Here is a 144,179-nt window from a genome sequence, read left to right as displayed (position 1 = left end):
TTGATGTCCTCTCCATATGGAAGATCTGTGCCTACTGACTGTATTTAGCCCCTCTTTATTTATTATTGTCATCTTTTACATAATGACATCAGTGATTCCCTGTTTTGAGCATTTTTTTAACTTATTTTATTTTCGTGATTTCCCTATCTCAGTTGATATCACTCTGCTCTGATCTGTGTTCTTGTGTTACGTTGATATCTGTTATTACTGATTTTCTAACCAGAGAATTCCCTTTAGTATTTCTTGTAGTTTTGGTTTGGTTTTTGCAAATGCCCTAAGCTTGTGTTTATCTGTAAATGACTTAATTTTCCCTTCATATTTGAGAGACAGTTTTGCTGGGTATATGATTCTTGGCTGGCAATTTTTCTCCTTCAATGCTCTATATATGTCACCCCGTTGCCTTCTTGCCTACATGGTTTCTGCCTAGTAGTCTGAACTTATCCTTATTGATTCTCCTTTGTAGGTGACTTCGTTTATCCCTGGCTGCTCTTAAAATTTTTTTCTTTATCTTTGGTTTTGGCAAGTTTGATGATAAGATATTTTGGTGAGTTTCTTTTGGGATCCACCTTGTATGGGGTTTGATGAGCATCTTCGATAGATATCCTTTCATCTTTCATGATGTCAGGGAAGTTTTCTGCCAACAGATCTTCAACAACTCTCTCTATATTTTCTGTTACCCCTCCCATTTATGGAATTCCAATCACATGCAAGTTATTCTTCTTGATAGAGTCTCACATGATTCTTAGGGTTTCTTTATTTTTTTTAATTCTTTTATCTGATTTTTCTTCAAATATATTGGCGCCAAGTGCCTCACCCTCCATCTCCCCAATTCTCAATTCCAATTCCTCAATTGTGCTTCTCTGACTTCCTATTGAGTTGTCTAATTCTGTAATTTTATTGTTAATCTTTTGAATTTCTGAATGCTGTCTCTATGGATTCTTGGAGCATATTAAATTTTTCATTATGTTCTTGACTAATCTTTTTAACTTTTTCAACTGCTTTATCTGTGTGTTCCTTGGCTTTTTCTGTACATTGCCTGATTTCATTCCTAATGTCGTCCCTGATGTTGAAGCGTTCCGTATATGAATCTTTTGTATTCTACATCTGGCAATTCCAGGAATACATCTTCATCTGGGAGAGACCTTGGTTCTCTGTTTTGGGAGTTTGTGGAAGCAATCATGGCCTGCTTTTTTATGTGGTTTGATATTGACTGCTGTCTCCAAGCCATCTATAAGTTTTGTAATAATTTATTTTGTTTGCTCACTGTGTCCTATCTTCTTCCTTTGTTTTGTTTCAATATACCCAGATAGGCTACCAGACTGGACTAACTTGATTATTTGAGTGTTTGAAGCACTAATGTCCTGTTACCAGAGATCCATATTTATGCCTATTCCCAAGAAAGGTGATCCAACCAAATGTGGAAATTATAGAACAATATCATTAATATCACATGCAAGCAAAATTTTGCTGAAGATCATTCAAAAATGGCTGCAGCAGTATATCAACAGGGAACTGCTAGAAATTCAGGCCGGTTTCAGAAGAGGATGTGGAACCAGGGATATCATTGCTGATGTCTGATGGATCCTGGCTGAAAGTAGAGAATACCAGAAGGATGTTTACCTGTGTTTTATTGACTATGCAAGGGCATTCGACTGTGTGGATAATAACAAATTATGGATAACATTGCGAAGAATGGGAATTCCAGAACACTTAATTGTGCTTATGAGGAATTTTTACATAGATCAAGAGGCAGTTGTTCAGACAGAACAAGGGGATACTGATTGGTTTAAAGTCAGGAAAGGTGTGCGTCAGGGTTGTATTCTTTCACCATAGCTATTCAATCTATATGCTGAGCAAATAATCCAAGAACTGGACTCTATGAAGAAGAATGGGGCATCAGGATTGGAGGAAGACTCATTAATAGCCTGTGATATGCAGATGACACAACCTTGCTTGCTGAAAGTGAAAAGGACTGGAAGCACTTGCTAATGAAGATCTAAGACCACAGCCTGCAGTATGGATTGTACCTCAACATAAAGAAAACAAAAATCCTCACAACTGGACCAATAAGCAACATCATGATAAACGGAGAAAAGATTGAAGTTGTCAAGGATTTCATCTTACTTGGATCCACAATCAACAGCCATGGAAGCAGCAGTCAAGAAATCAAAAGACGCATTGCATTGGATAGATCTGCTGCAAAGGACCTCTTTAAAGTGTTGAAGAGCAAAGATGTCACCTTGAAGACTAAGGTGCACCTGACCCAAACCATGGTATTTTCAATAGCATGTGAAAGCTGGACAATGAATAAGGAAGACTGAAGAAGAATTGAGGCCTTTGAATCGTGGTGTTGGTGAAGAATATTGAATATACCATGGACTTCCAAAAGAACGAACATATCTGTCTTGGAAGAAGTAGAACCAGAATGGTCCTTAGAAGCAAGGATGGAGAGACTGTGTCTTACATACTTTGGACATATTGTCAGGAGGGATCAGTCCCTGGAGAAGGACGTCATGCTTGGCAAAGTACAGGGTCAGTGGAAAATAGGAGGACCCTCTACGAGGTGGATTGACACAGTGGCTGCAACGATGAGCTCAAGCATAATAATGATTGTGAGGATGGCGCAGGACCAGGCAATTATTCGTTCTGTTGTGGATAGGGTTTCTATGAGTTGTAACCGACTCGATGGCACCTAACAACAACAACAACCAGTTGGTTAGAACTTTCACCAGGTATATGAGCCTATGAGTCCATTCACTATTCTTGAATAGAATCAGCTTAGGTGTCCTGATAGTCGGTCACCTAGTGTATGGTGTAGGCTCTCACCTACTGTCTTAGAGGAGTAGTGGTGATGGCTGTCTGCACTGGTTTCTGGTAGTGGCAGGGGGTCACACTCTGGGGAGGGCAGGGTTCTGACAGCCTTCCTCCAAGTGTCAGTGAGGAAGGAGCATCTCTGTTCTCTAGAGGGCTCTTGTGGGTGGGCTCTGCAGCTGTACCTTAGGCACCCAATGCTTATACCAGTAAGGACTGGTAGGCACCACTATCCTCAGACCCCTTTCACAGGTGGCTAAGTGGCATGGATGGAGCCTTAGCCCTCAGGTCCCTACTGTGGGTAGGTGAGGGCTCTGTTTAATAGGTAGAGTGGTATCGGACCTCCAAAACCTGCCTCTCCACTGCACAGCTGAAACAATTACAGTCAGACCTCTAACAGATTTGCCTTTGCATTATGATAGCCACCGGGTTCCATGTAGGGGTGAAAGCCAAAGTCTGCAGATTGCTTATGCCTGGACTGGAGCAGCTTCTGCTCTGATCTTCCAGTTTAGGGGAGTTGGGAAAGTATTTTTCCCATTTGTTAATTTGCTCCTTCTCCTATGGCAGGAGAATGGGTCAGAAAACGCACAGCAGTTCTATCTCAGGCCCAGGGAATTCAAATGTTGAGGAAGCTGGCTGGACAGGGAGGGGATGGATCAGATAAACAGGAGAGAGTATTTTCAGAAGGAGCTATTAGATCCTCATGGTAAAATAGACAAAATCACTTATCTTGTGTTGAGAGCGCTGTTTTATCTCAGATTCCAGAGGCATATGTAGCTTGTGTGTGCTGGCTGGGTCCCAGCTGAGATTGCCCCAGGGGTTTGAGATGCATCCCATGCTTGCTGTGTCTCTGGAAACCACCATCAGCCCCACCGCATTTGCACCAAAGAACAGCACCAAGGAATCGGAGCTGAGGCGCCGTGCAGGCTCGGCAACCTGATGCTGCTTCTGCGTGATCTCTCGCTCCTGTCACTCAGGTCAATTCCTTAGTTATGTGTTTGATGGTCCGGGTTCGTAGATTGTCATATATGTAATCAATTCACTTGTTATTTCAGGCCTCTGTTGCAACATGGTTCAGCAGAAGCTTCTGCCTAGTCAGCCATCTTGGCCCTGCCTCCCAACAAACTTCAACAATTATGTTTTATGGTATACAAGCTTAAAATAATTTCCAAGACCTTTTAGGTAACTTACAGATATTAAATTGGGTGAATAGATATTCGTAATTAAGTTTGTATATTTTTGCTTTTTATAGCACAAAAACAATTATATATCTGTATCTATATATTTTATATATCTATCTATAGATATGTCTGCTAATGGGTGTGTTCATTTTGCCATTTTAAAAGGATGTACTATAAGAGATAGAGAACAAAGATAACACTTAAGAGATTTATTAAGAAGAAATTTATTTAAAATGGTCAAAAATTTTATCTGTCTGACTAAAGTTTCATGGTTTAATTTGTGAGATTCTTAGGATTTTTAATATTAAATAATGGAGCCCTGAAGGTGGAGTGTTTAAGTGTTCAGCTACTAATCAAAAGGTTAGCAGTTCAAATCCACCAGCTGCTCCTTGGAATCCATGTAGGACAGTTCTACTGTGATAAAGTTTTGTCTATCTGACTAAAGTTTAATGGCTTAATTTATGAGCTCCTAATTTTTAGGAGCTTTAACGTAAATAATACATAAAACAAAGAATTGGGTTTCTCACTGTTAAAATAACAAAAATTTTCTTCGATTTCAGAGTTAAAGGGTTAATTTATTTTTTGTGTAATTTGCCTCGAAGACAAAGGTTCAGCCTCTCATGAAAATAAAATTCCTGTGTCCAAACCGAGCTGCACGACTTGAGGAAAAAGAAAACATTTGAAAGGTTTATTTACTAGGTCATAAATTACATGGAATGTGCAGTCAAAATCAAGAGAAACGCCTGATTCTCTTTGGGTCATAATTTATTTCTTAGTATTTCCTATTATGTTTTTGCCTAATATTAGACAACAAATGCATAATATTATGCCATACTTTTATTATTTATTGCTAACTGGGCTGCAAATTTTCTTTTAATTGTCATCAAAACCAGTGGTTTGACTGGGATATTCACATCATTTACCTATGAAGTCTTATTACTCTTCAGGTATTTAGAGACTTGATAATCTTGGTATATCCTGACTATATGGTATTAAAAAAAAAAAATTATTATATAGTGTATTATATCTGAAAAAAAAATTCTTTTCTTTTTTTTCTGAAGCTCTTTAAAAATAAGGTTAATCATTATATTTGAAAATATTTTTGTCTAAGTTTTTTTTGTCTAAAGTTTTTTTAATTGACTTTATTCAGATCTGAACTTTTGTAATTAAGAATGTTATGTTTATAAGCTTATCATGACCATATTAAGATTTATCATCTGTAGATAAGTTTTTACTTTGCTGATTTGCTGAAAATGTTTGACCAAAATATCCCAACAAAAAATGGACTGTATTAGACTTATGAAAAGAACTGTGACTAGACTGAATCAAGATTTCCAAAATTCATATGTAGAAGCTGATGGGTTCACAGACTGCAACTGATCCAGAATCATGTGGTACGGAAATCAACTACATGCGACTCAGTAAAGGAATACTATGGGTTTTATGTGGGAATATTGCTGATGTTTTAAGATTCCACTTTATAGATACAAGGAACCATTTTCCTTTCTTCTAAATTGATTAATGGGTTTAGATATTGTAACTCTTGAATAGAAATTATTATTGGTAAACTTAGCAAAGTTGTAAATATCATAACCAGAGAAGTGTCTGAAATTGATTTGACTTATGATTTTATAAAATAGAATAGCATTAAATTTCCTATTAATTCTCTCAAAAAACAGTCTTGTGACACTTCTGCTTCTGGAAAAGTGACCCATGACTATTAATGGATAAACCAAGGAGGAACAGCTTGCCCTTGAGAAGAACACTTAGTACATTTAAAAAAAATTAACTGAAGACCTCTGTCATGGATTGAATTGTGTCCCCCCCAAAATATGTGTCACTTGGTTAGGCCATGATTCCCAGTATTTTGTGGTTGTCCTCCATTTTGTGATTGTAATTTTATGTTAAAGAGGATTAGAGTGGAATTGTAACACCCTTACTAAGGTCACATCCCTGATCCAATGTAAAGGGAGTTTCCCTGGGGTGTGGCCTGCACCACCTTTTATCTTACAAGAGATAAAAGAGAAGCAAGCAGAGAGCAGTGGACTTTATACCACCAAGAAAGAAGTGCCAGGAACAAAGCACGTCCTTTGGACCTGAGGTTCCTGTGCTGAGATGCTTCCCAGACCACGGGAAGACTGATGACAAGGACCTGCCTCCAGAGCTGACGAAGAAAGCCTTCCCCTGGAGCTGACGCCCTGAATTTGGACTTATAGCCTGCTAAACTGTGAGAGAATAAATTTCTCTTTGTTAAAGTCATCCACTTGTGGTATTTCTGTTATAGAACCACTACATGACTAAGACAACCTCCAACAGGAGAGGTCCATCCTATATTATCTTGTTAATCATGTATTTTCTAATGAAAATCTGGTTGTCACATGTAAATTTGTCTATACCTTCTGTTTCCTCTAAACAAATTTTGTGTTCTTGTGGATATATGTTTTTATGTGGTGGATCCAACTATACTAGTTTAAATGATCCCTTTCCAACTGACAATGAGTTTATGTGGGCAACCTCTTATTTAGATTCCTGGTGAATGCATGGGCAATGCACTTGGAGAATTTTAAGATTACCTTTAGGTATTCATAGTAATGAGGCTAGTAAATATCGAAAAGGTAATATTAAATTGTTACACATTATAAAACGAGAGTGAAAAAGAAACCCACTGGTCCAATACTCAGGGTGGGGTCAGTAGCTTTAATTCCAATAATAGTTAAATTTATATAGTTAAATTGAAAAAAAATCTTTAAGAAATTTACCAATCATTACGGGACAAAGTTGCTAATGAGATAAAAAACACAACAACAATACTTCATTAGCCAAAGTAACATGAGATAACAAAATAGCCTTAGATTTTTTTGGCCCAAGAAAGGGTAGTCTGTACTGTAGCAAATACCTCTTGTTGTATTCAGAAAAATAACACAAGAGAAATGGAAATAGGATATACATAGACCTAGACAACAAGCTACTTGGGTACACATTATAACACCCTTACAAACACCAGATTTATTTGGTTAGTTACCATCAAGAATAAATACATGAGTTAAATCACTATTGCAAGAAATAATAATATTCTCAGACATAATAAAACTTATCTTCTATGGCCTTACACACTTAAAAAGGCCTCAGACTAAAATGTTGCTGTACATTGGGTCTGCTCACTTCAGCAATGCGATTGATGGGAACATTGCTCTTACTTAAGATCCTGGTGTAGAACCACATGGTATCCGGTGGAAAACAGCACCATGAGTTTAAAGAGCCTGCCATGGATGCATCTAGGGGCTCGACTAAGTCCAGATATTAATCATCAATATGTTATCTCCAATCAAAAGAAAAGAATGATATAAGAGATAGTATTGGAGTCATTATTCCCTGTCCTTGAGCATAATGAATGTGACCAGGCTGGAGCTGGACTACACAAAGAAAGACACATCAGCTAGGCACTGAAGTACAAAGACAATAGCTAGGACAATCTTTAAAAAAAAAAAAAAAAAAAAACCAACTTTTAGGGAAACTTTCACATAAACAGGACATAAAAGTCACACTTTTTTCTTTTAATATTTAGTAAATAGTGGTAAACCAACAGGAGGTCAGTGGTCACACTGAAAGGCCTAGGTCCAATATTTGCCCTTCCTGAAAATATGCCAAACAATTCTGAGCTGGATTATAGTTCAAAATGGACACTGGTCCTAAATGACCAAAATCCAAAAAAGAAATGGAAGGAATGAGACAGCCTTCCCCATAGACCCAAAAACCCATAGTGTAGCATTAAAAATCCTGTTTCCATTGCTGGGCTTCCTTCTCTCCAACTTTGCATTTGAATCCTGCTTTTTCTTTGAAGTTACATGTACACCTCATTGTGCCTGCATAGTATGATTAAGAATGTTGCTGATGTAATTTGTATGAACTCTCTACTTTTAAACCCCTTAAAAGTAACTTGTCTCTTTGCCCTTGGGGAGAAGTCTTGGCAGCAACAACAGCTCTCAATGAAATAAAGGTCCCTTTCCTGGTCTCCCACCTAGGTCTCTAGTTTGTTGGCCAACAGGAGTCATGCAGAACAAGAACCTGGGGTTTCCACCCAGTGACATCATCACCATCCCCTGCTGATTCATGTTGTTGTTGTTGACAGGTGCTATGGAGTTGGTTCTGACTCATAGCAGCCCTACGTGCAACTGAACAAAACACTGCCTGGTCCTGCACCATCCTCACGATCTCTTTTTTTTTTTTTTTTTTGCTCGATCCCTTTGTTGCAGCCACTGTGTCTCTCCATCTTGAGAGTCTTCTTATTCTTCGTTGACTCTCTACCAAGCATGATGTCCTCCAGGGACTGGTCCCTCCTGATAACACGTGCCAAGTATATGAGATGAAGCTTTGCCATCCTTGTTTCTAAAGGGCATTTTGGCTATACTTCTAAGACAGATTTGTTCATTTTTCTGGCAGTCCATGGTATATTCAATATTCTTCACCAACACCATAACTCAAAGGCATCAATTGTTCTTCAGTCTTCCTTATTCATTGCCCAGCTTTCACGTGCATATGAAGTAACTGAAAACTTTGGTTTTGAACACTTTAAAGAGGTCCTTTGCAGCAGATTTGCCCAATGCAATGTGTCTTTTGCTTTCTTGACTGCTGTGTCTGTGGGTGTTGATTGCGGTTCCAAGTAAAATGAAATCCTTGACAACTTCAAACTTTTCTCCATTTATCATGATGTTGCTTATTGGCCCAGTTGTGAGGATTTTTGTTTTCTTTATAATGAGGTGTAATCCATACTGAATACTGGTCTTTGATCTTCATCATTAAGTGCTTTAAGTCCTCTTCACTTTCAGCAAGCAAGTTTGCGTCACCTGCATATTGCAGGTTGTTAATGAGTCTTCCTCCAATCCTGATGCTGAGTTCTTCTTCATACAGTCCAGTATATTTTCTCAGCATATGTAGATGGAATAAGTATGGTGAAAAGATACAACCGTGACGCCACACCTTTGGTTTAAAGTCTAGAAAGGTGTGTGATTCATGTAGTTCTAGTTTTTTCCATTTTAACTGCTAAATAGCATTTCATCGCATGACTATACCACAATTTATCAGTTTTCCTGTTGCTAGTCATTTAATGATTCCTGATTTTTGCCACTACAACAGGAGTTCATGGATATTCTTGCACACAGTTTCTTGGGCACATGACAAGGATTTCTCTAGGGTTTACGTATAGAAATGGAATTTCAAGGTGGAAGGGTTTGCACAATTCACCTTTTGCCAAGTTGTTCCACACAATGGCTCTATCACTTCATCCTTTCACCAGCAGTGTATGAGAGTTTCTGCCACTCTACATCTATGCCAACACTTGGCATTTTCAGATTTAAAAATGTTTACCAATGTAATAGGTGTGAAATGGTATGTTACTGTGGTGTTAATTTGTATTTCCCCCACTCTAGTGAGGCATTGAGGATGTTTTCCCTTCCGTTAATTGCCTATTTATATCCTGGGCATTTCCACTTTTTAATTGGGGTTTTCTTTTTTCCCTTAAATCTGAATGCTTACTACAGCTACACACTACTCCTCAGTAGTAACAATATATCCTTGCATTCAGTAGTTTGCCTTTTATTTTGTTTGGCATCTTTTGATGAATAGAAATTTAAAATTTTAATGTAGCCAAATTTATCAATCTTTTCCTTTTATGACTTGATTTTTATATCTTGTTTAATAAACCTTTTCCCTAGCTCAAGGTCAAAATATTTCCTATATTTTGCTTTTTACATTTAAGTCATTTATCCCCCTGGAATCTGTTTGTGTGTTTGCTGTGATATAAGGATCTAATTTATTTTCTCCACATGGTTTACTCTTTCCCAGCTAACTGAACTGTATTTTGTTTTCAGTGTCCTTTCCATTATACATCATATGCCCATATGTGGGTAGGTCCCTTTCTGGGCTGTCTCTTTCGTTCAACTGGTCTACCTGTCTAACCCTGCACCAGTATTGCCCTGTCTTAATTATTATAGTTTTGAAGTAATTCTTGATGTCTGATAGCTATATCCTCCCCCTATTATTCAGGAAACCCTGGTGGTGTCGCGGTTAAGATCGAAGGCTGCTAACCAAAGGGTCGGCAGTTTGAATCTACCAGGTGCTCCTTGGAAACCCTATGGAGCAGTTCTACTCTGTCCTCTAGGATCACTATGAGTCAGCATTGACTCGACGGCAATGGGTTTTGTTTTTTTTATTGTTCATTTATAAAAAGCGTCTAAACGAATTCATTCATTTTTCAATACTGTTTTCTAATAAATGCATTTAAATCTATACATTTTACTTAGGCATAATTTTGGCTCTAACTCCTGGGTTTGAATATAAAGGATTCTCATAAGCTTTCATTTTTAATTAAGCTATAATTTAAATTTTTATTTCCTTTTCAACCCAACAATTATTTAGAAGGGTGACATTTTAAAAGGATTAAATTTCCAGGTGTTTACATAATTTTTTCCTCTATCTATAATGGATACCTGTTGTTTCTTACTGTTTGACATTCCTTCCTTAACAGAGCCTTTGTTTTATTTTGAAAACACTTCTTTCCCATTTTTAGTCCCTGTGGCTCAGGTGGAGCTAACTCCCACCCCTGGCTTCAAAACACATTTAGTTGGTGAGACTACTACTACCTACTGGCCACAATGTTGGATCTGAACAAGGGCCAGTGACCCAACCTGGTGAATTAGTCTGTTCCAGAGCTTCTGCTAAAATTATTGAGATCTCTTCTCTATGGATGCTGAGTTGGTAGGAGAGTCCGGTTGCCATTTTGCTACTGTGAAAGAAGGTGCTCCTGAAAAATGACAATAATACAAGGAACAAAGTACCAAGAGATGGAGAGAGTAACCTTTTTTTTTTTTTTTTGGGAATATCTAATGTCTTCTGATTTTTTTTTTTTTAATAATTTTTATTGACCTTTAAGTGAACGTTTACAAATCAAGTCAGTCTGTCACGTATAAGCTTATATACACCTTACTCCATACTCCCACTTACTCTCCCCCTAATGAGTCAGCCCTTCCGGTCTCTCCTTTCGTAACAATTTTGCCAGTTTCTAACCCTCTCTACCCTCCCATCTCCCCTCCAGACAGGAGATGCCAACACAGTCTTAAGTGTCCACCTGATATAAGTAGCTCACTCTTCATCAACATCTCTCTCCAACCCATTGTCCAGTCCCTTCCATGTCTGATGAGTTGTCTTCGGGAATGGTTCCTGTCCTGGGCCAACAGAAGGTTTGGGCACCAAGACCGCCGGGATTCCTCTAGTCTCAGTTAGACCATTAAGTCTGGTCTTTTTATGAGAATTTGGGGTCTGCATCCCACTGATCTCCTGCTCCCTCAGGTGTTCTCTGTTGTGCTCCCTGTCAGGGCAGTCATCAGTTGTGGCCGGACACCATCTAGTTCTTCTGGTCTCAGGATGATGTAAGTCTCTGGTTCATGTGGCCCTTTCTAGAAGTGTCTTGGGCTCATAGTTGTCGTGTGACCTTGGTGTTCTTCATTCTCCTTTGATTCAGCTGGGTTGAGACCAATTGATGCATCTTAGATGGCCGCTTGTTAGCATTTAAGACCCCAGATGCCACATTTCAAAGTAGGATGCAGAATGTTTTCATAATAGTATTATTTTGCCAATTGACTTAGAAGTCCCCTTAAGCCATAGTCCCCAAACCCCCGCCCTTGCTTCGCTGACCCTTGAAGCATTCAGTTTATCCCGGAAACTTCTTTGCTTTTGGTCCACTCCATTTGAGCTGACCTTCTGTGTATTGAGTATTGTCCTTCCCTTCACCTAAAGTAGTTCTTATCTACTAACTAATCAGTAAAAAATCCTCTCCCTCCCTCTCTCCCTCCCCCCTTCGTAACCACAAAAGTATGTGTTCTTCTCAGTTTATACTATTTCTCAAGATCTTATAATAGTGGTCTTATACAATATTTGTCCTTTTGCCTCTGACTCATTTCGCTCAGCATAATGCCTTCCAGGTTCCTCCATGTTATGAAATGTTTCACAGATTCGTCACTGTTCTTTATCGATGCGTAGTATTCCATTGTGTGAATATACCACAATTTATTTACCCATTCATCCGTTGATGGACACCTTGGTTGCTTCCAGCTTTTTGCTATTGTAAACAGAGCTGCAATAAACATGGGTGTGCATATATCTGTTTGTGTGAAGGCTCTTGTTTCTCTAGGGTATATTCCAAGGAGTGGGATTTCTGGGTTGTATGGTAGTTCTATTTCTAAGCATTTAAGATAATGCCAGATAGATTTCCAAAGTGGTTGTACCATTTTACATTGCCACCAGCAGTGTATAAGAGTTCCAATCTCTCCGCAGCCTCTCCAACATTTATTATTTTGTGTTTTTTGGATTAATGCCAGCCTTGTTGGAGTGAGATGGAATCTCATCGTAGTTTTAATTTGCATTTCTCTAATGGCTAATGATCGAGAGCATTTTCTCACGTATCTGTTAGCTGCCTGCATATCTTCTTTAGTGAAGTGTGTGTTCATATCCTTTGCCCACTTCTTGATTGGGTTGTTTGTCTTTTTGTGGTTGAGTTTTGACAGAATCATATAGATTTTAGAGATGAGGTGCTGGTCGGAGATGTTGTAGCTGAAAATTCTTTCCCAGTCTGTAGGTGGTCTTTTTACTCTTTTGGTGAAGTCTTTAGATGAGCACAGGTGTTTGATTTTTAGGAGCTCCCAGTTATCTGGTTTCTCTTCATCATTTTTGGTAATGTTTTGTATTCTGTTTATGCCTTGTATTAGGGCTCCAAGGGTTCTCCCTATTTTTTCTTCCATGATCTTTATCGTTTTAGTCTTTATGTTTAGGTCTTTGATCCGCTTGTAGTTAGTTTTTGTGCATGGTGTGATGAATGGGTCCTGTTTCATTTTTTTGCAAATGGATATCCAGTTATGCCAGCACTATTTGTTAAAAAGACTATCTTTTCCCCAATTAACTGACAATGGGCCTTTGTCAAATATCAGCTGCTCATATGTGGATGGATTTATATCTGGGTTCTCAATTCTGTTCCATTGGTCTATGTGTCTGTTGTTGTACCAGTACCAGGCTGTTTTGACTGCTGTGGCTGTATAATAGGTTCTGAAATCAGGTAGAGTGAGGCCTCCCACTTTCTTCTTCTTCTTTTTCAGTAATGCTTTGCTTATCCGAGGCTTCTTTCCCTTCCATATGAAGTTGGTGATTTGTTTCTCTATCACCTGAAAAAATGACATTGGAATTTGGATCGGAAGTGCATTGTATGTATAGATGGCTTTTGGTAGAACAGACATTTTTACTATGTTAAGTCTTCCTATCCATGAGCAAGGTATGTTTTTCCACTTAAGTATGTCCTTTTTAATTTCTTGTAGTAGAGCTTTGTAGTTTTCTTTGTATAGGTCTTTTACATTCTTGGTAAGATTTATTCCTAAGTATTTTATCTTCTTGGTGGCTACTGTGAATGGTATTGATTTGGTTATTTCCTCTTTGATGTTCTTTTTGTTGATGTAGAGGAATCCAAGTGATTTTTGTATGTTTATCTTATAACCTGAAACTCTGCCAAACTCTTCTATTAGTTTCAGTAGTTTTCTGGAGGATTCGTTGGGGTTTTCTGTGTATAAGATCATGTCATCTGCAAATAGAGATAATTTTACTTCCTCTTTGCCAATCCGGATGCCCTTTATTTCTTTGTCTAGCCTAATTGCTCTGGCTAGGACTTCTAGCACAATGTTGAATAAGAGCAGTGATAAAGGGCATCCTTGTCTGGTTCCCGTTCTCAAGGGAAATGCTTTCAGGTTCTCTCCATTTAGAGTGATGCTGGCTGTTGGCTTTGCATGGATGCCCTTTATTATGTTGAGGAATTTTCCTTCAATTCCTATTTTGGTGAGAGTTTTTATCATAAATGGGTGTTGGACTTTGTCAAATGCCTTTTCTGCATCAATTGATAAGATCATGTGGTTTTTGTCTTTTGTTTTATTAATATGGTGGATTACATTAATGATTTTTCTAATATTAAACCAGCCTTGCATAAAAAAACCTGGTATAAATCCCACTTGGTTGTGGTGAATTATTTTTTTGATATGTTGTTGAATTCTATTGGCTAGAATTTTGTTGAGGATTTTTGCATCTATGTTCATGAGGGATATAGGTCTATAATTTTCTTTTTTTGTGAGGTCTTTACCTGGTTTTGGTATCAGGGAGATGGTGGCTTCATAGAATGAGTTGGGTAGTATTTCGTCATTTTCTATGCTTTGAAGTACCTTTAGTAGTAGTGGTGTTAACTGTTCTCTGAAAGTTCGGTAGAACTTCTGCAGTGAAGCCGTCCGGGCCAGGGCTTTTTTTTGTTGGGAGTTTTTTGATTACCATTTCAATCTCTTTTTTTGTTATGGGTCTATTTAGTTGTTCTACTTCTGAATGTGTTAGTTTAGGTAGGTAGTGTTTTTCCAGGAATTCATCCATTTCTTCTAGGTTTGCAAATTTGTTAGAGTACAATTTTTCGTAATAATCTGATATGATTCTTTTAATTTCAGTTGGTTCTGTTGTGATGTGGCCCTTCTCGTTTCTTATTCGGGTGATTTGTTTCCTTTCCTGTATTTCTTTAGTCAGTCTAGCCAATGGTTTATCAATTTTGTTAATTTTTTCAAAGAACCAGCTTTTGGCTTTGTTAATTCTTTCATTTGTTTTTCTGTTCTCTAATTCATTTAGTTCAGCTCTAATTTTTATTATCTGTTTTCTTCCGGTGCCTGATGGATTCTTTTGTTGCTCAGTTTCTATTTGTTCAAGTTGTAGGGACAGTTCTCTGATTTTGGCTCTTTCTTCTTTTTGTATGTGTGCATATATCGATATAAATTGGCCTCTGAGCACGGTTTTGCTGTGTCCCAGAGGTTTTGATAGGAAGTATTTTCATTCTCATTGCATTCTATGAATTTCCTTATTCCCTCCTTGATGTATTCTATAACCCAGTCTTTTTTCAGGAGAGTATTGTTCAGTTTTCAAATATTTGATTTCTTTTCCCTAGTTTTTCTGTTATTAATTTCTATTTTTATTGCCTTGTGGTCTGAGAAGATGCTTTATAATATTTCGATGTTTTGGATTCTGCAAAGGTTTGTTTTATGACCTAATATGTGATCTATTCTAGAGAATGTTCCATGTGTGCTAGAAAAAAAAGTATACTTTGTAGCAGTTGGGTGGAGAGTTCTGTATAAGTTAATGAGGTCAGGTTGGTTGATTGTTGTCTTCCGTGTCTCTCTTGAACTTCTTACTGGATGTCCTGTCCTTCTCTGAAAGTGGTGTGTCGAAGTCTCCTAGTATAATTGTGGAGGTGTCTATCTCACTTTTCAGTTCAGTTAAAATTTGATTTATGTATCTTGCAGCCCTGTCATTGGGTGCATAAATATTTAGTATGGTTATATCTTCCTGATCAATTGTCCCTTTTATCATTATGTAGTGTCCTTCTTTATCCTTTGTGGTGGATTTAAGTTTAAAGTCTATTTTGTCAGAAATTAATAGGCTACTCCTCTTCTTTTTTGCTTATTGTTTGCTTGATATATTTTTTTCCATCCTTTTTTAGTTTGTTTGTGTCTCTAAGGTGTGTCTCTTGTAGGCAGCATATAGACAGATCGTGTTTCTTTATCCAGTCCGAGACTCTCTGTCTCTTTATTGGTGCATTTAGTCCATTTACTTTCAGCGTAATTACAGATGAATAAGTGTTTAGTGTTGTCATTTTGATGCCCTTTTATGTGTGTTGTTGACAATTTCATTTTTCCACTTACTTTTTTGTGCTGAGACGTTTTTCTTTGTAAATTGTGAGATCCTCATTTTCATAGTATTTGACTTTATGTTTGTTGAGTCGTTACGTTTTTCTTGGCTTTTATTTTGAGTTATGGAGTTGTTATACCTCTTTGTGGTTACCTTAATAATTACCCCTATTTTTCTAAGTAAAAATCTAACTTGTCCTATATCGCCTTGTATCAGAGAGTAACCTTCTTACTGACATCATTTGAGGAACTGCAGCTAGTCATACCTGAAACCAGAAATAAGTGGGCTTGCATTCACATGAATAAATAATTTCCCCCTCTTTCCCTCTCTTCTTATGCTTTTTTTTCTACTCCTTTTTTTTTTGAGGGGGTGGGAAGGGGGGTGGTTAGAGTTGTCACTTTTAGTGTTGTTTGCAACTATTCCTAATTTAATGGCATCAGGAGCAGGGAGTGATTCCTGTATAATTTCTACTGGAATTTATTAAAATTCCTTGTGGACTATTAGAGCCAGTTTTTATAAATGCCTTATCTGTGTTTGGTATGAATATTCTTTTTAATTGGTTCACAGTTAAATCCAAATTGTTTGTATCATTCAAATCCTCTGCAGTCTAGTGTTTTTGTCAACATGATTTTGATTTGTAAGAGTTGAATCTTACTATGATTGTGGGTATATCAGTTTTTCCTTACTTTTAAAAATATTTTAGGCTCTCTATATTTTAAAACAATATTAATATATAAAGATTGATTACACTTACAACTTCTTAGCCAGCTGATCCTTTTTTCAATATAAAATATCAGTTTGCCCCGTCTTAGGCCGGGTTCTGTAGGGAAACAAAACCAGTGAAGCATGTATATATACATAGAGAGAGAGAGATTTATATCAAGGAAATGGCTCGTGTGGTTGTAGAGGCTGGAAAGTCCCAAGTCCGTGAGTCATGGTGGAGGCATTTCCTGACCCTCGGAGCTGCAGGGGCTGATGAACCCAAGATCAGCAGGTGAGCTGGCAGGCCAATGGCTCACAGACTGTGGAGGCTGACAAATTCCAAGACTGGCAGATAAGCTGCTTGCTCAAGTCCCAAGAACCAGAGGTCAGATGAACAGGAGACAGATAGAGGACCCAAAGCAAACAAAAGTCCAGGAGCTTTGCCAGAAAGTCCATATATATTACTTGTGGGCCATACCCCCAAGGAAACACTGTTTCAGCTGATTGGCTGCTCATAGCAGATCTCATCATGGAGGCGATTACATCGTTACATAGCTGCCAAAGCATATCCTAACTGCCAAACAACTGAGAATCATGACCTGGCCAAGCTGACATATAACATTAACCATCACAGTCCCTTTGCCTTTTTTTTTTTTTCTTTGCTTGGAATTCTTTTTGGTCTGATATTTATAAGTTTATACTTGATTTCTTCTGATTTCACATTTTGCCTGAGACAGCTTTTCTTGTAAGGAGTTTATTATGAAATATTTTATAAATAATATGACAATGTGTATGCCAAAACACAAACCCATTGCCATCTAGTTGATTCCTACTCATGGCCAACCATCAGGATAGAGTAGGACAGAGTAGAACTGCCCCATATGTTTCCAAGAAGCAGACCGCCACATCTTTCTCCCACAGAGCAGCTGGTAAGTTGAAACTGCTGATCTTTTGGTTAGGTTGGCAGCTGAGCGCTTTAACCACTGTGCCACCAGGGCACCTTACAATGTATATACCCACCCCAAAACCCACTGCCTTTGAGTCGATTCTGATTCACAGCCACCTTATAGGACAGAGTGAAACTGCCCCGTAGGGTTTCCAAGGCTGTAAATCTTTATGGAAGCAGACTGCCACATCTTTTTCCCACCAAACGGCTGCTGGATTTGAACCACCAACCTCTTGGTTAATAAGTTTCCAGTTCCAGGGACTTTGAAACCCCTCTGTTTACCTCTTTAATCCCATCTCTGAGTTTTGTGTTTATCATTCTCTTGCATCATAGTTGTGTTACATATGTATCTCTAAACAACATATTCTTAAATTTGTATTATTGCTATTTATATAAGTGCCATTGTACTTTCTATTCTTTTCCTACTTGCTTGTTCATTCAATATTATGTTTATGAGATTCATCTATGATGAAATTTAAAGCTGAAGTTTATTTCTTCTAAATGCTGTAGTCCATTGTATGACTATACCATGGCTTGCTTATCCATCCTTCTTATGGATAGACATTTGGGGATTTTTTTTCCAGGTTTTTTGCTGTTACAAACAGTATTGATATTAAACTTTCTTATACATGTCTCCTGGTGCACATGTGGAAGAATGTCTCTGGGTCTATACCTAGTAATTGGGTTGTTAGCTATGTTCTGTTTTAAATGTTTTTTAACAGCATATTCATGCCCCACCTCCCCACCACAATTTGAGATTTTTTCCTCTTTTAATAGTAAAATTTAACTCATTCCCTACAGAGTTCCCAATGGCTGATTTTTCAGGAATAGATGCCAGGCCTTTCTTCTGTGGCAGTTATAGATTGTGTCCCCCAAAAATGTTTGTCAGCTTGCCTATGCCATGATTCCCAGTAGTGTGTGATTGTCTATCAGTTTGTCATCTGATGTGATTTTCCTAAGTGTTGTAAATCTTACTTCTATGATGTTAATGAGGCAGGACTCAATCTACAAGATTAGGTCCTGTCTTAAGTCAATCTCTTTTGAAATACAGAAGACAGAAGCAATCAGAAAGACAGAGGGACCTTATATTACCAAGAAAGAAGCACCAGGAGCAGAGCGTGTCCTTTGGATCCAGGGTTCCTGTGCTGAGAAGCTCTTCATCCAGGGGAAAATTGATGACAAGGACCTTCCCACAGAGCCGACAGAGAGAGAAAGCCTTCCCCTGGAGCTGGAACCCTGAATTCAGACTTCTTGCTGCTTAGACTATGAGAGAATAAATTTTTCTTTGTTAAAGCCATCCACTTGTGGTATTTCTGCTATAGCAGCACTAGATGACTAAGACAGTGGTTAAACTTAGAGGCTCTGGATTCACATTATCTGGATTCAAATACCAAATACATAAATTATTAGCCATGTCACTTTGGGCATGTTATATAAACTCTGTGTCTGTTTTCTCAGCCATATAATGGAGAAACCTACCTTACAGGTTTGTTGTTAGGATATATGACATAAAAAAAAAAAAAAATTATAGTACATGTAAAACGTCTAAAATGTAGCAAAGACTTAATAAACTTTGCTATTTATTATTTATATAGTAAGATTTGATATTTCTATAATTTGTGCTGTTGGGAAAAGTGCATGGTATTCTAGCAAGAACATGACTTTCAGGTGTTCAGCCACCTAAACAAATTTGAGAGCCGTTCTTCAAATAACTTGGCTACTTGGCTCATCATAATCTGACACCCTCCACTTCTCCTGCCTCATATTGCTTTATTTCAAGATATTCCCCAACAGGCACCTGAAATTCCATCTCTAGTGAACTTCTGGGAATATCCAGAAGGCAATGGCTGTCTTGGGCCTGACCTCATGTGTGCTTCCCTTTCTGCCTGGAGCATCCTTGACAGACAAGGCTGGCATTATTCATGCATTTTACAGATGAGGAACCAGAGGCTCCAAGAATTTAAGGGACTTTTTTTTTTAAGTGTACCTGGGTAGTAAAGATACATAACCCAGATCTTTTGACTGCTGACCACTACAGATAACAATCTTGAAAGTGGAAGCATTGTATTTAGTGACAGATGATCCTGAAGTAACCAGTATCTGGAAAGAAAATGAATATAATAAATCAGATACAAATTGTGCACAGTCAATTGATTGGTTAATTAAAAATCAGTCAACTGAAAAATTTATAAACACCACGATTGGGAAAAGTTTCAAACTGAATAAATTATTTGAGTTGTACTATTAGTTTTCCAAGGGCTTATATTTATTGGGAAATCTATTCAGAATATGCTTTTTACCACTGATACGAAAACCAATAAGGCAATGGACACTTGTGTACATCATAACCCAAAACCAAACCCACTGCCATCGAGTCAATTCCAACCCATAGCGACCCTATAGGACAGAGTAGAACTGCCCCATAGGGTTTCCAAGGAGCAGCTGAAGGATTGGAACTGCTGACCTTTCGGTTAGCACCTCAGCTCTTAACCACTGCGCTGCTAGGGCTCTGTGTATATCATACTATGGTGCAATGAATTACTTAACATGGCCCTTCTAGCCATGGTCTTTGTACTCACACACAATGATTGAGTGGGACTATGCAGATAAGGTATATGGAAACTGTGATGGTTTGGATTATGTGTCAACTTGGCTAGGCCATGATTCCCAATATTGCGTGGTTGTTCTCCATTTTATGTGTTGTGGATCCCGACCTCTCCATGTTGATGAGACAGGATTGGTGTGGGGTATGTCTTGGGTTGCGTCGCAGCCTTGTAGGAGGGCATGACTCAAGTCCCACCCTTACTCAAGTTACACCCTTCCCTGGGGTGTGGTCTGCATCTATGCGTGTGTCCTGGCAAGATTCTCTCTCTCTGCATCTGGATTCCGCCTCCGGTTGGTGATCAATTGATCTCCCCAGAGGCCTGCTGTCTGACCTACCAATTCCGGGATTCGCTGGCCTCCAGAACCCCTTGGGCCAGCAGCCTATCATGTGACCTGATTGACCAGCTTTTGAGGCCTTGTGAGCCAGCAGTTTGTGGTCTGAACTGTTGGTTTGGGTTCATCAGGCCCTGAAGCTACGTGGGTCAGAGAACCTATCCCTAACTTAGGAATTTGGGACTTGCCAGGCTTCACAAGTGGATGACCCATTTCCTTTATATGGTTCGTGAGTTCTGTGAGATGTTGCAGCAAATTAGGGAACCCAAAGATGGGAGGTAGGGTACTGAAGGGAGAGGGTAATGTTAGAAATGTGTTAGAAATGATGGAGTGGGAAAGCAGCTTGGAAGAAAAGGACATTTGGGACATCTTTAACCTCCACCTCATAGGAACCAGCTTTACACTATCCTTCTAAAAGAAATTATTGGTTTACAAATGCATGTAAAAAATGTCAGCATCAGGGAGGCAATTCTTTGGAAAGTAAAGTCTAGCAACTTTCTGTTCCCTTTTTGAACCATCTTCGTTTGTCACTGAGGCAGCCTCTCATAATGTTTAAGCAAACTCAAATGCTTCCAAGGTCCTTACAAGGAAAGGAAATCAGAGAAGTGGTTTCAGTGTAAGGCTATGGGGGTGCTGCGGAGTGTGAACTGGGGTTAGCTTACCTTGTCTAATGGGGACAGCTCCTATTTAATCCAGCATTTTGAGGAGCGAATGCGGGCAATCTGTTATCTAGTTTTTCAAGAGAAGTTAGAAATCTAGAATTTCATGTGAAATTGCCTAGTTTTAAAAATAGCATGCAAGCAAAGAAAACACCTCTATGGGCTAGATGAGTCTGCAACCCTAGATATAAAGAGTTAGAAAACCTGGACTTGAATTGAACTGCACAATGTGTGTCTATGTGTCCTTCGACAAGTTAATCTCTGAGCTCCAGTTCTTTCATCTATGAAATGGGCACAATACCTGCCTAGCAGAGTTGTTATAGAGATCCAATGCATTACTGTGCCTATATGGTTCAGTTTAATACACTATTTGAGTGCCTGCTATGCACTTGAATTAGACATGGTTTTTGTCTTCAGGGAGTTTATGATCTAGTAAGGGAGCAAGTACCAAGTATACCAGTTGAGCAGATTTCCAACTCACGACAACTCCATGTGTATCAGAGTAGACCTGTGTTCCATTGGGTTTTCAGTGGCTGATTTTTTAGAGGTAGAATACCACACCTTTCTTCCAAGGCACCTCTGGGTGAACTTGAACCTCCAACTGTTTTGTTAGCAGCCAAACACATTAACCATTTGCACCACCCAGGGAACATGTGTAAACACAATTTCAGCACCATGTAACCTTACTCCTTTTCCCACGTCCTCTCTTGCCCTCTTCTAGTTTATGCTCCACACAGACTAACCTTCTAAAAAGCATTAATCAAACCATTTCCCTTCCAAAAACATGGTAACTTTCATTGCACCTTACATAAACCACAAACCCCTCCCCATGGCCTAACAGCACCACAGATTCTAGGCCCTGCCTCCCTCTCACTTCGTTATGCGCCACTCTCCCATACTAGCCTCTTTTCAGTTCCTTAAATCGCCTATTTGATTCCTCAGTGCCCCCTGCCCATAAATTCCTTTCCACCTGCTCTCCCTGTGGTTCACTTTCACATTCATCTTTCAGGCCTCTGTTTGATTCAGTCAGGTGTTTTAGTTACAAACACAGGATCCACTCAGGCTGAGAAACTTTCAAAAACAACATTATATAGCTCACAGAAACCTCAGGAGGGCAGAAGCCAGGTACACAAACACACCAGAGGCTCCAGTGAAAACCCACTGCTGCCGCCATCACTTGACGCCAAAACAGCAACTTCCACAAACACTGGTGGTCACACCTAAGAAAACAGACTGAAGGCCAGAAGTTCTACCTCTGGCACCCCCACCACTGTGTAGCCAGAGAGTTCACCATATTTCATTCTTGCTCACTTTCAAGTTGAAGTTTTGTGTAGGTATGCATGGTTGGTGGGGTTACGTAACATGCCTGTGTTGCAAAGGAGGCCGAGGAGGCATGTTTTCCCACAGGAACTTTCCTCAAATATTAGAGGGATGTTCAAAAAAGGATGGGCATTCAGAAAACTCACCACATGAGCACTAAATCTGTGTCACCTCAGCATAAAAACAGCATAAAGGTAGCCCTAATTATGTTCTCTCCACCCTGCCCCATTGTTCTTTCTCTGCAGTGTCTTTTTTTTTTTTTCAAGGCATTTATCACAACTTTTTATATTGTTACATATTTATTAGTTCAAATGATTTACAAATCCTTGGTGCCATGGAGTCTAGTTTCTATACCAAGTTTCATTCAAAGAAGTGCAGTCCAAACAACCAAAAATGAAAAATATATATATTCCAGACCCTAACCTGGGTATCTTAAAAGAAAAAAAGCATCAAAGGCACTCCAAGCCACAATCTCAACAACAGTTCCCATAGTTTCATATCCCCTTTTCTCGCTTTAATTCTCCTCAATCCTTAGGTGAGCATGTTTTAGCTTTTCTCCAAGGGTCTCGTCCCTAGGATTTTCCTTTCAAATGTTTTTCTACCCATCCTCGTTTTGTATTACAAAAGCCCAGAAACTGCCTCAGAGAGACATTTTTCTCAGAGCCCAGGGGAAGAGAAGTTCAAAGGCAAAGTCTTTATCATGCAGAGGAGGCTGGGAACATTTTACGCATCAATCATTTTTGTTCAGTGTGGCCTGTGGTCAACCTCCAGATATAAATTTTATGACAATATGAATGGATACACAAAATGTGATATCTACATACAGTAGAATATTGTTGAGCAAGTGACACCTGTTACCACTTCCAGGGTAGGAGTTCTGTCATATATAGGATAGCAACACACTCCATAGTTTCCAGGTGTTGCGGTCTCCAAGAAAGATGCGACTCACACACAGGTGCTGGATGGAACGACACTTTACTCACCTAGAGAAGAAACAGAGCAAGCTCAGCTTCAGTGGTGGACTTCAGTTCCCCAAGGCCAGCAGGTCTTCTCTGCAGCCCAGGAAGGCAGATGGTCTGTATACATCACTCTTGTGCTGCAGAAGGACCCTGTTCCCTCCCCACTGGGAATAGATTCAGAAGCGGGGGCCAGGGGCTGTATAAAGTACATGTTTAGTAGTTCCTGGGAATGTTTATGTGTAAGGGACAAAGGAGAGGGATGTTCTGACAGACCACTCACTATATGGGATGTGTTTTGGATAGAGACACCCCAGAAAGGGAGTCAGCTCACATTCACATCCTTACCAAAACACTAGGCCAACACATCTGGACCTAAGCACAAGATTCAGTCATGGGTCACAGGAAAAGATGGCAGGCTGTGCTAATATTATTAAGCCAAAAGGAATGAAATTTTAGTGCACATTACAACATGGATTTTGAATGCCCCCACGTGTCTGTCAGTTTGTCATACTGTGCGGGCTTGCATGTTGCTGTGATGCGGGAAACTATGCCACTGGTATTCAGATACCAGCATGGTCACCCATGGAGGACAGGTCTCAGCTGAGCTTCCAGACTAAGACAGACTAGGAAGAAGTACCCATCAGTCTACTTCTGAAAAGCATTAGCCAATGAAAACCTTATGAATAGCAGCAGAACACTGTCTGATAAAGTGCTGGAAGATGAGCCCCCCAGCTTGGAAAGCACTCAACAGATGACTGGGGAAGAGCTGCCTCCTCAAAGCAGAGTGGACCTTAATGACGCAGATGGAGTAAAGCTTTCTAAAGCTTTCAAAAACAGCTGCAGCAGTATACCAACAGGGAACTGCCAAAAATTCAGGCCAGTTTCAGAAGAGGACATGGAACCAGGGATATTATTGCTGATGTCAGATGGATCCTGGCTGAAAGCAGAGAATACCAGAAGGATGTTTACCTGTGTTTTATTGACTATGCAAAGGCTTTGACTGTGTATATCATAACAAATTATGGATAACATTGCAAAGAATGGGAATTCCAGAACACTTAATCGTGCTCCTGAGGAACCTTTACATAGATCAAGAGGCAGTTGTTTGGACAGAACAAGGGGATACTGACTGGTTTAAAGTCAGGAAAGGTGTGTGTCAGGGTTGAATTCTTTCACCATAGCTATTCAGTCTGTATGCTGAGCAAATAATATGAGAAGTTGGACTATATGAAGAACAGGGCATCAGGGTTGGAGGAAGACTCATTAATAGCCTGTGATATGCAGATGACACAACCTTGTTTTCTGAAAGTGAAGAGGACTTGAAGCACTTACTAATGAAGATCAAAGACCACGGCCTTCAGTATGTCTTGCACCTCAACATAAAGAAAACTCCTCACAACTGGATCAGTGAGCAACATCATGATAAATGGAGAAAAGATTGAAGTTGTCAAGGATTTCATCTTACTTGGATCCACAATCGACAGCCATGGAAGCAGAAGTCAAGAAATCAAATGGGGAGGCAAGGCCAAGATGGCTGACTAGGCAGAAGCTTCTATCTGACCCTCTTGCAAAAAAAAAAAAAAAAAAACCCAAAAAATAAGTGAATTGATTACAAACATGAAAATCTACAAACCCTGACCACCAAACACAGAACTAAGGAATTGACCTGAGTGACAGGGGAGCAAGAGACCGCACAGAAGCAGCGACTAGTTGCAGAACCCACGCACAACACCCCAGCCCTGATCCCTTGGTGCTGTACTTTGGTGTGAGTGCGGTGGGGCTGATGGTGGCTTCCTGAGATAAGGCAAGCACAGGATGCAGCCCTAACCCCATGAGGCAATCGCAGCAGGGACCCTGCCAGCACATACCCTGTCCCGATCTGAGGGACAGGGGAGAGAGAGGCCATGCAGAAGCAGCAAGCAGTTGTGGAGCCAGCGCAGCACCCCAGCCCTGATCCCTTGTTGCTGTGCTTTGGTGTGAGTGTGGTGGGGCTGATGGTGGCTTCCTGAGATAAAGGCAAGCATGGGATGCAGCCCTAACCACCTGGGGCAATCACTGCAGACATCCAGCCAGCGCACACAGGCTGCGCACCAACCTAAGTGACAGAGGAGCGAGAGACCACACAGAAGCAGCAACTAGTTGTGGAGCTTGCACACAACACCCCAGCCCTGATCCCTTGGTGCTGTGCTATGGCACGAGTGCGGTTGGGCAGATGGTGGTTTCCTGAGACAAGGCAAGCATGGGACAGAGCCCTAACGCCCTGGGGCAATTTTAGCAGGGACCCAGCCAGCATGCACAGGCCACACACCCCTCTGGAATCTCAGATAAAACAGTGCTCCCCAGACAAGATAAGTGATTTTGTCTATTTTACCTCACTACTCTCTCCTATCTATCTGATCCTCCCCTTCCTGCCCCAGCCGGCTTCATTGACATTCGAATTCCCTGGGCCAAAGATAGGAGTGCCCTACTTTTTTCTAACCCATCCTCTTGGCCTGAGAAAAGCAGCAAATTAACAATCAGGGGAAAAATCCTTTCCCGACTTCCAGTCCAGGCTTAAGAGATCCACAGTCTTTGGCTTTCACCCCTACATGGAACCAGGTGGCTATTATAATGCAAAGGCAATTCTATTAGAGGTCTGACTGTGTTTCAGCTGAGCGGTGGAGAGGCAGGTTTTGGAGGTCTGATACCACTCTACCTATTAAACAGAGCCCTCACCTACCCACAGCAGGGACCTGAGGGCTGAGGCTCCATTCATACCACCTAGCCACCTACGAAAGGGGTCTGAGGCTAGTGGTGCCTACCAGTCTTTACAGGTATAAGCATTGGGTGCCTAAGGTACAGCTGCAGAGCCCACCCACCAGAGTGCTCCAGAGAACAGGGAGTCTCCTTCCTCACTGGCACTTCTGGGAAGGCTGTCAGCACCCTGCCCTCCTTAGAGTGTGACCCCCTACTGCTACCAGAAACTGGTGCATACAACCATCACTACTATTCCTCCAAGATAGTAGGTGATGGCCTACACCACACACTAGGTGACTGACCATCAGGACGTCTGAGCTTATTCAAGAATAGTGAATGGACTCATAGGCTCATATACCTGGTAACAGCTTTAACCATCTAGTAATAGGACATAAGTGCTTCAAAGGCTCCAACAATCAAGTTAGCACACTCTAGTAGCCCATCTGGGTATAATGAAACAAAAGAAGAAGACAACACTCAGTGAGCAAATGTAAAATAAATTGTTACAGTAACTTATAGATGACTCAGAGACAGCAGTCGATATCAAATCACATAAAGAAGCAGACCATGATTGCTTCTACAAACCCCCAAAATAGAGAATCAAGATCTCTCCCAGATGAAGATATATTCCTGGAATTCCCAGATGTAGAATACAAAACACTAATATACAGAATACTTCAAGACATCAGGGACAACATCAGAAATGAAATAAGGCAATGCACAGAAAAAACAAAGGAAAACACAGATAAAGCAGTTGAAAAAATTAAAAAGATTAGTCAAGAACATAACGAAAAATTTAGTAAATTGCAAGAAACCATAGAGAGACAGCATTCAGATATTCAAAAGATTAACGATAAAATTACAGAATTAGACAACTCAAGGGGAAGTCAGAGAAGCAGAATTGAGGAATTGGAATGCAGAATTGGGGAGATGGAGGATAAGGCAATTGGCACCAATATATAAGGCAACCAGCACCAACATATTTGAAGAAAAATCAGATAAAAGAATTTAAACAAATGAAGAAACCCTAAGAATCATGTGGGGCTCTATCAAGAAGAATTATTTGCGTGTGATTGGAATTCCAGAACAGGGAGGGGTAACAGAAAATACAGAGAGAATTGCTGAAGATCTGTTGGCAGAAAACTTTCCTGACATCGTGAAAGATGAAAGCATACCTATCAAAGATGCTCACTGAACCCCATACAAGGTAGATCCCAAAAGGAAATCACCAAGACATATAATCAACAAACTTGCCAAAACCAAAGATACAGAGAAAATTATAAACAAAAAGTCACCTACAAAGGAGAATCAATAAGAATAAGTTCGGACTACTCGGCAGAAACCATGCAGGCAAGAAGGCAACGGGATGACACAGATATATATAGCATTGAAGGAGAAAAAATGCCAGCCAAGAATCACACATCCAGGAAAAGTCTCTCTCAAATATGAAGGCAAAATTAAGTCATTTACAGATAAACACAAGCTTAGAGAATGTGCAAAAAACAAACCAAAGCTACAAGAATTACTAAAGGAAATTCTTTGGTCAGAAAATCAAAAATATCAGATATCAACACAACAGAAGGACACAGAACAGAGCATACTGATATCAACTCAGATAGGGAAATAACAAAAATAAAATAAAATTAATTAAAAAATGCTCAAAACAGGGAATCATTGATGTCATTATGTAAAAGATGACAATAATCAATAAGGAGGGACTAAATACAGGAGGCACAGATCTTCCATATGGAGAAGAAATCAAGGCGATATAGGGAGATACAAGATAGGTTTATACTTAGAAAAACAGGCATAAATATTAAGGTAACCACCAAGAAGATTAACAATCCCATACATCAAAATGAAAACCAAGATAAGGACTCAGAAAAAAACCATTTTCAACTACAATGAAAAAGCACACACAATTCACAAAGAAAAACTTCTCAGTACAAAAAAGTAGAAAAATGAAATTGTCAACAACACACAAAGAAAGGCATCAAAATGACAGCACTAAACTCATACCTATTCATAATTATGCTGAAGGTAAATGGATTAAATGCACCAATAAAGAGACAGACTTGCAGATTGGATAAAAAATATAAACCAGCTATATGTCTACAGGAGACACACCTTAGGCTTAGAGACACAAACGAACTAAAACTCAAAGGATGGGAAAAAATATATCAAGCAAACAACAATCAAAAAGAGCAGGAATGGCAATATTAATTTCTAACAAAATAGACTTTAAAGTTAAATCCACCACAAAGGATAAAGGACACTATATAACGATTCAAGGGAAAATTTACCAGGAAGATATAACCATATTAAATGTGCATCCAATGAGAGGGCTTCAAGATACATAAAACAAACTCTAACAGCAATGAAAAGTGAGATAGACACCTCCACAATTACAGTAGGAGACTTCAACACAACACTTCCGGGGAAGGATAGGACATCCAGTAAGAAGCTCAATGAAGACACAGAAGATCTAAATGCCACAATCAACCAACTTGACCTCATAGACATATACAGAACACTCCACCCAACAATTGCAAAGAATACTTTCTTTTCTAGTGCACATGGAACATTCTCTAGAGTAGACCACATATTAGGTCACAAAGCAAGCGTTTACAGAATCCAAAACATCAAAATATTACAAAGCATCTTCTCAGACCATAAGGCCATAAAAGTAGAAATTAATAACAACAACAACAACAACAAAAAAAAAACCCAGGGAAAAGAAATCATACTTGGAAACTGAACAATACCCTGCTCAAAAAAGGCTGGGTTATAGATGACATTAAGGATGGAATAAAGAAATTCATAGAACCCAATGAGAATGAAAACACTTCCTATCAGAACCTTTGGGACACAGCAAAAGCAGTGCTCAGAGGTGAATTTATATCAAAAAATGCACACATAGAAAAAGAAGAAAGGGCCAAAATCAAAGAACTGTCCCTACAACTTGAACAAATAGAGAGCAACAAAAGAAACCATCAGGCACCAGAAGAAAATAATAAAAATTAGAGCAGAGTTAAATAAATTAGAGAACAGAAAAACAATTGAAAGAGTTAACAAGACCAAAAGCTGGTTCTTTGAAAAAATTAACAAAATTGATAAACCATTGGCCAGACTGACTAAAGAAATACAGGAAAGGAAACAAATAACCCAAAGAAGAAATGAGATGGGTGATATCACAACAGATCCAACTGAAATTAAAAGAATCATATCAGATTACTACAAAAAATTGTACTCTAACATGTTTGAAAACCTAGAAGAAATGGACGAATTCCTAGAAAAACAATACCTACCTAAACTAACACAACCAAAAGTAGAACAACTAAATAGACTCATAAAAAAGAAGAGTTTGAAAAGGGAATCAAAAAAACCCCAATAAAAAAAGCCCTGGCCCTGACAGCTTCACTGTAGAGTTCTACCAAACTTTCAGAGAAGAGGTAACACCAGTACTACTAAAGGTATTTCAAAGCATAGAAAAGGAGGGAATACTCCCTAACTCATTCCATGAAGCCAGCATATCCCTGATGCCAAAACCAGCTAAAGACACCACAGAAAAAGAATGTTACAGACCTATATCCTCATGAACATAGATGAAAAATCCTCAATAAAATTCTAGCCAATAGAATTCAACAAAATATCAAAAAAATAACTCACCATGACCAAGTGGGATTTGTACCAGGTATGCAGGGATGGATCAACATTAGAAAAACAATTAATGTAATCCACCATATAAATCTGTTCAGTTCTTTTACTTCATCAACAGAAGATTTCAAAGGGCGTCTCGAGAAGACAAAGTATTATAATGACGTGCAAAGAGCTGGAAATGGAAAACCAAAAGGGACGGACACACTCAGCGTTTCTCAAGTTCAAAGAACTAAAGAAAAAATTCAAGCCTCGAGTTGCAACAGTGAAGGATTCTATGGGGAAAATATTAAATCACATAGCAAGCATCAAAAGAAGATGGAAGGAATACACAGAGTCATTATACCAAAACGACTTAGTCAATGTTCAACCACTTCAAGAGGTGGCATATGATCAGGAATTGATGGTACTGAAGGAAGGGGTCCAAGCTGCTCTGAAGGTATTGGTGAAAAACAAGGCTCCAGGATTTGATGGAATATCAATTGGGATGTTTCAACAAACAGGTGCAGCGCTGGAGGTGCTCACTCATCTATGCAAGAAATATGGAAGACAGCTTCCTGGCCAAATGACTGGAAGAGATCCATATTTATGCCTATTCCCAAGAAAGGTGATCCAACCAAATGTGGAAATAATAGAACAATATCATTAATATCACACACAAGGAAAATTTTGCTGAAGATCATTCAAAAACAGCTGCAGCATCATATCGACAGGGAACTGCCAGAAATTCAGGCCGGTTTCAGAAGAGGACATGGAACCAGGGATATCATTGCTGATATCAGATGGATCGTGGCTAAAAGCAGAGAATACCAGAAGGATGTTTACCTGTGTTTCATTGACTATGCAAAGGCATTCGACTGTGTAGATCATAACAAATTATGGATAACATTGCAAAGAATGGGAATTCCAGAACACTTAATCGTGCTCCTGAGGAACCTTTACATAGATCACGAGGCAGTTGTTTGGACAGAACAAGGGGATACTGATTGCTTTAAAGTCAGGAAAGGTGTATGTCAAGGTCGTATTCTTTCACCATACCTGTTCAATCTGTATGCTGAGCAAATAATATGAGAAGTTGGAGTATATGAAGAATGGGGCCTCAGGATTGGAAGAAGACTCATTAACAACCTGCGTTATGCAGATGACACAACCTTGTTTTCTGAAAGTGAAGAGGACTTGAAGCACTTACTAATGAAGATCAAAGACCACGGCCTTCAGTATGGCTTGCACCTAAACATAAAGAAAACAAAAATCCTCACAACTGGACCAGTGAGCAACATCATGATAAACGGAGAATAGATTGAAGTTGTCAAGGATTTCATCTTACTTGGATCCACAATCAACAGCCATGGAAGCAGCAGTCAAGAAATCAAAAGACACATTGCACTGGGTAAATCTGCTGCAAAGGACCTCTTCAAAGTGTTGAAGAGCAAAGATGTCACCTTGAAGACTAAGGTGCACCTGACCCAAACCGTGGTATTTTCAACCGCATCATATGCATGTGAAAGCTGGACAATGAATAAGGAAGACTGAAGAAGAACTGACGCCTTTGAATTGTGGTGTTGGCGAAGAATATTGAATATACCATGGACCACCAAAAGAACAAACAAATCTGTCTTAGAAGTACAGCCAGAATGCTCCTTAGAGGCCAGGATGGTGAGACTGCGTCTTACATACTTTGGACATGTTGCCAGAAGGGATCAGTCCCTGGAGAAGGACATCATGCTTGGCAGAGTACAGGGTCAGTGGAAAAGAGCAAGACCCTCAAAGAGATGGATTGACACAGTGGCTGCCAACAATGAGCTCAAGCATAACAATGGCTGTAAGGATGGCTCAGGACTGGGCAGTGTTTTGTTCTGTTGTGCATAGGGTAGCTATGAGTTGGAACCGACTCGATGGCACCTACCACCACCACCGGCATATAAATAAAACAAAAGACAAGAACCACATGATTTTATCAATTTATGCAGAAAAGGTATTTGACAAAGTCCGATACCCATTCATGATAAAAACTCTCAGGAAAATAGGAATAGAAGGAACATTCCTCAACATAATAAAGGGCATTTATACAAAGCCAACAGCCAACATTATCCTCAATGGAGAGATTCTGAAAGCATTCCCCTTGAGAACGGGAACCAGACAAGGATGTCCTTTATCACCACTCATTCAACATTGTGCTGGAAGTCCTAGCCAGAGCAATTAGGATAGATAAAGAAATAAAAGGCATCCAGATTGGTAAGGAAGAAGTTAAAGTATCTCTGCAGATGACATGATCTCATACACAGAAAACCCTTAAGAATCCTCAAAAAAACTACTGAAACTAAATGAAGCGTTCAGCAGAGTATCAGGATAGAAGATAAACATACAAAAGATCAGTTGGATTCCTCTACACCAACAAAAAGAACATCGAAGAAGAAATCAGCAAACCAATACCTTTTACAGTAGGCCCCCAAGAAAATAAAATACTTAGGAATAAATCTTACCAGAGACGTAATAGACCTATACAAAGAAAACTACAAGGCACTACTGCAAGAAACCAAGAGACCTACATAAGTGGAAAAACATACCTTGCTCATGCATAGGAAGACTTAACACTGTAAAAATGTGTATTTTACCAAAAGCTATCTATAGATGCAATGCAATTCCAATCCAAATTCTAAAGGCATTTTTTAATGAGATGGAGAAACAAATTGCCAACTTCATACAGAAGGGAAAGAGTCCCCGGATAAGTAAAGCATTGCTGAAAAAGAAGAACAAAGTGGGAGGCCTTACTTTACCTGATTTTAGAACCTACTATACCACCACAGTAGTCAAAACAGCCTGGTACAGGTACAACAACAGACACGTAGACCAATGGAACAAAGCTGAAAATCCAGACATAAATCCATCCACATATGAGCAGCTGATATTTGACAAAGGCCCAAAGTCAGTTAATTGGGGAAAAGACAGCGTTTTTAACAAATGGTGCTGGCATCACCTGCAAAAAAAATGAAACAAGACCCATACCTCACACCATCCACAAAAACGAACTCAAAATGGATCAAAGACCTAAATATAAAGTCTAAAACGATAAAGATCATGGAGGAAAAAATAGGGACAACGTTAGGAGCCCTAATACGTGGCATAAACATAATATAAAACATTATTTAAAATGTTTTGCAGAGAAACCAGATAACCGGGAGCTCCTAAAAATCAAAACACCTATGCTTATCCAAAGACATCACCAAAAAAAGTAAAAAGATTACCTACAGACTAGGAAGAAGTTTTTAGCTATGATATTTCTGATCAGTGCTTGATCTCTAAAATCTACATGATTCTGCTAAAACTCAACCACAAAAAGACAAATAACCCAATTAAAAAATGGGCAAAGGATATGAACAGGCACTTCGCTAAAGAGAGATTCAGGCCGCTAACAGATACATGAGGAAATGCTCACGATCATTAGCCATTAGAGAAATGCAAATCAAAACTACAATGAGATTCCATCTCACTCCAACAAGGCTGGTATTAATCCAAAAAACACAAAATAATAAATGTTGGCGAGGTTGTGGAGAGACTGGAACACTTATACACTGCTGGTGGGAAGGTAAAATGGTACAACCACTTTGGAAATCAATTTGGCCCTTCCTTAAAAAACTAGAAATAGAACTACCATACGATCCAGCAATCCCACTCCTTGGAATGTATCGTAGAGAAATAAAAGCCTTTTCATGAACAGATATATGCACACCCATGTTCATTGCAGCACTGTTTTCAATAGCAAAAAGTTGGAAGCAACCAAGGTGCCCATCAACGGATGAATGGATAAATAAACTGCGGACTATGCACTGATAAAGAACAATGTTAATCCATGAAACATTTCATAACATATTATAAGAACTGGAGAAACAGTTTAAACGGAGAAGAAAATATTCTTTGATGGTTATGAGAGGCGGGAGGGAGGGAGGGAGGGAAAGGGGTATTCACTAATTAGAGAGTAGATAAGTTTTATTTTAGGTGAAGGGAGAGACAATACACAATACAGGAGAGGCCTATAGAAATGGACTAAACCAAAAGCAGTTTCCTGAATAAACTAAACGCTTCAAAGGCCAGCGTGGCAGGGCAGGAGTTTGAGGGCTATGGTTTCAGGGGATATCTAAGTCAATTGGCATAATAAAATCTATTAAGAAAACATTCTGCAACTCACTTTGGAAAGTGGTGTCCAGGTTCTTCAACGCTAGCAAGTGGCCATCTAAGATGCATCAATTGGTCTCAACCCACCTGGAGCAAGGAAGAATGAAGAACACCAAAGACACAAGGTAATGATGAGCCTAAGAGACAGAAAGGACCACATAAACCAGAGACTACATCAGCCTGAGATCAGAAGAACTAGATGGTTCATGGCCACAACGGATGACTCCCCTGACAGGGAACTCAACAGAGAAACCCTGAGGGAGCAGGAGAGCAGTGGGATGCAAACCCCAAATTCTCATAAAAAGACCAGACTTAATGGTCAGACTGGGACTGGAGGGACCCTAGAGGCCATGGTCCTGAGACCTTCTGCTAGCCCAGGACAGGAACCATTCCCAAAGCTAACTCTTTAGACAGGGATTGGACTGGAATTGGGGATGGAAAATGATACTGGTGAAGAATGAGCTTTTTGGATCAAGTGGACACGAGACTATGCTGGCATCTCCTGTCTGGTGGGAGGTTGAGAGGGCAGAGGGGGCCAGAAGTTACCCGAATGGACAGGAGGAGAGAGAGTGGAGGGAAGAACTGTGTTGTCTCATTGGAGGGAGAGCAATTAGGAGTGTATGGCAAGGTGTATGTAAATTTTTGTATGACAGACTGACCTGATTTGTGAACTTTCACTTAAAGCACAATAAAAATTAATTAAAGAAAAAAAAAAAAAAACTTCCAACCAAGAAAAGCCCTGGCCCTGACAGCTTCACTGGAGAATTCTACTAGACTTTCAGAGAAGAGTTAACACCACTTCTCCTAACTGTATTTCAGGTATTTAGAAAAGGATGGAATACTTCCAAACTCATTCTATGAAGCCAGCATAACCCTGATACCAAAACCAGGTAAAGACACCACAAAAACAGAAAACTGCAAATCCTCAACAAAATTTTAGCCAATAGAATTCAAAAACATAGCAAAAAATAATAATAATAATAATTCCTCATGACCAAGTGGGATTCATACCAGGTATGCAGGGATGGTTCAGCATTAGAAAAACAATCAATGTAATCCATCACATAAATAAAACAAAAGACCAGAACCACATATCTCATCAATCCATGCATAAAAGGCATTTGGCAAAGCCCAACACCTAGTCATGATAAAAACTCTCAGCAAAACAGGAATAGAAGGAAAAGTCCTTAACATAAATGAAGGGCATTTATACAAAGCCAACAGCCAACATCATCCTAAATGGAGAGAGTCTGAAAGCATTTCCCTTGAGAACAGGAACCAGACAAGGATGACCTTTATCACCACTCTTATTCACATTGTGCTGGAGGTCCTAGCCAGAGCAATTAGGCTAGATAAAGAAATAAAGGGCGTCCAAATTGGTAAGAATGAAGTAAAAGTATCTCTATTTCCAGATGATATGATCTTATACACAAAAAACCCTAAAGAAGCCACAAGAAAACTACTGGAAGTAATAGAAGACTTCAGCAGAGTATCAGGATACAAGACAAACATACAAAAATCAGTTGGATCCTCCACACCAACAAAGAGAACATCAAAGAGGAAATCACCAAATCAATAGTATTTACAATAGCACCCAAGAAGATAAAATACTTAGGAATAAATCTTATCAGAGACGTAAAAGACCTATACAAAGAAAACTACAAGACACTACTTCAGGAAACCAAGAGACCTACATAAGTGGAAAAACATACCTTCCTCATGAATAGGAAGACTCAACATTGTGAAAGTGACAATTCTACCCAAAGCCATCTACTGATACAATGCAATCCCGTTCCAAACTCCGATAGCATTTTTTAATGGGAATGAGAAACAAATCACCAACTTCATATGAAACGGGAAGAGGCCCCGGAGAAGTAAAGCATTACTGAAAAAGAACAAAGTGGGAGGCCTCATGCTACCTGATTTTAGAACCTATTCCACCACGGTAGTCAAAACAGCCTGGTACTGGTACAACAGATACATAGACCAATGGAACAGAATTGAGAATCCTGGCGTACATTCATCCACTTATGAGCAGCTGATATTTGACAAAGGCCCAAAGCCCATTAATTGGGGAAAAGACAGTCTCTTTAACAAATGGTGCTGGCATAACTGTATATCCATCCACAAAAAAATGAAACAAGTAAACTTTCACTTAAAGCACAATAAAAATTAATTAAAAAAAAAAAGGGTTAGATGAGAAGCCTAGGAGGCAGTGACTTTATGTCAATGGTGGTAGAATAACATGGAAAGAATAGCAAGAATGGATCACAATTTGAAGAATAAAAAAAAAAATTTTTTTTAAACAATGTCACTGAATGTAGAATTTGTTGAAACGATGTATCCTTTGCTATATATATTTTTACAAGAAATAAAATTAAATTAAAAAAAAAATGAAACAAGACCCATACCTCATACCGTGCACAAAAACAAACTCGAAGTGGATCAAAGACCTAAATATAAAATCGAAAACGTTAAAGATCGTGAAAAAAAAAAAATAGGGACAATGCCAGGAGCCCTAATACATGGCATAAACAGTATACAAAACACTACTAACAATGCACAAACACCAGAAGAGAAATTAGATAACTGGGAGCTCCTAAAAATCAAAACTTAGGCTCATCCAAAGACTTCACCAAAAGAGTAAAAAGACTACCTACAGACTGGGAAAAAAAATTTGACTATGACAAATCCAATCAGCATCTAATCTCTAAAATCTAGAAGATACTGCAAAACCTCAACAACAAAAAGACAAATAACCCAGTTAAAAAATGGGCAAAGGATATGAATAGGCACTCACCAAAGAAGACATGCAGACAGCTAACAAAAGGATACAGGAGGAAATGCTCACGATCATTAGACATTAGAGAAATGCAAGTCAAAACTACAATGAGATTTCATCTCACTCCAACAAGGCTGGCATTAATCCAAAAAACACAAAATGATAAATGTTAGAGAGGCTGTGGAGAGACTGGAACACTTATACACTGCTGATGGGAATGTAAAATGGTACAACCACTTTGGAAATCCATTTGGTACTTCCTTAAAAAGCTAGAAATAGAAATACCATACCGTTTTTTTAATCCTGCTCCTTGGAATATATCCTAGAGAAATAAGAGTCCTCATGTGAGTAGATATATGCATACCCATGTTCACAGCAGCACCGTTTATAATAGCAAAAGGATGGAAACAACCGATCAACGGATGAATTGGATAAACAAATTACAGTATATTCACACAATGGAATACTACGCAATGATAAAGAACAATAATTTGTGAAACATAACATGAATGAAACTGGAAGGCATTATGCTGAGTGAAATTAGTTGCCAAAGGACAAATATTGTATAAGACCACTATTATAAGAACTCAAGAAAAGGTTTAAACACAGAAGAAAACATTTCTTTGATGGTTACGAGGGTGGGGAGGGAGGGAGAGGGATATTCACTAACTGTACCATAGACAAGAATTAATTTAGGTGAAAGGAAGAACACACAATACAGGGAAATCAGCACAACTGGACTACAGCAAAAGCTAAGTGTTTCCTGAATACAACCAAACACTTTGAGGGACAGAGTGCCAGGGGCAGGGATCTGGGGACCATGGTTTCAGGGGACATCTATGCCAGCTGGCATAACAAAGTATACTAAGAAAACGTTCTGCATCCCACTTTAGTGAGTGGCACCTGGGGTCTTAAAAGCTAGGAAGTGACCATATAAGATGCACTAATTGGTCTCAAGCCACCTGGAGCAAAGTAGAATGAAGAACACCAAAGACACAAGGAAATTATGAGCCCAAGGGACAAAAAGGACCACATAAACCAGAGACTTCATCAGCCTGTGGCTGGAAGAACTAGATGATGCCCCGCTACCACCAATGGCCATCCTGACAGGGAATACAACAGAGAGTCCCTGATGGAGCAGGAGAAAAGTGAGGTGCAGAACTCAAATTCTAGTAAAAAGACCAGACTTAATGGTCTGACTGAGACTGGAGGGAACCCAGAGGACATGGCCCCTGGACTCTCTGTTAGCCCCAAACCAAAACCATTTCCAAAGTCAACTCTTGACACAAAGATAAGACTGGACTATAAGACATAAAATGATACTGGTGAGGGATGTGCTTCTTAGCTCAAGCAAACACATGAGACTATGTGGGCAGCTCCTGTACGGAGGTGAGATGAGAAGGCAGAGGGGGACAGGAGCTGGTTGAATGGACATGGGAAATAAAGGGCAGGTCACGTAACCATGTGTGCATAAGTTGTATGAGAAACTGATTAGAATTGTAAACGTTCACTTAAAGCACAATAAAAAATAGAAAATTAAAAAAGAAAGAAATCAAACAACCCATTGCATTGGGTAAATCTGCTGCAAAGAACCTCTTTAAAGTGTTGAAAAGCAGGGATGTCACCCTGAAGACTAAGGTGCATCTGACCCAAGCCATGGTATTTTCAATCACATCACATGCATGTGAAAGTTGGACAACGAGTAAGGAAGACAAGAAGAATTGACGCCTTTGAATTGTGGTATTGGTGAAGCATACTGAATGTACCATGGACTGCTATAAGAACGAACAAATCTGTCTTGGAAAAAGTACAACCAGAATGCTCCTTAGAAGCAAGACTGCATCTTACTTACTTTGGACATGTTATAAGAAGGGATCAGTCCCTGGAGAAGGACATCATGCTTGGCAAAGTACAGGGTCAGCAGAAAAGAGGAACATCCTCAATGAGGTTGATTGACATAGTGGCTGCAACAATGAGCTCAAGCATAGCAACGATTGTAGGACGGCACAGGACCGGAAATTGTTTCGTTCTGTTGTGCATAGGGTCACTATGAGTCGGAAGCGACTCGATGGCACGTAACAACAAAAAGAACACAACATGGATGACCTTGACAACAGTATGCTAAGTGAAATAAGACAAAGACACAAATACTGTATGATTCCACTTATATGAAATATCTAGAATAAGCAAATTCAGAGACAGTAGATTAGAGAGGTTACCAATGACTGGGGAGTGGGAGGGAGCAGGGAGTTACTGCTTAATGGATACAGAATTTGTCTGGAAATAAATGGTAGTGTTGGTTGTACAACATTGTAAATATAAGTAACACCACTAAACTGTACATTTAAAATGTTAAATGGCAAATTTTGTTACATATATTTTACCACAATAAAACAAAAAATTTAAAAAATTTATGACAGGAACAATATCTGTTCTCTTTTGCATCTAACACAAAATCTGACAAATACATAGACAATTAACATGTGTTTTCTGGGAAAAAGAGAAGCTCAGAAACTGAGATCTGGACAAGGAACTATGCAGCACAGAGCAGAGGCTCTTGGCCTTGTGGAGGGAGGAGGTAGGGTGTGCAGAGATTAAGGACTAGTCTGGGAAGACATCCCCCCAGAGAGAGCGAAGCCAAAGCAGAATCTCAAAGGGCAGAAATTCCCAGGCAAAGAATGGGCGTGAGAACAGAGGAGTATTCCAGTTAGAAGGGTGGCACAGACGAGCAAAGACAAATGCCGAACAGCTTGATGTACTATCTCTAACCACAAAGTACAAGTGTCAGGCGGTGAGGCTGCAGGGGGTGTAGTGTGGAGGACCCTGTACACCACACTAAGGAGGTTGGGCTTTGTCCTATAGGTGATGGGAGCCACAGTGGGAGGTGGGATGAGGAGTAATACTCCAATTTTCATTTAAGAAAGATCACTGGGTAGCATTGTGAAGACTGAATTAGAATGAGGCAAAACTAAAATAGGAACAGCTATGAAGCAAAAAATAATGTCTAAAACAGGGCAGTAGTAGGTAGTAGGGATAAGTAGTAGGAGTCATTTCAAGGAATGATTTGGAAGTAATAGTCCTGGATGGGTGATTGAATGGGGAAGGTGAGGGAGGAATTTAGATGTCCATATCTCTAGCTTGGATGATAATGTTATTAACTGAGGTTGTATAAATAGGAAGAATAGATTGGGCAGTGATAGATTTCCAGTTCAGTTATGGTGAAGCTGACTTTAAAGTACCTGTGGGACTTCTAAAGGAGCTCTGGCAGTGCAGTGGTTAAGTGCTCGGCTGCTAACAGGTTAGTGATTTGAACTTGCCAGCCACTCTGTGGGAGAAAGATGTGGCGATCTGTTTCCATAAAGGTTACTGCCTTGGAAACCCTATGAGGCAGTTCTACTCTGTCCTATAGGGTGGCTGTAAGTGGGAGTCAACTTGACACCAATAGGACAGGTGGGACCTCTAAGTATAGAAGGGTGATAGTAAGTGCATGGGAATGCTGTGGGGAGCCCTGGAGTGACTGCCCTTCTCAGGTGGCATGGGCTTTGCTGATGTTCTTCCCCCTTGGCCTCTACCACCTTCCTTCCTTGGTACTACTCTTACTTCTGATCATTCCTTCTCCAAACGCTTTGCAGTTCCTTCCCTAGACTGTGAGATTCCCCATCGCCCATCCATCAAACCCTTATCTCAAGCTCAGAATTCCTACTTAAGATCCATCTCTCCAACTATTTCTAAGAGTCTTAGAGAAAAGAGGTAGTCAGTAGTGTGGACTAGTTGCCAGGGACGACAAGAAGGTCCATACCTCACTGTCCTGCTTACTTGTATTCAGGTGTATTCAGTTACCTGCCTGTGACTGTTTTTTGGTTTCTCTGAAAATATCAAATTTAGAGATCAGGAATCAGAATGCAGACCCATTAACACATATTAATATGCACCCCTCACCTTCTTACCCTACTTTAAGCTTGTACATACCTCTCTCAAGGATATTAACTCCCCCTTTATGCCTAGTGAGGAGCCCTGGTGGCACAGTGGTTAAGAGCTCGGCTGCTAACCAAAAGGTCAGCAATTCGAATCCACCAGCTGCTCCTTGGAAACCCTATGGGGCAGTCCCACTCTGTCCTATAGGTTCGCTATGAGTTGGAATTGATTCGATGGCAATGGGTTTTGGCATTACGCCTAGTTCATTATTTTCATCAGGAACTGAAACCAAACCAAAATGGAAACAGAAATTTAAATTCTATTGATATGGAATAAAAATAGCTGTTCAGATCATAACAGAAATAATAGTTTACATGTATTCACTTTTTGAAAACAAAAATCACAACTCCTATTTTGGGAAAAACCAATGCCTTTTACTTCAGAATTCTTTGCTCACTATTTCAGTGATGAAGGGACTCTGATCTCTTAAGCAAACTACACCATGACTTACACTTTTTATGTACGGAAGTTGGTTAAAACAAAAAACCAGTATTTTGACAATTTCACTTTAAAATGTTTCTCACATCGACTACTTAAAACTAGTTACACGATATGATCTTTCACTCCCAAAGAGCACAAGGACCTGATCAGAAACATTCCTGAAATTGTCTGAGGTAATCTACTGACCAACAGCTGTACCACAGCTCACCAGCAGCTACTGTGTATTTCTATCGTGAACCCATTTCTTTGAATTTAACCCTCTGAGATTACTCCTGCAGTACGAGTCTTTAACATCTTGAAAGCTTCCCAGAAGAGACTAAGAAGGTTCCTATCATGCCCAGAATGAGGCTCAAGGGTAGAATTCTCAGCTTCCGTGCAGGAGACCTGGGTTTGATTCCCAGTCACTGTACCTCACAGGCAGCCACCACTCATCTGTCAGTGGAGGCTTATGTTTGCCTTGATGCTGAACAGGTTTCAGCAGAGCTTCCAGATCAAGATGGACTAGGAAGAAAGGCCTGGCAGTCTAATTTAAAAAATCGGACAATAAAACCCCTATGGATCACAACAGTCTGAAGATATACCCGATCATGGGAACAGCGCAGGACTGGGCAGAGTTTTTTCTATCGTGCATGGGGTTGCCATGAGTTGGTGGCCAATCTGACGACAGCTAACAGCAATAACATCATTCCCAGAAGATATTCATAAATCATCCTCCATTTATCAGGTTAACTGCTCAGAAATTGTAAGGTAGATTGTCATCACCAGACTGAGTTGCTTTAACTTGGTCTTCTGCCACGTGACACTGGTTCTTGCAGCTCAGGAGAGCCAGCCCACGTGTGAGCAATGGTGACCAGCACTACAATGAATAAGAGCTCAGGATCACTTGGTGTGTTTTTGTTAAGTAGGTTTATCAAAAGTCTTAAGGATTCATCTTGATATCTACACAGACCCTCAGACTCATACAGATGGGTGCAAAACAAGGACATGATCATTTCTGTTCTTTACAAAGTACTCAGGACTCCAACAAGAAATTTCACAAGTTTATATAAATGCTTTTTCATACCAATTTATGAATTCAATAGCTCTTCTCACAAAGGACAGGATACTGTTTTTAGCAATGAATTTTGGATGGGAGCACTTCTGACACTCACAGAAAATTGCAATGATGTTCTCCCTAGGTTTTAAAATTCATTTTTCCCATTTATGACATTTTCTCCATCATATACTAAATTCTTCCCACCCTAAAAGTAATTTATTATTATTAACAAAATATCTCTAAGCTATTTGTATACGTAGATATATTTGTATTAGATTGTACCTTATGGAACTGATGATATTTGATTGTTTTTGACCTGTGGAAATAGTTTTTTCCCATGGCTGAACCTAGTAATGCCTGAGCTTCAACTGGCTGGCTCTCTCTCCTTACATACATACTATACAGTACTTTCTGCTTTACTTCAGGAGGGAGAAGGAAAATGTTTACCCCATTCACCAGTTCTATGCAGCCTTGCAAAACTGTGCTTGTAAACTGCTGGTGAGTTTCATGAATATATTGTAGAGGTAGTAGAAGTTCCACAAGTTTAGTATGTAACTGAAAAACATCTGGTCCAAACTGGGTACACTGTTTTTGTAACTACATCACCCATTGACCCCGAAAATGGGTAAATGGGTTTTTTGCAGGTTTACGGCCAGGTCTTGAATTAATAGGTCAAGTAATAAAATACCAAAGCATTTTAAATTTTGAATACTGCCACCTTTATCTCCTCAATAACACTCGGTATTATACAGCATCTGAGACATGGTGCTAAGCACCAGTGAAAGAGATAAGCCCCAGACCTTGCTTTCAAGAAACTTATCCTCTATTTAAAGAGACACAAAAATGTACATAAAGAGAAGATATTCTAAGTGCCTTCAGTTTCAAACTGGGACAGAGTAAAAAGAAGAAAAGTGACAGCACTTCAGGAGCTTTTAATCAACTTCAAACATTATAGGCCAAAAGCCAAATACAAATGTGATTTGAGTTCTAGATCCAGGTCAACATGATAATCAAAGGTGTCCTCCTCCATGCATCTGGACCCAAGAAGTCCTCTTATTGCCCCAGAAACGATGACTAAAGATCCTCCAGGTCAGTTAAATCCACAGCCACTTTCAAGAAGAGGGTGTCATCTTTAATGTAGGTGTTCTTGGCATTCTCCAGTGTGGAATGAGACACAAAGCGGGGACATCCAGATGCAATGTTCATCTCCCCATCAGGTCTTTTATAGCTGCTGCTGCTGGGGTCAGCCTTGAAGGTCTCCATAATGTGGTTCTTTTTGCCACTCTGGTCCAAAAGCATAAGAGTCACCCTCTGCCTGAAGGGCCACTGCAACAGTGAATCAAACTCCCCTCGCATCACCACAAAGTACAGCGACAGGTGTGTTCCCTTCCCAGACCCATCCCCATTCAGGTAAGCTCTAGCACAGAGCCGGTAGCCACACCGGCTGGTATAGAAGGGCTGGCTAAAGATGGAGACTGTGTGCCCGTCCACCGCCTCCCTCTTCTTCATTTTGTAGTCTGTCACCTTCCAGATGAGCTTCCCATTGTAGCAGGCACCCTCTAGCAGTTTAAATCGCTCCTCATTTTTATTCAGCTGCGCTTTATGAATATTAATGTGGGCGTCATGCTTCTTAGTCTGCCCTTCCAAAACAACTACAAAGAAAAAAAAAAAAAAGATTCCATAGGCCTGAGAGTTCTCTTTAGAATTTTCCCAAGGTGGAATTTTGTTACCTACAATTCTCACATCCTGAAGATCAACTGAACCCAAAGGCCAAAAATGGACCATTTGTATTAAAAATATTAAGTCCGGGAACCTCATGCCTTGATACATATGGCACCAAGAAAACCCAAATGTGTACTCTTAAAACAAAGCTCGCCACAGCACAGAAAAGACACACTCAGCATTCAACTAGCGAGCGTACCATGGCAAGCTCCAGTTTTCTCATGAGGATGTTTTTAAACAGCCAAACTCTTGCATATTTTTCCATACTTAAAAAAAAGTTCCCACCACATCTCTTCCTGAGCACTCTCATTATTTTCCATTTTCTTAAAAAACTACTGCTCCTTGTTCTTGGAAATTTCCTGGCCTGTTTCTACCCCCCACTTACAGGCCTCCCTCATTCTTGCCTAAGGGGCCAGAATCTCATGCTTTCTCTTCCAGGGACACCAGATTCTACCACTGGCTATCCTGGACAGCTGTGGCTGACCATTTTCCCAGATGTTTGATTATTTCACAAACACATGAAGACAAACAAGGCACCAAAAGAGAAGTAAAACATCAGACATACCTAGTATTTGATCATTGGTTTCTAGCAGGGTAATTTTCTGTTTAATTGTATCAATTGCTTCCACCAAAGACCTCAGGTCAAGCGTATTTTGTTGCTGGTTAACCATCTGTAATAACTGACGCACCTGAGCTTCTAGCCAAGCAGATTTGTCAATGTGACTAGCAAGAACCTTTCAGTACAAGATGGATCATAATGTTAAAAAAAAAAAAAGAACTTTAGTTAACATCTTAGCACTTTATTGAGATTAAATTTTTTCAACTCAAACATTTCACATTTTAACGAAACACAGCAACTCATAAAAAATACACAGTCCAGAAAATTCAATGAGGACCTCTGAGGAGTTGAGCCATCTAACCAAATATCTTCCTCTTCCTCTCCTACCCCAGCTCCAAATCTTTAACTTCTTTTTATCTGATTTTTACTCCTTCTTCAGTGTCTCCCTACTTAGTTCTCTAACCCACTGTTATCTCTCTATTCTCATGTTTACTCTCCTCTTGTCTTACTACTTCTCTCCCTTCTTAGAAGCGCCTCTCCTGATTCACTCCTGCTCTGCTAGAAGGCAGGGGAAGAGCTGGAAGTAGGCCCGCCTGTTCTGGCCTGAGCCAGTGTGAAGTGGCCTGAGGTAAGACCTGAACTTTCGATGGCTCTCTTTAGAGGAAAGAGATTAAAATGAACTATATATTTCTCCTCTACCCTAAGTGTCTTAATTCTGGACTGGTATTTGTGTTAGAAAAAGGTTGGAATTGAGATATTAACATATATACCTACATATGTATATGAAATACAATTAACATATGATACACATATATTAAACGCAATTAAATATATATATGAAACGCACATATATGTGTGCGTGTGTATGTTGTTGTTGTTAGGGGCCATCGAGTCTACTCTGACTCACAGCTACCCCATGTGATAGAGCAGAACTGCCCCCATGGAGTTTTCTAGACTGTCATCTTTACAGGAGTAGATCACCAGGTCTTTCTCTTAGGAGCCACTGTGTGGGTTCGAACCACCAACCTTTTGGTTAGCAGCCGAGCACTTAACTGTTGTGCCACTAGGGCTCCATACACACACGTATATGTATATATATACACACACACACACACGTAAATGTTCTGATAAGGTATGGAAATTCTGTAGTCGAGATTTTTCTGGGATAATCCAAATTTCAAATATATTGCCCACATCACATGCCTTGGAAATCTTTTTCACTAGAAATTTTATGATCATGATTAAAGGGCATTTTTTATTAGGAATTCATTTGTGATTCTTTAACACTCACAATTCACAAAGAAATTTTTTGCTCTATTTTAGTGATATTTAAAGCATTTTCCCCCAAGGGAATGAACAGTTGCACTTCGTTGAGTATAAAATGCTCACAGTGAATCTGAAACCAAGCAGCTAATAGTGGCCTATATTAACTAAAACCCTCAGCGCTGTAGATTATATAAAAGTATTGTAGGGGTAAAAAAGTCACAATGTATGCAGCTTACTAGCAAATGTTTAGGAAGAACACATACATACACATTTATATATATTTATAAAAAACACGTTTATATATGTGTATACAAAAAAAGAGAAAGGAAAATGGCACAAAATGTTGACACGGGTAAATCTGGGCAGAGTGTATGCAGGTCTTCTTTATATTATTCTTATTCTGTACATTTGAAATCATTTCCACATAAAAATTAAAAAGAAAATACCTCACAACAAATTGAAAGCGAAACCTTGGCTTTGATTAGAAAGGCCATTTCTCACCTGGATGTTTGATAGCAAGTTTCCATTTTTGCCAAACAACCGTGAAAACTGCTTGAACTCCTTTTCAAATTTCTGTACAGTTTCTGCTAGCTGCTGGATTTTACTTTCTTTCTGTTCGAGGCTCTTATATAAATCAGAAATCTAATAATGAGAATGAAAATGAGGTCATTTATACGCACACATTTAAGTTAAAATAATTTAAATATCCCCCATTGCCTTCTGACTCGTAGCCACCCTAGGACAGAGCAGAACTGCCTCACATGCTGTGATCTTTACGGGAGGAGACCACCACATCTTTCTCCCACAGAAAGGCTGGTAGGTTCGAACTCAAAGAGCTAACCTTTCAGTTAGCAGCTGAGCACTTAACCACTGCACCACCAGGGCTCCAATTTAAATATATATAACTGTTGCCCTCGAGTTGATTCAACTCATAGCAACCCTATAGGACAGCGCAGAACTGCCTCATAGGGTTTCAAGGAGCAGTTGGTGGACTCGAATTGCAGACCTTTTGTTTAGCAACTGAGCTCTTAACCACTGTGCCACCAGGGCTCCAATTTAAATATAGTTCTTGAAAAATACTTGCAGGTAAGAAGGTGTTTATACAAAAAATAGATACATACATACTTCTAGGAAAAGGTTTCTAAATAGAGTCCTATATAATTCTTTTTTTATATAAAAAAAAAAAATTTTTTTTTAAATATAATTCTAGGCAAATGTATGCAGATGGTTCCAGAAAACCAGGTCCACAAAATTTCTCATCAGCCTTTCCTACACCTAACCCGTGATAATGGTTCAGCTGGTGATGGTGACATCACTTGACTGAATTTACTGAACCAGTTCTCTTCATTCAGTACACATTTATACAGAATCACAGAGTACTGATCACTGTACCACAATTAGATGCTATATGCAGAATACTGATAATACTAATAATGGCTAAAATTTGCTCAATGTTTATCATACCTTCATATTCATTGGAAACCCTGGTGGTGTAGTGGTTAAATGCTATGGCTGCTAACCAAAAGGTTGACTATAGGGTCGCTATGAGTAGGAATCGACTCAACGGCAGTGGGTTTGGTTTTTTGTTTTTTTTCATATTCATTAGCTTTTTTAATCTTCCAAAAACCCTACCAGGTAGGTATGAATAGTAGTCCCATTTTATGAATGAGGAAATGGAGGCAGAGAGTTTAGGGAACCCGCCCAGCATACAGCTCACGAGTGGTAGGCAAAACATGCTACTCAGATTTGGTAATCTATTTCAGAGAAGCAACCAGAAGCCTAAGAATGATCCTAAGATGACTCCTCTCTCATCCCCACAACCATTCCATCGGTAATATTTGCCAACTGAACTACTAAAACAACAAACAAAAAAACTCTTAGATCCATTTACTTCATCTCATTCCAGTACTAGTTTCAGCCTTCATTATTTTTCACCTGGGCTGTTATAACAGCTTCTTTCCTAAGCTTCCTCCGACCCCCTCTCCACACACACACACCACAGAAGGTATGGTCCATGGGCGCCGGGATGGGCACGGGCCTCACTGTCCAACGCTGTGACCCCAGCAGCTGGGCTGGGGCCAGGCAGGGGCTGGATAAACATTTGCTGACTGAACGCATGCATACTCTCCTGCCTTTAGTGCTGCACTCCTCCAATTCATGCTCATACATTGTGTCTAGATTTCATATTAAGCAACAAACCTGGTCTGGTCACTCCCTGACTTGAACGTCTCTAGAGGCTTTCTTCTGCAGCCAGGCAGCACCTACATGATCTGCCTGCCTACCCTTCAGTCACTTGCCCAGTCCTGGCCCACCTACACCTCTCCCAGCAAGACTAACAGCTTCTAGCTCCCTTCAGCACCTGCTCTCTCAGACAGTGTCCTGCTTCAGCTAGAAACTACTGCCCTTTAAGGCTCCACTCAAGGGCACATCCTCTCAGAAATATTTCCTTAATAGTACCACCAGTCAGGCCACCTCTTGAGTTCCGTGACACCTGTCCATTAAAAAAAAAAAAAAAAGTCATTGACTCAATTCCGACTCATAGTGACCCCCAGGACTGAACAGAACTGACCCATAGGGCTTCCATAGCTGTAAATCTTTACAAAAGCAGACTGCCACATCTTTCTCTCTTGGAGTAGCTGGTGGGTTTGAACCACTGACCTTTTAGTTAGCAGCCGAGCATTCTAACCACTGCCTCACCAGGGCTCCTCATCCTGTTGATAACTCATGTATAACTTATCCTTATTAGTCTTATAACTTGCTGGTTTTTTTTGGGGGGGGGTGGTAGTCCATATTCTCTACTAAGCAGTTTCTTTACACTATGTCACCAGGGGCACAGTACATGTTATATCAATGAGTGCACAAATGGCTGTAACAGTCATCTGATCTCCAGCTCCAGACACCTCTATTCAGACTCCAGGGCAGACTTCTCTGTACCTCCTGACGTATCTTCTTTTCCAAAAGCAAACTCAGTGTCTCCTCTCCCCACCCCCGCCTCTAATCTGCTCCTGCTCTTGTAACTTCCATCTCAGTTAATGACATAACCAGGCTCTCTACCTTTCAAGCTTACAGTCTGCCATTCCAATCTCAGAAATGTCTCCATCCCTACTGACACAGCCGTGGTTAAGCCTTCATCATCATCACTGTCACCTCCAACACCTTGCCTCCACCTGATGCTGAAATGCTTATTACATGCCAGGCACTGTGCTAAACGCTATTATCTCATTTACCCCTCACAACAACCCAGATGAGGAAATTGGGGAGTGGGAAGTTAAGTAGCTTGCCCACCTCACACAGTTAGTGTGGAGCCAGGGGCTTCAACCCAGGTATTCTGGCTCTAGAGCCCTCGCTGTTATCAATTGCAAGGCTCCACTGCTTCACTGCGTAGATTACTGCAACACCCTTCTGCTTGGGCCCTCTGTCTCCATTCTCTTCTCTCCCTCCTATTGATCTTCCATACTACCACCAGTTGTCTTCCATTTAAAAACCAAACAATTACCTGGCCAAGTATTCTCCTATTTAAAATCCGCAATTAACTCCCTATTACTAAATGGTTTGCACTCATCTACTAACCAAAAGATTGGCAGTTCAAACCCACCTGGTGATATGCTTCCATAAAGATCACAGCTAAGAAAACTCTGTGGAGCAGCTCTACTCGGTTACACGTGGAGGTGCCCTGAGTCAGAATCAACTCAAAGGCAATGGGTTTGTTTTGATTACTTACGAACATCAGTTCAAACTTTTGGCCCTTAAATCCTTTCTCAAACAAGGAAAAGTATGAATGAATAAAAAAAATAATTGAATGCACAATGTTCTAAACATCTCAGCTTGCACTCATAAGGCCTAGCAATCTGAATTCAACACATCAGTCTCCAGACATTCCACTCTCATGCTCGAATCCCATTTCCTGAAACCATCCACCTCTCTCACGCCTCCTTGCCTTGACTCAGTTTTGTCCTTCTGGCATGTCCTCCTCCCACATAATTTTACCTGACAAATCTTCTCTTCCTTCAAGGCTCAGCTCTGATGTCCTCAGGGAAGGACACCCCCTGAGTTCAGTAAACTGCTGTAGTCTCTGCACCCCTGACTGAGTAGAGCATGTCCTATGCGGCTCAGTAACCTATCCATCCGCTTTGCTGTGCGTTCAACTAAGCATCTCTAGCAACTAGCACAGTACCTGACATATGGAAGGTGTTTGTTGAGTGAATGGATACGTGAATGAAGTGACTGAGACAGAAAGAACTTGGGGATGGTTACTAGGCAGCATGCCTTCTGCCAAAGTTCCAGTGTTTATCAGTCTTTCTAATTTTCTCCAGGATCTGACTCTGTGGAACTCACATGCTTGCTTTTGATATGGAATCAGAGACAAAATAAAATAATCTGCAGAAGTAAAATTCAGCTCCCTCTCTGCAGATGGAAAGTTTTCTTCCCTTTATGAGCTTCAGAAGTCTGATCCTGGGAGGGGTTCTAACAAAATAATTAACTTTTGTAATTACTCGATACAATCAACATTTATTAAGGTTTTTTTAGTATAAATGCCCCCTGGTGGCATAGTGGTTAAGTGCTACTGCTGCTAACCAAGAGGTCAGCAGTTCAAATCCACCACGCGCTCCTTGGAAACTCTATGGGGCAGTTCTACTCTGTCTTATGGGGTCGCTATGAGTCGGAATCGGCTTGACGGCAGTGGGTGGTGGTGGTGATCAATGTCCCAGGCATGTAATTTCAGTTGATTCTTACAACTTTATGAAGTAAGTATGTATGTATGTATTTATGGAGCCCTGGCGGTGCAGTGGTTAAGAGCTCAGGTGCTAAACAAAAGGCTGGCAGTTCGAATCTACCAGCCGCTCCTTGGAAACCCTATGGAACAGTTCTACTTAGTCCTACAGGGTCGCTACGAGTTGAAATCGACTTGACAGCAATGGGTTTGGGTTTTTTTGGGAATGTATTTATCATGTTGCAAGCTTCTCAAAAGCAGAAGTTAAGATTTAGTAAAATACATATATAACCCAAAACATATAACTCTGGAACACATAGTCAACTGTTGTTTCATGGTAAGACTGATTTAATTTAAAAACACGAAGCACCTACTAAGTGCCAGGTATCAACTAAGAGGTGTGTGGGCAAGCGGTAGAGAGGCCGTGTCATACACCACGAGGGCTGGACTTAGAATCAGAGGACATGGGTTTAAGATCCCATTCTGCCACTTACAAGTTACAAACACAGCAAAAAGTCTTTGAGCTTAGTTATTCCATCTGTTGAATGAGGGGACTGAACCCAACGATCTCGAAGGCACCACCAGTTCTAGCATTCTATAATCCTGAGTCTATTTTACCACTTAGAAGACAAACATCTCCCTCCAGCTGACTTATATTGAAAGGGAGAATATATAAATACCAACATAAAGCAGGCAACTTCCAGCAATTCTGTGGCTTCCCCTTACATTTGAACTCTTGAATATTTACCTGTTCTTCTAATTGGAAATTTTTTTCTAACACCAGAAGCATGTGGTCCCGCAATGCTGAATGCTCATGCGCCTTCAGGTTCCTCCGTTTATCCTTCAATATGGAGAGAAAAATAAGTCAGGTTGTTAAAAGGCTTCAAAATCGAGGGAGGGTGGGGCAATCTGCTATGAGAGACCTTTAACTACTTTGTACTTAACAGTCTCCAAGTAGGCTGCAGGAAAAATGCCTTTCTCTAAGTCTCTTTGCAGCTTTAGGATTTTACAGGACCATGAGACAATCCTATACTTACAAAGACAGAGAATCTACTCAGAATTATTTGTGCTGATTTCCTTACCTGCCCTGGGGACATATGGCTGTGGGTTAAGTGTAGTTATTATCATCTTTCAACTGCTCCCATATAAAACCTATCTCCTTAGGGGGTTACCTCTAGCTCAATTGGAATCCTAGGCTAGTTCTCCCTCCTATCAAATACATTTCTGTGCCACTTCCCATCACTGTCGTGCTGTCAGGGGCAGAAAGCACGCAACCTACTTTTATTTTCTGCCTATGCAAATTGTTGCCCTTGAAATCACAGAATATATTTGCAAAAGGAAATAAATTTTTCCTTGACCATGAATTTAACAGCAAACTGCCTTTTTTTGCTGTTGCTGTCAACTCATGTTGCCGACTCATGACAATTCCAATGTGTGTCAGAGTAGAACTGTGCTCCATAGAGTTTATCAATGGCTGTGCTCTTTTGGATGCAGATTGCCAGGCCTTTCTTCTGAGGCACTGCTGGGTACATTCAAACCACCAACTTTTCAGTTAGGTTTTTTTTAACCAAGTGCTTAACTGTTTGCGATACCCAGGGACTCCATGCAAACTGCCTATATCACTAGTAAAAGCAAACGGGAGGTTTCCCAAGTGATCTATAAACTCTAAACAGACATTCATCAGCAATTTCCCTTCAGGGTAGGGCTGACCCCTCTGGTGAAAGACTATCCTAAAGAGGGCTCCAGAGATGAACTTCCCCAGCCATCCTTAGCTCTAGAGCACAATCCAACGAGAGGTTTGGGCCTAGCTGTAAAGATTCCTTTCAGAGACAGCTACTCCTACTGCGTTTCACACACTAGAAAGGTAAATCCTATCTGTTCTGCAGCCAGGACACCCAGCCACCAGTTTGATCTGTGACAAATTTATGCACTCTTTGCCGAACTCTTTTAAAAGTTTCCTGTAATATGTACATGTTTTTCAAATAGCTTTTTAAAAATAAGACCACTATTTACTTATATCAAACAATATAGCAAGATGTAGAATAAAAAGTAAAAGTCCTCTTCTCTCTATCCTCCTAGTTCCCTTGTCTCATTCACCAGAGTCAGAGACCACACATACACATTTTACACAAATGAGATCCAACTATATTTAATATTTTGCAACTTATTTACTCACTTAATACAAATTAAACATCTTATTTAGTCACTTAATACAAATTAAACACAGAGATGTACCTCATTCTTTTTGTCAGATGCACAGTATTCCAAAATATGAACACGTAATTCCATAGTCAGTCCTGTAGTGATGGACTTAAAGGCTGTTTCTACTTTTTTTTTTTTTGCTATATAAACAATACTATAATAAACATCTTGTGTGTAACAATTACATGCTTATGAAAGGATATCTGTGAGATGAATTCCTACCAGTAGAAATGGAAGTCAATGCGTGGGTCTGTTTTTTATTTTTATAGATATAACCAAACTTCCCTAAAAAAAGTTAAATATTATCAAATGTTTTAATCTTTGTCAATTTGATGCTGAAATTAGATGGTAAAAATTATGATAATTTTTTTTCTTCTTATGGATTATTTTATTGCAGGAAATTCATTTGTGTGCATTTATTCAATCAAAGGTTGTGAATAATTTTTATGGCTCGATCTGTATTGTGAAATTGCCTTCTTTTCTTTGAATTTTATTGTTTTGAAAATTATTATAATTTGTAGGAGACTGAACATCTGTCCTTACACCTATCAGCCATGTGAATTTTCTTCTGGAACTGTCTATACATTCCTTTGCCTGTTTTTCCATTAAGTTGAACAACATATAAGAAATTTTGTATATTTAAGAAAAATAGTCCCTTTTGTTGTTGCAACTATTTTCCCCCAGCTTGTGGTTTGCCATTTGACTTTATTTGTGGTATTTAAAAAAAAAATCATATGTTGTTGTTAGGTGCCATGAAGTCGATTCCAACTCACAGTGATCCCATGTTACAGAGTAGAACTGCCCCATAGAATTGCCTAGGGTGTAATCATGATGGAAGGAGATCGGTGGTAGGTCTTTCTCCTGCAGAGCCACTGGGTGGGTTTGAACCACCAACCTTCTGACTAGCAGCCAAGCACTTAACCATGTGCATCACCAGGGTTCCTTAAAAAATCATATAGGGACTTTTGATATTTGTGGTTAAACTTATCAAAATTATGGCTTCTTGCTTTTGCCTTAGTTATCTTGGAAGGGTGTTCTTTATTTCAAAAATAAAAAGAAAATTCACTCATTTTCTAGTAGTTTTATGATTAAACTTTTCATTTTGGAGTAATTTTAGATTTACAGAAAATTTCTAATGATAATATAGAGTATGACAGGTTTTTATGTGTAAAACTTTGATCCACGTGGTTCAGAGCAAACCAAAAAACCAAACCCACTGCCATTGAGTCAATAGCGACCCTACAGGACAGAGTAGAACTGCCCCATAGAGTTTCCAAGGAGCACCTGGTGGATTTGAACTGCCAACCTCTTGGTTAGCAGCCGTAGCACTTAACCACTACGCCACCAGGGTTTCCTTGGTTCAAATAACAAAATTTAAATAATTTGTTAAAAGGACTTACGTAGGGATAAAGTTTTCTTTTATTTTACCTAATTTATTGAATAATACTTTAAAAATCTTTAAAAGGCAACAGCATACATTTTTAAAGATGATTTCAAATAAATTTTGTTTCACAATACTTGGTGATCAATCCACTGAGGTACCATAAAGCCAGCGTTAATCATGGGAGGAGTGCTTCCAGAAAGTTCCCAAACCTGGTAGAGGCAGTGGAGTCAGAATTACAAATAATTGCCAGTCTTAAAATTCTCAGAACTGTATGTCCTTCAGCATCCTGAATGGAGTCAAAGAGTGAAATGAACTCTTCAAATGAATTCTATGGTAGAATGCAGACGCAGGGGGAAAAGGCATTTCCTACCATTACAGTACAGCCATAGTGCTTGAAAGGACAGTCTTGTTCGGCTTCAGGACACACACCAAGGTGCTCATCTACCTGTAAAATAGACAGTCTCAGCTATGGAAATTCATCACCATCTCCAACTGCTTGGTGCAACTGCAGCAAGCAGGGAGCCAAGGGTAGGTTGGGAAGATGGGAGGGAACTGGAGCTGGCATGGGCATTGGGAAGGAGAAAAGCCATGGTGAAAACTGAGAAGAGTCAACAGAAAAAAGGGAAGGGAAGACGGACACACAGTTATAACGGTTATAATTTAAGCCTTGGGCCTCTGCCTATGTGATTTTATCAAACATGTGCCACAGTGATTACTTACACTCAATCTATAGATAGCTTAATATTTACAGTTACCTCAGTTCTTGGAATAATCTGCAAACACTTGTTGGGACAAGATACCGGGTACTCAGGACACAAATTTTCCTCATGGTTCTGAAACAGAGAAAGTATGATGAAACAAACCCAACCCCTAGCAGTGTTTACATACGCATGTATATCTTGGGGAATGCATGCTATGTGGCACAACCTCTACGGGAAGGTATGGCCTCATTCCAAAAAAGATTAACGATGGCTGCTTTCTTGGTACAACAATTCAATCAAAAAATTAAATTTTCCAATTATTCCAAAAGAAGGTTAGAGATATTTGCAATGACACACACACAAAAAAGAAGAGTAGCTGCTGAGGCTGCTCATGTACAACCAAAAATCTACGGGATTTGGTTTCTTGGTTTGGAGGTTTAGGGTCATGGTTTCATGGGACATTCCAGTTAATTGGTCTAATAACATGTTTAGTGCCTCTGTTCTACCTCCTCCTAGTTCAATGCATAGTGCCTTGCGTCTTAAAAGCTTGCAAGTGGCCATCCAAGGCACAACAACTGGTCTCTATTCACCTGGAACAACAGAGAAAGAAGGAGAGTCAGGAACAAGATGAGGATATAGAATGTGTGGCTAATTGTCTCTGTGAACAACTGCCTCCTTTGCCATGAGACCAGAAGAAGTGGACAGTGCCCAGCTACCATTACTGAACATTTTGATCAAAGATTCCACAGAAAAATCCTGATCCTAAGGTGGAAAATACAGAACAGAATTTCAAATTCTCATGGACTCCAGACTTTCTGGAGCCATGGAGGCTGGATGAACCCCTGAAACTACGGCCTTGAGATAATTTTTAAACCAAAAATATCCCCAGAAGTATTCTGAAAACCACACAATAGTTTAGATTAACTAGTAAAAAATGTCTGCTTTGAGCATTATGCTTTTTTAAGAACTATCTATATGGGATCAAATTGACAACAGCAATTTGAAAGATTAGATAAGAACCTTAGGGGGCAGTGAATTTATGTTAACGTGAAGAACAACTCAGAAAGGAGGGTGAGAAGGGTTGCGCAACTCAAAGAATGTAATCAATGTCCCTAAAGCGTACATGTACAAACTGGTGAATTAGTGTTATGTTTTGCTCTGTATATTCTCAACAACGACAACATAAATAAAATTATATATGTATAAAAGAAGGTCAGAGGGTACAGGACTCACAGAGGACAGAATGCAGGAGCTGTCAGTATGGGTCCCTTGGCACATGTAGAAGGCACCCTGTGCTCTCTTTTTGTGCCTATATGCTACCCTACCTGTTAGACCATGCACATCCTAAGGGCAGACAGTGTCGCTAAATTCCTGTGACCCAGGGCCCAGCATCACTCCTTATAGAACTGCACACTGTGCAAATCATATTTTTTGCTGATGATAAATAAGGTCCTGCCAGTGAGAAGGTTTTAAGCTTTTCACAGAACTTTTCTCAGATCAGATAAACTTATTTTTTTTTTTTAAATTGTGGTGAAAATATACATTAAAAAAATATGCCATCTCAACAATTTCCACATGTACAATTCAGGGATACTGATTACATTCTTCAAGTTGTGCCATTATTCTCACCATCCTCTTCCAAACCGATAAACTTATTCCTTAGACCTGATTCTACACAGATGTAAATCCAGAAATGGGCTCCTGGTATGCCACTTGATCCACTGTGACTGCTCAGGAGGAATGCAGCCCCATAAAGAGGATTGTTATTTCTACCTGTAAATTGATGACCACAACATCCTTCTTGCAATAAAGGCATTTTTCCTCTCGAAACTGGCAGTATGCACTCAAATGCTCTTTCAGATCTTTCCGTAGGACTGGTTCCCGACACTTCTCATTAGAGCACTGCACAGCTTGAAATAAGCACTGCAGAAGGTGGTCCTGCAACAAGTAACAACAAGCCAGTGTCACCCATTATCCAGGGCAGCAGGAAGGGGAGCCATCAGGGAAGGCCTACTGGGGGAGAGAGAACACTGGGCAGAGAAGAGCACAGCCCAGCCGCCTCTGCCTGCAGGCTCCCAGCCTCTGGCTCCTCCTGCCTCAGCACAGTGAGCTGCAACAACTGGAAGCAGTGAGAGCCAACTTTGTTTGGTCGAAGCTGGAAGGCAGGGGAAGATGGGTAAAGAGGGAAGAGTACTGATTTGCTTTAGATTATCTAGTAATACGCTCATATTCTCTTGGTTCTTACCTATTTTTCTTAGGCTTGCCAATTAAATTACCAGTTGCTCAAGAACATCTTTTATTTCTTTTTTGCATCTTCTATCCCCAACCCCAGATGATAAGGCAGGACAGAAGGAAGAAAGGGAGGGAAATGGCATACCTAACTAAACAAAGGAATGGAAAGAATTAAGGGAAAGAAAAGGAAGAGAGAGGAAGCTGTTTCAGAAATGAGACAGAAAAGGAAGTAGACAAAATACAGGATCCCAGGCCCCAAGTAAGCTGAGAATGGCCTGACTTGTAAAATCAAGAAATATTCTTAGCAAGATCATTAGAGGATGATGACATGTTTCTGGTGTTACACGCTGTCAAGTTGGTTTCAACTCATAGTGACCCTATGTACAAGAGGAGAAAACATTGCCCAGTCCTGTGCCATCCTCACAATCATTGCTATGTTTGAGCCCATCGTTGCAGCCACTAGGTCAATCCATCTTGTTGAGGGTCTTCCTCTTTTTTTGCTGACCCTCTACTGTACCAAGCATGATGTCCTCTCCAAGAACTGATCCCTCCTGACAACATGTCCAAAGTACCTGAGATGAAGTCTTGCCATCCTTGATTCTAAGGAACATTCTGTCTGTATTCTTCTAAGACAGATTTGTTTGTTCTTCTGGCAGTCCATGATATATTCAATACTCTTCACCAATACCATAATTTAAAGGTGTCAATTCTTGTCCAGTCTTCCTTATACACTGTCAAGCTTTCCCATGCATATGAGACAATTGAAAACACCACGGCCTGGGTCAGGTGCACCTTAATCCTCAAAGTGGCATCTTTGCTTTTCAATACTTTAAAGAGGTCTTTTGCAGCTATCTGCCTAATGCAATGTATTGTTTGATTTCTTGACTGCTGCTTCCATTGGCATGACTATGGATCCAAGTAAAAGGAAACTCTTGACAACTTCAATCTTTTGTTTATCATGATGTTGTTTATTATTAGTCCAGTCATGAGAATATTTTTTTATGTTTACGTGCAATCCGTACTGAAGGCTGTAGTCTATGATCTTCATCAGTAAGTACTTTAAGTCCTTTTCCTTTTCAACAAGCAAGGATATGCCATCTGCATACTGTAGGTCCTTAAATGAGTCTTCTTCCAATCCTGATACAGCATTCTTCTTCCTATAGGCCAGCTTCTTGGATTATTTTGCTCAGCATACAGACCGAATAAGTATGGTGAAATGATACAACCCTGACACACACCTTTTCTGATGTAAACCAATCAGTATCCCCTTGTATTCTTTGAAACAACGCCTCTTGGTCTATGTACAGGTTCCCCATGAGCACAATTAAGTGTTCTGGAATTTCCAGTCTTCAAAATGCTATCCATAATTTGTTATGAGCCACAGAATTGAATGCATTTGCATAATCAATAAAATACAGGTAAATATCTTTCTGGTATTCTCTGCTTTCAGCCAAAATCCATCTGAGATCAGCAATGATATCCCTCCTTCCGTGTCCCCTTGGTTAATCTGTCTTGAATTTCTGGTCGTTTCCTGTCGAGGTACGGCCGCAATTGTTTTTAACTATCTTCACTCGAGTGTGATATTAATGATATTGTTTGATAATTTCCGCATTCTGTTGGATCACCTTTCTTTGGAATGGGCACAAATATGGATCTCTTCCAGTCGGTAGGCCAGGTAGCTGTCTTCCAAATTTCTTGGCATAGACGAGTGAGCGCTTCCAGTGTTGCATCTGTTTGTTGAAACATCTCAATTTGTATTCTGTCAATTCCTGAAGCCTTGGCTTTCACCAATGCCTAGAGTGCAGCTCGGACTTCTTCCTTCAATACCATCAGTTCTTGATCATATGCTACCTCCTGAAATAACTGAACGTCAACCAATTTCTTTGGTACAGTGACTGTGTATCTCTTCCATCTTCTTTTGAAGCTTCCTGCGGCATTCAATATTTTGCATATATCTGTACATAATTTGAATAAACATGCAAATCATAAAAAATTGTTTGGTTTCTTTTCCTGTCATATAAAATAAAAAAAGAAACACTTCCTGGGAGTCTATGAAGTAAGATTCTTAATACAGAAAAAAAAAAGAAAAGTGGTAAGACTGCACCCTGTCAAAGGTGGAAAACTCGTGAGACCTGGAAAAACAAGGCTGTCCCATAGAGTTCCAGCTCTCATGGGTTTCACTGTAGCTGTTCTCCTTTGTCTCTATTAAATAAAAAAAAAAACCCAAACCCATTGCTGTAGAATCGATTCTGACTCATAGCGACCTTGCAGGACAGAGTAGAACTGCCCCTTAGTGCTTCCAGGAAGGAAATGGTGACAACTGCAATCCACATCTCCAAAATTCATTGGTGTTACCCCCTCGACTCTCACCAAAGCAGTCGACATTCATCAAGACTCTGCTTCCTGTAAGATCCTATCTTAGAAAAGGAAGAACAGGAATGAGGGGAAGATACAGAAGAAGCAGGTGGAAAGAATGCAGCCCCTGTTCTCCTGAAGCTTACGATCTGGTTACTAGAGCTGTTCAATGGCCACTTTTGAGCCTCATTTCCTTTTCAGTCTGAGTGACAACAAAGTTGGGAAATGGGCCGTTTTCAATCAACTAATATTCAAAGCAAGTGGTGAGGGGCTGTCATCTGAGAGCAGAAAAACATTCCGTGACCACCAAAAAATCCCTGGGTTAACACAGAATGATTTACACAGTTCAGTGCCTGGGAGTTTAGAGGCAACAGAGAAAACACTGAATCACCTGAAATATGCATTCCAAAATATGTGGGTGGGAAGGGTAAATCACAGCAGCCTCCAAGTCATTCCCTGGAAGCCTGAGTCCTACTCATTCATAGTGTGATCAACTCCAGGAGCCTGTCCTGGCAAAGCCAGCACATCTGCTACAGCTTTTCTATAAAGAGCCAGAAAGCAGTATTGTAGCTTTCCACTAAGAACTGCTTCTCCAGCTGGAGGGAAGAGCAAGGTGGGGTAGTTTCATTTGAAAGGAACTCAACTCCCCTTTACCTACAGAAAATACTCTCTTGTTTGCATCTCACATTAATGATTCACCTTTAAAGCACATCCAATCTCTGATGTGTTCCACATTATCTTCACATTAGATCATAAACTCTGAGAGGCCAGGGCACAGAGCCGCTGGGCAATATCTACCACAGCTTTTGGTGAGGAGCAAATGCTTTTGGGAAGGGTACATCATAATCACGTCTCAGATCAGCACCATCTGCAACCATCCTCTTGCTCCCAAACTTTCTTGCTATTTTTGGCTGCTGACTAATCAGCCCTTGACTCATGGTGACAGCATGCACAACAGGACAAAACATTGCCCAGTCCTGAGCCATCCCCACAATGGGTTGTAGATTGGACTTTTGTGATCCATAGGGTTCTCACTGGCTCCCACAATAGGCCGCCAAATCCTTCAGGGTTCCATCAGTGTGATGGAACCTTGTTTGAGCGTTCCTTTGCCTAGCATGCCTCATACCTTATCTCTTGGCTCCATGATTCCTAGCCCATAAATTAAGGTCTAACACACGTGGCATATCCTCCATGTGTTTATACAGAAGGAACTTCTCCACCCACACCTTAGCCCTGGCATGATGCATTGCAGCTAACTATGTCACTGGACTGTGAATTTTCCAGGGCTTCAAACCAGTTCGAACCAGTGCAGCTATGGCCGATGAAATGAAACTGAAGCAGACCCAAATTTTTAAAAATTATGGGTCAAAGACCTGGAGAATAAGAGACTCAGAAGAAGCACAGGGAGCCCTTTCAGGAGCCTGAATTATTGAATTATGAGGACTGAGGAGAGCGATACGCATCCAAAGCTGCATGATCGGCCGCCATCTTTGAGCAGGGTACCACTATTTCCAACTCTGCGCAAAATTCCACAAGCAAGAGATGTGGTTGGTATGCAACACATATGTTGTTCTTATTTTCTAAGAGGGCAATTAAGTTTCTAGCAGGACTTCAACCTGTAATTTTTCCTATTCCAGTTATGGTTCCAGTCCACCAAAATTTAAAAAATTCGGGTCTATTCCAGTGTCACTTCCTCGGCCATGATTGAGCTGGGAAGAACCATTTTGAAGCCCTGGAATTTTCTGGCAGTAAACTCAGTGAATGCCCCACAAAGCTTGGTAACTGTCACATACAGATGTTCAATACATGTCACTGGAAAAATGATAAAGGCAAATATTGTTCATGAGTAATACCAACCTGGTATCGTCCCAGAATAATCTTGGCATTACATCCAGGAGCATTTTTGCAATATACATATAAATTGAGGACTTCTCTTTTGCAGCAATTGTCTTTAAACACCTAAAATATAAACATTATAGGTCATACATAATTCTACAACTCTATGGCAGTGCAAAGAAATCTATTAATAATTTGGTCTCCAAGTTCACCTCCAAAGTTGGGTGGAAACTTCCAGACAGTGGTTGGAATGGAAATATCAGACTCACCACCACATTTAAAGAAAAGGCTGTCTTACGTACATACTGCTGGCAAGCCACCAGATGCACACACCAGGAAACTCAGAGCTGCCCAGAGCAGCAGGCTATAGCTAAGAGAATCGCAGGGTGAACATGACCCCACGTGCTCAAAGGTCAGGAGGTAGGGCTATGACCAAGAGGATGCTTTCAGCTTCCTGTCCCAAGGTAATGTTCATACAACTTACTCATCATTAGTGTCACCTAAGCTCTACTGACTTGCTATTTCCACACAAGTCTGGAGTTGGCAAACTTTCTCTGTAATGGGCCAGATAGTAAATATTTTTGACCCTGCAGGCCACATAGCATCTGTGTCACAACTACTCAACTCTGACATTGCAGAAGCGGCCATAGACAATACGTGAACAAATGGGCATGGCTGTGTTCTAATAAAACGTTATTTATCTACAGACACTGACATCTGAATTTTATACAATTGTCACATGTCATGAAATCATCTTATTCTTTTGATTTTTTAAATATATTTTTATTCTGAAAGAGTTTAAGACTCACAGAAGTTGTAAAAATAGTACAGAGTTCCCATATACCCTGCTTTTGATTCTTTTCAACCATTTAAAAATGTAAAAACCATCCTTGGCTCATAAACCAAAAACCAAACTCGTTGCTATCAAGTCAATTCTGACTCAGAGCAACCCTATGTGTTACAGAGTAGAACTGTGCTCCATAGGGTTTTCTTGGCTGTAATCTTCACAGAAGCAGATCACCAGGCCTTCCATGGTGCCACTGGCTGAGTTTGAACTGCCAACCTTTAGGTTAGCAAACAAGCATACACTGTTTGTGACACACAGGGACCTTATCCTTAGCTCACGGGCCACACAATATCAGGCAGCGGCCTGAATTTGGACCAAGCATTGTAGTTTGACAAATCCTGCTTCAGTGGGTAAGACAGACACTAAATACAGCACAGTTCTCTGGTGGGTATTTGAAAAACGCGTGATAAGCGTATAGAGAATGAACGTGTACATCAGACCAGGTACTCAGGGAAAGCTTCCTGGAGGAGGTGATGTCTGAGTGTAATTTCAAAGGAAGATAAATGAGATTAAAAGGAACTTGTAAAGGAGTAATCTTCGTAACCTTGGGTTAGGCAATGGTTTCTTAGATATGACAACAAACACATAACAACAACAGGAAAAAAAAAAGATAAATTGGACTTCGTCAAAATTAAAAACTTTTGTGCTTCAAAGGACACCATCAAGAAAACGAAGATAACCCACAGAAGGGGAGAAAAGATAACCCACAGAAGGGGAGAAAATATTTGCAAATCATGTATCTGACAAGGGACTCGTATCCAGAATACACAAAAGAATTCTTACAACTCCACAATAAAAAGACAAATAACCCAATTTAAAAAATGGACAAAGGATTTAAATAGGCATTTCTCGGAAGAAGACATACAAAATGGCCAACAAGCACATGAAAAGATTCTGAACATCATTAGTCATTAGGGAATGCAAATCAAAACCACAATGAGGAGGCAGAGCCAAGATGGCGGCTTAGTCACAAGCACCATAACATGCTCCTATGCCAAAGACCCAAAAAACCAAGTAAAACCGAAGCAGATAACAATCCAGGAACCCTGAACATTAAAAAAAGTCTAAGGACTGAACCCAGCACTGACTACAAGGAACAAGGAAAGCAGCGAAAGAGGAGGAATGGCACAGAGGAGCTCAGTTAGCCGTCCCGGCTCGCTGCAGCTAACTTGAGATAAAGCCAGCAGCGACCCTGGGTGAACTGAATAGCAGGGCAACTTCACAACTTTCCCAAAAGGGACAGAGAACTCTATAGACACACAAGGAAAGAAGCAGAGACAGGGAGGGTACCAGATTCAGAACCAGAGGTACTCAGGAGCAGCAGTACTTGACCTCAGGGATAAGTGGTGTGCACGAACTGGTGGGCCCGCAGAGTGTCGGTGAGAACTGTCCTACCCAACCAGTCCTGGGTGCTCCACCTCTCGCACTCGAGAGAAGACAGGTCCTGCTCACTGGCTGCAGCAGACACAAGGTGCCTTGATACCTGTGTGTCCTAGCTGGAGGAACGCACTCCCCATTCTCCTGACCAGCCTGACTGGGGAACCACAACATAAGCCTATCTTCTTCCCTCCTACCCCACCCAATCCTGTTCACTACTCCCCTTGCCCACCCAATGAGCGCAACTAGGCTAGCCCTTTTGTTTGTGCCTGCCCGCCACCTACTCCCCCTCCAAGGGCCCAGTGGCAGCAGGACAACAAAAAGCTCACCTACCACTCCCTCTTCCCTCCCCCCCCGTCCTGCACAAGGTGGCATCTCTGTGTGCACATCCGCCAGGTGTGACTCTATCCCTTAACCTACCCAGCAAGGGGCAGAAGAGCCGTGACCATGCATGCATGCCCCCTGTCATGGATTGAACTGTGTCCCCCCAAAATGTGTCAACTTGGTTAGGCCATAATTCCCAGTATCGTGTGATTGTCCCCCATTTTATGTGATTTTCCTATATGCTGTAAATCCTATCACTATGATGTAACAAGATGGATTAGCAGCAATTATATCGATGAGGTCTACAAGATTATGTAGTGCTTAAGTCAATCTCTTTTGAGATATAAAAAAGAGAAGTAAGCGGAGACATGAAACTCGTACCACCAAAAAAGCCATGCTGGGAACAGAGGGTGTCCTTTGGACCCGAGGTTCCTGTGTGGAGAAGCTCCTAGACCAGAGGAAGATTGATAACAAGGGCCTTCCTCCAGAGCTGATACAGAAAGCCTTTCCCTGGAGTTGACGCCCAGAATTCAGACTTCTAGCCTACTAGACTGTGAGAGATTAAACTTCTGTTTGTTAAATTCATCCACTTGTGGTATTTCTGTTATAGCAGCACTAGATGACTAAGACACCCCCATAGCTCCTTCCTCCCTCCCCCCACCTGACATGAAGCATCATCACCATGCACGCATCCACCACACGACTCCATCCCTTAACCCACCAAGCAAGGGGCAGAAGAGCCACAACTATGCACACACCCCCCTTCAGCCCCTTCCTCCCTCCCCAGCCTGACATGAGGAAGCACCTCTGTGTGTGTATCCACCAGGCGCAACTGTATCCCTTAACCTGCCCAGTGAGGGGCAGAGGAGTTGGAACTACATATGCATCCCCCCGAGGCCCCTTCCTCCCTCCCCCTGCCCAGTGCAGGGCTGAAGACCAGTGAGTGTGTGCATACCCACTCACTGCACCTTCCTCCCTCTTCCTGCCACCGACAAATAGATGCAGCAAGACTGAGGGAACATTCACCTGCCATTCCTTCCTCCCTGCCCCTACCCAGGAGGAGGTGGAGATAGAGCACCTGTGTGCCTGTCCCCTCACAGCGCCCCCTGCCACCCACAAGTCCCCCCCAAACCAGCAAGAAGTGACGAGCATGCCACCACTCGCCCACCACACTGGCCATTCCACCTGCATGGACAGCATCATTCCCTGCTCCTGAACCACTGAACCAAAGACAGGCAGAGACCAAAGCTCAATCAAGCCACCCTCAGCTGCCCTGCAAGATCAGTAACCAGAGACCTGAACTTTCATACCTACTCACCACTCCACCCTCCCAAAGACAGGAAGCACAGCCAGTCCAGTGACCAGAGCACCACTCCAGCCACACCTGCCACGACCCACAAAACAATTATACAAATAAAATATAAATACAATAACCCCTTAATGTCCTGGAGACAACCGACAATAGCAAACCACCTAAGAAGCAGGGCAGGATGGCCCCAGAAAATGACCAAAATAAAGAACCAGAAAACCTCCCTGGGGAAGAAAAGGTAATGGAGCTTCCTGATACGGTATTCAAAAGACTTATGTATAGGGCCCTCAAAGGAATCAAGGAAAACACAGACAAAACTACAGCAAACACAGACAAAACCAAGGAAATCATGGACAAAACACTAGAAGAAATCAGGAAAACAATACAAGAACAAAATAAATAGACAATTGGAAATGATACAGAAACCAAACAAAAAAACCAAACTCACTGCCGTTGAGTCGATTCCGACTCATAGCGACCCTATAGAACAGACTAGACCTGCCCCATAGAGTTTCCAAGGGGCACTTGGTGGACTTGAACTGCCGACCTTTTGGTTAGCAGCTGTAGCACTTAACCACTACGCCACCAGTGTCTCCAATACAGAAGCAGCAACTAGAAATCCAGAAGTGTAACAATAAAACTGCAGAAATTGACAACTTGATGGAAAGTCACAGGAGTAGAATTGAAACAAAGGAAAATAGGATCAGTGGAATAGGCGACCAACCCCTTGACACCAATCTGTTCGAGGAACAATAAAAAAAAAAATGAAGAAAGACAAAGAGTTATGTGGGACACCATCAAAAGAAATAACTTAGACGTGATTGGAATCCCAGAAGGGGAGGAGCCAACAAAAAGTACAGAGGAAATTGTTGAAGGTATGCTGACAGAAAACTTTCCTAATATCATGGAAGGTAAGAAGATAACCTCACAAGAAGCACAATGAACCCCATAAAGGATAGATACCAAGAGAAGAACATCAACACATATAATAAACTTTCCAAAACTAAAAAGAAAGAAAGAATCCTGAAAGTAGCTCAGGAAAAATGAAACATCACCTACAAAGGGGCATCGATAAGACTAAGTTCTGATTACTTGGCAGAAACTAAGCAGGCAAGAAGGCAATGGGGTAACACAAATAAAACACTGAAAGAAAATACTGCCAACCAAAAATTATATATCCAGCAAAATTATCCCTCAAATATGATGGTGATATTAGGACATTTCCAGATAAACAGAAATTAAAGGGATTTCTAAAAACCAGACCAACTTTACAAGAAATATTACAGGGAGTTGTTCGGAAAGAAAACTAACAACATACCAGACAACAACCCGAGATTAAAACACATGACTACATCAGACAGGTATTAACCCAGATAAAGAGCTCTTACAAATAAAATAAAGCTAAAAGACAGAAAACAGAACTAGAGACTTCAAGGCAATATCAAAAAATAAATTACTCCTTTAAACTTAGGAAGATAATGGTAAATTTCAGGGTAACCACAAAGAAAGTCAACAAACCTACTCATCAAAATATAAAAGAAGGAAATCATAAAGATTCAGTACACACAAAACCAAAAAGGACTAAGGAAATGAAAAGACAAGCCACAATTAAAAAAAACTCAACACAGAAAATTAAGCAGAATAAAGAAGCCATCAACACCACACACACACATACACACACAAAATAAAAAGTAAGAAAATGACAGCAATAAACTCATACCTATGGATAATCATGCTGAACTTAAATGGCTTAACTACACCAGTAAAGAGATGGAGAGTAGCAGAATGGATAAAAAAAACATGACCCATCAATATGCTGCCTACAATAGACACACCTTAGATACAATGATATACATAAACTAAAACTTAAAGGATGGAAAAAGATATATCAAGAAAACAATCAAAAAAGAGGAGCAGCAAAATATTAATCTCTGATCAAACAGATGTTAAAGCAAAATCCACTATAATAGACATGGAAGGGCATTACATAATGATTAAAGGGTCAGTCTACCAAGAGGCCATAACCATAACAAATACACGCTTATCCAATGACAGAGCTCCAAAATACATAAAACAAACTCTAACAGCACTGAAAAGAGAAATAGACACTTAAACAACAACACTAGAAGACTTCAACACACCATTCTCGGTAAAGGACAGAACTACTAGAAAGAAACTCAAGAAAGACACAGAACATCTAAATACCACAATCAACCAACTTGACCTCATAGACAGATACAGAGTACATTACCCAGCTGTGACAAAGTACACATTCTTCTCCAGTGCTCAGGGATCATTCTCCAGTATAGACCACATTTTAGGCCACAAAGCAAGCCTCAAAAAATTCAAAAACATCGAAATAATACAAAGCATCTTCTCTGATCACAATGCTATAAAAGTAGAAATTAAAAACAGGAACAGCAAGGAAAAAAAATCTAATAAATAGAAACTAAATAACACCCTACTTAAAAACTACTGGGTAACAGAAGAAATCAAAGATGCAATTAAAAAATTCCAATGATCAAAACAGAATGAAAACACAACATACCAAAACCTGTGAGACACAGCAAAAACAGTGCTCAGAGGTCAATTTATAGTAACAAATGGACACATCAAGAAGAAGAAAGAACAAAAATCAAAATATTAACCCTACAACTCAAACAATTAGAAAGAGAGGAGCAAAAGGAGCCACAGTCATCAGAAGAAATGAAATAATAAAAATTACAGCAGAAATAAATGAAACAATAAAAAGAATCAAGAAGACTAAGAGCTGTTTTCTTGAAACATTAATAAAATTGACAAACCAGTAGGCAAATTGACAAAAGAAAATAGTAAAAGATACCGATAACCCAAATAAGAAATGTGATGGGTGACATTACATCAAAACCAACTGAAATAAAAAGGATCATAACAGAATACTATGAAAAATTATACTCCAACAAATTTGAAAACCTAGAAGAAATGGACAAATTTCTAGAAACACACTACCTACCTAAACTAGCACAAACTGAGGTAGGAAATTTGAACAGACCCATAACAAAAGAAGAAATTGAAGGGGTCATTAAAAAAAAAAAACTCCCAGCAGCAACAGAAAAGCCCCAGTCCAGACGGCTTCACTGGAGAATTCTACCAAACATCCAGAGAAGAGTTGATACCAGTTCTACTCATGTATTCCAGGAAAAAGAAAAGGAAGAAATACTCCTGAATTCATTCTATGAAGCCAGCATACCCCTAATACCAAAGCCATGCAAGGACACCATTTAAGAAGAAAACTACAGATCAATATCCTTCATGAATATAGATGTGAAACTTGTGAACAAAATCCTAGCCAACAGAATACAACAGCATATAAAAAAAATAATATATCGCAACCAAGTGGGATTCAGACCACACATGCAAGGTTGGTTCAACAATAGAAAACCAATCAACATAATCCACCATATAATTAAAACAAAGGAAAAGAATCACCTGACCATATCAATTGATACAGAAAAAGCATTTGATAAAGTCCAACACCCATTCCTGATAAAAACTCTCAGCAAAATAGGAATAGAAGGGAAATTCCTCAACATAATAAAGGGAAATTACACAAAACCAACAGCCAACTTTATCATCAATGGAGAAAATCTGAAAGCATTCCCCCTGAGAACAGGAACCAGACAAGGATGCCCTTTATCACCACTCTTATTCAACATTTTATGGGTAGTCCAGGCAAGAGCAATAAAGCAAGAAAAGGAAATAAAGGACATCCACATTGGTAAGGAAGAAGTAAAACTATCCCTATTCACAGATGATATGATCCTATACATAGAAAATCCTAAGGACTCCACAAGAAACCTATTGGAACTAAGAGAAGTATTCAGCAAAGTGGGACGATACAAGAATAACGTACAAAAATCAGTTCAATTCCTCTGCATCAACAAAGAGAACTGTGAAAATGAAATCAGGAAAACAATACTATTTATAACACCCGCCACCAAAGATAAAATACTCAGGAATAAATCTAACCAGATGCGAAAGACTCACACAAAGAAAATTACAAAACACCACTGCAAGAAACCAAGAGAGACCTACATAAATGGAAAAACATACCATGCTCTTGGACAGAAAGACTAAACATTGTGAAAATGTCAATACTATCCAAAGCAATTTACAGATATAATGCAATCCTGATCCAAATCTCAACAGCATTCTTCACTGACTGAGACGGAAAAACTAATCACTAACTTTATACAGAAGAGAAAGAGGCCCTGAATAAGTAAAGCTTTATTTAAAAGAAAAAAAAAAAAAACACAGTAGGAAGCTGTCATGGATTTAATTGTGTCACCCAAAAATATCTGTCAACTTGGCTAGGTCATGATTCCCAGGATTGTATGATTGTCTACCACTTTGTCATCTGATGTGATCTCCCTATGTGTTGTAAATTCTATCAACATGATGTAATGAGATGGATTAATGGCAGTTATATTGATCAGATCTACAAGATTAGATAGTGTCTAAGCCATTCTCTTTTGAGATATAAAAGAGAGAAGCGAGGAGAGAGACAGCAGGACCTCATACCACAAAAAAGGCAATGCTGGGAGCAGAGCATTTCCTTTGGACCGGAGGTTCCTGCACTGAGAAGCTCCTTGACCAGGGGAAGATTGATGACAAAGACCTTCCTCCACGCCCACAGAGAGAGAAAGCCTCCCCTGGAGCAGACGTCCTGAATTCGGACTTCTAGCCTACTAGACTGAAAGAGAATAAATTTCTCTTTGTTAAAGCCATCCACTTGTGGTATTTCTGTTGTAGCAGTGCTAAATAACTAAGACAGTAGCCTCACACTACCTGATCTTAGAACTATACAGCCACAGTAGTCAAAACAGCCTAGTACTGGTAGAACAACAGACACATGGACCAATGGAACAGAATTGAGAACCCAGACGCAAATTCATCCATCTATGGATATCTGATCTTCGACAAAGGAATAACGGTTACCGAATGGGGAAGAGACGGTCTCTTCAACAAACAGTGCTGGCAAAATTGAATATCCGTAGAAAAATGAAACAGGATCCATACCTCACACCACACACAAAAACTAACTCAAAATGGATCAAAGACCTAAATATAAAACTTTTATATTTTTTATTTTATAGTTTTAGCTATAAAAATTATGGAGTAAAATTAGGGGCAATGCTAGGGGCCCTAATATGTGGCATAAGTAGATTACCAAACACAACTAAAAATTCACACACAGAAGAAGATTAACTAGATAAATGGGACATCCTAAAACTTAAAACACATTCATCAAAAGACTTCTCCAAAAGAGTTAAAAGAGAACCTACAAAACGGAAAAAAAAAATTTTTTTTTTTGCTATGACTTAACCAACAAGAGTCTAATCTTTAAAATTTACAGAAAACTTCAACTGCTCAAAAGAAAAAAAGACAAATAACACAATTAAAAAATGGGCAAAGGATATGAACAGTCACTTCATCAAAGAAGACATTCAGGCTACTAACAAACATGAAAAAATGCTCATGATCATTAGCAATTGTTTTTGTTGTTAGGTGCCGTCAAGTAGATTCTGATTCATAGTAACCCTAGGGACAAGAGAACAAAACACTGCCTGGTCCTGCACCGTCCTCACAATCATTGCTATGTCTGAACCCACTGTTGCAGTCACTGTGTCGATCCATCTTGATGGTCTTCCTCTTTTTCACTGACCCCCTACTTTACCAAACACGATGTCCTTCTCCAGGGACTGGTCTCTCTTGATAACATGTCCAAAGCATGTGAGACAAAGTCTTGCCATCTCTCACAGATTGAATCGTATTCCCCCAAAACATGTGTCAAATTGGTTAGGCCATGATTCCCAGTATTGTGTGGTTGTCCTCCATTTTATGACAGTAATTTTATGTTAAAGAGCTTTAGGGTGGCATTGTAACACTCTTACCCAGATCATGTTTCTGATCCAATGTAAAGGGAGTTTCCCTGGCGTGTGGCCTGCACCACCTTTTATCTCTCAAGAGATAAAAACGAAACGGAAGGGAGCAGAAAGGGGAGACCTCATACCCCCAAGGGAGCAGTGCCAGAAGCAGAGCACATCCTTTGGACCTGAGGTTCTTACACTGAGATGCTCCCAGACCAAGGCAAGGCTGATGACAAGGACCTCCTCCAGAGCTGACAGAGAGAGAAAGTCTTCCCCTGCAGCCAGCACCCTGAATTTGGACTTCTAGCTTATTGGAGCGTGAAAGAATAAACTTCTCTTTGTTAAAGCCATCCACTTGTGGTACTTCTGTTACAGCAGCACTAGATGACCAAGATACCATCCTTGCTTCTAATGAGCATTGTGGCTGTACTTCTTCCAAGACAGATTTGTTCATTCTTCTGGTAAAAAAATAAAAAAAAAAAAAATAGACCATGGTATATTCAATATTCTTCACCAACAACATGATTCAAAGGCATCAACTCTTCTTCGGTCTTCCTTACACATTGTCCAACTTTCATATCCTTACAAGGCGATTGAAAACACCATGGCTTAGGTCAGGCAAACCTTAGTCCTTAAAGTGACATCTTTACTTTTGAACACTTTAAACAGGTCTTTTGCAGCAGATTTGCCCAATGCAATGTGTCCTTTGATTTTCTTGACTACTGCTTCCATGGCATTGATCGTGGATCCAAGTAAAATGAAATCCTCAACAACATCAATTGTTTCTCCATTTATCATAATGTTGCTTATTGGTTCATTTGTGAGGGTTTCTGTTGTCTTTACGTTGATGTGTAATCCATAACGAAGGCTACGGTCTTTGATTTTCATCAGTAAGTACTTCAAGTCTTCTTCACTTTCAGCAAACAAGGCTGCATCGTCTGTGTATGACAGGCTGTTAATGAGCTTTCCTCCAGTCCTGATGTTGAGGTCTTCCTCATATACCCCAGCTTCTCAGATTATTTGCTCAGCATACACATTGAATAAGGATGGTGAAAGGATACAACCGTGACGCACACCTTTCCTGACTTTAAACCACACAGTATCCCCTTGTTCTGTTCAAACGACTGCCTCTTGGTCTAAGTACAGGTTCCTCATGAGCACAATTAAGTGTTCTAGAATTCTCATTCTTCACAATGTTGTCCATAATTTGTTGTGATTCACACAGTCGAATGCTTTTGCATAGTCATTAAAACACTGGTAAACATCCTTCTGTATTCTCTACTTTCAGCCATGATCCATCTGAGATCAGCAATGATATCCTTCGTTCCATGTTCTCTTCTGAATCTGGCTTGAATTTCTGGCAGTTCCCTGACAATGTACTGCTGTAACTGTTTTTGAATGATCTTCAGCAAAATTTTACTTGTGTGTGGCATTAATGATATTATTTGATAATTTCTGCATTCCGTTGGATCTCCTTTCTTTGGAATGGGTACAAATATGGATCTCTTGTAGTCGGTAGGCCAGGTAGCTGTCTTCCAAATTTCTTGGTACAGACAAGTGAGTGCTTCCAGTGCTGCATCCATTTGTTGAAACATCTCAATTAGCATTCTGCCAATTCCTGGAGCCTTGTTTTTTGCCACTGCCTTTTTTTTTTTTTTTCTTGGACCTCTTCTTTCAGTACCATCGGCTCTTGATCATATGCTACCTCCTGCAACGGTCACACGTCAACCAATTCTTTTTGGTACAGTGACTATTCCTTCCATATTCTTTTGATGCTTCCTGCATCATTTAATATTTTCCCCATAGAATCCTTCAATATTGCAAATCAAGGCTTGAATTTTTTATTCAGTTCTTTCAGCTTGAGAAATGCTGTGCCTGTTCTTCCCTTTTGATTTTCTATCTCCAGGTCTTTGCACATGTCATTATAATACTTTGTCTTCTCAAGCCGCCCGTTGAAATCATCTGCTCAGCTCTTTGACTTCATCATTTCTTCCTTTCACTTTAGCTACTCTACGTTCAACAGCAACTTTCAGAGTCTCTTCTGACATCCATTTTGGTCTTTTCTTTCTTTCTTGTCTTTTTAACGGCGTCTTGCTTTCTTCATGTATGATGTCCTTCCACAACTCATCTGGTCTTTGGTCATTAGCATTCGATAAGTCAAATTTATTCTTGAGATGGCCTCTAAATTCAGGTGGGATATACTCAAGGTTGTACTTTGTTCTAAGAGAAAAGGTCCTTCTTCCTAGTCTGTCTTAGTCTGGAAGCTCAACTGAAACCTTTTCCACCAAGGGTGACCCTGCTGGTATATGAAATACCAGGGGCAAAGCTTCCAGTATCACAGCAGTATGCAGACAACCACTACAACAAACTGACAGACATGCAGTGGCATTAGCAATTAAAAAAAAAAAAAAAGAGAGAGATGCAAATCAAAACTACAATGAGATATCATCTCACCCCAACATTACTGGCACTAATCAAAAAAAAAAGTTTTTTTTGGCAAGGATGTGGGGAGATAGGGACTCTTATCCACTGCTTTTGGGAATGTAAAATGGTACAAACGCTACTGAAAACGGTATGGCGATTCCTCAAAAAAGCTAGAAATAGAAATACCAAATGATCCAGCAATCCCGCTCCTAGATATGTAACCTAAAGAAATGAGTCGTGACACGAACTGACATATGCAAACCTATGTTCATTGCAGCATTATCTACAATAAGAACAAGGCAGAAGCAGCAGCAGACAAATGGACCAACAAATTTTGGTACATACACACAATGGAATACCAGGCAACGACAAAGAATAATGATGAATCCATGAAACATCTCACAACTTGGATGATTCTGGAGGGCATTAGACTGAGTGAAATAAGTTAATCACAAAAAGATAAATATTGTATAAGACCGCTTTTATAAGGCGCCCTGGTGGCCCAGTGGTTAAGAGTTTGGCTGCTAATGAAAAGGTCAGCAGTTCAAGTCCACCAGCTGCTCCTTGGAAACCCTATTATTTAAAGTAACAGCAAAAGATTTATGCACAGGAAAAAAAAAAAAAAAAACACTCTTTGATGGTTACCAGGGATGGGAGGGGGAGGGAGGAAAATTACCAATGAGAAAATAAAAACACCGTTGCCGTCGAGTCAATTCCGACTGATAGCGACCCTAGAGGTAATAGACACGAGTTAATACTGGTGCAGGGAAAGGCAATACGCAATATGGGAGAAGTCAGCACAAGATGACCAAGGCAAGAGAGGCCACTGAGAGGGACGCAGGAATAAAGGACAACTATGATAACTACTATAGCATAGACAATCCTGCAACAATAGAATCAACAAACAATGATCTATGAATGGATACATACGTACATAGACAGATATGACAAGATGTGAGGGAGGGGATAAGGGAACACACCCACTGGCAGGTACAGGTTCAGTGGTGGAAATATCTAAATATGTGACTCCTCAGATATTAATATAGATCATAGAGCACACAAGTGGCACAGTCGGGGAAATCTCTTAGACATAACTAAACACCTCACAGGATGAAGTTCCCAGGCTCGAAGGCAAAGGACCACAGACTCAGGGGACATCTAGATCAACTGCTACAACAAAGTTCTTAAAAACCCCACAAGTCTGTCAGTTCGTCATACTTTGGTGGCTTACATGTTGCTGTGATGTTGAAAGCTATGCCTTCAGTATTTCAAATACTAGCGGGGTCACCCATGGTAGACAGGTTTCAGCTGAGCTTCCAGACGAAAACAGACTAGGAAGAAGGACCTGGCAGTCTACTTCTGAAAAAAATTAGCTAGTGAAAACCTTATGAATAGCAGAACACTGTCTAATGCAGCACCAGAAGATGAGTCCCTCAGGTTGGAAGGCACTAAAAATACGACTGGGGAAGAGCTGTCTCAGTCGTATTTGTAATGTGCTCATTTCAAAGAAAGGTGATCCAACAGAATGCAGAAATTATTGAACGATATCATTAATATCACACACAAGTAAAATTTTGCTGAAGATCACTCAAAAGCGGTTGCAGCAGTACATCGACAGGGAACTGCCAGAAATTCAAGCCGGATTCAGAAGAGGATATGAACAAGGGACATCATTGCTGATGTCAAATGGATCTTGGCTAAAAGCAGAGAATACACGAAAGACGTTTACCTGTGTTTTACCGACCACATTCAACTGTGTAGATTACAACAAATTATGGATAACATTGCAAAGAACTGGAATTCCAGAACACTTAATTGTGCCCATGAGGAACCTGTACTTAGACTGTCTTAGTCATCTAGTGCTGCAGTAACAGAAATACCACAGGTCGACGGATTTCACAAACAGAAGTTTATTCTCTCACAGTCTAATAGGCTAGAAGTCCAAATTCAGGGCACCAGCTCCAGGGGAAGGCTCTCTCTCTGTCAGCTCTGGAGAGAGGGCCTTGTCAACAATCTTTGCCTGGTTGGGGAACTGCTCTTCATAGAAACCCCACGTCCGAAGGATGTGCTCTGCTCCTGACTCTGCTTTCTTGGTGGTATGAGGTCCCCCACTCTCTGCTCGCTTCTCTTTCATCTCTTGTAAGATAAAAGGTGATGCAGACCGTACTCCAGGGAAACCCCCTTTATATTGGATCAGGGATGTGACCTGAGTAAGGGTGTTACATCCCACCCTAATCCTCTTTAACATAATCTAATCTTGCCTCATTAACCACAGGCAGAGATTAGGGTTTACAACACACAGGAAAATGACATCAGATGACAAAACGGTGGACAACCATACGATACTGGGAATCAAGCCAAGTTGACAGATATTTTGGGAGGACACAGTTCAATTCATAATAAACCAAGAGGCAGTCATTTGAAGAGAATAAGGGATACTGTATGGTTTAAAATGAGGAAAGGTATATGTCAGGGTTGTATCCTTTCATCCATCATGCTTATTCAATTTGTATACTGAACAAATAATCAGAAAAACTGGACTATATGGAGAAGAACTTGGCATCAGGATTGGAGGAAGACTCATTAACAACCTGTATTATGCAGCTAACACAACCTTACTTGCTGAAAGTGAAGAGAACTTGAAGCACTTATTGATGAAGATCGAAGACCACAGCTTTAACATAAAGGAAAAAAAAATCCTCACAACTGAACCAATAAGCGATATCATGAAGAAAGGAAAAAAGATTGAAGTTGTCAAGGATTTCATTTTACTTAGATTCACAATCAACATCCATGGAAGCAGCTGTCAAGAAATAAAATGACGCGTTCCATTGGGCAAATCTGCTGCAAAAGACCTCTTCTTTAAAGTGTTCAAAAGCTAAGATGTCATCTTGAAGACTAAGATATGCCTGACCCAGGCAGTGGTGTTTTCAACCACTTTATGTGCATGTGAAAGCTGGATAATGAATAAGGAAGACCGAAGAAGAACTGATGCCTCTGAATTATGGTGTTGGTGAAGAATATTGAATATACCAGAGACTGCCAGAAGAATGAACAAATCCATCTTGGAAAAAGTACAGCCAGAACACTCATTAGAAGAAAGGATGGCAAGACTTCGTCTCACATACTTTGGTCATGTTATCAGGAGAGACCAGTCCCTGGAGATGCACATCATGCTTGGTAAACTAGAGGGTCAGCGAAAAAGAGGAAGACCCTTGACGAGATGGATTGGCACAGTGGCTGTAACAATGGGCTCAAATATAGTAACTGTGAGGATGGCGCAGGACCCGATAGTGTTTCCTTCTGTTGTACAGAGGGTTGCTACGAGTCAGAGCTGACTTGATGGCACCTAACAACAACAGTTCTTAAAGACAATGTTCTACATCCCACTTTGGTGAGTAGCGTTTGGGATCTTAAAAGCTTGCAAGCCTACACAGCCTACACAACCCTAAGACCATAAGAACTAAATGGTGCCTGTCTAACACTACCGACTACTCTGACTGGGATTATAACAGAGGGTCCAGGACAGAGTGGAAGAAAAACGTCAAACAAATGATAAAATGCACAAAAAAGAATGGACTCATTGGTCTAACACAGACTGGAGGAACCCCCAAGACTATGGCCCCTGGAAGTCCTTCTAACTTAGAAGTGAATCCACTGCCAAAGTTCTCCTTTCAGCCAAAGATTAGGCAGGCCTATAAAACAAACAATAACACGTGAGGCACATGCTTCTTAGATCGATCAAGTACACGAGACCAAATGTGCAACACCTGCCCAAAAACAAAGATTAGAAGGCAGGAAAGGATAGGAGAACTGAATGAATGGAACCGGGGAACCTGGGGTGGAAAGGGAAAGAGTGTTGACACAGTGCAGGATTGCAGCTGATGCCATGAAATAATTTGTATAGAAATTTTTGAATGAGAAACTGATTTGCTCTGTAAACTTTCACCTAAATCACACACACATACACACAAAAACCCACAATGAGATACCACTTCATACCCACTGGGACGGCTATAATCAAAAAGATGACTTTAAAGAGGATGTGGAGAAATTGGAAGCCTCATATTGGTTGGACTGTAAAATGGCGCAGCCGCTGTGGAAACAGTTAGGCAGTTCCTTAAAATGCTAATCATGAAGTTACCGTATGACCCAGCAATTTCAGACCTACGTATATACTCAAGAAAAACAAAAACAGATGTCCAAATAAAAACTTGTACATGAATGTTCACTGCAGCATTATTTACCATAGCCAAAAGCAGAAACCACCAAAATGTCAGACAACTGATGAATGGATAAAGCAAATGTAGTATATTCATACAATGGAATAATATTTGGCCATAAAAAGGAGTGAATTACTGATACATGCTACAACGTGGATGAATCTTGAGAACATTATGTTAAGTGAAAAAAGCCAGTCACAAAAGATCACATTTGTATGAAATACCTAGAAAAGGCAAATCAATAGAGACAAAGTAAATTTGTGGTTGCCAGGGGCAGGGAAAGAGGGGTATGGGGAGTGACTGCTGAAGGGTATGGATTTCTTTTTGAAGTGATGACAATATTCTAAAATCACGTAAGGGGTGATGGCTGCACAACTGTGAATATACTAAAAATGGCTGAAATGTACAGTTTAAAAGGTAAATTTTATAGTACACGAATTATAGGTCTATAATATAGAGCTGTTATTATTAACAATAATCAAAGAGTTTTAGAGATTAACCAGATGAGAAAAGGAATTCCAGGAAATAGGATGTTTTGTTTCTTCAAGTGCTCAATGTGCCCGGAGCTAGTATAAGAAGGGGGTAAGGAGAGAGCAGGAGAGGAGACTTAGTGAGGTCACTGTAGACCCAAACAAGCTTCTCCCAAGCAGGGGTAGGAGTGGGGTCTGATCTGACCTCACAGCGAAGGGTATGGATTTTAAGAATGGTCCCCATCTCCCACTCTCCTGCTCCAACCTCTGTGTCCAACTCAAACTGGATACTGTCTCCTTCTCCATCACCAGAGGGCTGCTAAACGAAAGAGATTTTCTTACCTCCTGAGACTTGATAACCTCCTTATCGACAGGGCAGATAGGCACTGCATGTAATTCTCTGGAGAGAAAAATAAAAATGAAGCCAACATTAGGCATCTACTCAACCACTCTTCCAAGTGCAGGCCCAGCAATGGAGCCATCCTCACTCCTGCAGTCTACTCTCAACAAGCCAGTCTCTTTCCTTTCTCTGTATCTTTACACATGCTGTCCCCTCTACTCAGAAGGCCCCCCACCCCCTACCACAGCACCTCCACAGGTTGCAGTCTGTCTGAAGGACTGCTACCCACCCTCCAGAAACCAAGTCAAATACTGAGCTCCCAGAGTTAAGTGGCCCCCTGCCTAGGCTCATACAGCTCTTTGCAAAGCTTTTTGCTTGTCACACTGGATCATAATCTGTCTCCTTCGCTACTGGGAAGTTCCAGAGGGCAGAGACTGGGTCCTGTTCCACACTGTACCCTCTAGTGCTTCAACTCTGTACACTAGAGCTGGGCAAAGTGCTTGGAATGCACAAGTGCAGAATGAACACAGCAATGAATGAGAATGTGCTGTAAATAACAAGACCACCATCATCCCCTTTCAAAGCTTGGCTGAGTGCAACAATGTGCTTACTGCCACACATAACAAAGTCCTAAAGTTTGTTTCCATCTCTCTCCTGGTGCCTCTCTCAAAATGGCATGTCCCAGGTTTACAGGTGCCCAGAAGGGACAGCATCCATGTGGGCAAGGTTCCTTCTGGATGCTATACCTCTGCCTTAATGCAAGGAAAGAAAGCCCAGGTGACTACAACAAAGACACCAGGAGATACAGGTCCCTCCCAGCTGCTAACTCCCCACCACAGACAGTGCACCCAGGTTTACCTTCACAAGCAATATAGGTGGGGCCTGATTTTAGGAAAAGGTGAATATCTATAAATAAAAAATAAGTGGCAAAAAATGAAGATGACTCCTCAGGCCCTCACAGAGGAATCCTAGGAGAGCTTCTCTTCATATTCAGAGTTCTTGGCTGACCACAGCAATTCTGAAAACCCTGATTACAGTTGAATGGCCACAGCTCACACCTAGATCCCAGGCACCCACCCCACCCCATCCCTAGATCCCAGACACCCCCCCCACTGATTCCTGACACCCCCAACCCCTACACACACTTAGATCCCAGACATTCCCACCCCCTACACACATGTACATCCCTGATACTCCCACCCCCTACACACACTTAGGTCCCTGACACCCCCACCCCTACATACACTTAGATCCCTGACACCCCCACCCCCTACAGATTCCTGATACCCCCATCCCCTACACACACTTAGATTCCTGACACCCCCACCCGTTACACACACTAAGCTCCCTGACACCCCCACCCGCTACATACACTTAGATCCCTGACACCCCCACCCGCTACACACACTTAGATCCAACACCCCCACCCCACCACCACACTTAGATCCCTGACACCACCACCCCCTGCACACACTTAGATCCCTGACACCCCCATCCACTACACACTTAGCTCCCTGACACCCCCACCCGCTACATACACTTAGATCCCTGACACCCCCACCCGCTACACACACTTAGATCCGATACCCCCACCTCCTACACACACTTAGATCCAACACCCCCACCCCACCACCACACTTAGATCCCTGATACCCCACCTCCTACACACACTTAGATCCGACACCCCCAGCCTACCACCACACTTAGATCCCTGACACCCCCACCCCCTACACACACTTAGATCCCTGACACCCACACCCCACCACCACACTTAGATCCCTGACACCCCCACTCCCTACACACACTTAGATCCCTGACACCTCCACCCCCTACATACACTTAGATCCCAGACACCCCCATCCCCCACTGTCTGGCTGTGGCCCTGCCTACTTACCTCAGGGACAGGATGCAGTGCTCGCAGAAGCGGTGCCCACACCCAGTCTGGTGGGGATTGTGAAGCACGGAGTGGCAGAAGGCACATCTGTAGCGCTCTTCTAATTGCTCCACAAACCAGTATTCAGTGTTGGGCTCAAAGTCCAAGGAAATGGAGCTGGTAGAATTCTGGCGCATGAAACCACAGGGGACACCTCTTTGTTCTTCAGGATAAGCCATGCTTCGGGTTCAAGAGAAGAGAAGGAAAATTAAGGGTACAAAACACCGAACCAACTACAGCCATCAGGCGTTTTAATGATTTATTTCATAATCACCTCCATGGTCATTCCATCCTGACTTTACAACAGCAGTAGCAACCTCCTGCCATGGAGGGCCCCACAGAGGTGAGATGGAGTGCACAGGTGGCAGGAGGCACCAGATGCTGTTAGCAAGGGGTCTTTGTTCCTTCAGCTCTTTGCTCATCAGCTTTTTACAGTTTGGCCACATCCTTGGACAATACAGCCAGGTGTTACCTACATTCTAAGCAATTTTTTTTTTCTCCTCACTCAATTGAGAGTACTGAATGAACATTTCGGTATCAAGTTAAAATTTTTCAGAAGCAAGACACTTGCACTGGAATTCATCTATTTCACCACCACCAAGCTACATGATTTTTACCAGAACTAAATAAGAGCCCATTAACTGCTTTTCCCTCCAATCTATTCTGCATACTACAGCCAGGGCAGTATTTTCAAAATGCAGGAATGATTCAAGGTTACCTCCCCTGCTTAAACATCTTTCAGTGGCTCCCAGGGCTCTTAAGGTAAAGTCCAGAATCCTAAACAAGCTACAGGACATGGGATGCCTGCCTCCCTGCCCAATAAAACAGCATCCTGGACCACTCTTCACCTTGCTTTCTACACTCCAGCCCCCAGAGTAAGGCAGTAGGGTGTACAAAACTCAGCACAGGTTCCCTGACTATATTCTATTCTCTTTCCTAGCACAAGAGTCTATCGTATTCATTTGCTTGTATGTCCATCTTTCTCTACAACAGTGGCTCTCAAACATTTTGGTCTCAGCATCCCTTTGCATTCTTAAAAATTGAGGACCCCAATGATATTTACTGCATTAAAAATTAAAACTGGAGAACTAAAAAATGTTTTCATTAATTCACTTTAAAATAATAGTAGTTCGATTATGTGTTAACATAATGTATTTTTATGAAAAATATTCCAAAAAAAAAATTCAGTGAGAACAGTGTTGTTTTACATTTTGCGTATCTCTTTAACATTTATTTGGCTTTAATAGAAGACAGCCTGACCCTTGTATCTACTTCTGTGTTCAGTCTGTTGCAGTGTCACACGTCATGTAGCTTCTGGAAAACTCCACTGTACACTCGTGAGAGCATCAGAATGAAATCGGGCAAATGACATCTTAGTATTATGCAAATAGTTTTTTTAATTAATTTTTATTGTAGTAAAAAAACATATATAACAAAACATTTGCCATTTTAACCATTTTTAAGTGTCTAACTCAGTGACATCAATTACACTCACCATATTGTGTCACCATCGCCACTATCCATGAAAATAGTTGGACCATGCAGATCCCCTAAAAGGATCTCCAGAAGCCTCAGGCAGTGGTGTGCCGGTAAATGTTTAGCCACCCACCTCTTGGGAGAAAAGCCCTGGTTTTGTAGGATTTGTTAATTTCTGTGGTTAAATACTCCTACCATGGCTGAGTTTCAAGCTACCAAAATGAAAAGTCACTGAACTCAGAGTTGGAAAGAGATGAGCAAAACTGGTTCTTGTGAGCTCCTAAGGGTCCCTGATGCATACTTTGAGAACTACTGCTCTACTAGCCTACCAGGTGGGCTTGTGGCTTATCAGTGTTTGTCCTGGGAGGGTCAAGTACACTGCGACTCTCACAGACAGTCTCGGCTTCTGCAGAAGCCTGAGGACTGAATGCCCCGTCCTTCCTGTCCCAGACCAATGTGTATCTTCCCCAGCCCTACTCAACACTCAGCTCTGCCCACGCCATCTGCTGACCAATTCACCCCCTAATCTGTTGCCATCTCATCCAATATTTGTTTTTAGAAATTTATTTTTATCCAATTACACACTTTAGAAAATAAGCACTTATATTCTGCTATAAACTGATGGACTTTAGATGTTTCAGCTGGATGTTTTTGTACAGAACGAGCTGTGACGTCATCCAGGACAGGCCCTGCTTCCTTCCTCGTAACGTCCCTTACCCCACATCCCTGCTCGGGAAACAGAATCAATTCGCTGTGCTCACTGACATGGGAGTGTCCCAATAACAGAACCATAATAACCGACGTATCTTCACTTAACAAATATATTTCTGTAATTAATTCGACACTTCCAGCTGGTACAGTCACCCTCAGGCAGCTATTTAGTGGAAATGAATGAGCTCGTTTTATTAAAATCTTTTCCTCTGTGTATAATATCTTATGTAACAGGAACAGCAAAGTAGTTTTGTTCTTGCAAAAAAAAAAAAAAAAATTCATCAGAATGACTCTTGGAGCTTGTTCACTTATGGTTCTGCAGTAAACAGTGCCTCCCTGATGCCATGGATGAGTGCAGAGTGCCTCCTCCTGTGAAGAGGTAGTAATGCAAACCAAGACAGATAAGAGAACATGACATCCCATCCGCTGCCTAAGAACTCTGGCTGAGTTCTGAATGCCATTTTTTTAGCTTCATGAATGATGCATCTTTCCCGTGTGGATTTTTCAGGAATTCTAAAGGAAAGCCATGGATGCCATGATTTAAACTCTTCGCTTACATATTTCTTCTGATTCATTTCTAGAGAGCACATAACAAACTGTCCAACGTTCGGAAGCAACATAAGTTTAGCTTTTAATGATGATAGGAAGGACACATATCTTCAGAGTTTAGTCTCAGTTTAACAAAGAAAGGTCCTTGTCTGTCTGTCCACACTATATTCAAAGTCCCCCAACATCCTGTTTAGATTAATGAAGGCTTGTAAAACTTGGGAATGTTTTTATATATTTCATGATAGCAAGATATTTACAGCTGCTGCAGTACATTGACAGGAAACTGGCAGAAGTTCAAGCCAGACTGAGAAGAGGGTGTGGAATAAGGTGTATCATTGCTGATGTCAGACAGATCTTGGCTGAAAGCAGAGAATACCAGAAAGATGTTCATCTGTGTTTTTTCTAGGCAAAGGCATCCAACTGTGTGAATCATAACAAATTCTGGACAACCTTCTGAAGAATGGAAATTCCAGAACAATTAATTGTGCTTATGTGGAACCTGTACACAGACCAAGAGGCAGCCATTCGAACAGAACAAAGGGATACTGTGTGCTTTAAAATCAGGAAAAGTGTGTGTCAGGGTTCTGTCCTACCACCATAGTTATTCAGTCTGTATGCTGAGGAAATAATTCAAGAAGCTGTACTATATGACAAAGGACAAAGTGTCAGGGTTGGAAGAAGACTTATTTATAATCTGTGTTATGCAGATGACACAACCTTGCTTGCTGAAAACAAAGAGGACTTGAAGCACTTATTGATGAAGATCAAAGATTACAGCCTTCAGTATGGATTACATCTCAACAAAAAACCTCACAACTGGGCCAATAAGCAACATCATGATAAACAGAGAAAATAAGTTGTCCAGGATTTCACTTTACTTGGATCCACAATCAACGGCTATGGAAGCAGCAGTCAAGAAATCAAACAACGTATTGCATTGGGAAAATCTGCTGCAAAAGACCTCTTTTAAGTATTCAAAAACAAAGAAGTCACTTTGAGGATTAAGGTACACCTGACCCAACCCATGGTATTTTCAATTGCCTCCTATGCATGTGAAAGCTGGACAAAAAATAAGGAAGGCCAAAGAAGAATTGATGCTTTTGAATTACGGTGTTGGCAAAGAATACTGAACACACCGTGACCTGCCAGAAGAACTAACAAATGTGTCTTGAAAGAAGTAATGCCAGAGTGTTCCTTGGAAGCAAAGATGGCACAACTTCATCTCACTTACTTTGGACATGTTATCAGGAGGGATCAGTTCTTAGAGAAGAGCATCAAGCCCTGATTTTGACTTTTAGCCTCCAGAACTGTGAGAAAATAAATTTCTGCTCTTTAAAGCCATCTACTTGTGGTATTTGTGTTAGAGCCGCACTAGGTAACTAAGACACTATGGGTCAAATCCCACAGTGAAAAGGGGAAGACCAGAGACCTGGGCTCTGTCCCTACTCTGTCATTCACCAGCTGTGAAACCTTGGGCAAGACACCCCTGCAGCCAGCCCCTCTGATCTGCACAGTCCTTCACTGAATCATTGTCTATGTCCTGAGAATGCAGAGACACGTGACATCGTGCCTACCCTTGAGGCCCTCTAAGTTGAGCGGAGGAAATGGGACTTGGAAATGATAAACCACAATACCCAGGGGCCAGTACCATAAAAAATTTAAATAAAGAATTGCTGAAGCTCAGCTGAGGGGAAGCTAACACTTTCTGGGATGTCAGTGCTGATTTCCCAAAGAAAGCATCTCAGTTGGTCTTGAAGAGGGAGGAGGAATTTTCTAGATGAAACAGATAAAAAAAAAAATTTCCAGAGGGTATTGTAAAAGTTCTGGAATGGTTAATAATTAACTGCAGCTGAAATGGAATTAAGAGAATGTGCCAATCATTGTCTGTTTGCTCTCAGATTCATTCCCTCCTCTGCCTTTGCCCTAGTCTGTATCATGAGGTGGGGGTAGAGCTGGCCCCTGCAAACTGTTTCCCAGGCTACCAGGCTCACTGACTTTTGACTAAGCCCAACCAATGAGAGGGACTGGCAGGAAACTGAGGGTGAGAGGAAGGGAGAAGCCAGGGTATTTCTCCCTCATCCTTGGTGTTAGGCAGCATCTCTCAGCAGACTGAGTTTTCTCCTTGTCTCTAACAACCACCAGATGGCCCCTCTTTCTGGGGTCTAGTTCCCTCCAGATAGTCCCAGCATGGCCCCAGGCTCCTAGGCTTTGGAAACACCATTTTCTCCCTTTGTCCTTTCAGCTGCAGAGCTGGTAGGCAGCTCCCGGCTATGGCTTATCTCAGATTGCCTCAATTGAAGAAGCTGTTTGGCTTCCAAACTTTTCCATCACCGGTGTAACCAATTCTGTGCAACTAAATTCTTTCTGTCAGAAACATCTAGAAAGGTCTCTGTGAGATATAAGTGAGGAGAGAGAGTGGAGAAGCATATTGTGAAGAGCCCTGAATGTGTGCCGCGGTCAGGGATTTCAAGTTTTACCTGTGTTTTTCAAAAACTTATGGTTTTTATCTTCTTAAAGATGCCAAACATGGAGGGCAAGCCCAAGCAGGGAGCTAAGGGAAGAGCCTACTACAACAGGGCAAATGGGGATGATAGCAACCTAATCTAAGGCAATGGCAAAGGGATGCCATGCCATTCTGAGATAAAATGCAAGGATTTAGAAATGGGTTAGATGGAAGGGCTGAGGGAAGAGTGTTGAGGGTGACTCCCAGTTCCAGTATGGCAAACTAGGCAGATGATGGCATCAGTAAGAGAGAATGAAGGAGAGAAGCACAGGATGTGGGTAGGAGGCGATGCTGAGTTGAGTACGAGACATATCAAGTCTGGGGTGCCTGGGACAGTCTTAGGGGAATGGAGGTGGGTCAGACCAGCTAACGTCGAACATTTCTTTCAGTCTAAAATTAAGAGTCCCAGGAATGGCCACATTTCCTTCCTAACATTATGGTGTCAATAACTGTTTTAAAACTTCCCAGGACATTAACTTTTTTTTCACTTTATAGTGTTTTAGTAATGGGATTTGATGTTATAGGTTTAGCTCTGTGCCAGGAAAATAAGGTCTGGGAAGTTAAGACATCACAGAGAGCACATGGAAAAACTCCTTGAAGCTAGGACTAAAGTCTGCTGCCCACTCACCCCTGGAGCACAGCCCTTGTGTCACATCCTGTGGAGAATTTAACATGTGCTGCTTTCCCCAAAGTATCTCTCCTTCAGTCTTGAGTGAGCCCCCATGCTTTACTAGGCCTGCAATTACAACTATTAATGATTGGATTAGACAAAAACTCACAGGCTCCAGGGGCTGTTGTTAAATGTACATGGTGTGTGTGAGGACTGTACGAGGGAACTCCACCCCTTTACCAAGGCTCCTTTGCAAGGCAGTGCAGGAGGTTAAGAGCTGAAGAGTCAAGAGAGAGTACTTTCTGTGGGAGGTGAAATGTCCAAGGAACAGGTGATAAGGTGGGGGCTCAAAGACTGCCCAGGAGCCCAGGATGGTCCCTGAGCCATGAACAACTGACAGGTACCACAACACTGGCCAGTGAAAGCTGCCCAGCCATGAGATGGGCTGCTGGGAGGAAAACTGCCCTTTTCTCAGCTCTGCTCAGGCCTCTGGGTATGTAAGGAGCCAACTCCCTAACATCCACATTCAGCAATATGGGGAGGGTACAAATACGTTATTCCCCAAACTCACCCAAGACCCAATGATGGGAGTCAAGACTACGGTTCGAGATAAGGAAACCTTAAATGTCAAATCCCTAGGATGCAGTGACCCCAAGGAGACTCTAGAATCTGTGCCCTCAGCAGCATTCTAAGGAGAACAGCCCTGGCTAGGACTGCAAGAGGCACACCTGCTAGATGGACAGGTAACTCCTGCTCAAGGTCATCTAGCCCTGGAATTCAGTGATTCTACTCTTCCAGGAAGAGGAACAGTTGCTACCAAGGAAGTAAGAAGAAAAAAGAAAAACCCATCAGGATCTACACACTTTATCGATTATTATTATGTTATCACCAAGGCACATGGAAGAACTGAATGAGCTCAAATTCATTTCCAAAGCCTGTCTGTAAGCACTAAGCAAATCTTTCCTCTGAAGAAAAAACCCTCAAGACAACTGCTAGGCCTCTGCTCTAACCCTTTAACATTCTCTTCCTCTCTACTCTTACGCAGATTATTTCCATAGTTTAAGAAAAGAAAAAAGATAACTTTGTGTGACCTCTGGGAGAAGCTGGCCTTGGTGGTGTAGTGGTTAAGAGCTCAGCTACCAACCATGAGGTCAGCAGTTTGAATCCACCAGCAGCTCCCTGGAAACCCTATGGGTGGCTATGAGTCAGAATCGACTCGACGGAGACGGCAACATGTTTGGTTTGGGTTTTAATCATGTAGGGTAGACAAAGAGGAAGGGCCCTGGAGAAATGAAGAAGTAATGACTCCATTTTCCATCAGGCCTTATTTGGTGGGGGAGATACCAGGGCCCCACCATACCAGACAATATGTGCAACAGTCCATCAACCCACCATCCTGACAATGGGGTGACTGGTGTTGGTGCCTCAGAGGCAGAGAGAGGGCATGTTTTTCTTTTCTTTCCCTCATACTTTCACAAAAGACAGTTTTCTTGGAAACAGGATGAAAAGTGATGTAGGTATGATTTTAACTCCTTTACAGAGAAGTGTGATTTCTCATCAAGTGGTCAGGGAATCTCTGGTTCCTCATTTTCCAGGTGGTGCAGCAAGGCACTGCTGGGGCAGAAAACCCATTAAAACCAAAGCTGTTGCCATCGAGTCAATTCCGACTCATAGCGACCCTGTAGGACAGAGTAGAACTGCTCCATAGGGTTTCCAAGGAGCGGTGGATGGATTCGAACTTCCGATGTTTTGGTTAGCAGCTGTAGCTCTTAACCACCGCACCACCAGGGCTAGGGCAGAGGAGGGGTTTCAACGGCTGAAGGGCCCCATCCCTTCTGGGTCCCCAAGCCCACGGCTATCCTGATGCTGCTGCTGTGCTGCCTTAACCTCAGTCTCACTTAGAGGGAGAACTCTCTCTCCCAGAATTCTGTATGGGCCATCTGGCCTCAGGAGACTTTTTTAGATTTGCTCTCATAATTCGGACTGAGAGAAACAAATCAAGAAAAGACTACTAATCTTCCCGCATGAAAACTTTCCCCTTTAGGGAGCTTTGCTTGCCTTGAGGACTCTTGGCCCCATTCTCAGCTTCCTCAGCTCCTGCTCTATCACAGCCCCCCTGCTGTCTGGGGACAGGTGCAGGAGCCCCTCAAGGGAGGGGACTGTCTTCAGATCCTCAGCGCCAGGGCTACACCTGACACAGAACCCAAACCCAAAGCTCTCACCATCGAGTAGAGTCTGACTCATACCATCCCTATGGGACAGAGCATAACTGCCCCATACGGTTTCCAAGGAGCACCTGGTGGATTTGAACTGCCAATCTTTCGGTTACTGGCACAGAGGACTCAGTAACTGTGGTGAATAAGAAAATAAAATTAGAAGTAATGTGTGCGGCCACAGTGGGAAAGGGCTGTCGGCTGTGGGGCCACGAATACAACCTAGGACAATTTGTAAGGAGGCAGAGAGAAAGTGGCTGACGTAGATATGGAATGGACACTAAGTGCCGGAACTGGATATGGGTTACATTACAGTTACTGAGGCTAAGTCCAGGCACAAACCCAGGTAATTTACATGCATTAGCTCATTTTAGTCTTGACAACAATGTTATGACATATTTATTATTATCATTATCCCTATTTTTCTAATGAGGAAACTGGCCTTGGAGAGGTCATATGACCAGATAGTGGTGGGGACCCTCAGGGGATGAGGAGGCACTGAGATTCCTCCCTGCCCTCCAAGTTACGCCAAGAGGCAGTGTAGGGCACTGGTTAAAAGCATGGACTCTGCAGTGGACCTGCCTGCATTCAAATCCAGGTTCTACCCTTAGTAGCTAAGAGACCTCAGGTAAGTGATTTTCTCTCCATGCTTTTCAGTTTGCTCATCTTTAAAATGGTAGTGATGATAATAATTGTTCTCATGGATTGAATTGTGTCTCTCAAAAATGTGTGTCAACTTGGTTAGGCCATGATTCCCAGTATTGTGTGGTTGTCCTCCATTTTGTGATTGTAATTTTATGTTAAAGAGGATTAGGGTGAGATTTTAACACCCTTACTAACATCACATCCCTGATCCAACGTAAAGGGAGTTTCCCTGGAGTGTTGCCTATATCACCTTTGATCTTACAAGAGATAAAAGGAAAAGGAAGTGAGCAGAGGGTTGGGGACCTCATACCACCAAAAAAGCAGCTCTGGGAACAGAGTGCGTCCTTTGGGCCTGGGGTCCCTGCGTGGAGAAGCTCCTAGTCCAGGGGAAGATTGAGAGAATAAACTTCTGTTTGTCAAAGCTATCCACTGTGGTATTTCTGTTACAGAAGCACTATATGACAAAGAAAGTAGTTACCTCAGAGAAATTTTGAGAATTAAATTAATACTATATAGCAGGGGCTGGCCAGTCCACCATCTGTTTTAGTAAGTGAAGTTTTACTGGCACCCAACCATGCTCATTCCTTTACATAGTCTATGGCTCTTTTTACTCTACAACAGCAGAGCTGAGTAGTTGCCACAGAGACCATATGGCCTGCAAAGCTGAAAATATTTACTCTCTGGTCCTTTACAGACTCTGTTTGCTGACCCCTGCTATACATGAAAAGCTTATAATGGTGGTACACAGTAAGTACTATAAACCAAAACCAAACCAGCTGTTGCTGAATCAACCCCCAAGTCATGGTGGTCCCACGTATGTCAGAATAGAACTGTGCTCCACAGGGTTTTCACAGCTATGATCGTTTGGAAGTAGACTGTCAGGTCTTTCTTCCAAGGTACCTATGGATGGGTTCAAACTGCCAACCTTTTGGTTAGTAGCTGAACACTTAACCATTTGCACCACCTAGGGACTCCAAAGTACTGTAAGGGATGCTATTAAGTATTACCTCATTTTGTGGTACTTCACTTTATTGTGCTTCACAGATATTGCATTTTTTTAACAAATTGAAGTTTGTGGCAATCCTGTGTCAAACAAGTCTATCAGCACCATTTTTCCAACAGCATGTGCTCATTTCATGTCTCTGTCTCATATTTTGGTAATCCTCATAATGTTTCAAACTTTTTCATTATTATTATATCTGTTATGGTGATCTGTGATCAGTGATCTTTGATGTTACTATTGTAGTTGTTTTGGGGAGCCACAAACCGCACCCATGTAAGAGAGTGAACGTAATTGATAAATGTTGTGTGTGTTCTGACTGCTCCACTGACTGGCCATTCCCTAGTCTCTCTCCCTCTCCTAGGGCCTCCCTATTCCCTGAGACAAAACAATATTGAAATCAGGCCAATTAATAACCTACAACAGCCTCAAAGTGTTCAAGTGAAAGGAAGAGTTGTGCATCTCTCACTTTAAATCAAAAGCCAGAAATAATTCAGCTTAGTGATGAAGGCACGTCAAAAGCTGAGATAGGCTGAAAGCTAGGCCTCTTGAGCCAAACAACCAAGATGAACACAAAGAAACGCTCCTGAAGGAAATTAAAAGTGCTACTCAAGTGAACACACAATTGATAAGAAAGCAAAACAGTCTTATTGCTGATATGGAAAAGGCTGAGAGTGGTGAGGAAGCTGGGGAAGGAAAGTTTGAAGCTAGCAGAGGCTGGTTCATGAGGTTTAAGGAAAAAAGCCATCTCCGTGACATAAAGTGCGAGGTGAAGCAGCAAGTTATCCAGATCTAGTTAATATAACTGATGAAGGTTACACTACAGAACAAACTTTCACTGCAGACAAAACCGCCTTATATTGCAAGAAGGTGCCATCTAGGGCTTTCACAGCAAGAGAAGTCAACGCCTGGCTTTAAGGCTTCCAAGGACAGGTTGACTCTCTTGTTAGGGGTTAATGCAGCTGGTGACTTTAAGGTGAAACCAATGCTCATTTATCAACTTCTTCCAAACTCCTGTTAATGTTGATATTTTGACCTCCTCCCATGAATCATGAATGTCCTCGATGGCATCTAGAATAGTGACTCTCTTACAGAAGGTTTTCGATTTACAAGATCATAAAGCCTTTAAGAATTATGCTAAATCTACTCTTTCTGTGCACTATAACTGGAACAACAAAGCCTGGATGACAGCACATCTGTTTATAACATGGTTTACTGATCATTTTAAGCCCACTGTTGAGACCTACTGCTCAGAAAAAAGATTCCTTTCAAAATATTACTGCTCATTGACAACGCACCTGGTCACCCAAGAGCTCTGATGGAAGATGTACAAGGAAATTAATGTTGTTTTCATGCCTGCTAACACATCACCCATTCTGCAGCCCACAGATCAAGGGGTAATTTCGACTTTCAAGTCTTATTATTTAAGAAATACATTTTGGTCTGACAGAGACTCGAGAAACCCCGAGAGTATGACCCCTGGACACCCTTTTAATTCAGCACTTTAGTCACTCCTGAAGTTCACCCTTTGGCCAAAGATTAGACAGGTCCACAAAACAAACAATAACACATGTGAGGAACATGCTTCATAGTTCAATCGCGCATACAAGACTAAATGGGCACACCAGCCCAAAAGCAAAGATGAGAAGGCAGGAAGGGACTAGAAAACTGGATGAATGGAAATGCAGAAAACCCGAGGTGGCGAATGGGAGAGTTTTGATGCATCACAGGGTTGGCAACCAACGTCACAAAACAACTTGCATATTCATTGTTTAATGAGAAACTAATTTGTTCTGTAAACTTTTACCTGAAGCACAAAAAAAAAGCACAATAAAGGAAAAAAAAACACATTTCGTAAGGCTATAGCTGCCATAGATAGTGATACCTCTGATGAATCTGGGCAAAGTAAACTGAAAACCTTCTGGAAAAGATTGACTACCCTAGATGCCATTAAGAACATTTGTGATTCATGGGAGGAGGTCAAAATATCAACATTAACAGGGCTTTGGAAGAAGTTGATTCCAACTCCCATGGATGACTTTGAGGGGTTCAAGACTTCAGTGGAGGAAGTAACTGCAGATCTGGTGAAAGGAGCAAGAGAATTAGATTTAGAAGTGGAGCTTGAAGATGGGACTGAACTGCTGCAATCTCATGATAAAACTTTAACAGATAAGGAGTTGCTTCTTATGGATGAGCAAAGAAAAGTAGTTTCCTGAGATGGAATCTATTCCTGGTGAAGTTGCTGTGAACATTGTTGAAATAACAACAAAGGATTTAGGATATTACATAAACTTAGTTGATAAAGCAGCAGCAGGGTTTGAGGGGATTGACTCTAATTTTGAAAGTTGTACTGTGGGTAAAATGCTATCAAACAGGATCATATGCTACAGAGAAATCTTTCATGAAGGAAGAGTCAATCGATACAGCAAACTTCATTGTTGTCTTATCTTAAGAAACTGCCAAAGCCATCCTAGCCTTCAGGAACTACCCTGATCAGTCAGCAGCCATCAACATCGAGGCAAGATCCTCCACTAGTAAAACGATTACGATGCACTGAAGGCTCAGATGATGGTTAGCATTTTTTAGCAATAATGTATTTTTTAATTAAGGTATGTAATTATTTTTTTAGATTGCTACTGTACACTTAATATACTGCTAAAAAATGGTGTAAACATAAATTTCATACACACTGGGAAACAAAAAAAATTCACGTGACTTGCTTTATTGTGCTATTTGCTTTATTTCAGTGGTCTAGAACCAAACTCGCAGTATCTTCAAAGTATGTCTGTATTTTTATTATTAAGCATTCACCCCTCCATCAACATTCCCACTCTGAGGATAACCTGATTGCCAGCCACTGTATCAGACTCCTGGGTTCAGTGGTGAAAAAGACAGACATGGTTCAAGCCTCCTCCCACTGAGTTTACGATCTAATGGAGGAGACAAAGGATTAAACAAGTAAACAAGATAATTACAGACTGGGCTAAGTTCTTTGAAAGATGTTGAGACAGAAATTGTGGGGGACACTTTAGACTGGAAGGTCTTGCGGAGGAGGTGATATCTGAACAGCAACCTGACACATGAGAAGCAGCATGTGTGAGGAGTTGGAGGGAGAACATTCTAGACAGTGGGGACAGCAAGAGAAATTCTGGGAAAGGGCTCACCACATTTCAGAAATAGGAAGGGGGCCGGTGTTGCATAAGTGTCCTGGACAAGAGGAATGAAGAGTGATAGGAGATAAAGCGGGAGCCAGATCACACAGGGCCTTGTGGCCCATGAGAAGGAGTTTGGATTTATTATAAGAGTGGAGCAACAGAAGGCCACACGAAAGTTTTTAAGCAGCCAGTGGCGTTGTCTGTTTCGTAACCTAAAAAAAACATGTTTTCCTCCTCACAAGAACCTGCTCACTTCACCCAGTGCATTATCTTAAATGCACTGGACTATCTCCCACTAGACATTTATTCATTCAGTCATTTTTAAACAGAATTTGTTTTTGAGATGAAAATACACCTAACAAGAGGTTAGTTCAAGATGGTGGAATAGTCAGATGCTTCCTGTCGTCCCTCTTACAACAAAGACCCGAAAAACCAAGTGAATCGATTATGTACGGCAATCTAGGAACCCTAATTATCAAAGACAAAGCTGAAGAATTGGACTGAGTGGCAGGTGGAAAGAGAGACAAATCAAAAGCAGCAGAGATGTGCAGATCGCAAGACTGCCAGTGCTCTGCTAGCTGAGTCTGTGCAGTGCACACGGGCTGAGGCAAGTGCATCATTCAAAGATGAGTCTCACCACATCAGGTGCAGCCAAGTGGCAGTGAATCTGCATGCACCTCCAGAACCAAGTAGGAGCAACACCAGACCTGTGAAAGTTAAGTGCAAGCTACTAACTTACCATATGGGGGAAAAATAACCCCTCGCCTTCCCAAAGTTTCACAGTGGAGAAGTGTTTCCTCCCCGTCACCCACCGCCCACCCTGCCCTACTCCGACACCAGCCCCTCAGTATTAAAAAATGCCACACCCCCTAAGCTGGGCACTCAGGGCTGGACAGGAAGCCCTGCCCCTTCACCCAGTCACTGACATAAGGTCCATGGACTTGTGGCACCCTTCACCCCTGCCCAGACCTGTGTGGGCCAGTTCAACACTGTACACCCTCTTTAGCATAAAAGAGCAGGGTATATATCTGAAGCCATTTTCAACTGCAGCAGCCAAGGGGGTGCTGCAGATTTGTGATAGGCCCCCTAAACAGGGGCCTCACCCACTCACACTGGTACCTGAGGGCTGGTGGTACCACCCATCCATCTAGCCACCCACTACAGGGGTCTGACCATGAGTGGTGCCTCCTAGTCCCGCAGCCAACAGTACTGGGTGTCCAAGGACTGGCTTCAATATTGCCCCAATTATGTGCTCCAGGAGACAAGAACATGTTCTCCACTCAGGCACCCTGGGGGCAGCCATTGGCCCCCTGACTTGCTCCACACATAGCCCCCTACTGCAGCCAGATACCTGTGCCTATGTGGAACACCCCCACGCAGCCCCGACTGCCTAGGACTGTAGGTGAAAGTCTGCACCACGCACTTGGTGACCGAAGACCTAGACATCTGTGCCACACCCTGACAAGAAAAATGAACAGACTCCTAGGCTCATACACCTAGGAGCTGTTCTGACCACCTGCAGACAGGACATGAGAGCTTCAGAGATGCTAAAACCCAAAGGAGCTCATGTGGCCAGCCTACCCTGGCATGTCAAAACAAAATAAAAAGTTAAGACACAGTAAACAAACATACAATAAATAAATATAATAACTTATTGATGTCTGAGAGACAACAGTCAATATCAAATCACATAAAGAAGCAGGTCAAGATGGCTCCAGCAAGTGACCAAAATAAAGAGCCAGAAAACCTTTCAGAGGAAGATAAGACAATGGAACTACCTGAGAAAGAATTCAAAAGACTAACATGCAGAGCTCTCTAAGAGATCAAGAAGGAGATCAGGCAAAACTCAGACCACGCCGAGGAACACACAAACAAAAGAAGAATTCAAGAAAAATACAAGAACAAAATGGCAAAATTAATAGGTTGATAGAATCCACACAGAGACAGCAACCAGAAATCCAAAAGACTAAAAATAAAATTTCAAAATTAGACAACTCAACAGGAAGTCATAGGAGCAAAATTGAGACAATGGAAGTAGGAATTAATGAGATTGAAGATAAATCCCTTGACACCAATGTATCTGAGGAAAAATCAGAAAAAAGAACTTAAAAAATGAAGAAAACTTAAGAATTATGTGGGACACTATCAAAAGGGAAAACCTACAAGTGACCAGAGTACCAGAACAGAGGGAGATAACCAAAAACACAGAGAGAATTATTGAAGATTTGCTGAAAGAAAACTTCCCTGATATTATGAAAAATGAGAAGATATCTATCCAAGAAACTCAAGGAACCCTATACAAGGTAGACCCCAAAAGAAAATCACGAAGACTTAGCAAACTTACCAAAACCAAAGACAAAGACGGAATCCTGAGAGTGGCTAGGGATTAACAAAACGTCACCTACAGATGAGAACCAATAAGACTAAGCTCTGACTACGCAGCAGAAACCATGCAGGCAAGAAGGCAATAGGATGACATATATAAAGCCTTGAAGGAAAAAAATTGCCAGCCAAGAATTATATATCCAGCAAAACTGTCTCTCAAATACGATGGTAAAATTAGATCATTTCTGGATAAACAGAAGTTAAGGAAATTTCTAAAAATCAAACCAAAATTACAAGAAATATATTATGGTGAGGAGTGAGTTTCTTGGATCAAGTAGACACATGAGATTATGTGGGCAGCTCCTGTCTGGAGGGGAGACAAGAGGGCAGAGGGGGTCAGAAGATGGCCAAATGGACACGAAAATAGAGAGTGGAGAGAAGGACTGTGCTGTCTCATTAGGGGGAGAGAAACTAAGAGTATATAGCAAGATGTATGTATTTTTTGTCTGAGAGACTGACTTGATTTGTAAACACTCACTCAAAACACAATAAAAATTAAAAATATATATATTTAAGGGAATCCTTCAGTTATAGAAACAATATCAAAAAACAATCTGAGACTACAACACAGATCAACAAGTTATCTACCCAGAAAGAGAATTCACAAATACAAATCAAAGCTAAAAGACTGAAAATAGGAAAACAGAGACATCAATATGTAAATGATGACAATGTCAAAACAAAACCAAAAAAAACCAAACCCAGTGCTGTCAATTCCGACTCTAAGAGGGAATAAACAGCGTAGTCATAGAACTTCCACACGGAGAGGGTGTTAAGGCAATATCAAGATATAAAAGATTGGTTTAAACTTGGAAAAATTAAGGTAAATTTCAAGGCAAGCACAAAGGAAACTAACAAACTTACCTATCAAAATAAAAAAGAAGAAAAACAAAAAGACTCAGCAAACACAAAATCAACAATAATAAAGATTAAAAGAAAATACATAAAGAAAAATGACTCAGCACAGAAAATTAAGTGGAACAAAGAAAACTGTCAACACCAAAAAAAGAAAAAAAAGGGCAGCAGTAAACTCATACCTATCATCAATTATGCTGAACGTAAACGGCCTAAATGCACCAGAAAAGAGACGCAGGGTATCAGAATGAATTAAAAAACACTGTCCCTCCAAAGGAAAATGAAGAACACCAAGGCCACACGACAACTAAGAGCCCAAGAGACAGAAAGGGCCACATGAACCAGAGACCTACATCATCCTGAGACCAGAAGAACTAGTTGGTGCCCGGCCACAATCGATGACTGCCCTGACAGGGAGCACAGCAGAGGACCCCTGAGGGAGCAGGAGATCAGTGGGATACAGACCCCAAATTCTCATAAAAAGACCAAACTTAATGGTCTGACTGAGACTAGAGGAATCCCGGCGGCCATGCTCTCCAGACCTTCTGTTGGCACAGGACAGGAACCATCCCCGAAGACAACTCATCAGACATGAAAGGGACTGGTCAGAGGGTGGGAGAGAGACGCTGATGAAGAGTGAGCTAATTATATCAGGTGGACACTCAAGATTGTGTTGGCAACTCTTGTCTGGAGGCGGGATGGGAGGATAGAGAGAGAGGGAAGCTGGCAAAATTGTCAAGAAAGGAGAGACTGAAAGGGCTGACTCAAGAGGGGGAGAGCAAGTGGGAGTAGGGAGTGAGATGTATGTAAACTTATATGTGACAGACTGATTGGATTTGTAAACGTTCACTTGAAGCTTAATAAAAGTTATTAAAAAAAAAAAAAACACTGTCCCTCTACATGCTGCCTACAAGAGACACACCACAGACACAAAGACATAAACTAAAACTCAAAGGATGGAAAGCAATATATCAAGCAAACAACAACCAAAAAAGAGGAGGAATGACAATATTAATCTCCAACAAAATAGACTTTAAAGCAAAACATACCACGAAGGATAAGTAAAGACACTACATAATGATTAAATGGTAAGTACACCAGGAGGGCAGAACTGTAATAAATATATATGCACCCAATGACAGGACTCCAAAGTACATAAAACAAGGTAATAGCATTGAAAACAGAAATAGACAGCTCTGGAATAATTGTAGGAGATGTCAACACCACTTTTGGTGAAGGATATAACATCTAGAAAGAAACTCAATAAAGATACGGAAGATCTAAATGCCACAGTCAATCAACTTGACCTCACAGACATATATAGGACACTTAACCCCACAGCAGCAAAGTATACATTCTTTTCCAATGCACATGGAAGATTCTATAGAATAGACCACATTTGTGGCCACAAAGCAAGCCTTAACAGAATCCAAAACATCAAAACAATACAAAGCGTCTTTTCTGATCATAATGCCATAAAAGTAGAAATCAATAACAGAAACAAAAAGGAAAAAATCAAATACATGGAAACTGAACAACACCTTGCTTAAAAACTACTGGGTTATAGAAGAAAGCATGTATGGAATAAAGAAATTCATAGAATCAAATGCAAATGAAAATACATCTTATCAGAACCTTTGCGGCACAGCAAAAGCAGTGCTCAGAGGTCAATTTACACCAATAAATGCACACGTCCAAAAAGAAGAGCCAAAATCAAAACATTAACCATACAACTCAAAAAAATAGAAAGAGAGCAGCAAAAGAAGCCTTTAGTCACCAGAAAAAAAGGAAATAATAAAGATTAGAGCAGAAATGAATGAAGTAGAGAACAGAAAAACAACTGAAAGAGTCAACAAGACCAAAAGTTGGTTCTTTGAAAAGATCAACAAAATCGACAAACCACTGGCCAAACTGACAAAAGAAAAACATGAGAGGAAGCATATAACCCAAATAAGAACAAGATGGGTGATAACACAACAGACCCAACTGAAATGAAAAGGATCATAACAGAATTCTATGAAAAACTGTACTCCGACAAGTTTGAAAACCCAGAGGAAATGGACAAATTTCTAGAAACACACTACCTACCTAAACTAACACAAACTGAGGAAGAAAAACTAAATAAATGCATAACAAAAGAAGAGACTGCAGAGGTAATTAAAAAATAAAAAAAAAAAACTCCCAACAACAAAAAAGAAACCCTGACCCAGACAGCTTCACTGGAGAATGCTACCAAACCTTCAGAGACAAGTAAACACCACTACTACTAAAGGTATTTCAGAGCATAGGAAAGAAAGGAATACTCTCAAACTCATTCTGTGAAGCCAGCATAACCGTGATACTAAGGCCAGGCAAAAACACCACAAAAAAAAAAAGAAAATTATAGACCAACATTGCTCATGAACATAGACGCAAAAATCCTCAACGAAATTCTAGTCAATAGAATTCAACGCCATTAAAAAAAAAAAAAAACTTCATGACCAAGTGGGATTCATACTGGGTATGCAGGGATGGTTCAACACTAGAAAATCAATCAACATAATCCATCACATAAATAAAAGAACCACATGATCCTATCAGTCAATGCAGAAAAGGCATCTGACAAAGTCCAATACCCATTCCTGACAAAACTCTCAGCAAGACGGGAAAAAAGTGAAATTCCTTGACATAATAAAGGGCATTTACACAAAGCCAATGGTCAACCTCATTCTAAACAGAGAGAGACTGAAAGAATTTCTCTTGAGAAAGGGAACCAGACAAGGATGCCTTTTATCATCACTCTTACTCAGCATTGTGCTGGAGGTCCTAGCCAGAACAATAAGGCAAGAAAAAGAAATAAAAGGCATCCAAATTGGTAAGGAAGAAGTGAAGTATTCTTATTCACAGATGATACGATCTTATACACAGAAAACCCCAGAGGATCTGCCAGAAAACTACCGGAACTAATAGATTTCAGCCAAGTACCAGGTACAAGATATACAAAAATCAGTTGGATTCCTCTACACCTACAAAGAGAACATTGAAAAGGAAATCACCAAATCAGCACCATTTACAATACCCTCAAGAAGATAAAGTACTTAGGAGTAAATCTAACCAGAGATGTAAAATATCTATACAAAGAAAACTACAAAACACTACTGCAGAAAACCAAAAGAGACCTACATAAGTGGAAAAACGTACCATGCTCATGGATAGGAAGACTCAACATGGTGAAAATGTCAATTCTACCCAAAGTGATCTACGGATACAATGTAATACCAATCCAAATTTCAACAGTGTTTTTTAACCAAATGGAGAAACAAATCACCAGCTTTATACAGAAATGGAAGAAGCCCCAAATAAGTAAAGCATTACTGAAGAAGAACAAAGTGGGAGGCCTCCACTACCTGATTTTAGGACCTATTATGCCGCCACAGTAGTCAAAACAGCCTGGTTACTGGTACAACAACAGACACATAGACCAGTGGAACAAAATTGAGAACCCAGTCATAAATCCGTCCACCTATGAGCAGCTGATATTTGACAAAGGCCCCAAGTCTGTTACATGGGGAAAAGACTGTCTCTTTAACAAATGGTGCTGGCATAACTGGATATCCATCTGTAAAAAAGTGACAGGACCCATACCTCACATCATACACAAAAACTAACCAAAATGGATCAAAGACCTAAATATAAAATCTAAAACAATAAAGATCACAAAAGAAAAAATAGGGACAATGCTATGGGACCTAATACATGGCACAAATAGTACACAAACCATACCTAGCAATGCACAAACCCTGGAACAGAAAATAATTACTGGGAGCTCCTAAAAATCAAACACTTATGCTCATCCAAAGACTTCACCAAAAGAATAAAAATAGAACCTACAGTCTGGCAAAAAAATTTTGACTACAATATATCCGAGAAGGGTCTAATCTCTAAAATCTACAAGATACTGCAACACCTCAACAACGAAAAGACAAATAATTCAATTAAAAAATGGGCAAAGGATCTGAAGAGATAGTTCACCAAGTTAAGACATTCAGGCGGCTAACAGGCACATGAGGAAATGCTCATGATCATTAGCCATTAGAGAAATACAAACCAAAACTACAATGAGATACCATCTCATTCCAACAAGGCTGTCACTATTCCAAGAAACACAAAATAACAAATGTTGGAGAGGTTGTGGGGAGGTTGGAACTCTTATGCACTGCTGGTGGTAATGTAAAATGGTACAATCATATCACTTTGGAAAACCATGTGGCACTTCCTTAAAAAGCTAGAAATAGAAATACCACACGATCCAGCAATCATACTCCTAGAGTACGACTGATCTGAGAGGAATAAGAGTAGTCACAGGAATAGACATATGCACACCCATGTTCACTGCAGCACTATTCACAATAGCAAAACGATGGGAACAACCTAAATGTCCATCAATAGATGAATGGATAAACAAATTATGGTACATACACACAATGGAATGCTATGCAAAGATAAAGAACAATGATGAATTCAGGAAACATCTCACAACGTGGATGAATCTGGAGGGCATTACGCTGAGTGAAATAAGTCAGTCACAAAAGGACAATTATTATATGAGACCACTATTACAAGAACTCAAGGAAAGGTTTAAACGCAGAAAAAAGCATTCTTTGATGGTTACGAGGGTAGGGAAAGTGGGGGAGGGGAAATCACTAACTAGATAGTAGACAACGGTCAACTTCGGTGAAGGGAAGGACAACACACAATACAGGGGAAGTCCGCACAACTGGACTGACGCAAAAGCAGTTTGCTAGACAGATCCAAACACTTTGTGAGATAGAGTAGCTGGGCCTGGGGCCTGGGGACCATAGTTTTGGGCGACATCTAGGTCAACTGGCATAACATAGTTTATTAAAAAAAAGTTCTACATCCCACTTTGGTGAGTAGCATCTGGGGTCTTAAAAGCTTGCATGCGACCATCTAAGAAACAGCAACTGGTCCCATCCTGTTCTGATCAAAGGAGAATGAAGAAAACCAAAGACACAAGGAAAACACTAGCCCCACGGACAAAAGGATCAATTGAACCAGAGACTCCACCAGCCTGAGACCAGAAGAACTAGATGGTGCCTGGCTACCACCAACGATCGCCCTGACAGAACACAACAGAGAATCCTGGACAGAGCAGGAGAAAAATGTAGAACAGAATTCAAACTCACATAAAAAGACCAGACTTAATGGTCTGACAGAGGCTGGAGGAATGCCCAAAACTATGGCCCCTGGACCGTGTGTTAACCCAGAACTGAAACCATTCCCGAAGCCCACTCTTCAGACAAAGATTAGACAGGACTATAATACAAAAAATAATACACGTGAGGAACATGCTTCTTAGTTTGATCAGATATATGAGGCCAAATGAGCAACTCTTGTCCAAAAGCAGGATGAGAGGCCAGGAAGGGACAAGAATTGGTCAAATGGACACAGCAAACCCAGGGTGGAAAGGGAGAGTGTGCTGTCACATCGTAGGGATTGAAACCAATGTCACAAAACAATTGGTATAAATTTTTGAATGAGAAATTAACTTGGGCTGTAAACTTTCACCTAAAGCAGTATATATGTATATACCTAACAAAACCTTCACCAATTTCCACATTCAATCATTTTTTGAAAATTACCCTTCTGCTGAGAACCTACCATATACAGACATGTGTCATGGTGGGGCCAGCTTCCGGGGCCCCCAACCTCCAGCCCACTTACTAATCCCAACCCAGCAACACTCCCACCAGCCACACCCCTTCCTTCCATGCCTGGCTCCAAGCAGTTCCAGGTGGAAGCACTCCTCCCAGACGTGCCTTGCAGATGTGTGCCCCTCTTCAGATCCCCAGGGGCACCTCCCTGCAGCCTAAGGGGAAGAGCACCTCCCCTATCCTCCCAGTCTACCTGTACTCCATCCATGGATCTCAGCTGGGTGTCGGGTATGTACAAGGGCTCAGAGTAGTGGGGGAAAAGAATACTAGTTTAGTATCTAAATTTCAATCACATAATCACATTTGCCAACTAGTCTCTCTTAAGTCTTTGCCCTACTGCCCTTTATTGGCATTTGACACTTTCTTCTTGAATCTCCCTGGGGAAACTGTACTTTGTGGTTCTCCTCCCAACTTTTGACCATACCTCCAGGAAGCCTCTTCTCAGCACCTCACTCTGTGCGGGACTCCTCCAAGGCTGAGTCAGCCTCCTGCCTTAGTTCTTGCCACAACTCCAACGTTTCAAAGGTTTCCTTCTCCCCAGCCAGACTGAATTTCCAAGAGTGGGAAGGTATCCCCACTTCACTGCGTTATGGGGCCATTGGCTCTCCCCACCCCTTCCTGGCCATTCTGCTTTCTCACATAGACAGGCAGAGCACACACACTCAGAAAGTAAATGAGATCCCAGTGGGCGGCCAGTAGAGGGACAGGGAAGCTTGGGCACGCAGTTAACAGGCAGCAGTTTAGATGTAGCTTGGAATTCAGGAACCTTTCCAAACAGAGTTCCCAGGTGGCACAGTTAAGGTGCCACAGAAGAAAGGTCTGGAGATCTACTTCTGAAAAATCAGCCACTGAAAACCCTATAGGTCATAGTTGTCCTATGACACACAAGGGTTCGCCATGAGTTGGAACTGATTCGATTGCAACTTTTTTTTTTTTTCTTCTAAGAGAAGACTGGGCTTGGCTCTTGTCTAGCCCCACCTCCATGGCCTAAGGGTTCTGAGGAAAGAGGTGAGACCTGAGACCACCCTAGATAGGCTACAGGCACAATGATGAGTATTCATTCAGAAAAGCTTGGCTGGGCCTTTTGGTAATGTTCAGCTGTCAAAGCCAAAATTATTCTAGCTCTGCCTCATCTACCCACAAATGCGCATCCACAGCTGCCTTTGCCTTAGGTTTCCATTTCCACAGCTGACCACTGCCAACTGCCCAGGGCTGGGAGAGTCTCTGGCTGGGGCACGAGCTGATGTTTTATGAGAGGCAGGCAGGGCAATCCCCTCCTGATCTGCGGTGACGCCAGCTCTGGGCCAGGCCCAGGGAGGAAGCAGAGTGGCCAGAGGCAGGGGCCTCTCAGCCTGGGCGTGAGGGGAGAGGCTTTCTCAGGTCTGTACCCCAGGCACACCCCAGATGTCCAGCCACACAGCGGCAGGCATACTAGGGCCCGGCTCGCAGAATGCAGCCCCTCCAGACAATGCTGGTTGGGACTGATGGGCTTGATTGGGAGAGCAGGTGGAAAGCAGAGGGAGGAGACTCAGAGGAAGGAGACAAAATTAGGAGAGCAGACTTCCCCCCCATAATTGAACCAGTTGGCTCTGACAAGACATAAGGGACCAGCTAGCCAGTCAAGGGTTCCACTTTTTTTTTTTTTTAAAGCAGTAGAACTCTTCAGACCAAATCTCAGTGGAGCTTTTCTGGTTGAAGCAGGTCCTGGAGGGCCTCTCCATCTCTACCCTTTGGCAGCTCTTCTGAGTAATCCTAGGGTTCCACAGTTTTATTTTTCAAGTTGTTAATAATAATGATGATGATAATAATATCTTAAATCCATTCATGGAGTCCTGGATGGTATAAATGATTAATACACTCGGCTACTAACCAAAATGTGGGCGGTTCAAGTTTACCCAGAAGCTCCTCAGAAGAAAGGCCTGATGATCTACTTCTGAAAAATCAGTCATGGAAAACCCTGTGGAACACAGTTTTACTCCAGCACACACTGGCTAATCATGAGTTGAGCTGACTTGACAGCAACAGGTTTAAATGTGTTAATACTTTCCAGTTTGCACTTTTTACAGACAGTACCACACCAGGTCCTTACAATAACCCTGTGCCAGTATTACCACTGTCATATTTCCAATGAAATTGTTGTTAAGCAACTTGCCCCAAGTCACCCACTTAGCACAGGGTAGAGCAGGAGTTTGAATTCTAGGCTTCCTGACTCCCAATCCAGTGTTCTTTGCTCTTTGTCAAGGCTGGGAGAAAATACATGGCATTCTAACCATCCTAACCCTAAAGGGAGTCACGGATGTTGATGAGAGGCAGTGTGCCTGCTGGCTGGAGACTAATTTCACTCAGCATAATGCCTTCCAGGTTCCTCCATATTATGAGATTTTTCACGGAGTCATCATTGTTCTTCATCATTGCGTAGTATTCCATTATGTGAATATAGCATAATTTATCCATTCATCTGTTGATGAGCACCTTGGTTGCTTCCATCTTTTTTTGCTATTATAAACAGTGCTGCAGTGAATATGGGTGTACATATATCTGTTCATGTGAAGGATCTTATTTCTCCAGGATATATGCCAAGGAGTGGGATTGCATGGTCGTATGGTAGTTCTATTTCTAGCTTTTTACAGAAGCGCCAAATTGATTTCCAAAGTAGTTATATCATGTTACATTCCCACCAGCAGCGTATAAGTGTTCCAGTCTCTCCACAACCTCTCCAACATGCATTATTTTGTGTTTTTTGGATTAATGCCAGCCTTGTTGGAGTGAGATGGAATCTCATTGTAGTTTTAATTTGCATTTATCTAATGGTTAATGACCGCGAGCATTTCCTCATGTATCTGTTAGCCACCTGAATGACTTCTTTGGTGAAGTACCTGTTCATATCCTTTGCCCATTTTTAATAGGGTTATTTGTCTTTTAGTTATTGAGTTTTTGCACTGTCATGTAGATTTTGGAGATCAGATGCTGATCGGATTTGTCACAGCCAAAAACTTTTTCCCACTCTATAGGTAATCTTTGTACTCTTTTGGGGAAGTCTTTTTTTTTTTTTGGATGAGCATAATTGTTTAATTTTTAGGGTCTCCCAGTTACCTAGTTTCTCTTCTGGTATTGGTGCCTTGTTAGTAATGTTTTGCATGCTGTTTGTGCCATGTATTACGGCTCCTAGTGTTGTCCCTATTTTTTCTTCCATGATCTTTATTGTTTTAGATTTTATATTTAAGTCTATGATCCATTCTGATTTGGTTTTTTGCATGGTGTGAGGTATGGGTTTTGTTTCATTTTTTTTTGCAGATGGATATCCAGTTATGCCAGCACCATTTGTTAAAGAGACTGTCTTTTCCCCATTTAACTGACTTTGGGCCTTAGTCAAAATATCAGCTGCTCATATGTGGAAGGATTTATGTCTGGATTCTCAATTCTGTTCCCTTGGTCTACATATCTGTTGTACCAGTACCAGGCTGTTTTGACTACTGAGGCAGTAAAACAGGTTCTAAAATCAGGTAGTGTGAGGCTTCCCACTTTGTTTTTCTTTTTCAGTAATGCTTTACTGATCTGGGGCCTCTTCCCCTTCCATATGAAGTTGGTGATTTGTTTCTCCATCTCATTAAAGAATGTTGTTGGGATCTGGATTGGAATTGCATTAAATGTACAGATCGCTTTTGGAGAATAGACATTTTTATAATGTTAAGTCTTCCTATCCACGAGCAAGGTTATGTTCATGATTTGTTTCTCCATCTCATTAAAAAATACCATTGGAATTTAGATCAGGATTGCACTGTATCCATTGGTCGCTTTGGGTAGAATAGACATTTTCTCAATGTTGAGTCTTCCTACCCATGAGCAAGGTATGTTTTTCTACTTATGTAGCTCTGTTTTGGTTTCTCACAATAGTGTCCTATAGTTTTCTTTGTATAGGTCCTTTTACGTCTCTGGTTAGATTTATTCCTAAGTATTTTATCTTCTTGGGGGCTATTGTAAATGGTATTGATTTGGTGATTTCCTCTTCGATGTTCTCTTTGTTGGTGTAGAGAACTCCAAATGATTTTTGTACATTTATCTTATATGCTGATAATCTGCTGAACTCTTCTATTAGTACCAGTAGTTTTCTTGAGGATTATTTATGGTTTTCTGTATATATCATGTCATCTGCAAATGGAGATACTTTTATTTCTTCCTTACCAATTTGGATGCCCTTTATTTCTTTATCTAGCTTAATTGCTCTGGCTAGGACCCCCAACACTATGTTGAATAAGAGTGGTGATAAAGGGGATCCCTGTCTGGTTCCTGTTCTCAAGGTGAATGCTTTCACACTCTCTCCATTTAGGATGCTTTTGGCTCATGGCTTTGTATAAATGCCCTTTAGTATGTTGAGGAATTTTCCTTCTATTCCTATTTTTCTGAGAGTTTTTATCATGCATAAGTGTTGGACTTTGTCAAATGCCTTTTCTGCATCAATTGGTAAGATCATGCAGTTCTTGTCTTTTTTAAATTTATATTATGGATTACATTGATTGTTTTTCTAATGTTGAACCATCCCTACATATCTGGCATGAATCTCACTTGGTCATGGCAAATTATTTTTTGATATGTTGAATTCTATTGGTTAGAATTTCGTTGAGGGTTTTTGCATCTAAGTTCATGAGGGATATAGGTCTGTAATTTTCTTTTTTTGTGGTGTCTTTATCTGGTTTTGGTATCAGGGATATTGTCTTAGTTATCCAGTGCTGCCATAACAGAAATAACCACAAGTGGATGGCTTTAACAAAGAGAAATTTATTTTCCCACAGTCTAGTAGGTTACAAGTCCAAATTTAGGGCATTGGAACCAGTGGAAGGCTTTCTCTCTCTGTCAGCTCTGGAGGAAGGTCCTTGTCCTTAATCTTCCCCTGGTCGAGGAGCTTCTCAGGCACAGGAACCCTATGTCCAAAGGATGTGCTGTGCTCCTGGTGCTGCTTTCTTCGTGGTATGAGGTCCCCAACTCTCTGCTTGCTTCCGTTTCCTTTTATCTCTTGAGAGATAAAACGTGGTAGGGCCACATCCCAGGGAAAATCCCTTTGCCTTGGATCAGGGAGGTGACCCGAGTGAGGGTGGTGTTACAATCCCACCCTAATCCTCTAAACATTACATTACAATCACAAAATGGAAGACAACCATACAATACCAGGCATCATGGCCTCACCAAGTTGATACACACATTTTTGGGGGGACATAACTCAATCCATGACAGATACGCTGGCCTCATAGTATGAGTTTGGGAGTATGCCTTCCTTTTCTATGCTCTGTAATATCTTTAGGAGTAGTGGTGTTAACTCTCCTGTGAAAGTCTGGTAGAATTCTCCAGTGAAGCCACTAGGGCCAGGGCATTTTTTTTTTGTTGGGAGATTTTTAACTACCTTTTCAATCTCTTCTTTTGTTATGGGTTTATTTAGCTGTTCTACCTCTGTTTGTGTTAGTTTAGTTAGGTAGTGTATTCGTAGAAATGTGTCCATTTCTTCCAGGTTTTCAAATTTCTTAGAGTACAATTTTTCATAGTAGATCATAGGTATGATTCTTTTAATTTCAGTTGGATCTGTTGTGATATCGCCCATCTCATTTCTTATTTGGGTTATTTGCTTCCTCTCCTGTTTTTCTTTCATCAGTTTGGCCAATGGTTTATCGATTTTGTTAATTTTTTCAAGGAACAAGCTTTTGGTCTTGTTAACTCTTGCAAGTGTTTTTCTGTTCTCTATTTCATTTAATTCTGCTCTTAATTTTTATTATTTCCTTTCTTTTCGTCCCTGAGGGTTTCTTTTGTTGTCCTCTATTTGTTCAAGTTGTGGGGATAATTCTTTGATTCCGGCCCTTTCTTCTTTTGCATGTCTGCATTGATTGCTATATATTAACCTCTGAGCACTGCTTTACCTGTGTCCCAAAGTTCTAATAAGAACTGTTTTCATTCTCATTGGATCGTATGAATTTCTTTATTCTGTCTTTAATTTCTTCTATAACCCAGTAGTTTTTGAGCAAGGTAGTGTTCAGTTCCAAGGGTTTGATTTCTTTACCCTGCTTTTTCTGCTATTGATTTCTATTTTTTATGGCCAGAGAAGATTCTTTGTAATATTTTGATGTTTTTCAATTCTGTTAAGGCTGGCTTTATAACCTAATATGTAGTCTATTCTAGAGAATATTCCATGTGCATTAGAAAAGAAAGCATGCTTGGCTGCTGTTGGGTGGAGTGTTCTGTATATGTCTATGAGGTCAAGTTGATTGATTGTGGCATTTAGATCTTCCGTGTCTTTATTGAGCTTCTTTCTGAATGTTCTGTCCTTCACCAAAAGTGGTGTGTTGAAGTCTCCTACTATTATTGTGGAGCTGTCTATCACACTTTTCAGTGATGTTAGAGTTTGTTTTATGTATCTTAAAGCCCTATTGTTGGGTACATAAACATTTAATATAGTTGTATCCTCCTGGTATATTGTCCCTTTAAATCATTATATAGTATCCTTCCTTTATCCTTTGTGGTAGATTTAACTTTAAAGTCTATTTTGTCAGAAATAAATATTGCCACTTCTGCTCTTTTCTGATTGTTGTTTGCTTGATATATTTTTTTCCATCCTTTGTGTTTTAGTTTATTTGTGTCTTTAAGTCTAAGGTGTGTCTCTTGTAGGCAGCATATAAATGGATCATGTTTTTTTAATCCATTCTGTCACTTTTTATTGACTAAAGTCCATTTACATTCAGTGTAATTATTGATAGGTATAAGTTTAGTGCTGTCATTTTGATGTCTTTTTGTGTGTGCTGTTGACAGTTTCTTTTTTCCACTTAATTTTCTGTGCTGAGTAATTTTTGTTTATACACTGTGTTTCCCTCTTTTTCATGGTTATTGATTTTGTTTTTTGCTGAGTCTTTAAATTTTTCTTGTATTATATTTTGATGTGTAGGATTGTTAGTCTCCTCTGTGGTTATCTTAATATTTACCCTTTTTCTACATTTAAACCAAACTTTTATCTCTTTATACTGCCTTGACTTCCTCTCCATATGACAGATCTGTGACTATATTTTTTTAATACCTCTTTATTGACTGAATGTTGTCATCTTTTACATAATGACATCGTTGTTTCCCTGTTTTGAACATTTTTTTGCCTTGATTTATTTTTGTGATTTCTCTCTCTGGGCTGATATCTGGTTGCTCTGTCCTGTGTTCTAGTCTTGGGTTGTTATCTGATGTTATTCTCTAACCAGAGAACTTTTAGTACTCCTTGTCATTTTGGTTTGTTTTTTACGAATTCCCTAAACTTCTGTTTATCTGGAAATGTCCTAATTTCACCTTCATATTTAAGATACAGTTTTGCTGGATATATGATTCTTGGCTGGCAATTTTGTTCCTTCAGTTTTTTAAATAAGTCATCCCGTTGGCTTCTTGCCTGCATGGTTTCTGCCGAGTAGTCCGAGCTTATTCTTATTGACTGTCCTTTGTAAGTGACTTTTCGTTTATCCCTATCTGCTCTGAAAATTCTCTCTTTATCTTTGGTTTTGGCAAGTTCGATTTTAATATGTCTTGGTAACTTTCTTTTGGGATATACCTTACGTGATGTTTAATGACCATCTTGGATAGCTATCTTCTCACCTTTCACGATATCAGGGAAGTTTTCTGCCAACAAATCTTCAACAGTTCTCTCTGTATTTTCTGTTATCCCCCCTGTTCTGGTACTCCACTCACTCATAGGTTATTTCTCTTGATAGAGTCCCACATGATTCTTACAGTTTCTTCATTTTTTTAAATTCTTTTATCTGATTTTTCTTCAAATGTATTGGTGCCAAGTGTTTTATCCTCAGTCTCACTAATTCTGCCTTCCATTTCTTCAGTTCTTCTCTGACTTTCTATTGAGTTTTCTAATTCTGAAATTTTATTGTTAATTTTCTTAATTTCTGATTGCTGTCTCTCTATGGATTCTTGCAGCCTATTAAATTTGTCATTATGGTCTTGAATAACCTTCTTAATTTCCTGATCTTTATCTGCGTGTTGCTTGTCTTGTTCTGCATTTTGCCTGATCTCCTTCTTGATCTCTTGAAGTAGCTCTGTATAGTGATCTTTTGTATTCTACGTCTGGTCATTCCAGGAAAATTTCTTCATCTGGAAGATTCCTTGAGTCTTTGTTTTGGGAGCTTGTTGAAGCGATCATGGTCTGCTTCTTTAAGTGATTTGGTATTGACTGCTGTCTCCAAGCCATCTATAAGCTACAGTATTAGTTTATTTTATTTTTGCTTACTGCATCCTAGCTTCTTGCTTTGTTTTGTTTTGATATGTCCAAATAGGCTGCTTGAGTGAGCTAGCTTGATTATTTGCACCTTTGAAGCTCTAACATCCTGTCAACACGTGGCCAGAGCTGTTACAACGTATATGAGCCTAGGAGTCCATTATGGATTCTGCTTAGGTGTCCAGGTAGTCAGTCACCAAGTGTGTGCTACAGGCTCTCTCCTTCAGTCTTAGAGAAGCAGGGATGAATGGTGTAGCCACACGTATCTGGCTGCAGCAGTGGGTCATGCTCTGAGCAAGGCAGGGGGCTGACAACTGTCCCCTGAGTGTCTGTGAGGAAAGTGTGTCTCTGTTCCATAGAGTGCACAAGTGGGTGGATTCTGCCACCAGACCATGGGCACCCAATGCTTTTGGCTGTAAGGACAGGGAGGCACCAATTTTCTTTGGACCCTTGTTGCAGGTGGATAGGTGGCATAGGTGCAGCCACTAGTCCTCAGGCCCCTGATGTGGGTAGGTGAGGACCCTGCTTAATAGGCAGAGCGGTGGCAAACATCAAAAACCCACCTTTCCACCACACAGCGGAAGCAGCTGAAGTCAGATCTCAGGCACATACACCATTGCAGTCTGCCAACAAGGGCCTAAGCTGCTGAAATGGGCCCTCACAGGTCCGTGGAGGGGTGAAAGGCATTCAAACTCTGTGGATCATTTGTGTCTGGACAGGAGTTGCTTCTGCCCTGAGTTCCCAGCTTAGGGCAGCCGGGAGATTATTTTTCCCCCATTTGTTAATTTGTTTCTTCTCCAAGGCTGGGAGAATATCTCAGGGTGTGCAGCAGGACCTATCTCAGACCCAGGAAAAACAACAGCCACTGAAGCTGGCTTGGGGGCTAGGACAGAGGGAGGAGGGATCAGATAAATGGGAGAGAGTTCTTTCACAAGGGGTGCTATTCAATCCACACAGTAAATTAGATGGAAACACTTATCTTTTGCTGGGAGTGCTATTCTTCACCGATTCTGGAGGCATGAGCAGACTCTGTACAGCTCGCTGTCTCTCCCTAGGAGACCGCATCCTGAACGCTACTGCCAGCCCTGCCGCAGCTGTGCCAGAGGATTGTGCCTGAGGGGTGCCAGTTCCTGTAGAGTCAGATCCAGCAACTCCTCGCCACTTCTGAACCATCTCTCCCTTCCCCTGCCACTCAGTCCGATTTCCTAACTTTGCCTTTGATGTTCAGGGCTCCTAGCTTGTCATATGTATAATCGATTCACTTGTCTTATCAGGTCTTTGTTGTAAGAGGGATGACTGGAAGCTTCTGACTACTCCACCATCTTGGCCCTGCTGCAGAACTCTGCTTTTTTTAACAAGGTCCCTGGCTAAATTCTAGAGTCCATTACAGTGTGAGAGGGAAACCATCACACCACCTTCTGGTCACCTGCTCCCTCTCCTCAGGTCAGTCCTCATTCCACATCTCCTTGAGTGCCCAGGCTTGGTGCAGGGCCTTTTCCTACCTCTCTCATTTTCTTGGTGATCTCATCCTGACTACTGGCCTTAAATGCCATCTATCTGGACCTCTCTCCTGAACTCTAGACTCTTTCCATCTGTCGAATCCAGGCCTCCACATCCCTGTTTAATAAGCATTTCAAACAGTACATCCAAACCCCCCAACCTGCTCCTCCCATAGTCTTCCTCCATCTCAATAAAATGGTACCATCAATCACACCTGTTGCTTGGGCCAAAAACTCTGGAGTTATCCTTGGCTCCTCTCTCTCTCTCTCATTTTTGGTGAAAATATACCCAACGAAACATACACCCATTCAAGACCTTCCACATGTGCAGCTAATGACAGAGGTCATACATCTCACATTGTGTCACCATTCTCACTATCTCTGCCCATATTGTTTCAACCCAAGCTCTCTGCCCCTTAAAGTTCTCATCTGTGCTTTAGGGTTACTGTTGTCAATTCAATTCAATACTGATAATTCTTTAAAAGAGCGCAATGCTCAAAGCAAAACTTCACCAATTGAGCTAAACTGTTGTTTAGTTCAAAAATGGCCTCAGGAATAGTATCAGTCCAAGGCTTAAAAATTATTTCCAGGCAATAAATTCAGGGGCTTACCTGGTCCCAACAAATTCTGTAAGTCCTATTTCTATGCCTTGGCTCCTCTCTTGGTATCCATCCCACAACACCAAATCCTTCAAAACACGTCCCAAATCCAATGACTCCTCACCACTTTCACCACAACCACTCTGGTCTAACTTACCATCATCTCTCTCCTGGTTTTAGCATTAGTCTCCTAACTAGTCTCCCTGCTTCTGCCCTTACTCCTCTAATCTATTCACAATTCAGCAGCTAGATTGTTCCTTTTAAAAGAGAAGTCAGACCATGTCACTCTTCTGCTCTCTGCTACAATGGCCCCATCTCACCCAGGGTAAAAGCTAATGTCTTTAGAGGACACGGCCCTACTGATCTGGCCCTCCCTGCTCTCTGTCCTCATTTCCTACCACTTTCTCTTTTGTTGCCAGCACTGTAGTCACACTGGCCTGGCTTTTTCTTGAGCATCAGAAGAGCTACTTGCTGTTTCCCCTGCCTGGAGTGCTCTTCACCGTCATACCTGCATGGCTTGTTCTCTCACGTCAGGTGTCTGCTTGGATGTTACTTCACAAATAAGGCCTTCACCGATGGAAACTCAACTATATGGAAACTCAACATCCCTGGCATGCTCATCTCCTGCTGTATTTTTCTCCAAAGCATTTATTGCCACCTAACCTACTGTATGCTTCCTTACTGTCTGCTCTATCTGAATACAAGTTCCACAAAGGCAGGGATTTATGTCTCTTTTGTTCACTAATGTGCCAACACTGAGAATGGTACACTGACAGGCACTTGATAAATACTCACTGAAACAACGAATGCTGTCTCAGCATTCTAGCAGCAGCAAGACAGCCTCTCTCCACTGAGCATACTTCCCAGTGTCTCAAATTTTCACTTCACCTGTTGGAAAGTCCTGAAATTCTATCAGGTATAGCTAGAGAGGGGGCAGTGGTGGTTCAGTGGTAGAACTCTTGCCTTTCATGAAGGACACCTGGATCTGATTCCTGGCCAATGCCCCTCATGTGCATTTACTACCCGTCTGTAAGTGAAGGCTTGCGTGTTGCTGTGATGCTGAACAGGTTTCGTCGAAGCTTCCAGACTAAAATACACTAGGAAGAAAGACTTGGTAAACTCCTGAAAATCAGCCAATGGAAACCCCAAGGATCACAACAGTCCCATCCCCAACCAATCATGGGGATGGTGCAGAACCAGGTATCATTTTGTTCCACTGTGTACAGCGTTGCCATGAGTAGGGGCTGCCTCCACAGCAACTAACAACAACAGCACAGCTACAAAGGGCAAGGCCGCCTAATGACGGCTGACTTCGGATGGGGGCAGGATGGGAGCTGGGAGGCAAGTTGATATAAGGAGAGGAGGGTCCGGCCATGTGGTAATGAACTTTGAAATATAAGTACTCCTTGAAGGAGGACCTCGAGCTGTGCTCCTTACTCACCTACTACTGTAAATTGGCTTCTGTGTGAGATGCTATAGTGGGGAGCTTTGGGCAGCCTAAGGGCACCAGGGACCCAGGACCCAGAAATGAAATGAAAGTGCTGAAAACTCAGGGTGCTGAAAGGTAAATAGGCCAACAATTCGAATCAAAAAACATTTATGGGGCACCCACCTAGGTGTGGAGCTCTGACGGCACGGTGGTTAAGAGCTTGGCTGCTAACCAAGAGGTTGGTAGTTTGATCCAACAACCACTCCTTGGAAACCCTATGGGGCAATTCTGCTCTATCTTATAGGGTCACCATGAATCGGAATTGACTCAACAGCAATGGTTTTTGGTTTTCATCTTGGTGCTGGGCACAGTACAAGGTGCTAGAGAGCTAAAGACAGAGTGGCCAGGGCCCTTTTCTGAGACTTCATCACGGCAACAAGTAATACAGGGTGGGGCTAAGGTTTCCCTTTCATATCACTCTCCTGTGTTTAAACCTTTTCTCTTTTCCACAAACCCTGACCACGCCCCTCAGTCTCATCAGGAAGCTTCACTTCCTACCGCAAAAGAAAAAACAGAAGCCATCAGACCAGAACTCCCTCAGCTTCCTGCCATCAGGCCTGCATATCTCACTGAAGGGGCCCCACTCTCCCTCCCAGGCAGTGGCAGAGGAGACCCTCTGAATTAGGCCAATCCCTCCACCTATGCTGGACTCATCCTCTCCTACCTCCACAGGGATCTCCTGAATTCAATTATAACTGTCCCACTTCCTGTATCATCAACTTCTACCTCTCAGCTGGCTCCTTCTCATCAGCATTCAGTCAGGAGTCTCTCTTAAGATTAAACCAAAATCAAACAAAAAAATCTTACTCCTCTGTTGTTGTTTTTAAGTGCCATCAAGTTGATTTTACTCTCACAGTGACCCCATGTGACAGAGCATGATCACCCCACAGAATTTTCTAGGGTCGGGTATAACCTTTATAGCAGCATATCACAAGGTCTTTCTCCTACAGAGCTGCTGGGTGGATTTGAACCACCAACCTTTCAGTTAGTAGCCGAGCGCTTAACCATTTTGCCATCAGGGCTCATCTCTCACTCTCCTATTTCCCTAAAATTCATTCTCTCTTTCCCCTCACCCAAATTTGCGGATTTATCTTCACTGGCCTCCCTTCACTGCAATCCTCAGTCCACCCCAGCATAGCTTACACCCCCACCAAGTAACCCAATCTGCTCTCACCAACAGTGCCAGTGACACTGGGTCACTAAGTCCAATGGTCAATGTTCAGGCTTCATCGTACCTGACCTCTCGGCAACATCTGACGTTGTGCACTGTCACCCCCACCCCTATAAAATATGTTTTCCTTTAGCTTACCTGAAACCACATGGCATTAAAGACCACATACACACTGACAGCTCCCAAATTTCTGCCTCTCTTCAGTCCAGACAGTTCCACTGTGTCTAGACCCATATATGCTACTGCCTACCTCTGTCTCTTTTTGAATGTCCAAGACCAACATATCCAGAGCTAAACCAATTTTCCCCTCTCCTAAGCTGCTCTATCTCCAGAGCTCCATCTTGGTAAAGATGCTTTTTGAATTTCACTGCTGTCACCAGACAACTAGCATCATTTGTTCACTGAGGCCTCTGGTACGTAACTCTTAAATGCATTCCACCCATTTCTTTGCATCTTCACGACCAATCCCCAGTTCAAGCCACCATCCCCTCTCACCTCCAACTGGTCTCCCCTCAGTCACTCTTGCCCCTCCAAAGTATTCTCCACATAGCAGCCTGAAGGAGCTTTTGAAAAGGCAGAAGTGCTGTCACTTACAAAATCTTTTCAAAGCCTCCCATTACTCTTAAAGTTCCAAATTTCTAACCCAGCCTATAGTAGGCTGACTCCTGCCCATGTATCCATGGTATCTGGGGCCTCGCTCCTCCCCCCAGTCCTTGTTCTCCAGCCACTCTGGCCTTTTTCCTGCTCCTTGTAAGAGTGGAGAGCCTTCCCTCCTTGTGGCCTTCACCCCTTTTGCACAAACTGTTGTCTTGTAAATATCCTCTCCTCCTTTTCTCCCTACTTTTCACTGAGCTAAGCTCACCTGAGCCCAGCTTAGGTGTCACATCTTCTAAGCCTGCATGCCTCCCTGTTAGGGTCCCCCTTCTCACTATATGCCCTTTCCCTTCACAGAATATCCTGCACTTTCCCTTCACAGAACTTATCACAATTGCAATTAATTATCTGTTCTGGGCTGTGTCTATCTTTTTCAAGGTGCTGGCACACAGCAAGCCCTCAAGTATCTGAGTTAATAAACTGCCACTTTGGGTACCTACAACGTGTGATTTACTTCAGATAGGAGCTTTACCTGAGCTGTCTTACTTAATCCTCACATCAACCCAACCAACACAGAAACTCAGGGGGTCACAGCATCAAGATAACCCAGGGGGTAAGAACTCAACTTCAGGTCTGTCCAACATCAAAGCCACTGCAGCATACCTCCTCACCTCTGTACACCCCATGGTACTCACTCACTGCCTTAGACACAGTGCTCACCTAAGAGGTATGGATGCATTGCCCAGCACTGCCATATAGTTTGATTTCGCATCACCCTGTGAGGTCTACACTCCCCTTTTGCAAATGAGGAAACTGGAGTTTGAGGGCTTCAAAGGGTCACCCAACTGGTAGGCAGTCATGCTGGGCTGGAACTCAGGTCTTCTGGCTTCTTGCCTAAGGTGATTTTCTATCCAGCATAACTATAGTTAGGCAAAGAGAAGACCCTGGTTAGTACAGATGGGACTATGCAGGGAAGCTGTGCAAAAGAGTTAACATAGCAGGCTGAGACTGCTCTCCTTGGAAAGGCCTGTTTGCAAGGCTGGCCGTTGGCTGGTGTCTGGGAATCCGGATTTCAGAAGGGGTCTCACCACCCTAACTGATGGAGTGGCTCACTGTGCCTAAACTGTCTGTGGCAACAATGTGGTTAATGTGGAACATCTGCTTTCTTTCTGAGAGGCTAGGATTTTGGTATGTGCTAGCACAAGGTGCCTACATGACCAGCTCTAAATAAAAACCTTGCGCACTGAGTCTTTAATGAGCTTCCGTAGTAGACATTTCATATGTTTGTCACACCTCGATGCTGGAGGAATACAGGTGTACTATGTGACTCCACTGAGAAAGGACTCCTGGAAGCTTGTGCCTGGTTTCCTCTGGACCCTGCTGCATGCACATTTTTCCTTTGCTGATTTTGCTTTGTATCCTTTCACTGTAATAAATCATAGTTGTGAGTATGACTACATGCTGAGTCCTCTGAGTCCTCTTAAAAAATCACTAAACCTTGGAATGGCCCTGGGACCCCCAACACAGAAGCCTTCTTAATAAGAGATGAATTTTGAGTTTGTTTTGTTCTACTCTGAAACACACAGGGTCACCATGAGTCAGAAACAGCTCAACAGCAACTGACAGCATGGATTAGTAGATTAAAATATGAGAGAGGAGAAATGATCTGAGGAAAGGGAGGAATAGTCAAGTCAGGTGTACGAGGCACTACAGCCGTTCTACACGGCCTTAAAAAGAGCTGATGTTGAGAAAAGCAAGCATTGCAATTATAAGGTCAAAGAGAGAGGAGCCAGAGGAGTCACTCTTGTCACAAAGATTCAGACTAGGTGAAGTCATATACTGGTATTTTGGTATCAAGGAAGGACACTGAGAGAACGTAGTAACTGGATGTCCACGGCTAACACGTGGCATTAGATATTTCTGAGGAAGGTCTGCAGGAGTTGTACTGAGCTTGAGTCAAAATCCTAGTAAGATTCTTGGTTTCTGAAATCAACCCTCTCAACCATCTAAAATCTCTCTGCTCCAAAATGATCTACTTCCCAACTATTAAGGGTGACTCCTTTCTTTATCCCTTTGCAGTGCTTTTGTCCATAGCCCAGTAGTCTCTCCCATCTCTCTATCCACCCCTTCTCACCCTCCAGCAGGGCTTCCTGAATAGCCCCACCCAATTTTTTCTCTTTTTTTAAATTGTGTTTAAGTGAAAGTTTACAATTTCAGTCAGTTTCTCATACAAAAACTTAAACACACAATGTTACGTGACCGCAGTCACTCTCCCTATAATGTGACAGCATACTCCTCCTCTCCACCCTGTATTCCCTGTGTCCACTCAGCCACCTCCTGTCCCCCTCTGCCTTCTCATCTCGCCTCTGGACAGGAGCTGCCCACATAGTCTCAGGTGTCTACCTGTGCTAAGAAGCACATTCCTCACCAGTATTATTTTATATGTTATAATTTACTCCAATCTAATCTTTGTCTGAAGAGTTGGCTTTGGGACTGGTTTTAGTTTTGGGCTAACAGAGAGTCCAGGGGCTATGTCTCCTGGTGTCACTCCAATCTCTGACCATTAAGTCTTTTTACCAGAATTTGGATTCTGCATCCCACTTTTCTCCTGCTCCATCATGGATTCTCTGTTGTATTCCCTGTCAGGGCAGTAATTGGTGGTAGTTGGGAACCATCTAGTTCTTACAGTTCAGATTGATGGAGTCTCTGGTTTATGTGGACCTTTCTGCCTCTTGGGCTCTTATTTTCCTTGTGTCTTTGGCGTTCTTCATTCTACTTTACTCCAGGTGGGCTGAGACCAATTGATGCATCTTAGATGGCCACTTGCTAGCATTTAAGACCCTAGACACTCACCAAGGTGGGATGCAGAACGTTTTCTTAATACACTTTGTTATGCCAATTGACCTAGATGTTCCCTGAAACCAGGGTCCCCAGACCGCTGCCCCTGCTACTCTGTCCTTCAAAGTGTTTGGTTGTATTCAGGAAACTTCTTAGCTTTTGGGTTAGCCCAGTTGTGTTGACTTCCCCTGAATAGTGTGTTAACCTTCCCTTCACCTAAAATTATTCCTGTCTACTACCTAATCAGTGAATAACCCTCACCCTCCCTCCCCACCCTCGTAACCATCAAAGAATGTGTTTCTGTGTTTAAAACTTTTCTTCAGTTCTTATAATAGTGGTCTCGTACAATATTTGTCCTTTTCAGACTGATTAATTTCACTCAGCATAATGCCTTCCAGATTTCTCCATGTTACGACATGTTTCAAGGGTTCACTGTTGTTCTTTATCGTTGTGTAACATTCCATTGTGTGAATATACCATAATTTGATTATCCATTCATTCGTTGATGGACACCTTGGTTGTTTCCATCTTTTTGCTATTGTAAACACTGCTGCAGTGAACATGGGTGTGCATGTATCTGTTCGTGTGAGGGTTCTTATCTCCCCAAGACACATACCAAGAACCAGGATGGCTGGATCATATGGTAGTTCTATTTCTAGCTTTTTAAGGAAGCGCCAAATCTATTTCCAAAGCGGTTGCACCGTTTTACACTCCACTGAGCAGTGTATAAGTGTTTCAGTCTTTCCACAAGCTCTCCAACTTTTATTATTTTGTGTTTTTTTGATTAATGCCAGCCTTGTTGAGGTGAGGAAGCCCTGGTGGCGTAGTGGATAAGTGCTACGGCTGCTAACCAAATGATCAACAGTTCAAATCCACCAGGTGCTCCTTGGAAACACTACAGGACATTTCTACTCTGTCCTATAGGGTTGCTATGAGTCAGAATTGACTCGACAGCAATGGGTTTGGTTTTTTTTTTTCTTTTGCTGGGGTGAGATGGTATCCCATTGTAGTTTTGATTCGCATTTCTCTAATGGCCAATGATTGTGAGCATTTCCTCATGTATCTGTTAGCCACCTGAATACCTTCTTTGGGGAAGTATCTGTTCATATCCTTTGCCCATTTTTTAACTGGGTTATCTGTCTTTTTGTGGTTGAGGTTTTGCAGTATCTTGTAGATTTTAGAGATTAGACCCTGACTAGATTTGTCGTAGCCAAAATTTTTTTCTCAGTCTGTAGGTTGCCTTTTTACTCTTTTGGAGAAGTCTTTGGATGAGCATTAAGTGTCTGATTTTTAGGAGCTCCCAGTTATCCAGTTTCTCTTCCAGTGTTTCTGCATTATTAGTAATGTTCTGTATACTGTTTATGCCATGTATTAGGGCTCCTTGTATTGTCCCTATTATTTCTTCCATGATCTTTATTGTTTTAGATTTTATATTTAGGTCTTTGATCCATTTTGAGTTAGTTCTGTGCATGGTGTTAGGCATGGGTCTTGTTTCATTTTTTTGCAGGTAGATATCCAGTTACGTCAGCAGAATTTGTTAAAGAGACTGTCTTTTCCTCAATTAACGGACTCTGGGCCTTTGTCAAATATCAGCTGCTCAAAAGTGGATAGATTTATGTCTGGATTCTCAATTTTTTTCAACTGGTCTATGTATCTGTTGTTGTACCAACGCCAGGCTGTACTGACTACTGTGGCAGTATAATAGGTTCTAAAACCAGGTAGTGTGAGGTCTCCCACTTTGTTCTTTTTCAGTAATGGTTTACTTATCTGGGGCTTCTTCCCTTTCCATAGGAAGTTGGTGATTTGTTTCTCCATCTCATTAAAAAATGCCATCGGAAATTGGATCGGGATTGCATTGTATCTATAGATCACTTTGGGTAGAACAGGCATTTTCACAATGTTGAGCCTTCCTATCCATAAGCAAGGTATGTTTTTCCACTTATGTAGGCCTCTTTTGGTTTCTTGCAGTAATGTCTTGCAGTTTTCTTTCTATAGGTCTTCCACGTCTCTGGTTAGATTTATTTCAAAGTATTTTATCTTCTTGGGGGTTACTGTAAATGGTATTGATTTGGTGACTTCCTCTTCAACATTCTCTTTGTTGGTGTAGAGGAATCCATCTGATTTTTGTATGTTTATCTTGTATCCTGATATTTTGCTAAACCCTTTTATTAGTTCCAGCAGTTTTCTTGTAGATTCTTTAGGGTTTTTTGTGTATAACATCATATCATCTGCAAATAGAAATACTTATACTTCTTCCTTACCAATTTGGATGCCCTCTATTTCTTTTTCTAGCCTGACTGCACAATGTTAAATAAGAGAGGTGATAAAGGACATCCTTGTCTGCTTCCCATTCTCAAGGTGAATGCTTTCGGGCTCTCTCCATTTAAGATGATGATGGCTGTTGGCTTTGTATAAATGCCCTTTATTATGTTGAGGAATTTCCCTTCTATTACTATTTTGCTGAGAGCTTTTATCATAAATGTGTGTTGGACTTTGTCAAATGCTTTTTCTGCATCAACTCATAAGATCGTGTGGTTCTTATCTTTCGCTTTATTTATGTGATGGATTAAACTGATTGTTTTTCTAATGATAAACCATCCCTGCATACCTGGTATGAATCCCACTTGGTCATGGTGAATTATTTTTTTGATATGTTGTTGAATTCTATCGGCTAGGATTTTGTTTGCAATTTTTGCATCTAAGTTCATTAAGGATATTAGACTGTAATTTTCTTTTTTTGTGTGGTGTCTGTACCTGGTTTTGGTATCAGAATTATGCTGGCTTCATAGAATGAGTTTGGGAGTATTCCACCCATTTCTATGCTCTGAAATACCTTTAGTAATAGTGGTGTTAACTATTCTCTGAAGACTGGTAGAATTCTCCAGTGAAGCCATCAGGGCTAGGACTTTTTTTTTTAATTGCGAGTTTTTTTACTTACCTTTTCAACCTCTTCATTTGTTATATGTTTATTTAGTTGTTCTACCTCTGTTTGTGTTAGTTTAGGTAGGTAGTGAATTTCCAGAAATTTGTCCATTTGAAAGAGTACAACTCTTCATAGTATTCTGTTACGATTCTTTTAATTTCAGTTGGGTCTGTTTTGATAAGGTTTTCACTGGCTAATTCTTTTCAGAAGTAGGCTGCTGGTTCCTTCTTCCTAGTCTATCTAGTCTGGAAGCTCAGCTGAAACCTGTCCTCCATGGGTGACCCTGCTGGTATCTGAAAGCAGATGGCATAGCTTCCAGCATCACAGCAACACGCATGCCCCCCGCAATATGACAAACTGACAGACACAAGATCAAGCCTCAAGTAGCAAGAGTGAAGGATTCTATGGGGAAAATATTAAATGATGCAGGACGCATCAAAAGAAGATGGACAAAATACAGAGTCGTTATTCTAGAAAGAATTAGTCTGTGTTCAACCACTTCAAGAGGTAGCAGATGATCAGGAACCAATGGTACTGAAAGAAGTCCAAGCTGCACTGAAGGCACTGGTGAAAAACAAGGCTCCAGGAATTGACGGAATATCAACTGAGACGTTTCAACAAACAGATGCAGCACTGGAAGTGCTTACTCATCTATGCCAAGCTACCTGGCCAATCGACTGGAAGAAATTCATAGTTATGCCTATTCCCAAGAAAGGTGATCCAACCAAAAGCGGAAAACATAGAATATCACCGATATTACACACAAGCAAAATTGTGCTGAAGATCACTCAAAAGTGGTTGCAGCTGTATATCAACAGACAACTGCTAGAAATTCAGGTGAGATACAGATGAGGACGTGGAACCAGGGATATCATTGCTGATGTCAGATGGATTCTGGCTAAAAGCAGAGAATACCAGAAAGATGTTTACCTGTGTTTTATTGACTATGCAAAGGCATTCGACTGTGTGGATCATAACAAATTATGGATAACAACTTAATTGCACTCATGAGGAGCCTGTACACAGATGAAGAGGCAGTTGTTCGAACAGAACAACTGAGTGGTTTAAAGTCAGAAAAAGGTGTGCATCAGGGGTGTATCCTTTCATCATACCTGTTCAATCTGTATGCTAAGCAAATAATACGAGAAGTGGGACTATATGAAGAACGTGGCATCAAGAGTGGAGGAAGACTCATTAACAACCTGCGTTATGCAGATAACACAACCTTGCTTACTGCAAGTGAAGAGCACTTGAAGCACTTACTAATGAAGATCAAAGACCACACAGCCTTCAGTACTGATTACACCTCAACACAAAGAAGACAAAAATCCTCACAACTGGATCAATAAGCCACGTCATGATAAATGGGGAAAAGATTGAAGTTGTCAAGGGTTTCATTTCACTTGGATCCACAATCAACACCAACTGAAGCAGCAGTCAAGATATCTAAGGACACACTGCACTGGGCAAATCTACTGCAAAGGACCTCTTTAAACTGTTGAAAAGCAAAGATGTCACCTTGAAGACTAACATGCGCCTGATCCAATCCACAGTATTTTCAATCGCATTATATGCATGTGGAAGCTGGACACTGAATGAGGAAGACAGAAGAAGAATTAACGCCTTTGAATTGTGATGTTGGCGAAGAATATTGAATATACCATGGACTGCCAAAAGAATGAACAAACCTGTCTTGGAAGAAGTACAACCAGAACGCTCCTTAGAAGCAAGGATGGCAAGACTGCGTCTTACATACTTTGGGCACGTTGTCAGGAGGGATCAGTCCCTGGAGAAAGACATCATGCTTGGTAAAGGAGAGGGTCAGTGAAAAAGAGGAAGACCCTCAACGAGATGGACTGACACAATGGCTGCAACAACGGGCTCAAGCATAACAAGAATTGTAAGGATGCCACAGGACCAGGCAGTGTTTCTTTCTGTGGTAGACAGGGTCACCATGAGTCAGAACCGACTCGATGGCTCCTAAGAACAACAACGACTGTTGTGATATTGCCCATCTCATTTCTTATTCAGGTTATTTGTTTCCTCTCCTGTTTTTCTTTTGTCGGTTTGGCCAATAGTTTATCGATTTTGTTGATCTTTTCAAAGAACCAGGTTTTGGTCTTGTTAACTCTTTATCAATTGTTTTTCTATTTAATTCTGCTCTAATTTTTATTATTTGCTTTCTTCTGGTGCTGGAGGGCTTCTTTTGCTGCCATTTGTCCGAGTGGTAGGGATAATTCTTTTACTTTGGTCCTTTCTTCTTTTTGAATGTGTGCATTTATTGCTACAAACTGACCTCTGAGGACTGCTTTTGCTATGTCCCAAAGTTTCTGGTACAAAGTTTTTTCATTCTTTTTTGGTTCTATGAATTTCTTTACCCCGTCCTTAATTTCTTCTATAACCCAGTAGTTTTTGCGCAAGGTGTTGTTCAGTTTCCACGTTGTTTGATTTTTTTTTCCTTGCTTATTCTGTTACTGATTTCTACTTTTACGGCTTTATGGTCAGAAAAGATACTTTGTAATATGTTTGATGTTTTTGGATTCTATTAAGGCTTGCTTTGTGGCCTAATATGTGGCCTATTCCAGAGAATGTTCCAGGTGCATTGGAAAAGAAAGTGTACTTGGCTGCTGTTGAGTAGAATGTTCTGTATATATCTATGAGGTCAAGTTGGTTGATTGTGGCATTTAGATCTTCTGTGTCTTCACTGAGCTTCTTTCTGGATGTTCTGTCCCTCACTGAAAGTGTCATGTTGAAGTCTCCTTCTATTATTATTGAGCTGTCTATCTCTCTTTTCACTGCTGTTCGGGTTTGTTTTATATACTGTGGAGCCCTGACATTGGGTGTGTAAATATTTATTATGGTTATATCCTCCTGGTATATTGACCCTTTAATCATTACGTAGAGTCCTTCCTTATCCTTTGTGGTGGATTTACTTTAAAGTTTATTTTGTCAGAAGTTAATAGTGCACTCCTGCTCTTTTTTGATTGTTGTTGGCTTGATATACTTTTTTCCATCCTTTCAGTTTTAGTTTGTTTGTGTCTTTAAGTCTAAGGTGTGTCTCTTAAAGGCAGCATATAGATGGATCATGTTTTTTTAACCACTCTGCCACTATCTCTTTATTGGTGCATTTAGTCCATTTACATTCTGCATAATTATGGATAGGTATGAGTTTAGTGCTCTCATTTTGATGTCTTTTTTTGTGTGTTGTTGAGAGTTTCTTTGTTCCACTTAATTTTTTGTGCTGAGTGATTTCCTTTATTTTCATCTTTTCATTGTTGTTGATCCTGTATTTGCTGAGTCTTTATATTTTCCTTGTTTTTGTATTCTGATGTGTAGGATTGTTAGTTTCCTTTGTGGCTACCTTCTCATTACCCCTATTTTTCTAAGTTTAAACAATCTTTTATTTTTTTATATCGCCATGACTTCCTCTCCACATGAAAAATCTATGACTACATTTTTTTAGTCCCTCTTTTTTGTTTTAATGTTGTTATCTTTTACATAATGACATCTCTATTTCCCTGTTTTGAGTGCTTTATTTGGATTGATTTTTGTGATTTCCCTATCTGGGCTGATATCTGGTTGCTCTGTCTTGTGTTCTAGTCTTGGGTTGTTATCTGATGTTACTGATTTTCTAACTGGAGGAGCCCCTTTAGTATTTCTTGTAATTTTGGTTTGGTTTTTGCAAATTTCCTAAACTTCTGCTTCTCTGGAAATGTCCTAATTTCGCTTTCATATTTGAGAGACAGTTTTGCTGGATGTATAATTCTTGGCTGGCTATTTTTCTCCTTGAAGGCTGTCATCCCATTGCCTTCTTGCCTGCATGGTTTCTGCTGAGTAGTCTGAGCTTAGTCTTATTGACCCTCCTTTGTAGATGACTTTCTATTTATCCCTAGCTGCTCTTAAAATTCTCTATCTTTGGTTTTGGCAAGTTTAATTATAATACGTCTTGGTGACTTTGGGATCTACCTTGTGTGGGGTTTGACGAATATCCTGGATGGCTATCTTCTCATCTTTCACGATATCAGGAAAGTTTTCTGCCAACAAATCTTCAGCAATTCTCTCTGTATTTTCTGTTATCTCTCCCCTGCTCCCCCGTTCTGGTACTCCAATCACTCATAGGTTATTACTTTTGATAGAGTCCCACATAATTCTGAGGGTTTCATCATTATTTTTAATTCTCTTATCTGATTTTTCCCCAAATACGTTGGTGTTAAGTGCTTTATCTTCATTCTCACTAATTCTGACTTGCATTGCCTCAGTTCTCGTCCTGTGACTTTCTATTGAGTTGTCTATTTCTGAAATTTTATTATTAATCTTCTGGATTTGTTTGCTTTCTCTCTGCAGATTCTTGTTCTTTTCTAATCTTCTTAAGTTGCTCTAATGCTTTGTCTTGGTGCTGCTTGGCTTGTTCTGTGTTTTGCCTCATCTCCTTTCTGATCTCACAAAGAGTTCTGTGTATTAATCTTTTGAATTCTATCTCTGGTAGTTCCAGGGAATTCTCTTCATCTGGAACATTTCATGATTCTTTGTTTTGGGGAGCTTGCTGAAGCCATCATGCTCTGCCTCTTTATGTGATTTGGTATTGACTGTTGTCTCCATCGGTAAGTTATTGTATTTATTTATGTTTGCTTATGTGTCCAAGCTTCTTGTTTTCTTTTGATATATCCAAATAGGCTGATCAAGTGAGCTAGTTTGATTATTGGTGACTTTGAAGCTCTAATGCCCTGTCACCAGGTGGTTAGAGCTACTACTAAGTATATGAGCCCAGGAGTCTGTTTATTTTTCTTGTATGGATTCAGCTCAGGTGTCCAGGTAGTCGGACACCAAGTGTGTGGTGCAGGCTCTCACCTACAGTCTTAGACGAGCGGGGGTGACTGGTGGAGGCACAGGTATCTGGCTGCAGTAGGGGGTCAAGTGCTGAGCAAGGCAGGAGGCTGACAACCACCCCGAGAGTATGTGAGGAAAACGTGTCCCTCTTCCCTAGAGAGCATAGGTAGGTGGGTTTTGCAGTGAAACTATGGGCACCCAATGCTGTTGGCTATAACAACTGGGGGGCACCTGTTATCCTTGGACCCATCATGGGTGGCTAGGTGTCATGGATGGAGCCACCAGTCCTCAGGCACCTGATGTGGGTAGGTGAGGACCCTGCTTAACAGGCAGAGTGGTATCAAATGTCACAAACCCGCCTCTCCACGATATAGCTGAAGCAACTGAAGTTAGACTTCAGGTATATACCCTGTTGTACTGTACTAATGAGGGCCTACACTGTTGAAATGGACCCACAGAGGTCTATGCAAGGGTGAAAGGCATTCAAAGTCCGTGGACCCCTTATGCCTGTGCCTAGGCCAAGGAGCTGTTTCTGCCCTGAGTTTCCGTCTTAGGGGCACTGGCAGATTATTTTTCCCCGTGTGTTAATTTGTTCCTTCTTCAAGGCTAGGAGAATGGCTCAGGGCACTTGACATGTCCTACTTCCAGCCCAGGGAAAGCAGCTATCACTGAAGCTGACCTGGGACCCGGTGCAGAGAAGGAAAGAGTCAGGTAAATGGGAGAGAGTTTTTTCCCAAAGCAGTGTTTTTTGCTCCGTGTGGTGGACAGACGCAAGTACTTATCTTTTGCCAGATGTGTGCTGCTTTTCACTGATTCTGGAGGTGTAAATGGACTCCCCACCACTCAGTCTCTCCCAATGTGGAAAACGCATCCCAAATGCCACTATTTGCCTCACCATACTCCCGCTAGTAGATCCGGCCTGTGGGGCACCGGTTCCCACCAGGTCAGGTCTGGCAACTCCTTGCTGCTTCTGAACTGTATGTCCTTCCCTTTGCTGCTCAGTCCGATGCCTCAACTTTGCCTTTGATGTTCAGGGCTCCTAGGTTGTCATATATAATCGATTCACTTGTTTTTTTCGGGTCTTTCTTGTAAGAGAGACCACAGGAAGCATCTGACTACTCTGCCATCTTGGCTCCACCCTCCCAACCAATTTTTTTTTAATTACTTCTCTTATTGTGCATCTACTTAGCACTTAAGCATTCACTTTATGTTCAGTATTTTGCCCTTTAAACAGAGAGGTTTGGTAAGTTTTTCTAGGTATCTGCCCAGCCTCTTTCTCAGAATCCTAATATCATGAAGTCAGGACTGGGACTTTCATGACCTGCTTAGCTTAACCCCACTCACCTGCATTCGTCTCCCAAGGTCAAAGTACTCCCTAATTGAAGGCTCAGGCCTTCCCTTGCTGCTCTAAGCCATTTCCTCTTAGTAAGGGAGGAGGGGAAGAGCTCTGACTGGTGGCTTTGCACCAATTCAACCTCACTCCTCCTCCTGCTCTGACTTCTTATTTGGATCCCCCTAAAATAACTGAGGAGCTTTGGTGGCACAGTGGTTAAGGGCCCAGCTGCTAACCAAAAGATTGGCAGTTTGAATCCACGAGCCACAGCTTTGAAATCCTAAAATGGGGCAGTTCTACTCCACCCTATAGGGTCACCATGAGCTGGAATCGACTCAAGAGCAATGGGCTGAAGTAACTGCAAGGGCAGTGGTGGTTCAGTGGTAGAATTCTCACCTTCCATACAGGAGACCCGGGTTTGATTCATGGCCAAAGCATCCCTTGGATAGCCACCACCCATCTGTCAGTGAAGGCTTTTGTGTTGCTATGATGCTGAACAGGTTTCAGTGGAGCTTCCAGACTAACACAGACTAGGAAGAAAGGCCTGGCAATCTATCTCCAAAAAATCAACCAGTGAAAACATCATGGAGCACAATGGTCCCATCTGTTGTGCATGGGGTCACCATGAGTTGGGGGTCAACTCTACGGCTGCTAATAACAACAAAGTAACTGCTCTGCTCCTGGTGGTCAAGCCAATGCCTGTATTCTGCCTCCCAACTCTGTTTTAATTTCTTCTGCTGGCTCCTCATGTTGGCTCTCTGCCCAACACTATTCTTCCTCCAAAGCTACAGCTGGCTCTGCCCACAAGTCCTTCTAAGGACTAGAATCCTGAAATCTGCCCCAGAAACCTAAACCCTGTGGCTGGGCCTCCACTGTCTGATGCTGCCTGTCCCCCTCTCTGCTCTCTGCCCCTGCCCGCTTATGGCTCACCCCAGTTACCTCACCACACCCAACCCCATCCCAGCTCACCTACCCTGGTCCATGAGGTCCACCTGGTCTCAGACTGTGAAGTGGCAACAATATGCTAATTTAAATGATGGTCTCCCCTCGGTTTAGGGTCATGGTGTCATGAGACATTACAGTTAATTGGCCTAATACTGTGTTTAGTGCTTCTGTTCTTCCTCCTAGTTCATTGTATAGTGCCTAGGATCTTAAAAGCTTGCAAGTACCCATCCAAGGTACAATTGCTCTCTATTTGCCTGGAATAACAAAGGAAGAGCAAAAGTCAGAAGCAGGAGGAGGATATGGAATGTGTAGCTAATTGCCTCCATGAACAATTGCCTCCTTTGCCATGGCACCAGAACAATGGGATGGTACCTGGCTACCATTACTGAACATTTTGGTCAAGAATTCTGTAGAAGAATCCTGATCAAAAGGGTGGAAAATGTAGAAGAGAATTTAAATTCTCATGGAATAAAGAAATTCTGGAGCCACAGAGGCTGGATGAACCCCCGAAACTACTGCCATAAGATAATCTTTAACCCTGAAACCATAAACCAAAAATATCCACTCAAGCCTCCTTTAAACCAAACAACTGTCTAGCTTAACTAGTAAAGAATGTCTGCCCTGAGCTTTGTGGTCTTTCAAAAACTCACTATATGATGGGGCAGTTCTACTCTATCCTATAGGGTCGCTATGAGTCGGAATCGACTCAACGGCACTGAGTTTTTGAGTTATACGGGATCGAATTTTTAACAGCAACTCGAAAGGTTAGATAGGAGGCTTAGGGGACAGTGAGTTTATATCAATAGGGAAGGCACAAATCAGAAAAGGATGGTGAGAATGGCTACACAATTTGAAGAATGGAATCAATGTCACTCTTGTACACATAGAAATTGTTGAATTAGTGCATGTTTTGCTGTGTATTTTCAACAACAGTAATAATTTTTTTTAAATGATGATCTACCCTGGCATGTAGCGTTTCTTCTGCCTGTCTGTTTTTAATTTAAACTTGAATGCCATTAGGCTAGGCATGCATTTTCCACCTCCCCAGAGACCCCACAACTCCTCATTGTTATCAAGCACTTAGAAGGAGAAAACTGGCTTTACTGAGTACCTGTGAGACTCCAGGCTCTGGGTATACACTGTCTCACTGAATCCTACCAGCAACCCAAGTGGAAGATATTATCTCTATTTACCAGTGGGGATAGAGAAGCTCATGGAACTTGGGCAACTCACCTAGCTCATACAACTACAACCAGCAAGTAAGACCAGATTCGAACACAGGCATGTCAGATTCTGAAGTCCACATCATTTTTTTTTTTTTTTTCTTTTTTTTGCCATTAGTGAAGGTAGCAGGTCTGGTTCAGGCTCTGAGTTAAGAAGGCCACTCTGCAGCAGTGAGGAAGAGGGACTGGAACAAAGATGGGGTGGGAAAATGCGTAAACAATTAATAAAGTCATCCAAGGAAGAGGCCGTGGAAACCTGAACTCAGGAAGCGGCCCTGGGAATAGACAGTGGATCAGGACCAGCGAGGAAGAGACTGGGCAGAGGTGATGGAGGAAGGCAGTGCGCTCTGCAAGGGTTAGGGAGAATGGAAGCAGACAGTGGGCCTGGTTCCAGTGTCTGTGGGGCTCCCAACATTATGGCAAAGATTATGTATATCACAACTCAAACTGGCCAAAAAGAGATCTGGGTAGGAGGTGGAGACTACATCAGCCTTTCCTTCAGAGTGCTGGGTTAAGCCTTGGGAGTAAACAGATCTAGGCAGAAGAGCGTAGGGAACAGAAAGCAGCCTGAGGACAGAGCCTGGGCCCCACACTGGTATTTGGAGGGCAGGAGGAGGGTGAAAGCTCAATGTCAAAGCAGGGAACAGCAGTGGAACGGTGTGGCACTCTTCATGAAGGCAGGCGGCAGCTGCAGAGTGGAGGATTACCAGGCTCTGGAAACCTTCACAGGCCATCTGAGCTGCACGGCAGGTGTGCAGCACCAAGTGAGGAAGAGCAGAGTGCACGTGCTGGCTACTCCAGAAAAGGAGAGACTGGGGAGCATGGGGTCTTCTTGCCTGACGGTGGAAGACTGAGGATAGGGGTAAGGGGAAGGAGTCAGCCAAGAGGGAATAATGGAGGGAACATGATGCCTCAGAGGGAGAATGAGAGGGATGAATAGAGAGTTCAGGTGCAGAAGGAGTCTCCCCTTGGTCTGGAGGAGAACACTGTTTTCTTAAGAAGCTGGGGGGAGTTTCAGGGGTGCTCTGAATTGGCGAGGACGGAAGTAAATGGAGCCCAAGTGGAACACTTCTGTCAGCTTCTGTCATCTTAAAACCTGAGGCTGGGATGTGGTAGAAGTGAGTGAGATGGGCACCCCTCCTTCCCACACAAACTCGGGGAGGGGCACTCACTCTGTTCTGCCTTAAGGGTGAGCGGATTTGTTGAGTTCTCACCTTCCTGGTCACTTAACACAGAGTCCAAAGTGCTTCCACGTGCACTGGGATTGCTGCTGCTTTTGCTACAGTACAAGGCTTGGGTCCTGTCCTACCCCAGCATGTTGTGGGATCATGCTCCCAACCAGGTAAAGTGGAGGAAATAGTACCTGCCTCTCCCTTCTCTTGGAGGGGGGCAGTGAGAACTAAATCAAATGAGATAGGCTATTTGTAAACTGTACAGCGCTATTCTGATTTCTGGGATCTACACAAGTCCTAAGAAGCTCTGGTAGTACAATAGTGAAGTGCTCAGCTGTCAACTGAGAAGTTGGTAGTTCGAACCCATCAGCCACTGTGCAGGAGAAAGAGGTGGTAGTCTGTTCCTATAAAGATTACAGTCTAGGAAACCCTATGTGGCAGCTCTACTCTGTCCTATAGGGTCACTATGAGTTAGAATCAACTCGATGGCAGCAGGATTGGTTTTTCTAACGCAAGTCCTGCTGGCAGTCAACCTCTCTCTTGAGCCTCACTCAGCACATGTCCCTCGGCCATCAGGCCCTGGCGGCTCATATATCCCAAACGAAGTCAGTGCAATTCACTGCATGTTTGATTAGGCCTCCTCAATGCCAGTTTCCAGGCTATAATCAAGAATGGACACAGGTCTCGCCCTGAGTTTGCCTGGCTGGGCAAAGCTAAGAGTGGGCATCTGTTCGTGCAGTGGCCAGTGGAGTGTCTGCAGCAGAACTTGCTCCATGTTGTTGGAATAGACCACACAGGCAATACTGAAGTCTTGGTCCTCTTGTTGGCCCCTCAGACTGAGGAGGAGGTGGATGGATTCAGCTCCCTGAAAAACCAGTTGAGGGACCTGGAGCAGGAGCACCAGAGACCTTGGAGACCCATGCCTGGCCCAGCCAGGAGCTCAAGGGCCAATCTCAATGCTTCACACTGACCATCTGGGAAACGTGGAGAAAAACCTTGCATTAGCCTGATACTCCACGGTTACAGTGGAGGATAAAATGGGAACAAAATGACATGGGCAATGAGAAACTGATTTGAGAAGGAAAGAGCTTTATAAACAAGGACTTATTTTTTCTTCAGAGTCCTCCCCACTGAAGCTGAGATAATCATTGAAGGTATGCTCATCTAAATGTTGACATGTCTTTCCCACTTCTAGCCTGATGGGACTGCCTCAGCGTCAGCCAGGGTACCCAGTCCCCTTACTCTGCAACTCATCACCACTGAATACACCAGTCACAACAGTTAGTACTTCCAGAGGCTGGGCCCCATCTCCTTACCCATTTTCTTTCCACCACCCTACCACCCATGTGGAGTCCCTGGGTGGCACAAACAGTTAAGCATTGGGCTACTAACAGAAAAGTTGGCAGTTCGAAATTCACCCAGAGATGCCTTGGAAGAAAGGTCTGGCGATCTAGAAAGATCACAGCAACTGAAAATCCTATAAAGCACAGTTCTACTCTGACACACACGCAGTCACCATGAGTTGGAATTGATTCGATGGCAGCTGGTTTGGTTTCTTTGGCTTTACCACCCCATACAATGGGTGCTCAGGTGACGCTTGCTGACTGATGGAGGCACCACTCATCCCACCCCCATACCACAGGACTTTCTCCATCCTCTCCCTCAGGCCAGCCTTCCAGATTCTCCTGCCTTTGTCCAGGACCCGGAGAGGGAAATTCCAGAATCTGAGAACTCAAAAATATACACATGCACACACACCAAAAAAATAACAAAAACAAGAAAGCAACAACAACGTTTAGAGAGGCTAGACATTTTCTGCTCTATCTCATCTTTCCTGCAGCAGTTTCTGTCTCTCTTGTTCAGAGTAAATTTGGAGGTGGCAGTATTTTGATGATAAGATTTGCACCCAAACAGTCAATTTTGCTAATTCCACCATCTTTGCCTGAGTGTATGTGAGGCAGGGCAAACAGCTGGGCTTTGGATTTGAGAGATCCTAGACCAGCCTTTCCCTTCCTAAAATTATCACACGCCCAGAACTGTTCTATTGCCAGTTGTTGCTGTGTGCTGTCAGGTCAATTCTGACTCATAACCACACAATGTGACAGAGTAGAACTGCCCCAGAGAGCTTCCTAGGCTGTAATCTTTATGGGGGAGCCCTGGTGGTGCAGCAGTTAAGAGCTCAGGTGCTAACCAAAAAGGTCAGCAATTCAAATCCACCATCCACTCCTTGGAAACGCTATGGGGCAGTTCCACTCTGTTATAGGGTCACTATGAGTTGGAATCGACTCCACGGCAACAGGTTTGGTTTTCTTAATCTTTATGGGAGCTGACAGCCACCTCTCTACTCCTGAGCTGCTAAGTGGGTCCCAACAGCCAACTTTTTTGTTAGCAGCAGAGCAATTAACTACTGCATCACCAGAGAAGTACTTTACCCAACTTCTTTGCATTTTATTTCTTCTAAAACCCAAAAACCAAACCCGTTGCCATTGAGTCGATCCCAACTCATAGTGACCAGCAGGACAAAGTAGAACTACCGCCATAGGGTTTCCAAGGAGTGGCTGGTGGATTCAAACTGCCAACCTTCTGGTTAGCAGCTGTAGCTCTTACCCACTACGGCACCAGGGTTTCCTTATTTCTTCCAGAACTCTTAAAATTTGAATATTCCTGGAGGAAGGAACCATATCCTACCAGGCTTAGCCCAGTTCTCACACAACACCTGTGCCCAATAAATATTTACTGAATTAAATTGTTTACTAGATACTTGTCCTCACAGGACACAGGCTCTAAGCCCAGGACAGCAGAGGGCGGGCTGTGCAGGGGGCAGCCTGGGCAGGGAGCTGGAACCACACCCGGCTTCACCACTCTCACTGCTCCCCTAGAGAAGCCCTGCCTGCCATAGCAGATAACTGGGTTGTGATGAAAGTAAATCTGAAATAACCAAATATGGAAACTCTGCAGGAGGGGCAGAACCACTCTTGAAAGTCAGCCAGAACCGCCCAATGGGGACAGCAGCTTACAGTGTGACTCTAACAAAAAAAAAAAAAATTGACTGAAAATTCACAGAATTGTCAAGACGCTGCAGAGCAGTAACAAAGGAGAGGCAACCTGGTGTGGAGAGAACTCAGATTCCACGAATTCCCTGAGTCCCCTTTTGGTTTCTTCCAAGGGGAGGCTTAGTTTCCCCCGAGACCCCTTCAAGCTCAGCTTCTGGGGTCCTGTGTTTCTAAGTGAGCACGAGCAATAGTACAGTTCGTGGAAGTTTCTATGCATTCCAGTATTAAAGTTTCATTCTGGAGTTGCACTGGTTGTAAGGTCTTGCCAAGGTGGAGAGGGGCTCCTAAGGGTGCGTGTGGGGGGCAATGGTTTGCAGTGTGGATGCGCTGGAAAGCCCTCCCGTACCTGTGCACCCACCCTGAACCAGGCCCTTCCAGGCCACACCGCGCTCTGGACCAGCTCTACAGCTCGGGAACCTCACTCTCCGTCCTCGCCACACCCTTCCCCTGTGAAGAAAACCGCCACAGGCTGCGGGGCCCAGCTGCCCCACGCGCCAGTATCAGCAGCCCCCTGCCGCGCCGGCCTCCCCCGACCTGGGTCCCGGACCCCCACTGTCACGCCAGGGCCCCGCCGCTCCGGGTCCGGCCGGGCCGCTGCCTGGCTGCCCGAGCCCCACGCCTTCCCGAGAACTCACCAGACGCGGGGAGGACGGACGACCAGGCCCGGGGCCCCTGGTACCGCAGCGCTTTCGGTTTCAAATTAAATGGGACGAACCAAAAAGGGCTCCTGGTCTCCTCACCCCACCCCTAAAGCCGTGGAACTTGATTTCCGCGGCGCTACCGCCAACCGGGCGGCGACTAGCAGGGACTCACGTTTGGCTCGGCGCGCTCGGGCTCCGCTGGCGCGGGTCCGAGGCGCGCGGCTACTCCGGGGTGGCGGTCGGCGCGCTCCGAGAAGAACTGGCGGGGAACCCGGAGCAGGGTCGAGGTTCTCTGCTCCTGAGACGCTGCGCGGGAGAATACTGCCCGGGGAGGGAGGAGGGGCTGCTGGAACTGGGGGGAGGCGGGGACTGAGGCGGGACCCGGGGAGTGGTCGGCAGCGGAGGGGCGCAGGAGAGGGAAGGGCGGACGCCAAGAAAGGTGTTGGCGCAGAAGGCAGAGAGGGAGTTAATCCAGCAGTTAGAAATTGAACCTACCCGGTCTAGAATCGTTAGTACCTGTAAATAAAAATCATTTGGGATTTCCCTAAGTGCGTTTTAGTTGTACACATCTTGCTCTTCAGCCACGAATAACCAGGCTCAACCAATACTTCGTGTTTTGACCCAGTAACTCAAGACCTGAGGTCTGGTTCCCATCAGTCCTTACCCAACCGTTCCTCAGAATAGTATATACATTTGCCAACCCTCCTAACCCTGCTGTTGGCCTAATACTAGCAATCCCTTAAAGGTGTAAAGCTTGCCATTATACCAAGGGCTTCCCAAACATCTCATTTGATCCTCAAAACAACCTTGTGAAGTAGGCCATCCCCATTTTACAGATGAGAACTCTGAGCCCCAGAGAAGTGACATGAAATAAAGTGCTCAAGGCTAGACAGTCAGCAAGTACTACAGCCAGAGCTTGAATCCAGGTCTTCCAACTCCTCAGCACATGTTACCAGTGCATAATAGCTATAACCACCCCCCCCCAAAAAAAAACCAAACCCTCTGCTCTGGAGTCGATTCTGACTCATAGCTATATCCTATGTAAAGGAGCGCTAGTGGCACAAAGCGTAAGCGTTCAACTGCTAACCCACTCACGCAGTAGCTCCATGGGAGAAAGACCTGGTGATCTGGTAAAGACTGTAGCCGAGAAAATACTATGGGGCAGTTCTACTCTGTCACATGGGATCGCTGTGAGTCGGAACTGACTCCATGGCACCGAACAACAACATGGAAATCTCCTCTATGAAGATCTGGACCAGAATCCCAATTCTAGCTCCTTCATTTACAGTTAGGCAATCGGGGGAAGATTACTTAATTGCCACAAGCTTCGATTACTTATCAGTCAAAGAAGAGAATGATCTCTACCTTGGGGGCCTCGAACTCAGGTGCACCTAAGAGCCAGGCAGGAAACACACAGGTGGAAGGGGGAGACTGTAGCCGTGAGGAGCCAGGAGGGAGTCTAGTGCACCAAAGAACACATGGGTATCTCGAGGAACAGCCACCATCCAGTGCCAGACTCTTGTGGCCTGGTCTCCTAATTTCCAGCAAGAGCAAAAACTCCAGATTCAAAACCTTTGAAATTCTGTAAAGAATTTTGAGAGTCAGTTTGGGATTCCAGGTCCACCTTACCATGTTATTGTGAGAATTAAATGAGATGATGTTTCTGATAGGCCTGACACAGAGTGGGTGCTTGATAAGCCTCAGCTCCTCTCCTTGCTCCTGCATACAGTACACTTTCTCTTCTAGTTGTCTGCTTTACACTTCCCTTCTCAATACCACCACAGCATATGCAAATCCATCTTTTTAAAAAAAGTTATAGCTCCTTTCACTGGCTAGAAACACTAGTGTCCAGTGGGCGTATATACAGGTGTGCTCAGGGCCCCTGGTGCTTTCATAGATTGGGTGTCCCATGTCTTCTCCCCAGACTCCCCACTCCCAACATAATAAAGCAGTTGATTTCTTCCAAGAATGATATCCAAGCTTTAAATATGATGGAATCTGATACTGGGATAGATAGCTAATATTTATCATGGTGAGAAATAGGAGCCCCTAGACTCCAGGGCTAGGAGTCTAAGCGGAGAGGCAGAGGGATTTTAAGTGTGTTAGGAAGTCTAGGATGTGTTCCCAGTTCCCCTTGTTGATCACAGAATCCCAGGAAGGGTGTCTGGGAGAATAAAAGAGAAAGACCCTGGTACTGGCCGAATCTGATGGAGGAGACATGCTCCCCTTCCTCAAGGATCTTGAAGCTATATGGGCAGGACAGGATATAAATGTACAAATAAAACAAATAACTAACATTTATTAAGGATCCCTGGTGGGACAGTGGTTAAGCTGTTCGAAAGGTCAGTGGTTTGAACCCACTAGGCTCCCACAGGAGAAAGATGTGACAGTCTGCTTCTATAAAGATTACAGTATTGGAAACTCTATGGGGCAGTTCTACTCTGTCCTCTTGGGTTGTTATCGACTTGACAGAAATGGGTTTTTCTTTTTTGGGGGGAGGGGTTATTATATGTCATGTACCGTACGTAGTGTTTTACCTATATTAACCTATTTAATCGTTAGCCCTCTTTTATGGATGAGAAAACATAACTATTGAACAACTTTCTCAAGATTCAAAAACTCTTAGGTTGGGAGAGGTAGGCTTTAAACCTGGAAGACTGGCTGTAGTGCTCTTAGCCACTGTACTACTCTACCCCTCAAAGACACAGTTCACATTAATTCAAACAAAACCACTTAAAGAAGGAGAAAAAATTTAGTAGTGTTAGTGTTTTGAAAACATTTGGCATTAAATTCCACATTAGATATAACACTGCATTTGTATAAACAGAATCCAGTCTTCAAACAACATCCATGTACAAAATAAGGGCAGGATATGGACTATAACTCAACACATCTGTCAGTTTGTTGTATTGTGGTGGCTTACATGTTACTGTGATGCTGGAAGTTACGCCACTGGTATTTCAAATACCAGCAGGGTCACCCATGGTAGACAGGCTTCAGTGGAGCTTCCAGACTAAGACAGGCTAGGAAGAAGGACCTGACCGTTTACTTCTGAAAAAATTAGCCAGTGAAAACCTTATGAATAGCAGCGAAACATTGTTTGATATAGTGCCAGAAGATGACCCTCTCAGGTTGGAAGGCACTCAAAATACGACTGGGGAAGAGCCGCCTCCTTGTCTTAGTTATCTAGTGCTGCTATAACAGAAATACCACAAGTAGATGGCTTCAACAAACAGAAGTTTATTCTTTCACAATCTGGAGACTAGAAGTCCAAATTCAGGGTGCCAGCTCCAGGGGAAGGCTTTCTCTGTCAGCTCTGGAGGAAGGTCCTTGTCATCAATCTTCCCCTGGACTAGGAGCTTCTCAGGCACAGGGACCCCAGGTGCAAAAGACACGCTCTGCTCCCAGCACTGCTTTCTTGGTGGTATGAGGTCCCCCACTCTCTGCTCACTTCTCTTCCCTTTTATCTCTTGTAACATAAAAGGTGATACAGGCCTGACAGGGAACACAACAGAGAACCCATGAGGAAGCAGGAGAGCAGTGGGATGCAGACCCAAATTCTTGTAAAAAGACCAGACTTAATGGTCAGACTGGGACTAGAAGGACCCCGGAAGCCATAGTCCCCAGACCTTCTGTTAACCCAAGACAGGGACCATTCCCAAAGTCAGCTCTTCAGACAGGGATTGGACTGGAATATGGGATGGAAAATGATACTGGTGAAGAACGAGCTTCTTGGATCAAGTAAACACATGAGACTACGCTGGCATCTCCTGTCTGGAGGGGAGATGAGAGGGCAGGGGGGGCCAGAAGCTGCCCAAATGGACATGAGAGAGAGTGGAGGGAAGGACTGTACTATCTCACTAGGGCGACAGCAATTAGGAGTTTATAGCAAGGTGTGTGTAAATTTTTGTATGTGAGACAGACTTGATTTGTAAACTTTTGCTTAAAGCACAATAAAAATCAATTTAAAAAAAAAAGGTGGTGCAGGCCACCCTCCAGGGAAACTCCCTTTACATTGGATCAGGGATGTGACCTAGTAAGGGTGTTACATCCCACCTTAGTCCTCTTCAACTTAACCCGATCTTGCCTCATCAACCACAGGCAGAGATTAGGGTTTACAATACATAGAAAAATTACATCAATCTCGAAATAGAGGACAACCACACAATACCAGGAATCATGGCCTAACCATGTTGACACATTTTTGGGGGCATACAATTCAATCCATAACACTCCTCAAAGTAGAGTCGACCTTAATAATTTGGATGGAGTCAAGTTTTCAAGGCCTTCATTTGTTGATATGGCATGACCCAAAATGAGAAGAAACAGCTCCAAACATCCATTAATAATCTGAAAGTGGCAAAAAAAAAAAAAAAAAAAGACCAGACCTGACTGTTCTCACAGAGACTGGAGAAACCTCCAGAGTATGCCCTTTTAACTCACACTGGATTCCCTTTTAACTCAGTACTGAAGTCACTCCTGAGGTTCACCCTTCAGCCAAAGAGTAGACAGGTCCATAAAACAAAATGAGACTAAATGGACACACCAGCCCAGGAGCAAGGACAAGAAGGCAGGAAGGGACAGGAAGGCTGGTAATGGGGAACTCAAGGCCAAGAAGGGGAGAGTGTTGACATGTCGTGGAGTTGGCAACCAACATCACAAAATAATATGTGTATTGTTTAATGAGAAACTAATTTGCTCTGTAAACCTTCATCTAAAATACCAAAAGAAAAAAAAATCAGAAAGTGGAATGTACAAAGCATGAATCTAGAAAAATGGGAAGTCATCAAAAATGAAATGGAACACATAAAGATCGATATCCTAGGCATTAGTGAGCTGAAATGAACAGTTACTGGCCATTCTGAATTGGACAATCATATGGTCTACTATGCCGGGAATGACAAATTGAAGAGGAACAGCGTTGCATTCATTGCCAAAAAGGACATTTCAAGATCCATCCTGAAAGACAACGCTGTCAGTGATAGGATAATATCCACATGCCTGGATGGAAGAGTTGGAAACCCTGGTGGCACAGTGGTTACGAGCTATGGCTGCTAATCAAAAGGTTGGCAGTTCAAATCCACCAGATGCTCCTTGGAAATCCTATGGGAAAGTTATACCCTGTTCTATAGGTAAGACCAGATGAGTTGTAGAATGACATCAAGGATATCATACATGAAAACAGCAAGAGGTCATTAGAAAGACAGGAAAGAAAGAAAAGACCAAAATGGATGTCAGAAGAGACTCTGAAAGCTGCTCCTGAATGTAAAGTAGCTAAAGTGAAAGGAAGAAACGATGAAGTCGAAGAGCTGAATAGAAGATTTCAAGGAGTGGCTTGAGAAGACAAAGTAAAGTGTGCAAAAACCTGGAGCCAGAAAACCAAAAGGGAAGAACAGGCTTGCCATTTCTCAAGCTGAAAGAACTGAATAAAAAATTCAAGTCTTGAGTTGCAATATTGAAGGATTCTACAGGAAAAATATTAAGTGACACAGAAAGCATCAAAAGAATCTGGAAGAAATACACAGAGTCATTGTACCAAAAAGAATTGGTGGATGTTCAACCATTTTAAGATGTACCATATGAACAAGTATTCTTATCGAAGGAAGAAGGCTAAGTTGCACTGAAGGCATTGGTGAAAAACAAGCCTCCACGAATCGTCAGAATACCAATTGGTTGACAAAGGGATGCAGTGCTGGAAGCACTTACTAGTCTATGCCAAGAAATTTGGAAGACAGCTACCTGGTCAACCGACTGAAAAAGATCCATATTTGTGCCCATTCCAAAGAAACCTGATCCAACAGAATACAGGAATTATTGAACAATATATCATTAAGATCACACACAAGTAAAATTTTGCTGAAGATCATTCAAAAGTGTTTGGAGTAGTACATCGACAGGGAACTGCCAGAAATTCAAGCCTGATTCAGAAGAGAAGGTGGAACAAGGGATATCGTTGCTGACGTCAGGTGGATCTTCGCTGAAAGCAGAGAATACCTGTGTTTATTGACTATGCAACGGCATTCTACTGTGTGGATCATAACAAATTATGGATAACATTACAAAGAATGGAAATCCCAGAACCCTTAATTGTGCTCATGTGGAATCTGTACATAGAACAAGAGGTAGTTGTTTGAACAGAACAAAGGGATATTGCATGGTTTAAAACCAGGGAAGATGTGCCTCAGGGTTGTATCCTTTCACCATGCTTATTCAATCTGTAAGCTGAGCAAATAATCCAAGAAACTGAATTGTTTGAAGAAGAACAGGGCATCAGGATTGGAGGCAAATGCATTATCAACCTTCATTACGCAGATGACACAACCTTGCTTGCTGAAAGTGAAGAAGACTTGAAGCGTTTATTGATGAAGGTCAAAGACTATAGCCTTCAGTATGGATTATACCATAACATAAAGAGAACAAAAATCCTCACAAGTAGATCAATAAGCAACATCATGATAAACAGAGAAAAGACTGAAGTTGTCAAGGATTTCATTTTACTCGGATCCACAATCAACACCCATGAAAGCAGGAGTCAATAAATCAAAGAACACATTGTATTGGGCAAATTCACTGCAAAAGACCTCTTTAAAGTGTTAAAACAACCTAAGCTGTCACCTTAAGGACTAAGGCTCGCCTGACCCAAGTAATGGTGTTTTCAGTTGCCTCACATGCATGCGAAAGCTAGACAATGAATAATGAAGACCGAAGAAGAGTTGACCCCTTTGAATTATGGTGCTCGTGAAGAACATCGACTATGCCATGGACTGCCAGAAGAACGAACAAATTTGTCTTGGAAGGAGTACAGCCAGAATGCTCCTTAGAAGCATGGATAGCAAACTTCGTCTCACATGCTTCCTGGAGAAAGTCATCACGCTTGGCAGAGGGTCAGCGAAAAAGAGGAAGACCCTCAATGAGATGGATTGATACAGTGACTGCAACAATGGGCTCAAGCATGACAGCAATTGTGACAATGGTGCAGGACCAGGCAGTGTTTCATTGTTATAAGTAGGGTCACTATGAGTCGGAACCAACTCAGCGGCACCTAACAACAACTAACATAGACTATACACTAAATTTTTACCCAGAAGAAAAGGGCTAACCCTTTTATCTTTTCCTCTAGACACCCTAAGATTGCCTCACACTTGAAAGAGACACAGGTTTCAGATGTTTAATTTGCTGGATGATGTGATGGCATGAGAGATTGCAGCCCTGGCTGTCAAGGGAAATGTGATGGAGAGGTTAGATCGCCACCTACTGGAATAATGGTCTAATGTGTTTATCTTCCTCAGACTGCTCTTTCTGTGATAAGATCGCTGGACACCATGGGTTAAAAAAAAAAAAAAAAACAAAAACCCAATGCCGTCAGTTAGAGCAGGGTAAAAGGTCATACCTTCCATAACCTAGAGATCCGTGATATCAGACAAGGAGGAAAAACCCTCACCTTGGGCCTTACATTGCATCTTTAACTTCCATTGCAAGTTACAATGGAAAGTCTGTGCCTGTCATGGAACCACACATGGGAAGTATGATTCAGCAGCAAACCACTCCCAGGCAAAAGTAAGTCCTCAGGGTCTGTGCACGTAGGATGCTCACTTGCTCACTAAATAGATGCTGCGTTGGGAGGTAAATTAACGCAAGTCTATGGTTTTTTTTTTTTATGGTTTTTCTATTTTTAATTTCCTGAGCCAGTGATACGTGGTCCCTTTGATTCCAACCAAATAACCTGTACCCCAGCTCTGCCTATCAGTATGCTGACCACCACAAGAAGAGAGGCAGAAAGTATGAGGGGCTTTCTCCCAGGACTCGTGCAACATTAAAATAACACAAAAAGACCCCTTTTCCGAAAGGACCTTTCCATGCGCATCCAGCTTATCTTTAATCTTTAGCTTAGGAGCTCGAGAAATACCTATGTTCCTTTTGTTCTACCTAGTTTCATACTATTCTTATCTACTGTATGTAGTTTCAGCACCAGTTTGAAAAAAGCAGACCATACTTACTCAATCCGTATGCTGAGCAAATAATCTGAGAAGCTGGGCTGTATGAGGAAGAACAGGGCAACAGGATTGGAGGGAGAGTCATTAACAACCTGCGATATGCAGATGACACAACCTTACTTGCTGAAAGTGAAGAGAACTTGAAGTACTCACTGATGAAGATCAAAGCTACAGCCTTCAGTATGGACTATACCTCAACATCAAGAAAACAAAAATTCTCACAAATGGACCAATAAGCAACATCAGCATAAATGGAGAAAAGATTGAAGTTGTCAAGGATTTCATTTTACTTGGATCCACAATCAACACTCATGGATGCAGCAGTCAAGAAATCAAATGACACATTGCACCGGGCAAATCTGGGGCAAAATACCTCTTTAAAGTGCTAACAAGCAAAGATGTCACATTGAAAACTAAGGTGCACCTGATCCAAGCCATGGTGTTTTCAATCGCCTCATATGCATGCAAAAGCTGGACAATGAATAAGGAAGACTGAAGAAGAATTGAAGCCTTTCAATCATGGTGTTGGCAAAGAATATTGAATATACCATGGACTGAGTGTTTTGGGAAGAGTACAGCCAGAATGCTCCTTAGAAGCAAGGATGGCAAGACCTTGTCTCACATACTTCCTGGAGAAGAACACTGTCATGGATTGAACTGTGTCCCCCCAAAATATATGTCAAGTTGGTTAGGCCATGATTCCCAGTATTCTATGGTTGTCCTCCATTTTGTGACTGTAATTTTATGTTAAAGAGGATTAGGGTGGGATTGTAACACCCTTACCCAGGTCACATCCCTGAGCCAATGTAAAGGAAGCTTACCTGGAGTGTGGCCTGCACCACCTTTTCTCTCTCAAGAGATAAAAAGAAAAGGGAAGCAAGCAAAGAGACCTCATACCACCAAGAAAGCAGTGCCGGGACCAAAGTGCATCCTTTGGACCCCAGGGTCCCTGTGTGGAGAAGCTCCTAGTTCAGGGAAAGATTGATGAGAAGGCCAACAGAGAGAGAGAAAGCCTTCCCCTGGAGCTGACACCCTTTTGAGTTTTAGCCTACTTTACTGGGAAGAAATAAATTTCTCTTTGTTAAAGCCATCCACTTGTGGTATTTCTGTTATAGCAGCACTAGATGACTAAGACGGACATCAACATTAGAAAAGTAGAGGGTCAGTGAAAAAGAGGAAGACACGCAATGAGATGAACTGACACAGTGGCTGCAACAATGGACTCAAACATGGCAATGATTGTGAGGATGGCACAGGACCGGGCAGTGTTTCGTTCTTTTGTACAAAGGGCCGCTATGAGTCAGAACCAACTCGACGGCACCTAACAACAGCAAAAACAATACTGTGTCTGTGGCCATCTATTTTGTACTTGCTTAAGTCTCCGCCTGTGATCATTAAGGTTGTGTGCCAACTTGGCTGGGCCATGATTCTCAGTGGTTGGCAGTTATGATACAGGATCTGCTGTGAGCAGCCAATCAGTTGAAAGGGAGTTTCCTTGGGGGTATGGCCTGCATCGAATATAAGTGGACTCTGGCAAGGCTGGAGGGCTTTTACTTGCTCTGGACACTGCAGCTGGCTCCTGTTCATCTGGCCTCTGGTTCTTGGGACTTGAGTTAGCAGCTTACCTGTGATTTTGCCT

At 41.6% G+C, this 144,179-nt stretch overlaps 1 protein-coding gene across 2 annotated transcripts; it reads right to left on the bottom strand.

Annotated features, from left to right (window-relative positions):
* Positions 1 to 41,121: 41,121 nt before the first annotated feature.
* On the bottom strand, positions 41,122 to 134,874 carry TRAF5 (TNF receptor associated factor 5). Of its 2 annotated transcripts, none has more exons than XM_049858621.1 (11): positions 134,541 to 134,708; positions 80,146 to 80,364; positions 78,254 to 78,311; positions 61,050 to 61,151; positions 56,379 to 56,543; positions 54,660 to 54,737; positions 54,275 to 54,349; positions 51,067 to 51,159; positions 46,109 to 46,249; positions 44,348 to 44,516; positions 41,122 to 43,712 (listed from the first exon to the last, which is right to left on the bottom strand). In XM_049858621.1, exons 2-11 carry the CDS (start codon positions 80,361 to 80,363, stop codon positions 43,135 to 43,137), a joined length of 1,677 nt encoding a protein of 558 aa, XP_049714578.1. In that variant the 5' UTR covers position 80,364; positions 134,541 to 134,708; the 3' UTR covers positions 41,122 to 43,134. The 2 variants fall into 2 exon arrangements, with proteins under 2 accessions (XP_049714578.1, XP_049714577.1); XM_049858620.1 differs by lacking the exon at positions 134,541 to 134,708 and adding an exon at positions 134,719 to 134,874 and having other exon boundaries at positions 41,123 to 43,712.
* Positions 134,875 to 144,179: the final 9,305 nt, after the last annotated feature.

The sequence above is a fragment of the Elephas maximus genome, chromosome 18 (assembly GCF_024166365.1).
Source record: "Elephas maximus indicus isolate mEleMax1 chromosome 18, mEleMax1 primary haplotype, whole genome shotgun sequence".
NCBI classification, from domain to species: Eukaryota; Metazoa; Chordata; class Mammalia; order Proboscidea; family Elephantidae; genus Elephas; species Elephas maximus.
The sequence above is the reverse complement of the archived record's forward strand: the minus strand, read 5'-3'. Positions and strand labels throughout refer to the sequence as shown.

Coding starts and splice junctions, on each gene's coding strand:
- TRAF5 (XM_049858620.1), bottom strand. CDS start 80,363: ATGGCTTATCCTGAAGAACAAAGAGGTGTCCCCTGTGGTTTCATGCGC. Junction 56,544..61,049: donor TTATTCTGGGACGATACCAG/GTTGGTATTACT, acceptor TACTTGTTGCAG/GACCACCTTCTGCAGTGCTT. Junction 43,713..44,347: donor AACCAATGATCAAATACTAG/GTATGTCTGATG, acceptor TTTTCTTTGTAG/TTGTTTTGGAAGGGCAGACT.